Source organism: Nuphar pumila, chromosome 6 (assembly GCF_984573655.1).
Source record: "Nuphar pumila chromosome 6, dmNupPumi1.hap1.1, whole genome shotgun sequence".
In the NCBI taxonomy this organism is placed as follows: domain Eukaryota; kingdom Viridiplantae; phylum Streptophyta; class Magnoliopsida; order Nymphaeales; family Nymphaeaceae; genus Nuphar; species Nuphar pumila.
Genome location: NC_143254.1, coordinates 4038062 through 4182240, shown reverse-complemented (window position 1 = coordinate 4182240; position 144179 = coordinate 4038062). Strand labels below are relative to the sequence as shown.

The 144179-nt window shown below is 37.3% G+C and overlaps 3 protein-coding genes and 1 pseudogene across 7 annotated transcripts; all 4 read right to left on the bottom strand.

Annotated features, from left to right (window-relative positions):
* Positions 1–45803: 45803 nt before the first annotated feature.
* Positions 45804–51198, bottom strand: LOC149833698 (iron-sulfur assembly protein IscA, chloroplastic-like). Of its 2 annotated transcripts, none has more exons than XM_090009819.1 (3): positions 50836–51198; positions 48386–48520; positions 45804–46012 (listed from the first exon to the last, which is right to left on the bottom strand). In XM_090009819.1, the coding sequence occupies exons 1-3, from the start codon at positions 50987–50989 to the stop codon at positions 45876–45878; spliced, it is 426 nt and encodes a 141-aa protein (XP_089865945.1). In that variant the 5' UTR covers positions 50990–51198; the 3' UTR covers positions 45804–45875. The 2 variants fall into 2 exon arrangements, with proteins under 2 accessions (XP_089865945.1, XP_089865944.1); XM_090009818.1 differs by having other exon boundaries at positions 48302–48520; positions 50836–51120.
* A 2431-nt stretch (positions 51199–53629) lies between these two features.
* LOC149833697 (uncharacterized) lies at positions 53630–72643 on the bottom strand. Of its 3 annotated transcripts, none has more exons than XM_090009815.1 (5): positions 72367–72643; positions 71323–71374; positions 55661–55734; positions 54754–54843; positions 53630–54071 (listed from the first exon to the last, which is right to left on the bottom strand). In XM_090009815.1, exons 1-5 carry the CDS (start codon positions 72489–72491, stop codon positions 54032–54034), a joined length of 381 nt encoding a protein of 126 aa, XP_089865941.1. In that variant the 5' UTR covers positions 72492–72643; the 3' UTR covers positions 53630–54031. The 3 variants fall into 3 exon arrangements, with proteins under 3 accessions (XP_089865941.1, XP_089865942.1, XP_089865943.1); XM_090009816.1 differs by having other exon boundaries at positions 53630–54054; XM_090009817.1 differs by lacking the exon at positions 54754–54843.
* Positions 72644–76497: 3854 nt separating this feature from the next.
* Positions 76498–77726, bottom strand: LOC149833696 (pentatricopeptide repeat-containing protein At5g48910 pseudogene; annotated as a pseudogene).
* Positions 77727–79242: 1516 nt separating this feature from the next.
* LOC149833695 (uncharacterized) lies at positions 79243–116229 on the bottom strand. Of its 2 annotated transcripts, none has more exons than XM_090010958.1 (15): positions 116123–116229; positions 113259–113934; positions 112853–113165; positions 111272–111418; positions 110993–111081; positions 110757–110849; positions 93372–93498; positions 83971–84035; positions 83714–83888; positions 83292–83480; positions 83160–83207; positions 82562–82708; positions 82155–82237; positions 79674–79789; positions 79243–79571 (listed from the first exon to the last, which is right to left on the bottom strand). In XM_090010958.1, exons 2-15 carry the CDS (start codon positions 113846–113848, stop codon positions 79489–79491), a joined length of 2265 nt encoding a protein of 754 aa, XP_089867084.1. In that variant the 5' UTR covers positions 113849–113934; positions 116123–116229; the 3' UTR covers positions 79243–79488. The 2 variants fall into 2 exon arrangements, with proteins under 2 accessions (XP_089867084.1, XP_089867085.1); XM_090010959.1 differs by lacking the exon at positions 116123–116229 and adding an exon at positions 115878–115988.
* Positions 116230–144179: the final 27950 nt, after the last annotated feature.

Here is a 144179-nt window from a genome sequence, read left to right as displayed (position 1 = left end):
GATATACCTCAGATTTTGAGAGATTTTTAAGTCAGAACTTGAATTTTGTAGAAGGAAAGATTTTGATCAAAAGATTGAATGTAGAAAGTTATTGGTGCGAGGATCGGATCCTCCAAATGAGCTCAATATATGATTAAAGATTTTGGGAAATACCCTAGTGCGAGGACTGGGTTGTAAAGATGAGCTAAACAAAGTGAATTTTTTAGAAAATAAAGATTCTTTGGTAAAAATTAATGAACCATCATAGTTTAATTGTATGTGGTCGACTTTCAGGATTTTGTCCCCTTGTCCTGAACGGGGGAAATAACAAAGAAAATACTTCATTGACAGGAGGCATCAGGTTTATCCCTTAACCTGAAAGAGTATTTTGAAAAAATTGTTAAGACTCGACAGAAATGAGTGATGACTTGAAGAAAATTTGATCAAACCAAAAGTGAATCAAATGAAAAGATCACAAGATCAATTGAGAATTTAATTAAATTTGAGGAAAAAAGCTTTCGTCTAATCCTGCCTGCATATGATGAAAGAAGATGATTATAGATTCAAAATAAAATGCCCTGGTATGATGGAGAAGAATGTAAGAATTGATAGAAAACCATTATTTTATTGAAACGGCTCTTTGAAGAGTACAAAGGTTCTAAAATGGACATTTTAGGTATAAAACTTCTTCAAATGCAGAGCATTGATGGGATTTGGCATTTCCATCCCATCTGCGTTGATTAGACAATACGAATTGCGAGGAAGTGCTTCCTTAACCACATAAAAGCCTTCCCAATTGGGTGACCACTTGTCCCATGGTCGGTGCTTGAGATGAGCTGTCGATCTGAGCACCAAATCGTTGACTTGAAATTTTCTCTCGATGACGAACTTGGCATAGTGTCGAGCTATCATCTGTCGATAAGCTTGAGCGTGCTCTGCTGCCTTGAGCCTTTTTTCATCCAGCAGATCCAGCTGCACCAATCTCTGCTGCTGATACTGATCGAGTGACAATTCTATGAAGGAAGCAAATTTGAGAGCGGGCTTTTGGACATGAAGAGGCAGTACTACTTTAGTCTCGTAAACAAGTTCCGAAGGAGTGGCATTAGTCAGAGTCCGAATGGTGGTCCGGTATGCCCAAAGTGCGTCATGAATCTTCTCATGCCAATCTTGACCTGTTTTCACAGTCCTTTCCAGAATATGAATCAAAATTTTATTGGTGGCCTCTGCTTGGCCGTTCCTGTAAACACCCCAAATTTTCACCCTTATCCAGTGCTTACATTTCATGTGTCATTTCATATCATTGCATGCATTCGGCATACCATTTCATTGCACAGCATAGCATTGCATGTCATTACATCTCATCTTCGAGATCCAACACTCCTGTTTTCAAAATATTCAATCCAGATTTGAGTTTTAAAACTTTTCTTTCAAAAATCAATTTTAAAACCTGGGTTTTTAATCAACATTGTGTCATTTGCCAACCCCCATGACCTTATATTTTGAAGTATTTTCTCAGAAAATAATCTGGATTCATTTCAAACTCAATTTCAATTGATTTCAATTCTCAGATGAGACCCATTTAGGTGGTGTCGCTTCTGGATTCCTTCATTTATCAAAAATCTAAAAAATTTTAGAGTCCTAATTGGATCAGGACTCTTTTTCCAGAGTCCTAGTCGGATCAAAACTCTACTTTTCACTACCTTTTTACCTGTTTTCGGAGAAAACCTTTCAAAATCTTCTGTTTTGGCCAAAATCTTAGAGTCCTAGTTGGATCAGGACTCTTCTTCAAGAGTCCAGTCGGATCAGGACTCTTCTTCAGAGCTCTAATTGGATTGAGACTCTAATCTTTTACAGCTATTTTATTCATTTTCAATCAAATCTTTTAAAATCTTTCAAAATGAGTCAGAAACTCAGAGTTTCAGTTAAAACAGGACTCTGTTCAAAGAGTCCTAGTTGGATCAGGACTCCGATCCTGATTTCAAATTTTGAAAGAATCTTTCAAAAATATTTTCATCTATCAAAACTGTTGCGCTTTTATCAAAGAATTTTAAAATTCTGAGGTTTTATCTCAGAGTCCTGATCAAATCAGAACTCTACCCAGAGTTCTGATCGAAGTAAGATTCTATCCAAAATTGATTTTCTCACTTCATTTTCACTGGTTTTCAAAAGCTTTGCTTAAATTCCATCACTTACTTATTAGAAAATCCAACAATATAAGAGTCCTAGTTCAATCAGGACTCTGTTCTCAAAGTCTCAGTTGAATCAGAACTCTGGTTTATTCCAATATTTGTTATTATTTTAACTATTTTCACAAGTTCTTTCAACTGTTTTTCAGAAAATACCAAAAAAAATCTAGAGTTTTAGTCCGATCAGGACTCTGTCCCAGAGTCCCAGTCCAGTCAGGAGTCTGTTTTGAAGTCTGTTTTTATTCTATTTTTTATTTGTTTCCATTCGTTTTCAAAAAAATTAGGTCATTTTGCAGAGTCCAGTTAGTTCAGGACTCTATGTCAGAGTTCTGATCGAGTTAGGAGTCTAACCCTGACTGTATTTTCTGACTTGTTTCACTATTTTCTGATAAAATCTTTCAAAAACCTTTCATTTGGATTTTTAAAATCTAAAATCTCAGAATCCTAAGAGTTCAAGACTCTAACCTGGAGTTCCAGTTCGCCTGAGACTCTATTTTCAAAAATCTTGAATTTAAATTATTAATTTTAACCTCTTTTCAAAGGTATTTTCAGTGTTTATTTCAAAATTTGCAAAAATCGATGTGGACCCACTCAGTTGGAACCATATCTAGAGGGGTTTTGACCCAGTTAGAACCCTATGTCATTTCAAAACTTTTAATTTCAAGCTTACTTTTGAAAATCTTTTGAAAACTTTCGCAATTTCAAGTTTTAAAATCAATTTTTTTTGAAAAACTCAAGTAGGGCCCACTTGGGGTGGCGCCATATTCGAGTAAGTCAGGGCTAGACTAGGGTTAGTCAGTGTCTTGGTTAGTGTCAGAAGTTTAGAAGAGTCAAAACCATTTTGAAAACTCATTTTGAAAATTAGTTTTTAAAACTAGTGTTTTTAAATGTTTTTAAAGGTGTTTTAAAAACCCAAATGTGAAAGATGCCAAGTGGCATCACATTTGTGGGTTTTCTAGGTTTAGTTAGGGGCTAATTAGGGATTAATTAGAGTCTCACCTAGGCTATAATTCTCCAAAAAATCGTTGCCCTTAGTGGATTTATTAGAAAGAGTCCTAAAAAAATGAAAAACCTCTTAATTAATCCTAATTAAGGAGGTTTTGAAAACCTATAAATAGGGGACTTCAAGAGGTCAAAAGAGGGCTCTTTTTCTCTCAAATTTTCGTGGCCTCTCTCTCCTCTCCAGAACCTCTACCTTCCTCCATTGCAGCTGCAGCCCCAAGGTGAGTTTATTTAATATTATTTTATTATTATTTTATTAGTTTTTATGATTTTTCAATAGATTTCACCATGGAAACTCTTGTGTTCATGGATTTAACCATGAATTTCATCCAAGAACCCCAAAATCGACCCAAGAAGATGATCTAACTCAGTTTGAGGGTGATTTCAAGGATTCTAGTCCATTAGAATCGATGAGAGGTACGTTTTTCATGTTCTTAACCGACGAAACATGAGATTTACCCGTTAAATGGGTTAAACCCATGATTTTAAAGGTGAAAGCAAATTTCAGCCATTGATTCCTGAGTTTTTATTTATTTATCTGTTTATTCATATTTATTTTACGTTTTCCAGCATAGAAATAATTTTTATTTACTGTTTTATAGTTTATTTTATTGTTTTTCATTAGTTAATGCATATTTTCTCAAGTTTCTTAGATTTCTGTGTGTTTTTAGTTTAGAACAGAAAAGAGCATGCTGTTTCGGATTGAAATATGTGTTGTTAATTTTTGATTTTTTTATATGTGATGAATGCATATGTGATTGAACTACTGTAAAAAAATCATAGATTTTGGACTTCGAGAACCCTGTCATAAAAATTAGACATCAAGTCGGGTTTTTAAATCTTTAAAATCGTTGTTAAAATCAAGAAGGTAACTTTCTGTGATGATATTTTTCTCATGCTATATCCGATTTTAGATCTGTAAAGTTCCATGGATTCACATTGATTAGATCTGTCTACTGTGAAATTTTCAGAATTTTTGACTACTGTTTAGTATTTTTCTTTTGTCGGAAACTCTAATTTTTAATTTAAAACTCGTTAGGGTTTACCAAAACCCTAATCAGACTTGTGTTGTTTATAAATCCCAAACTACAGATCCGATTCATGATCTATAAAAAGTGAGTATTGTTATTTTTCTGTCAACTATTCACTGTCAAAATATCAGATATTTTTAATGAGTACTGCTATTTATCCTGGAATTTTCAATTGAAAGTATCAGTCAGGACCAAAGTTAAAATCAATATATTCAAGTCCGGATTGTCGGATGGGTATCTCCCTGGTTTTAAAAGCTTTGTCAGATATGTAAAAAGGGAAAGTTCTGTTTTCTTGTCTATTTGTTCTGTGTAAAATTTCATAGATTTCCATGAAGGTTTGACCCCTGGTTCGGATCTTGGACTGAGACTGGTTGGTGAACTAGGTCAAAAATAGCATATTTTTAGGGTTTGATGCTATTTTCAGATTAATTTAATGCCAAAAAAATATTTTTATAATTATAATTTGATATTAGGGTTATCACAAGTGCAGGTACCAATTTTGAGGATTTTTAGAATCCGTTTGATGCTTGAATGACTTGAATTGCAAAACAAGGTACCCGAAGAATTCCAAAACACTGCAAAAATCACAAAATTTTGTGATATTCTTGGGTTTTCGTGTGTAAGCATATATTTTTAGGATTTAATCATATTCATAATCATATTACGATACTTTAGGTTAAATTTTATGTTCATTTGACTTCATTTAGTCCTTAAAACCCAAGTTTTTACCAAAACCTATTTCAGAAAACCCTGATTTCATGGCCATAGTCTTGTGATCGGGGGCAATTTGGTCATTTGACCTAAATTTCGAAATCCCTAACCCTAATTTTCATATTTTTAATCATGTCATAGCATATTTGGTTTGATTTATTTGCATTTGAATTTCAAAACTCTCATTTTACCAAATATCTTTCTGAAAACCCTAATTTCAAGGCCATAGTCTTGTTATTAGGGGTATTTTGGTCATTTTGACCCCAATTTCGAAATTTCATATCTTATCTTCCTTATTTATTCAATTTTATTTCATACTTTATCATTTTGATTTAAGGGAATCATGGCAAAAAGGCTTATATCTAGCAAAATCTAGCAATTTCTAGATATTACTGGATAAATCTAGAAAAGCCAACATATCATCACTAACAAAGTTTTCTAGTTTTGCAGGGATATTGAAGACTTTACTTTTATGTATTTAAATTTCAATAGTGATGTAAATTAAATTAACTTTGGAATAAGAATTTACATTTCCTGCATAGAATAGGATGCATTGCATATAGTTTAATTCTGCCAATATTAAATGCCTGATGAATGTATCATTCATGCACATTCTATAAATTCACTATGGTCTACACGAATGGCACATACACTAACTTTTATGAAGTTTATAAACTTGGTGGAATTCGTATTTGTGGCCATAGTCAGAATATGAATGATACCCAGATTTATGATCTTCACATTAGCCACATTCAGCCTACACTCTTAGGCTAGCTTCAAAATGCACTGCATTTCTCAAAAATATAAAAAGTATTTCTCAATTCCTCAAATCCATATTCATTCATTTCATGCATTTGCCAATTCCAATTCGAATCTCAATTCAAAGAAGTTCATTTTCTCAAAATTCTCTAAGTCTTATTCAAAAATCGATTTTCTCAAAATATTGATTTGCCAATGATATTTCAAGTATTTTCCAAGTTCCAAATTCGATTTTCTAAGTTATATTTTCAATTTTAAAGTTTGAATTCAAAGAAATCAAATTTTCCAAAGTTATTTCACATTTCTCAAAATCGATTTTCACAAAACATCTAGATTCTTCAGAAATCGATTTTTACTTTTCTCAGAAGTACATTTCAAATCCCAATTCACGATTTTCCATGTGATATCTATTCTAAGTGTTTCAGTTATTCAAAGCAAACATCATGTTTTCAAATATGCATTTTCAGAAAATTCATAGCACATGCCTGATTCTTTGTGCATTTAGAAATTAGAATATGATTTAGACAAGTTGAATAGAGCAGAGCAGTAGATTGATCCTTGGTTCGATTACCCCTGTTAAAGGTGGCAGGAACGGTCGAACCTCGTATCGACAGGCGAGTCCCATTCTACAGAATTTTCCCGCATTTTAAAACGGAGGCGAGTTATTTTCAAAAACTTTTTCAAAGGTCAGTTTGATTTGCGACCGTGATGGGACCTGTCTTCGCCTGATCAATCTAATGCTCTACTTAGTTCAAATTGTCAAAATCGATTTCCATGGAATGTCAGCTTTGCTTTATGATATCATGTGAACCGAGGAGCCTAGACTTGAACCCAGCTGACATGGACTGCATGTATACTAGGAATGGTTTGGTAGGACCATGTTGAGGAGGAAATTTTCATGCTCACATAGACTTAGGTCTAATACAACCCTCCTTAATCTAGGAATTGTATGAAAACAATGTTTGCTTCTTCAAATTTTTCAAAATCTCTATCTCTTTAGGTTTTAGAGCCTTCTGATTTGATTGCATGTGCTCATATTTTTCAAAAACCACCCCCACCTATATTGTCTCGGTCTTCACGTTGCTGGGCTCTTTTCCAGAACCATAGTTCGAGACAGAGCCTCACAATTGGGCCACTTATTTGGGTGAAAACCCCCTGCCACGTACCAAGGGCCATAGTCCAACGTATATAGGCAGGTGCTCAAGGATGTTGGAAAACTTAAACCTAGAACCGGAGAAATTGATTTTATGCCACGTACATCGAGCCTTGACTTGAGTATATAGGCATAACTGGATTGGATACAGTTGATCTGAACCTTAGAGTTAGGATGAAGGTCCTACAACTATTTCAAAATTTGTGCATCTAGAGTCAGCTTTTAGGGAATGCTGTATGTGCATACTTGTTTGTGCAGGATGTGATTAAAAGTGTTGTAGTCATGTCCTTTTTATTTTCCATATTTTCCCAATTTTCTAAAAAAATACTGGATGATTTTTCCAAAAATCCCCAATCCATGTCCATGTACTGTCCATGTTTTAAACCCTGGACGATTTTCAAAATACTTCATTTTATGAAGTACTTCCTTATATTTCATTAAACCCTGAACAATTTTCATAAAATTCCTCCATTTTCCTCAAAACTCCAGGTGATTTCCCATCTTTCCTGTCTTCTGGATCTCGAATTTTCTGCTTTATTTTTATCCTGCCTGTATTTTCCTCAAATTTCCTATATTTTCCCAAGTCTTATTCCGATTTTCCATGATTTCCAGTCCGATGACATCCAGTCAGCTTGATTCAGTCTTTCCTGAGGGTCACATCTCCTACGAGGTGCGACAAAGTCTTCCTGAACATCGAGTCCTCAGCACCGGATCCTTCTTTCCCCGGTGGTACTATTTATGGTTCAAGAATTTCTCTCGTATGTTTCCGGACCACTTGGACGATTGTGGGTTAGAACTGGCGTCCGCAATGGGAAAACAGTCAGTCAACGACAACTTGATCCATGCACTAGCAGAACGGTGGAATCCGAGCACTTCTACCTTCTGGTTCCCGTGGGGCGAGATGACAGTACTGATAGATGAATTTTCAGAGATTATGGGATTGCCCGAGCCAGCCGGTCAGCCTGGAGATCCATTGGAGAAACAATTTTTGATCAATGTCGAGGGTCTGGATCCCCGAGACGCTTTAGCTCGCATGACAGGACACAAGTCTTGGCCATTGATAGAGGAGGATGAAAACGAATATGTGGACCTGCTCGAAATCTACAGACAGTATGGGGCATTTGCAGAAGTCAGCTTGTTGTCCAGAACAGCTCGAGAGAGAATTCAACACGCGATGGTGCTGTGCACGGTGGGATTAGCCTTCTTTCCTGATGGGCAGAATTATATAGATATCAGAATAGTTCAGCTTCTAAGGAGATGGGGAAGTCGACAGACCAGCCACCTCTCCATAGCCATGGCTGCACTCGCTTTTCTATACCTAGGGTTGACCCGTTTCACACTCGGAGAATCAATTCTAGTCGAAGGGTGCACCTACGCATTACAATCTTGGTTTCTCCGGCATGTGCCCGCCCGAGCCAGTTCATTCAGATATAATGGTGAAAAGCTTCTTTCGGTTACTCGATACCGGTTCTTGATCGATAATCTTCAGGAGGAAGAGGTCGTATGGGACTACTTTGATAGTCAGGAATCACCTCCCAGATATACTTATGCATATGGCAAGCGATTCAGGCTACTTGGTCCATTCTTCTGCGCATACTACCATCCAGAGCGGTGTGTCAGGCAGTTCTCTCAGAGACAAAAACGTGTAGAGATTCGTCCACTATCAGGGGTCTTGCCAGAGTTCGATCTCACATCAGATCAGTGGTCTGGAGCATACCATTCTGCCAGACATGGTTGGGATTCCTTTATTACTCTTACTATTTTTCCTGGTCCTCGAGTGTCCTCTGATTATCCGGAGTGGTGGAAAATTGTCCGTCCCCCTCCCCTTTGTCGAGTCTATTATTAATAAAATCATGTCTTTTTTTTTCTTCAATAAAATTCCTTTAAATTTCATCCTATCTTGGTTTGACGACCTTGCCTAGGTAACAAGGCATATTTTTCAGTTGTTTATTTTTGCAAAGGAATAGCAGCGCAATTGTCGTAGTCCCAGCGATGACTCAATCCCTAATAATGGGATACTCTTTCAATTGTCTACCAAAATTCTCAATAAATATTTTCCTCCAAACCAAATTTTCTTCAAAAACCTAAATCAATCAAAAGTCAGTTGTCTTGTCACCTTCAGAGAACGTTCTTCGAACATTAATCATTTATCCTTTTGTTCAAAATCTTCTTCCCCCATTACACTGGGGCATTATTTTGAAAATTGGCTTCAAAACTCTCTGTATGCAGGCATGATCAAATAAATCTCTCATTTTGCATGCATGCGCATCCATTTACATCATTTTGCATTCATTTGCATTTGCATGCATTCATTTGCATTCATCTGCATTCGTCTGCATCAATTTGCATTGAACCACCCATTTAGGATAAGGGATAAATCCTGAGACCCTGGCAAGTCGTCCAAGTCATCGTCAATTGATGACCCTTCAAAACCCAGTGCTCGTACTGGTAATCTTTTAAAACCCAGTGCTCGTACTGGTAATCTTTTAAAACCCAGTGCTCGTACTGGTAACCTTTCAAAACCCAGTGCTCGTACTAGTAATCTTTTAAAATCTAGTGCTCGTACTCGTAACCTTTCAAAACCCAGTGCTCGTACTGGTAATCTTTTAAAACCCAGTGCTCGTACTGGTAATCTTTTAAAACCCAGTGCTCGTACTGGTAATCTTTTAAAACTCAGTGCTCGTATTGGTAATCTTTTAAAACCCAGTACTCGTACTGGTAATCTTTTAAAAACCTAGTGCTCGTACTGGTAACCTTTTAAAACCCAATGTTTGTACTGGTAATCTTCCAAAATCCAGTGCTCGTACTGGTACTCTTCCAAAATCTGATGCTCGTACTAGTTGAACTAGTCCCACATGTCATCTTTATACTTATCAACTTTTCTTTCCTTTAAATGTCTTGAATTGGTCTAGAAGATTCGAGTTCCGATTTGAATCTTCTTCCAAATCCAATTCAGAATTGGTCTAGAAAATCCAAGTCCCGACTTGAATTTTCTTACAAATCCAATTAGTATAATTTTCTTTTCTCTAGATTCTAGAATTAGTCTAGAAGAGTCGAGTTCCGATTCGAATCTTCTTCCAAATCCAATTCAGAATTGGTCTAGAAAAATCAAAGTTCCGACTTGAATTTTCTTACAAATCCAATTCGTATAATTTTCTTTCCTCCAGATTCTAGAATTGGTCTAGAAGAGTCGAGTTCCGATTCGAATCTTCTTCCAAATCCAATTCAGAATTGGTCTAGAAAATCAGAGTTCCGACTCGAATTTTCTTTCAAATCTAATTCGCTTGGCTTTCCTTTAAAAGTTCGAACTTCTACTCAAACTTTCCTGCAAATTTGGCAATTGGTCTAGAAGATCCGAGTTCCGACCCGAACCCTCTTTCAAAATCCAATTCATCTAGTTTTTCCTTAGAGACTTGAATTTCGATCTTCCCTCAAACCCAGTTTAGCACCTGGTCCATTCAAAGCTCACAAGTTGAATGATTCCTTCTTAAACTATGATCCTTAGGTTAAATCCCTAAGAAATTGATAGTTCGTAGGTCAAACCCCTGCAAAACCAATATGATTTGTAGGCTGAACGTCTGTCAAACCAATATGGCTCATAGGTTGAACCCCTTTGTGAACCAAAAGTTCTTCTCAACCCAGTGGTTCTTAGGTTGAACCCCTTTCGAACCAGTCTCATTCTCAAAAATTTGATTTGTAGGTTGAATTCCTATTGATCCCCAGTTCTTAGGTTGAACCCTTTGGAGCAAATCTCACTTTCAAAAATTTGATCTATAGATTGAAGTCCTCCTGATCCAATATTCTTTACAGTCCTTAGGTCGAACCCCTTTCGGATTGGTATTTTTCAGAAATGTGATTTGTAGGTTGAAGTCCCCCTGATCCGCGTTCTTAGGCTGAATCCCTATTGAACCCATGTCATTCCCAATGAACCAATGTCGTTCTCAATCGAACCAATGTCGTTCTTAGGCTGAATCCTTATTGAACCCATGTCGTTCCCAGTGAACCAATGTCGTTCTCAATTGAACCAATGTCGTTCTTAGGCTGAATCCCTATCGAACCCATGTCGTTCCGAGTGAACCAATGCCGTTCTCAATTGAACCAATGTCGTTCCTAGGCTGAATCCCTATCGAACCCATGTCGTTCCCAGTGAACCAATGTCATTCTCAATTGAACCAATGTCGTTCCTAGGCTGAATCCCTACTGAACCAATGTCGTTCCCAATGAACCAATGTCGTTCTCAATCGAACCAATGTCGTTCTTAGGCTGAATCCCTATTGAACCCATGTCGTTCCCAGTGAACCAATGTCGTTCTCAATCGAACCAATGTCGTTCTTAGGCTGAATCCCTATCGAACCCATGTCGTTCCCAGTGAACCAATGCCGTTCTCAATTGAACCAATGTCGTTCCTAGGCTGAATCCCTATCGAACCCATGTCGTTCCCAATGAACCAATGTCGTTCTCAATTGGACCAATGATCGTTCTTAGGATGAATCCCTATGGAACCAATGTCGTTCCCAATGAACCAATGTCGTTCTCAATCGAACCAATGTCGTTCTTAGGATGAATCCCTACAGAACCCATGTCGTTCCCAATGAACCAATGTCGTTCTCAATCGAACCAATGTCGTTCTTAGGCTGAATCCCTATTGAACCCATGTTGTTCCTAGTGAACCAATGTCGTTCTCAATTGAACCAATGTCTTTCTTAGGCTGAATCCCTATCGAACCCATGTCGTTCCCAGTGAACCAATGCTGTTCTCAATTGAACCAATGTCGTTCCTAGGCTGAATCCCTATCGAACCCATGTCGTTCCCAATGAACCAATGTCGTTCTCAATTGGACCAATGATCGTTCTTAGGATGAATCCCTATTGAACCAATGTCGTTCCCAATGAACCAATGTCGTTCTCAATCGAACCAATGTCGTTCTTAGGATGAATCCCTACAGAACCCATGTCGCTCCCAGTAAACCAATTCTCAATTTCAATATCCTATTTTCAATTTCTGAGTCTCTCCTTTGGGGAAAGGAGAGGAGAATCTAGCCACGAATGTGTCATTTAGATCTCAAGTGATTTCTTTCACCAAGGATTTCAGGAATATTTTGCTAATTTGTCATGAAAAATAGTTGTTGATCTCAAAATCTTTACCGCATAAAATTGTACCTCAGAATACCTTTAGTATTACTTCCGAAAGGACAATGCTTTTGTGAAAAAGGATTCAAAATTCAAAATCTTTCTATTGGCCAACCAAAAAGATGAAGAATAAATCCGCGATATGGCCAGCAAAGAAAATTCAATGTTGTTGCAAAGCCATGAGTGATTGATATTGATCGCAGTCAATGTCACACTTTTTAAGATCATTCTTGGAAAATAAAAGCAGTCGAAATATCCTGAGTGATACAAAAAAATCCACTCAATCTCCATGTCTCCTCAATCACCTAAGCTGCAATTAAATATCTGCAAAAGAAATCTCTCAACTGTCGTCAAGATGAAGGCGAATTAGACAAGTCGACCCCCAGGGCCAAAGAAGATTTGGATCATCTCCAAGATGGCGGAGTTTGTGACGGATCCTTCCAGGGAAAGTCCAGATCACCGTCGAGATGAAGGCGAGTGTGATGGACCTCCCGACAATCCCTAAAAGGTATTTAATTTCTGCTATCATCAAGAGAATCCTAACCAATGAGCCAATAACCGTCAATATAATCCCTGAGAGAAAAGAAGGATCAGAACATCTCTGAGATGAAGGAGTTTGTGACGTACCCTTCCAAAAAAATAAAGAGAAAAAAAGCTAGGACATCTCCAAAATGAAGGATGATGTAATTCCCGAAAAATCCAAGAGAGCTCCAATTCTGTTAAAAAGAGAGTGCAGAAAGATCATCATGAGAAAAGAATCCCAGGATATCAGACTGCCGAATCTATCAAGAATCTTCTTTAATTTTGTGAAATTCTTTTATCAATATCCTTTCACCAATAGCTCTCACAATATCAAGAATACATTGTTTTTCGTCCATATCAAGGAAATTGATAGCCTCCTTGAGATAAAGTCAAAGGCAATGATATTTGAATTCGAATCTTGATTCTACGGAGTTAAGCTCAGTCAGAGGTAATACTTCAGGTAGACAAGAGGGAATTTTTTTTTTTTTATATATATGCTTATCATTAACCACAATTTTTATCTTATTGGCAATCTTTTCAAGTTATCCCGACATGAAGTGAGAGCTTGATGTCTATTTTGATATATTCAGGCGTTGTTGTTATCCCTTTTAGGATCGGATGATGGGAGTTGTCCAAGATCCTTCCCTTCTTGTTTTAATCTGAGTGCCTGGGCTCTCAGATTCGCACACTTCCCTGTGCTCCCCACTGTCCCACCATAGACAGTTCCCGTTCAGGTTAAGGGTTAAACCTGAATTTTCTGCAAAAAGGTCATTTGTCTTAAAAGCCATTCAGTCTCAGCGATGAGATGCCCAAGATCAATCCCTTTTCAAGCTTTAGGGAACCCCCTTTCTTCCTTTTGCAAACCCCTCTCAGATTTATTGTGCAAAATTCGAAGGTCCCATCATGGTTTCTTTATTCGAGGACTCCGTATATTGTCTCATTTTAGGTTAAGGGTTAAGCCTGAGCCTCATTTTTCCATGAGGTATTGTCCCCTTTCAGGTTAAAGGTTAAGACTGAGCCTCATTTTTCCACGAGGTATCGTCCCCTTTCAGGTCAAGGGGTTAAACCTGAGCCTCATTCTGATGAGGTATTTCATTTGTCGTCCCATCCAGGTTAAGGGCTAAGCCTGAGCCTCATTTCGATGAGGTGAATCTTCTTCTTTGTTCTTTATGCTATATCTACCACCATCATTTGAACCAATTCTTTCATACCCAGTCAAATTCATCTAACTAGGGCATGTTTATAGTCTGAATTTGGTGTGTTTTTCTTTGCCACTAAGCTCGGCTTACAACCGGCTTAGTAGCAAAGAGGGGCATATTCAAAGGTTAGTTTGATTTGCAAAAGTAAAATTTTGCGATGATAACAGTTCCCTTGAGGATAATAGGGGGCTGAGAAATGATGGAAAATTCTGAATTTAGAACAGAAGGTTTTCATCCTCTCATTTTTAAAATGAGTTCCATTGTCTGAAACAATGTCATGTGGTATGCCGAAGCGGCAAAGAATATTCTTGTGAATGAAATAGACCACATGGCGGCCTTCTACGGTGCGTAGAGTAACAACTTCAACCCATTTTGTGAAATACTCTGTTGCAGCCAGAAAGTACTTGTGGCCATTGGAAGCAGAAGGGGTAATCGGGCCGACGACGTCGAATGCCCACAAAGAAAATGGCCAAGGAGAAACAACTAATTGCAGATATGTGGCCGGAGCATGAATGGAAGGTGCGTGCATTTGGCACTTGACACACTTTCTCACAAATCGATGACAGTCTTGCTGCATGGTATTCCAGTAGTACCCTGCTTGGACGATCTGCTTGACGAGAGTTTGATAGCCGACGTGGCCACCACAAATCCCTTCATGTGCCTCTTGGATAATTTCCATAGCCTCTTCTTTGTCTAAGCATCTTGAATACTCAGCACTGAACCCACGACGGTAGAGGATATTGGCAAGAATGAAATATCGGGTAGACATATGCTGAATTACACGTTGCTCCCTTTTTGGCATTTCTGGTGGAAATTCACCTGTCTCAATGAAATTTTTGATATTTTGATACCAAGGCTTCTCCTTCTGATCGACCTGTTTACTTGCATAGTTGAAGCGAAAGCAAGCTGCTCAAGTCTGCCAACTTCGAAAGAACGACGGGATTCACTGCCCTTAAAGGATAAAATGAAGCCTAGACTGGCTAAACCATCAACTATTTGATTATGCTCTCTTCTGATATGACTAAGCTGAAATTCTTCGAAGCTGTCCACAAGAGTTAGGACGATCTTCTGATACGAAATCAATTTTGGATCTTTTACTTGCCATTCAGTGTTAATTTGACTGACAACAAGTAAAGAGTCGCCAAAGGCCTGCACTCTCTTGACATTGAAATTTTGCAGAATTTTGAGGCCTTGTATTAAAGCTTCATACTCGGCCATATTATGAGTACATTGAAAACCAAGCTTAAGAGAATAAGGGATCATTTCTTTTTCTGGAGTGATCAGCAAGACTCCGATCCCTATGCCAGACATGTTTTTAGAGCCGTCGAAGAACATATTCCAAACTGGGGGTTGTTGGATATTACAGATGTGCTCATTAGGAAAATCATCTTCTGCTTTAATTTCTTCTGTCAAAGAGAAATCTGCCAACTGATCTGCGATCGTTTGGCCTTTAATCGACTTTTGAGAGACATACTCTAAGTCATATTGCATTAAAAGGACTTGCCACTTCGCAATCCGTCCAGTGAGAAAGGGTTGTTCCAAAATGTATCTGAGAGGATTAAGCTTCGATAGGAATTTGATTTCAGAAGCCAACAAGTAATGTCTCAATTTCTGGCACATCCAAACCAAAGCTAGACAAGTTTTCTCTATCTGAGAATACTTCTTTTCATAATCAATGAATGTTTTGCTCACGTAGTAGATGACGTGCTCTATCAGGCTGCCCTCTTCATACTGCGCGAGGAATCCACCACAGGCATTCTGATTGACTGAAATATATAGTAAGAGAGGCTTTCCCAGCTTTGGCGGCTTCAAAACTGGTGGGTTAAGGAGATATTGTTTGATGCGCTCAAATAAGAGTTGACATTCTGGTCCCCATTGAAATTTAACTCCTTTTCTTAGCAGATGATTGAAGGACTCACATCTCATAGCCAAATTAGAGATGAATTTGCGAATAGACTGAATTCGCCCTTGAAGGCTCCGCAGTTCTTTGAGATTAGTTGGAGGCGGCATATCAATAATGGCTTTTGCCTTGGCCGGATCCACCTCGATTCCTTTTTTGCTGATAATGAAGCCGAGTAATTTGCCAGACTCAACTCCAAAAATACATTTTTGAGGGTTAAGTCTCAATTTATAAAGAATAAGTCTTTCAAAAACTTGACTAAGGGCATCAAGGTGATCCTCTTCTTCTTTAGACTTAACCAAAATGTCATCCACATATGCATCCATATTCTTGTGCATTTGATCATGAAAAATGACGGCCATTTCCCTTTGATAGGTTGCCCCGGCATTTTTGAGCCCGAATGGCATGACTGTATAGCAAAAGGTACCCCATGGTGTAATAAATGAAGTCTTCGACTGATCACGAACGACCAACTTGATTTGATTATAACCTGAATATCCGTCCATGAAAGAAAACATGGCATGACCTGCTGTTCTATCGATCAACAGATCAATATTGGGAAGCGGATAATCATCTTTCGGGGTAGCCTTATTGAGATCCCTGAAATCAATGCAGATCCGAACTTTCCCGTTCTTTTTAGGGACTGCAACGATATTTGCCAACCAATCTGGATAATCAATGGCCTAGATGAAGCCTGCTTTTAATAAATCTTCAAGTCCTTCCTTGACTTGCTGCTCAATTTGAGGGACTAACTTCCTCAATTTCTGCTTGATTGGTCTGGCTTCTGGTTTCAACTTGAGTCGATGCTCAACCAGCTTGATATCCAATCCTGGCTTTTTTTCGTAAGTCCAGGCAAATACTTCCTGATGCTTTTTGAGGAATTGAATGAGTCTAGCTTTTTCAATTTCGCTTAGACTCGACCCAATTTTGAGAATTTTCGGATCATCTTTCGACCCTATGTTGATATCCTCAGTTGGATCTTGAACCAAAGATGAGGGTTCATCCTACTTCTGAATGTGAGCAAATTCTGGCAAATCCTGAATGGTGGAATCAAACTCGGCTGACTCTTTGGTCTGCTCTGCTGCCTGACTGACCTCTGCTCTGTCTTTCATCTCAGAAAACCTTGCCAATTTTAGATACTTGGGATTGATAACGAATTCGTCATTGATTCAGGAGTTAATAGTCCTGAAAATGTAAGAAAGGTTTTATTTAAGAGAAAGTACGAGCCAAATCAAAATTTTGTATAAAGTAAAGAACATAGACAAAATATAAGAAGGAATGATAGATGCCCAAATATGAGGAAAAAGATTGATCTTTCATTGATTGAAGCAAAGTATTTACAAGATACTGACAAAAGATGGGTCTGTGTTGTCCCTACAAGATTTAAACAAAGAAATGAGAATAGAAAAGCAGAAAAAACTACGGCATCATCTCTTCATTGACTTCATTTGACAAAAACTGTCTTTTTGCTGGAATCCTGGCCGGTGAACCCCAACCCTGAGCTATCTGCATGCTGAACTGGAATGATGGGCTCTATCATGCCGTCCTCATTTTTCCCCATGCCTTGGAATGGTTGATATCCATGTTTTATCAGCATATCAAATCTCTTTCTTGCTTTGGAAAACTGAGGAAACAAGGGATGATCTTTGAGGGAGGCATAATTGATGCGTCCTCCTAGCTTGAAGAAACAAGGTCCTTGCCACTGGACCGTGGCTGCCACGTTCTCTTCTTCCATGACATCTTTTAATTTCAGCATCTCTAAGCTGTCGCTGAGATTGATTTCATCCGCTTCTCGGATGCTTGGAATATCAGCTGTGAATGTTGGACGAGGAATCATAGGTTGTGGCAGCCTTTCTTCATGGTCTTCGCCAAGAATGGTGGTAATCATTCCGCCCTTGGACCACTTGATGCACTGGTGGAGGGTTGATGGAACTGCGTTGGCATTGTGGATCCATGTTCGTCCCAACAACAGATTGTAGGTTGGCGGCACATTGACAACATGGAATAATACCGTGTGCACTGAGTAGTTAATGAAGATTTCTAGGAAGATCTTGCCCTTGGCAGTCTGCCAGTGATTGTCGAAGCCGTAGATGGTAATGAGATCAGACGCATATTCTTCTTCCTTCAATCCCAGGGCCTTTGCTGTCATTTCTGGGCAAATATTGAGACTGCTGCCTCCATCAACGAGCACATGCGGGACAGTCATGCCCCGGTTCCTTACCACAATGTATAATGCATTATTGTGGAATGAATGAGGCTTTGGCAGGTCCTCATCAGAGAAGGTAATAGGCGCGTTAGTCATCGCTTGGTTTACAATCTGTGCCAAATCTTCGGGCGTGGTGTTCGGCTTCACCTTGATCTTTCTTAATAGATCATCCAACTTTTCCTGATGTTTGGGAGAATCATGAGTTAATTCAAAAATGAAAATGTTGGAGAGTGCTGTAATTGGCTTCTGAAAATCATCGGTCCGCTCTTCTGTTGCTTTAGAGGTTTCTGCTTCCTATGCACAGGCTTCTTTTTTAAGGAATCTTCTTGGGAAAATTTGAGTTTTTTCATTCTCGGCTGGTACACTTACTTGGTCAAGAAGTGAGAAGATATCCATTTTCTGAGATAAAGGTTGATCCTGATATAGAACCATTACCTAATGCTGGAGTTTTAGCTCTTCACTAGAGCATGAATGTATATGACTTTGTGGAAGGAATGGATGTTCTGAGATGGTTGATGCTGAATGCTTTGGGAATGGAGCAGATAAAATTTCCATTTTGCCCTCTTCTTCATCTTCTACGAGGATGCTTTTGTCGATACAGTCCTGGACCAAATGCTTCAAGACGAAGCAGTGTTTTGTATCATGCCCCATGGCTCTATGGAATTTGCAATATTGCTCTCTGTACTTCCCCATGATTACTGGAGGGTCTGCAATTTTGGGCAATTTCACCATCCCGTGAGACAGCAGGTATTCCAACACTTTTTCCAGAGGCTGGTCTAAAGGAGTGAACTTCCTATCCCTGCTCCAATTGATGTGTTTAGGTTTTTCTTGAAAGTCCCCTTTTTGCTGAGGACCGGTTGGGAGAGACTTGTCATTGTTTTTGAAGAACTTCCCCTTTCTGCCTCTATTCTGTTCAGGCCTCATGCCACTGCCGATGTCATTTTTACTGCTACTGCCCTGATTGTCTTCGAGAATATCAGCTGAATAGGTAAAATGGGCTTTCTTCTTTGGGTCCAGAATGTTCTTGGCCAAAGCAACACCTTCATACATCCCATTCTCTACCCCCATTTTGAGCCATTTTGCTCGCTCTGTTAGTTCGATGAAGGATTTGGAGGGATATGGGAAAAGGAGACTTTTTAAAGGCTGACAAAAATTGTTTAGGATGACTTGAAGGGCATGCTCTTCAGAAATGGGATTCCTCATCTTATTGCAAATGCTCCTCCACTTATGGATGAAATCCCTGGCCTTCTCATTGGGCTCCTGTTTGAGGTTGCACAAGTGGTTTAGGGTAGGTAGGGCTTCCGTGTTGAACATGAAGCGTTCAACAAACATATTAACAACTTTGTCAAAATCCCTCAATTCGATGGGATTGACATGTTCAGCGTACCACTTGACCGCTATCCTGTCCAGGTTGCGGGGAAAACAGAGAAAAAAGGCGCGGTTATCTTCACTGAACCGGGCACATTCTGCGAAGAACATTGCCAAATGAGCTTTTGGATCGTCGGTTCCATCAAACTTAATGAATTTTCGGGGGAGGTTCTCTAGATCCTTGTCCCCTTCTAAGCCGAGATAGAAGTCCTACCTGGTGTATGACCTCTTTCCTTTGTCACAGATTTGCAGGTCTTTGACTATCTTTGTCAAAGCTTGTATCAAATCTTCTGCGGGGGCCCCATATTTGGGCTTGTTTACTGACACTAGCTCTTCTACCAGCCTCTTGGATTGCCGCAGATGCTTCAGGATGTAGATCAACTGCTCTTCTTTTTCGGAGACTTCTTCTGCTGACCCGGAATTCTTGAAGGTGCTGTCACACTGTACTTTCTGCTTGCTGATCTTGACCGGCTTCTTTATGGGCTTCTTCTTAGCTTTGCTCTTAGAAGCTACCTTCTTGGGACCAGCTTTAGCCTGCTCGGCCATCATCTTGGTCATCATCTTTTGGAAAACCCGGTACATGGTCGGATCAACATCGCTCTCATCCCCAAAGTCATGTTTATTGGATACTCTAGGAGAATTCATCTCCTCTGGCTCGCTGTCACCGTGTCGTTGAGCAGCTTGCTTACCAGCTCTTGTCTGAACCATTTTCAGATGCCAAAGTTTTCCTGTAGAAATATGGGAATGGTTAGAGTATGAAGAAACTGTTTTTAAAAATTATAATTTTTTGAGGAAAAAGGATGAAGGATTTCGGTAGACAATTTCAAGAGATTATCCCATTACCCGGGATTGGGTCATCACACGATTTGTAATAATTGTGTTACCATTTGATGATAACAGAGAAATGTGCCTTGTTACCTAGGCGAGGTCGTCAACCATGAGAAAATATATTGAAGAAAATGCGGGAGGAATGTCCCATTTACCTGGGACGAGGTCGTCACCAAAAATTATGACTATTTTGTGATATATAAACAAAATACAAGAAACAAAATTTTGGCAAAAAAATATTTTTTATTGATATTTTTAACATTCAAAGACAAAGAGAGGGTGGGCAGACAGTTTTCCACTACTCTCGATATTCAGATGATACATTTGGCTCAGAAAAAATAGACAGAGAAATAAAGGAGTCCCAAGTATATTTGGTGACATGGTATGCCCTAGACCACTGATCCGACTGCAGGTTGAATTCTGGCATGTTGCCTGTCGAGAAACAGGTGTTTGCATGAATCTGCCGCTGCGAAAACTGCCTGAGACATCATTCTGGCTGATAATCAACACAAAAGAAAGGGCCCAGCAACCTGTAGCGCTTGTCGCGAGCGTAGGTGTATTGAAGAACGGTCTCTCTTCTGTCGAAAAAGTCCCAAGTAATCTCCTCCTGATGCAGTTTCTCGATCAGAACTCGGCACTGAATGACTGACTTCGGCTGCTTACTGTTGAATCTGAAAGAACTGGCCTTTGAGGGAATGTGTCGCAGGAACCACGACTGCAAAGCATAAGTGCATCCTTCTACTAGAATGGTCTCCCCAAGAGCAAATCGCGCCAAGCCCTTGTAAAGAAAAGCCAAGGCTGCCATAGAAACTGAAAGCTGACGGGTCTGCTTGCTTCCCCATCTTCGAAAGAGCTGGGCGACTCTGATATCTATGAAATTCTGACCATCTTGGAAGAAAGCTAATCCTACTGTGCATAGGATCATGGCATGCTGAATTCTGTCTTTTGCTGCTCGAGACAAAGTGTCCACTTCCTCGTAGGTCCCATACTTGTGATAGAGTCCGAACATGTCAATGAACTGATTCCCACCAATCTCAGTAAGAGGCCAGGATTTGCTTCCTGTTGCTCTGGCCAAGGCTTCTCGAACATCCACCCCTTTGATGTTGATCAAAAATTGCTGCTCGACAGAATCATCTGGCTGGCCAGCTGGTTCGGGCAATCCCATAATATCATTGAACTCATCCATCAGTAGAGTCATCTCTCCCCAAGGAAACCAGAATGTGCAGGTACGTGGATTCCACCGTTCTGCCATGGCCTGAATTAAAGCTCCATTGATGGTTCGCTTGCCTGCCGCCGATGCCATCTCCAACCCACAGTCATCTAAGTGGTCTGGGAACATACGTGAGAAAGTGGCGAACCAAGAATAATACCACTGAGGGAAGAAATGATGAGACTGGATGACCCGTTGATCCGGGGATCCATCCTGAATCTGATAGAAGACATGATCTCGGGGAAAGACAACATCGAGAGAATCAGACGCTATCGAAATGATACTGGGGTAAAGAAAATAAGGAGAATTAGATAGAATGCAGGACTTACGGATATTCTCTTTTAAAGAATCAAACTTGGAAATTTTGAATAGGTTGATGAAATTTTAAAGGAATTTTCCAGGGTTTTTTGAAGAAGATTTGATCTCTAGAAGAAGAAAAGAATTGTAGGTAGAGAGAAATATACACCTGAGGTTTTTTGAAAATAAGGGTAAGTTTTGAATAATACACCTAGGGTTTTTGAAAAGGGTTTGATACATATATATGAAAGAATAAGAGAATTATCATACAATAAAAAGTTGCACAAACAAGGATGCGCACACAACACTCCCTAAAGGCTGACTGTAAATGCAAATAGTTGAAATGGCTTGTAGGACCTTAATCCTAACTCTAGGGTTCAGATCATCTAATTCCAATCAAGATATGCTTATATACTCAAGCCGAGGCTCGAAGTACGTGGCATAGAAATATTTCTCCGGTTCTAAGGTAATGGCTTCCCAACATCCTTGAGCACCTACTGATATACCTCGGACTATGGCCCTTAGGTACATGGTAGGGGGGCGCGAACCCAAATAAGTGGTCCAGTTGTGAGGCTCTCTCCCGAACTATGGTTCAGTGAGACAGCCCAGCAACGTGAAGACCGGGACAATATAGGTAAGGAGGTTTTCAAAATATGCTCAACATACAAGAAGTCAGATGGCTCTAATGCAAGTCCTAAAGAGATAGATTAAAATGAAGAGAAGCATACACTTGCATATATTGTTTTGCATTCAATCCCTAAAATTGAGGAGAGTTGTATTTCAGACCTAAGTCTAATGTGAACATGGAATAATCTCCTCAATATGGTCCTACCAAACCATACTTAAATCCTATATGCACTGATGTCAGCTTAGGATAAAATCTAGGCCCCTAAGGTTTGCATAGAAATGAAGCTGACATCTGAAGAACAAAGACTTAGATAATATCAAAGCAAAGAAGAAAAGACATTAAATTCGACCGGACGAAGACGGGTCCCATCACGGTCGCCAAAACTGTGATCATCGCAAAATTTTTCCTCTCTTGTGGTTTCTTTCTCTTCCTTCTCTTTTCCTTTCCAACCTTTATTTCCTCCTTTTTGAAGGGAGAAAGTAAAAGGGCAGAAAGAAAGAGAGAAGAGAAAAGAAGAAGATGAATTCTAATGCGGGGTCCACTTGACCTTAATTTTGAAAATATTTAGAAAATAACTCACCTCCATTTTTGAAATATTTGCGGGAAAACTGGGAGACGGGATCCGCTCGTCGGTACGAGGTTCGACCGTTCTTGGCGCCTTTACCAGGGGTAATCGAACCAAGGGTCGAATTTATGCCTTTTTCTTTGCCTCAATATTATCTAAGAATTTATCCTAAGTCTAAATGCACAAAGAATCATGCTTGTGCAAATGCAAAGATGTATGCTCTTTTGAAAATGATTTTGAAATTTCCCCAAGTATTTCTGAGATGAATCTGATAAAGTGAAGAAATGGTTTCTAACTTAGAACACAAGATTTTAAAGTTCTAAGTTTCTGGAATAATCAGAGTTTGGGAAAATAAATCAGGATTTGGAAAGAGATGATTTTGAAGTTTGAGATAAGAGAAGAAGAAAGGAATTTTCAAAGTCATAAATGGTCTTTGAATTTAGAATTTTGGATGAATATTTGAAATTTGAATTGAATTCTAGCTTTTGAAGCTTTGAAATAAAAAAAAACGTGAGAAACCAAAGTAGAATTGAGAAGTAAGATTGATTTGAAAGTTGGGAATTCGAGATAGAATTTGAATCCAAAGCCTGGATTTTAAATCGAGATCAAAAATTTGGATTCTGGATTTAGAGTTTGAAAATGGGAATTGGATTTAAGAATTGGAGATCTGAGATGGAATTAGATACTGAAGCCTAGAAATGGATTTTAGATCTGAAATCTAGAATTGGGAATGGAATTGGTTTTAAGAATTGGAGTCAAGATGGAATTTGGATCTGAAATTTTGAATGGAATTAGATTTAAGATTTGGAATCCAAGATGAGATTGAGATCTGAAGTCTGAGATCCAAAGTAAAGTTGGATTTTGGATCCTAAATGGAATTCGGATCTACAATTTGAGATCCAAGACGAAGTTGGATTCTGGATCTTAAGATGGATTTGGATCTGAAGTCTGAGATCCAAAAAGTGGAGATTGAAATCTGGATTCTAGAATGGATTTTGGATCTGAAATCTGAGGTCCGAAGTAGAATTGGGTCCTGGATCCTAGAATGGATTTTGGATCTGAAGTTTGAGATCCAAAGTAGTATTGGAATCTGGATCGTAGAATGGATTTCGGATCTGAATCTGAGATCCAAAGTAGAATTGGGTTCTGGATCCTAAGATGGATTTGGATTTGAAGTCTGAGATCCAAAGTAGTATTGGAATCTGGATCCAAGTTGAGATTTAACTTTGGATTTGGGCTTTGAAAGTCCAAATGAGACTTTTGAATTATGGATCTGGGTTTTGAAAACCCAGATTGAAAAGGTCAAGCTTTTGAGATTCAGAATCAATCTCAAACTGTGGTTTTTGAATTTTGAAGATAAGAAGATGAACTTGATTTTGAGAATGAATCAAGAATTTCAAAGTTTTAAATGGAACTTTGAAATTGAATTTTTGAATTGAATTGGAATTTTGGAGTTTGAATGAAATGGTTTTGAAATTCCAAAGTCAAATTGGACTTTGAATTTGAGATAGAATTGGAATAGGAAAGATGCTCAAAAATCACTTGGGTTTTTTTGAACAGAATTTTTGAAAATATGATGTAATTCTATTCTAAATGATGAATGAATTTAAATAACTTTGAAATTGGATTTGAAAAGCTATTTCATTCCTCAGATGAATTAAAATAAGATTGAAGATATAATACATCCTTGACTATGATCATTGAATGTATTATATAATAATCTATATTTAAATTCGGGTGAAGAATGAAACACATTTTTGTGCTTTTATAGAGTTTAAAATGAAATTAACTCTCAATATACCTTGACTATGGCCATTGGTATATATTTTGAGCCAATTTTAAGTTAAACTCAAATAAAAGAAGGAAATATTTGAAAATATGATGATTTTTGAAGAGGATCCAGTGTGGATCCAATGTTATTTTATAAAAGATAAAAATCCTAAGTTTTGTTTACATCCCGACTATGGCCATTGATGTAAATCATCAACTTAGTATTAATTACCTTTTATGAAATGGTGCACGTGCCATTCATGTTTCACCATTGTTATGTTTTGAGAAATAAAGGCAAAAGCATGAAAATAAGCACTTTATGATATTTACAATGCTCATTCATTCTATCTAAAACAGGAAATGTAAGGAATTCTCATTATATCTAACTATTACAATGATTTAAAATTGAATTTACAACTCCAAATAATGACCTTTCTTCACATATTCCCCTGCAAAAATACTTGGTTAGTATGAAAAATGGAAGAGAATTACATATGTCAAAAAGATGCTAATGGCAAGAGAAATTGCTCATAGGTCAAGACCTTTATGATGGAAAGATAGGAAATGACGTATATACTTATATAGATACTTATATATATATGTATATACATACGTATATTCATATATGTATAAACATATATATATATATATATATATATATATATATATATATATATATATATATATATATATATATATATATATATAAGGTATATACAATAGCCTGTGAGATGGGATGATGTGGTGGAGGTCTGAAGCAAATGTGCTGAAATGTGGGTGGTTTGTGTTGGCATGGTGGTTGAGAGATTGTAGTGTTGATCTGCTACAGTGGGTGCAGCAAGATGTGGTTACGCAATAAGTAGCTGTTGCGTAATGGTGGGTAGCTGATGATGATGTCAATGGTAGTGCTGTGATGCTGGAATGGCTGTGAATGTGGTATAGCAGGGAGCACAGCGGTTGCAGCTGAGTGTTGCAACAATGAAAGCAGAAAGGTGGAAATGCAAGTGTTGTGAGCATAGGCTGTGAAGAGCTGTAGTTATGTACTTGGTGAAATGTAGATACTACAATAGATATAAACAGTGATATAGTGATCGACTGCAGAGGTGTCTTCTGTTGTATCTTAATAAAAAATGCAACTCTATCAAGGATATCAGATGGAGTATATCAACGTTGCAAACAGGGGCTTGAAGCACATGCTACAGTGGTGTTGTGTTGTAGCAGTGGTAAAGGTGACAAGTGCAGGAAGTTACAATAGCAGTGAGCCTTGTGTGCAAGGTATGTGCAGGGAGAATGCAATGCTACTATGAAGTTGTCACAGGAGTTTGTGATTGTGGGACTGGCAACCCAGTCCAAAAGTGGAGCTTGTGCAACGGTTGAAGCATATGCACAGGATATTGTGTAGATAACTAGATATTGGAACCTACAGGTAATGTGTAAGTGAGTGGGCTTATTGCTGCAGGTGCAGCGAGATGGTGAATGTATACTGTAAATGTGCTGATGCACTATGGTATCTTGCAGTAGGCAAAGGTGAACCAGAATTAACATTGAGAAGCTGGAACAGACAGTGCAACAGTGACAAGGCCTTTGGTAAGATGAGGAACAACATCTTATATTTCTTCTGGTTGAACCAAAGTCTTTGTTGATATTAGATCACAGGATCGTTTCATGTTGGATTTGGTTTCGCTCTGTGAAACATGTGGTGGATGTTTTTCAACCTTTCCCTCTGACGGTTGAACTGTTTTATCTTGATGCACATCAAGATTTGATTCCTGCATTGCCTCCTGAATATCGAAATTATTTTTTTAGCAATGTTCTTTTCCGATTTCTGTCGGAAAATATTAGATGTCATTTGCTCAAGTATATCAAGCTCAACATCCCCTTTTTCCTTCTAACCAATCCACTCTGTTGAAGATCTCTTGAGCTTCATCAAATGCTTCCATTGGGAGCCCTTCTTTCTCTTCCACCCCTGTAACATCAACAGTGCTTGGTGTTGAAGCACTATCGAGGTCAGATAGAAGAATCCCGGCTCCGAAGTCCTTCAGGAATCGATCCTTAGCATCCCACAAAATATCAATTTCATCATGGTTGAGAATCAAAATATTCGACCTGATGAAAGTTGTGTTGAACCTAACCCTGAACATCATCACTTCTCTTCTCTTTTTTTTTATCAAGAATAGAACAGAAAAAAAAGGCTCATACAGGAAATTGACATGTAAAATGAAATCTAAGTGAGAACATGTTCCTATATAAGATACATGAAGAATAATCTAACACTGCAATTCCTCCCTCAAGCTCGCATAGATACATGACAACATTGATTTAGGACAACATCAAGAAGTTACAGATATGAATCCATGTACAAAGATAAATTCTAAACTGTAGAAGAATAAATGATGGAATTATTGAAAGACCTCAGAACATGCTGGACATAGAGGGAAGCTAAAAAAATAGATCTGAACACTTACCGAGAACTTATTTCAAGTAATTATTAGGGTCTTATTTTAAAGATTGTGGAAATGAATACAAAACCATTTAGTTGCCAACACATACATATGAATATAACACAAAAGAAAGGAGAAAAGGGGTAATAATGCACTGAATCTAGATATCAATCCTGGTTAATAAAATGCCTTAGAAAATCTTAACCTCATTGTAGAAGGTGGAACGCATTAACACACATAACACAAGAAATTGGAATGAGATGTAGAAGATAGAAATTTTTTGAAAAGATCATCATCATTTGCCAAGCAGTGGAGTTTTTAGTTTTCTCACTGAAACAAATGAGATTGATGATAAGAACATTCATTGCCCCTGTCTTCTCGATCCCAACTTTCATTGAGGATTTATTGCAGATGGATCAATAAGATCCAATAGCAGTCATGCCTCAGAAATTGGGATACCTCCCTTTTAACGCAAGAGATGTTGAGAACCAGCAGTCACTGATTCATCAGTACATGCTTGACCACCTGTGATTGATTCAGCTTCATCCTTACATGCAGAATTTACCACCCTGTAAGGTCAAGATGGTAACGCCACAACCGGCCATCAATGATACAAATTCTGTATCGAGTTTGATTGACAGAACCATCATCTGGGAATGAGTTTAGAACAACTCTTGGGGGGGGGGGGGTTGTTGGTTGGTGAAGCCGAGAGGAGATTTACGGATGATATCACTTAATGGGCGAGGTGCATGACAAATGATGGTGAATGCCAATGAAAACACATGCAACATGGACGATGTAAACAACCTATACCCGAAATGGGACCATGCGATGCAAAATAAACAGATGCAAGAACAAAATGCATACATAGCAAGAGGGTGAACATGCAAATGGAGAGGAATAAGTGATGAAGGAAAACAAGAGATATAGTGCAGAGAATGTCAATGCTAAAATGATCTTAAACAAATTACAGGAAAGGAAAAATACCATGAACAAAAATAAACCGGAAGAAATTCAAATAAATAGACTACAGAAATAGAAGAACAAAATGTTGGAATACGGTGATTCCCTTGATGTTGCAGGTCTGTAAATCGATATTGCTATATGCAAATCGAGGTTACAGATAGTGCGTTCAATGGGGCCAAAACAGAAAAAGAAAAAGAAAAAAAAACAAAGGGGAAGAGGAGTACTTACTGTATCCTTACTGCAGAAAACTGGAAGGAAGGAATTCTTCAGTAGCCTGGAGGGGAGGCTTGTTGAGTGAAAAATGGATTGAAATCCTTTGTTCTCAGGGAAACCCGATGGATGCTGGAGGAGAGGTTGCTGCCTGAAGATGGATGCTAGTAAAAAAAAAAGATCGATCCCCTCCTGTTTCTGGCTGGCTCTCCTTTATAGGGGAAAGGAGAAGACTCGAGAAGACAGACTTCCGTTGCAGATCAATGGTGGGAGAGAGAGACCAGCGATTGGAGGTTGGAGGGCTCAATGGAGGTTTCCAGAATGGGGTTCGTTGAAGATTGAGGGCGGAGGGCGAAAATGGCTGTTTGAAGATGGACGATGGTGAGAGGCAGCGAGCCTGCAGCCGTTGCAAATCTTCTCTATTTCAAAAAGGAGGTCCCCTTTAAAAGAAAATTTTTGTAAAATAGTTCAAAATTGAGGTTTTCAGCAAGAAGCTTTTTAAAACCTTGCGAATCATTTGCTTTTCTTGTAGTTTTTCCGATTTTTTTGATTTTTTATGTTATTTTCCCATTTTTTGGTATTTTAGAATAAAATCCTAAAGTTTTTACGAGAAACTAAAGATAAATTTTTTTTTGGTGTTTTTGTAAAATATTTACAAAAGAAATTTTCTGAGGATTTAAAAGCTATTTTGAGAAAATTTCTTTAGAAATGGGTTTGGATCCGGATCTTGAGAAAATATGGATTTAAAGTCGTGAATTCGGATCCGAAATTAATTTTGAATATACCAATATGGGATTTAATTCAGAAAATCTGAAGAATGACTGAATTTTAGCCTCGGTTTTCTCAAAATGGGACCGGGGGCAAAAGGGTCATTTTTACAAAACTTTGAAAAATTTTGGGTGTTCACACGAGTCTACTCCTCAATTTGGATGTCCTTAAGAAGACCATCTAAAGTAATTTTCTTATTTTTATAGTTTAAGTGATTCGTATATTCTTTCCAAGAATGAGGTAGTTTCCTAATGGTGATTGCAACTTGAAAGTCATCATCAAGATATATACATTCTCCCTTGATCTTTTAAGCCAATATTTACATCTCATGAATTTGAGCAATTATAGACTTGTCATCTACAATAAAAAATTAACATATTGGTCTACGATAAACCTTTTATTTCCAGCGTCTTTTGCATTTTACTTGATCTCCAAAGCATTTTACATTTCTCTAGTCGACTCCAAAGGAGAATACAAGTCAACAAAATAATCAACTAAAGTGTGAAAGATATGCCATTTGCATCGGTAGTTGTCTATGTGCCACTTCTCTCGCACTTTCTTTTGTTCTTCGGTCTCAACTTCTCTAGAAGCAATAGTGAGACAAAACTTTTTGAGGACATAATCGATGTGCAACTCAAACAACAAAAAAAAGACCTTCGATTGCCACCGCTAGAAGTTTGACCCATCAAATCGATCAAGTTTCTCAAAGTCACGGCTCAACAGATTGATGAAGATGAATGTCGAACCAGAGGCCATAATGAATTTCTAAAATTGTTATAACAATTGGTGACTAGAAACATAAATTAGGAGAATCAAGATCCCAAGCCTAGAGGCACGTTCTTAAGATCACTATCTTTAGAACTTCAATCACCCTCTTCTCAATTTTTGAAGTTGCGAAAAGAGTTTGTTCTCAATTGAGTTCCCAAGATACAACTAGGCTTGAACATCAAGAGCGTCACTGCTTCGCAAGATCAGGTGACCTCTCCCACACTTGAACTTGGCAAGCCAAATGGAAAACAAAAGAATAACAAGAGAGAAAGCTTGAGAATGAGAAAATCTAATGAACCAAAAGACCAAAATGAAGAAATTTATAGACTTGAGGAAGGCCAAGATGTTTTTGTGATAAATGAAATTAAAGGCTATAAATCCCACGGTTTGAAAATTGGACTAAAATGACTCTCAATAGTCACTCACCTTTGGCTAATGATCAAGGACCTCCAAAACCGTCCAACAGTCACGATGCCCCATAACCGCTATATAAATACATTTTTAAAGTCTTTTAAATAGCCAAATCATTCAAGAAAATGGAAAGTCAAAGACAACTTGATCAAAGCAGACCTCAACATGTCACATGCGCTTCAAACGGTTTCTGTTTTGAGATATTCGATTGTTTATTTAAATAAGCTTAATCTTATTTCTAATCTTAAATAAAATCATATTTATGATTGTTGATTGTGATTACATATTTGTTTCTAATTGCAAGTGTTTATTATTTGAAATTTGATCTATCTAGATAAGCTTAGATATTTTAATTAATTTTTTATGATCATATATACTAATTTAGAACATTGATTTGGTCATGAAGGTTTCGTTTGAATATTTAAATTGTCATATCATATGGATCACATACAGAAGTGCATAGCTAATATCATTACTATGATTATTTCAATTAAAAAGATGTGATTGTTTTTTATAAAACAAAGTAATAAAATTCTATCCATGTGGATACTCGATTGATAATATTCCTTATAGTATTTGAATTTTATAAAGTTTATAGGCCATTTTTTTTTAGATCCTGACCTAACACTTTTTTCAACAATTTTACATGAAAAATAAGCAGTGGAGTCCATGTTTTTTCACCCGATACTCGTGTAAAACTGGATTGCATCACCTCCTCCCCACATGGGCAGCACTTTCTCATAGTAAAGTGCATTTTTTCGCATGAAATGCACTTCCTGCAGGCCCCTGTAATAAACACACACTTAGATAATGTTGATTTCTTTCCAAAAGTTTTTTTAGATTAGGATTTCTTTCCAATTGTCAAATTAACGCGAGATGACAAGTAAATTCTTCACCAAACTGACACAGTGGAGAGAGAGAGAGAGAGAGAGAGAGAGAGAGAGAGAGAGAGAGAGAGAGAGAGAGAATCACAATTTTTTATTTTTCAATGATACATTGGCTTTTAAAAATACCAGATGATATTTTTTAAATACAGTTGCTATTTGTTAGGTGGTTGTTTCCAAGTTCGAACATCACGTAATATATTCAAACCCATATTCAACTGTACTCATTGGATCACCGATATCCAGATCTACATTGCGACCGCATGCTTAAAACATGGTCACAAATGAATATATCGGCAACTTATCGATTGCCATTCATATTGCATATAGGCTATATATATAGTTAATTTATTGGCAATCAAGTTTCGATCAAACATATAAAGAAGAAATCAAACTCAAGCACTAATCGATGCATTAGCTATAATTTTCAATTGTTATTGAAAATAAATATACATATGGGACAAAATTCAACGCAAAATTGTGCTAACACAATGTAGTTTGGATTATTCAAACATATAAGGTACGTAGAGGATCAACCATGTGGATTGGGGAATCATACTTGCTTATATTTTTACGTTGAATCCCCCAAAAAATCTCTAGTTTTGCTTATCTACATCATTTCCAATACAGGTAAAAAACTTGTTTTTTTTTATTACCTCAGGCACAAAGTCCTAGCAGAGCGGGCTCAGCCTGCCTTAAACTCCGAGGGCTTACCCCTCAACCCCAGGGAGTCGCCAAGCTTCGGCTTCTGCAAGAGGTGACGCCCATGGGATTTGAACCTAGACTGCCCGTCAAACGGTCTAGGCCCCATCCCACTACGCCAGGGTCTAAAAACAAAATTGCTTTTACTCAACACATATAATAATACATTGCGGTACCTATTTTTTGGCCTTTTTTTTTTTTTTATTTCTAGGATTTGGATTGAATGGTGATATATTGGTTATATATATGCGAGATATTGTGACAATGGCTTAAAATTCAGATTCGGATAATCTATATCTGTTACGTACCCGATCCATGCTACCATCCTCACATAAATAACCAGAGGAGAGTAGGTTTCCTTTCCTTCTTTGCATGCCTTTCATCACGTCGCCTACTACATTCGTGTTCAACCTCCACGAGGGAATTTCGCCTCCTCTTCCCTCTCATTCTTATTCTTGCATTTGTTTTCACACATAATAAGAAGATTTGTCTTTTTTTGGTCCCTTATTTTTTTCCTTATTGTTGTTTTTGTCGGTGTTGGTTGGATCTGTTCTGTATTGATTTCTTTCTTTTTTTATGGTTTTTGGGTTTGGAAATTAATTTGCTTTTTGTTACTGTTTTTTCTTTTTTGTGATCTTGGACGTTGGAAGGCGGTTTGTTTCGGGAAGATCGTTTAGTTCAAAAAGAGAATTTAGAAATTAGTAGCTCCTACAAAATTTGATCTCCTAAACATTCTAAACGCTTCCAGAAAACACAGTTATAGGTATTTTTGTTTAATCTGAACCCGTAAATATGTTCTACATCGTTTATTTACTAAAAATCGTGTTTGGATCGAATCAATTTAATCAGAATTTTTCATTTTTTTAATCATCAAGATGTAATGTTATATGACCCATTGAATTTTTATCACTGTAAACCCACATCTAAACATGGAATTCACTTGATCTATTACATGTTTCTGCCAAGTAAATTATATGCAATACACTTGTAATTTCAGGTCAAACAAACAGCTTGAGATTTTCTTTTTTAATGTTTCTTGCCATGTTTGCTTTTTGCAAAATTTCCAATACTGATTATTAATAAAATTAACTAGATTTATTTGTTACTTGTGGCAATTCTGTATTTACAAAGGCAGATTCCATGAACTTAAAACTGGAGGAAACGTTTGTAGTGCATGTGGGAATTGCACACACACTGTGGGCAACACATGGAACACCATCCTCAAGAAACAGGCACCCACAATCATCAGGAGAAGGGCATGAGTTATTAGTTGTTCACAATGGGCTGATTACTAATTACATGGTATGTAAGTATTAGCTATGTTCCTATTATTCCTTGCCCTGCATTTGTGTTTCTGGTGGTTCCTTAGATTACTAATTACATGGTATGTAAGTAATCTAAAGATAAAAGATTACTGAACTTACATTGTTTCTCTTTTGGTGAACTGTCACCAATGAAAGTTTGCCTCCATCTAAAACATGTTTCTTCTTTGTTGCTAACAATCTTTTGTCTGATTTTCAATTCTTGCACCAGGATCTAGAAGCATTCATGAGAGCGAGCCTACAAACGCGAAGTGATCCTGCACTAAACATTATTTTTAAAGGGGTTAGGCCCACCCCTACCAGTTATACAATGATACCATTAGGATTCGAAACTTGCAACGTCCCAAGACAAGGTGACGTGCACTAGCAGCTCCTACCAGACAAGTAGAGCCCCCATTGGTGGGCCTACACTAAACATGTTATGAGTGTCTGATACGGCTGTTGGATAGCCTTATTAAGGTAAATGGTAAATCATTAGATTTACCATATCACCATCAGATAGACAATGACTGCATTTTCGAATTTACTCCATCTGAATTTATTGTTAAGGATAGACAGATATGCAAGATTCGTCTCCAGGATCCGAAAACCATCACAGGCCTCTACCCAATTAAAGCAAGTCCTTCACAGATAATGGCAGCCTATGCGGGAAGACAAGCAACTTTTGATTTATGGCATCAATGGCTCGGACATGCCAACAAAAAAACAGTCTCCTTTTTTAATTCCAATAAAGCTTTTTCTATTAGTAGAATTAAACAATTAGAGTTTTGTCAACATTGTTTAATTGGGAAGGCTCATAAACTCCCATTTGGGCAATCACAGTCAAGTACTTCTCATCCTCTTGAACTTTATCATGCATATGTCTGGGGCCAGCCCCTGTGCCCTCTCGAGAGGTTTTCAGATTCTATTTACTAATAAGAGATGACTTTTCTCGCTTTGCTTGGCTGATTCTCATGTAGACCAAAGCTCAAGTGTTTGATTGTTTCAAGAATTTCAAGCCTGTGGTGGAACAACAATTTGGTTTTGATGTCAAAATCTTTTAGTCTCACAATGGTGGAGAATTTATAAGCTTTTTCGTGCCCACACACCCCCAAAAAAAATGGGTTAGTTGAGCATAAACACAGACATGTCGTAGAAACCGATCTTAGTATGCTCAGCGGTGCCTCCATGCCTCATGAGTTTTGGGTGGATGTGTTTCGAACTGCCATATATGTCATCAACCGACAGTCGACCTTAGTTCTACACCGAAAAACCCCATATAAACTCATTTTTAAGCATTTGCCTACCTACTAGCACCTACATGTGTTTGGTGCACCATGTTATCCATGCTTAAACCATACAATTCCTCCAAGTTTCAACACAAGACCTTGGCCCACGTCTTTTTTGGATACGCTTCACGACACAAAGGGTACATCTGCCTCCACCGACCCACTGCCCACACCTACATCTCTCATCATGTCTATTTTGAAGAGTCATTTTCATCCCAACTAAGCAACTTATCTCAGCCCTTCCAGTCTCTCCCTGTCTGATCTTGAACTACAGGTGGGCGTCACCTCCACCTGTAGTTCTTGAACCCATGCTCGACCCACCTTTTACCAAGGGTTTTGTTGATCCTGCTAACACTTCATCTATACCTCCTGGTAACCTGACGTCAACCCTCTCTCCACCAAGTATCATACCCAGCTTGTGCTTCCAAATCTCTACACCCAGCTTAACCTCCCACTTTGGTCTCAAAGCTTAACTCTTCCACACCATCATCATCACCTCTTGCACTGTTGAATTTTAGTGACCTCTTCCCGTCCTTGGAACTCCCACCTATTGAGGCATATGAACCATTGCCTGCCACCCATACCCATCATATGATAACACGGTCAATGAGCAGGTTCCTCTGTAATGCCCCAAAATTTTTAACTTAGAAAATATAGAATTTGAACCAATTTTTTTTTGTTTAAATAGCATAGTGGATATAATTGGGTTTTAAAAAGTCGGACAATCCTGGTGGGTTACAAAAATGAAATAATTGATTAAGACTGGACTTGATTCCTTTTAGAATTACATCCATCCTTAACTCACAAATTGAAAGAAATGATTTTCATTCCATCTTTCTCACATAATTTGGAATATTAAAATTACAAGTTTCTAAATAACATCAAAACATCTCATTTAAAATGAGACACCCAAAGTTTGTCCAAAGATCACCAAGAGTGTTAGAAAAGGATGGTTCATGGCTTCGCCGCATATCGCACTTTAGCACTGTATCATCATTCATCACCTGCGCCCCATGAAACAGGGTCAAAACTCTTGCAAGCCGGTAAGCAAATCCACATAATGTGCATCATGATAATGAATCAAACATCTATCAAGGATATTATAGCATGCTTTATGACAGTCATATAATTACAAATAATTCATCATGTAAATCCAAACATCATAGCACGAAATCTCAAGTAAATAAACAATATGGATAACATGAAGATACAATAATTATGTTAGTCAGTTAGCAGTGTTAGTAACTTTAGTTTTGATAGGCTTGTACCTTCGGGTACGTAGAGGTAATTGTCATCATGTCAGCTAAAGTATTCTATGGTGTTCATTATGTAAATTATATATTTGTCGTAGTACCTATTGACCAGATAAATAAACCCAAGTGCGCGGTCCATAACTGAGAGATTTTTGGCACAAGGGTAAACTGGATTGCAATCCCCTACTACTGCAGTAGCTAGGGTATACCACTTTTGGGCAACCTCGACCTCCCCAACTCTAAGTGACTAGAGGTCTAGTGATGCCTTTGCTCCTTAATTCAAGACAATATGACATGTAACTCAAACCTATGTAAAACATCGTCACTTAGAGCTGTACCATTCCACCCTTTCTAAGATGGACCATGGTGTTAATGGGTTACATGAGCAGTTTTATCTTTATTAGGATAGTTAGTATTCCATACCCTTGCTTCATGAGGCAAATAGGGTCAATAGCCTTCATACTCCCCTCAGGGTAATATACATGTCATGCATGGTCTGCCCAACCCAATTCACGTGCTCGGACACCTTTAGCCCATATGAGCACCTCACTGGTGAAGGCGACAACAAGGATCTTTAATGTGTGGATGTTTGCATGAGAAGTGAGTCTTCCTCTCACAATGTGGGGTCATAACCCACCCAAGCTCACTTGAGAGCATTACCCAACAATGCATTTCAACAGTTAGTTCATTTTTCAAACAATATCCACACACAAGTCCAATGATGTTCATACATTTCTCAATGTGTCATGTCATAGCATAATAAAGAATAACATTCAAATGCAAATAGATATATCTCTACAACATGCTATGTACATCATTTATGTGTAGGCTTTATAACTAATTCATGAGGCAACAATTTATGTCAGAAACAAGAACATCATTATCACATGTTTCTATGCATCATATGCTACTTATGTGAGCTTATGCAAATTCTTTGAATCAAGTATGCCTTCATGTCATGTGCATCTTTCACTTCTTGTATTTTTCACATAGCCTTAGAATTTCATAAGCAATTTGCATTTAGCATAAACATGAACAATTATTGTCATATGGCACTCAACACTAGCATAGACATTCCCTTATGCATGTATGACATATTGCAATTGTGTCAAGCATAAGCATAAGTTAAGCATAATTATTTCATGTATGATGTCAAACTGCATTTATCACAAGCATAAGCTTAGGTAAACATGATTTTCCATGTGCAATGTCATATTGCAATTATCACAAGCACGAGTATAGACAATTATGATTATTTTATGTGCAATGTCATATTGCAATTATCACAAGCACGAGTATAGACAATTATGATTATTTTATGTGCAATGTCATATTGCTTTTATCACAAACATATGCATAAACATGTTAATTCCATGTGCAATGTCATATTGCATTGATCATAAATATTATTTATAGGCAAAACAAGTTGATTCCATGTGAATGTCATATTGCATTGATCATAAGCATATGCAAAAATATAGTAATTGTCATCAGATATTCGAATTATCATTTTTGAACATTCATCTACATGAGCATTCAGTAGTCTAGCTCACTATGCACTCAACATGATGATATTTCAACATTTCACGTGTGAAAATTTAAACCTACGCATAATTTTCTCAAATAAGCGCATAAGAGCATTTTCGCTAAGTCATTTGCTTAGGCTAGCATATTTAATACTTAGACAAATGGGCAGGTATTTGCAGCTATAGGATTTCATCCTATTTGTTGTAATAAAACATATTTGGAAATAATTTGAATCTTCTTCTTCTTCCTATTTTTTTTTCTGTTTTCTTTTTTCTTCTTTCTTTTTGTTTTCTCTAATTTTTTTGCTGCCAGTGTGACTGATGGCTGGTCTTCCCAACCAGCTTGGACTGGGTCTGGGTCAGACTAGTCAGTCAGGCCTGGGTTCAGACCCTGGCGGGACCGAACCATTCGGACTGAACCGGCCTGGTGCAGACCGCCCGAACCGAATCCGCTTAGTTCAGGGTTGGTCTAGGCTGACCCACCTGAATCAAGTCTGAGGCATGGTCCTGACCTGGTCTAGATCGTGATTGGGTCTGTCCAGCCGATCAAAACATTTTTTTTTTGTTTTTCTTTTCAATAAAGCGTGTATAGTTGTGGTATTTGAAACTTGAGAATAAATCGTTGTTTCAAGTTTTCAAAATACTTAAGTCTCAAGAATTAAGAAGAATTGAAAGACTATACAAAGTATATATATATATATATATATATATATATATATATATATATATATATATATATAATATTTCCTTTTGGAATAAAATCTTTTTTCTACCACTACTATGTGGGACCAATTCTTTATTTTTTTTGCATACTTTTTCATTTCAAAATTCAAATATTTTGTATGAACTACCTTAGGACCATGGCTGGGTTTGCAAAATAGCTAACATTTGAGGTGTTTTGTGTTTTCTATCTATAAGTCATTTCAAATTATATGATCTAACCATAAAGATCAATTCTTTTGTGAAATACATATCTTGAATGTGAACTTTATCATGTTCAAACAAGTTTTTCTAAGATACTACATACGTAGAAAAATTGCATATTTACTTTGTAAAAATTTCATCAAGAATGAGAATCTCATTTTCAAGCATGAATGCGTTAGAGCAAGAAAATATAATTCATGAGATACACATTTATTACTTTAAGAATGATAAATACTCAATCATGAAAATGCAAATCACTTATCTTGATTGAAGCATGGTTTGAAGTGATGAAACACCATTAGAGTTGGTGAACAACCTTTTTGACCATGGTTTTTTGTCAAAATCGTGTGTGAGTCAAGAGAGTGTACACATAAGTGCAAGATCATGGTTCAACCATAAGAATTCCTTATTCATACCCACATGCATTATAAAATGCATGTTTGTATGGTTTTGGAGAGAGAGAGAGAGAGAGAGAGAGAGAGAGAGAGAGAGAGATGAATCTGAACAAAAATCAAAATAGACAAAATAAAGATCAAGTTATTTCTTTTGTTTTCACAAAGAAGCTTGAACCGATTCACACCTTGTTCTTCAACCAAAAAGTAGTGCAGAATATAGTTTCTCAAGGGCACCCTACACTACACTCAAGTGGAAGAAGAGAGAGAAACACCAAAATCATGAGAGAGAGAGAGAGAGAAAAAAAAAACTCTTGACTGTTTCTCATCTTCTTTTCGAGGGGTATTTATAGGAAAAAATTCATGATTAGATGAGATGTGTGGTTTAGATTACATATAAGAAGATGGAGGGTTGAGATTGGTCTAACCCTCTTCTCAAAAAAAATTCTCAAACATGACCCTTAACTTCCATAATCTTGTGAATACTTTCACCAATTTCGTAATCTACAAGAATGCTATGGTTTCTAGCAATTTTCATTTTTGTTTTTTCTAGCATTTATAGAGACTCCACCTTGGGATCCATGTGGAATCCTATTGGCTACAAGTACCAAGGTAGTAAATAGGCCAAAATCACCCCCCCTGGTTAGCCTCTAATTGGTTTCATTCTAACTAGTTTTAACTACTTAGTTACCTTTTTTATATATTTTATTATTTGTTAGTTTCAATATTTTTTATATTACTTTTAAGAACCTCAATTTATTAAATTTCCATATTGATCCTTATTTTATTTTTAGAAATTTTAAATCATAAAAAATCTACTTTGGATGTTTTAGTTGGATCCGATCCAATTAGATCTAGTCCAAATCCAAATTTGATCCAAACTCTACAATAACACTATAATAAATTTTTCTTTAATTTAAATTCATAGTTTAGAAAATAATTCAAATGTAATTATTCAATTAAGGTTAATTAGACAGTTTTTATTTCATTAATTCATTGTGATTAATTAACAATTAAACACTAGTTTAATTATTCTATCTAATTAATACTTTAATTTCTAGTTCTAAAAATATGAATAATCTTAATTAGTTAAGATAAAAACTAAATCAATATTTTCACAACTTAAATTTTTTACATTAAAATCCCTCTTTAATTTGATTAAGATCTCAGAAATTTTATGGGTCTTATATCCTCAAACCTAAGTCTTTTAAAGCAACCTTATATCCCATCTCTCTCATCGGCTTCCAGACATCCATCCTGGAACCCGAACCTACTACCTTCAAGCAGGCAACCCAACTATCCCATTGGAGTATAATGCAGTCATACAGAACCACACCTAACATTTAGTTCCACCACAACCTCACCTCAATGTGGTCGGTTGCAAGTGGGTCTATCTCATAAAATGTTACTCCGATGGATCGATCGCTCAACATAAGGTTAGATTAGTGGCCAAAGGATTTCACCAGAATGAAGGCGTTAATTGTTTTGAGACATACAACCTTGTTATTGAGCCTAGTACTATTCAGGTTATTATCACCCTTGCAGTCTCTCTCAAGTGGCCCATGCATCAACTTGACTTCAATAATGCCTTCCTCAATGAGATTCTTAAAGAAGAGGTTTATATGAGTCAACCTTAGGGGTTTAAGGATTCGTGGTTTCCCAATCATGTTTATCGACTCGATCACGCCATCTATGTTATCAAACCAGCTCCACAAGCTTAGTACCAACGTTTGAGCAATTATCTTATTTCTCATGGCTTTGCCATCTCTGAGTCAGATGCTTCACTCTTTGTTTATCATAACTATGGGATCACAAATTTTTTATTGGTATATGTGGATGATATCATCATTATAGGTAGCTCTCCAGTGGCCATCAAGCGCCTTATAACTCATCTTAGCATCACATTCTCCATCAAGGATCTCAGGCGTCTTAGCTACTTCCTTGGATTATTTTGACATTGGCATCCATATGTCTCAATGCCTATACACCATCAATCTCCTAAAAAAGGCTTTCATGGTTGATGCTAAACCAGTCTCTACTCTCATGAGTTCCTCCTTTGAGCTTAGCAAAGATGGCGCCCGCCCATTTACTAGTAGTGCCTCAGATTTTCAAAACAACACTTGTCCAAATTTCATGGATTTTTTTTCCTTATAATAGAATTTAGAAAAGACTTTAGCAGCAAAAATAAATGGTAGTTAGTCATCGATTTTAGAAGATGTCGGACAAATCACATGTATATGGCCAATCACTCATTGTCTACCAAAATATTTCATTTAAGTAAACCAAAATAAGTTATTTATTACAAACAGTAGTAAAGCAGTACTAGATAAACTGAGTTTGTAAACAAAATGTCTAACAAAGTCTAGAGAAACCCTGGATCTTGATACCGCCCTGCTCCGCATCACACACCGCATGTTCAATACCTATATCCCCCCATAAGACAAGGTCAGAACCATTCCTATTTTGGTAGAAAAGTATTCCAATTCTAACAAGTATAATATGTTGAATACATAAAAGGCCACTCTAGGGCCACAATTGAAAACGTCGTAGCTCAAGTCTCTACGACTTAGCAAATAAGTATCTCATGGATTGGAGCTTAGCCATACGGATATAACTTGGGTCCTTTACCTAATTGGTCCAATAGTGTACCGAGGTCAATAACTTACATAAGGTGATACATAAGTAGTACTAATGTACATTTATTCATTCGTTAGTGTACTTATAACTAATGCATTATTTTGATAATTACAAGTTCACCTCCTAGTATACGGAAGAATCTAACTTTGGCATCAAACAAAGACATTTGAGTGTTTCTTATGCTATGTATTTTTGTGCCTAGACGCCTGAGTGACTCTATTCATAGCGGAACAATAATTTTTTATCGAGAGACCCCCATTAGGCCAATTTAGATGCATCCTACTACTGCAATAGCAGGGTCAACCCCTAGATTTTAGGGATAACCCGACCTCCTAACCTCCTAGTGACTGGTAGACTGCTTAAACTTTTTGGTTCATAAGATAAAGTATGTCACTCAAGGTGGTACCATTATCGTCTGCCTCGATAGGCGTAAGTTCTCAAGGGGATTGACGACATAATCTTTATCATTAGAATGTTGAGTACCACATAGTCAACCAGTGCATTATGCAAAAAGGAAAATATGAACCCAACCCCAATCGGTTTTTCGAAGCATATGCTAGTTTTTGTGGGGACATAGACTATCGTTATGCTTGTTTATATGCATGTAGACATCGCTCTTGGCGTTTACGACCTTCACGACCGCTTCATCTATTGCAGATGGATAACCAACTTTGACACAACGACGCTTACGAGTATTATTCTTATGACAGTAGTTTACAAAGACATGCATAATCAAGAACCACTTTTGATCGATTGCTTGGGCATATTTAGCTACAACGAGCATCGACCTAACAAGGTGCAATAGCTACTTTGGAGCAGCGGTCCTTGCGAGTACAATGCCCTTTAAGGCGGGAATGGAAAGAGCCATCCTAGTAGGGGTTCAACAACGAGGGCATCATAGTGTCATCCATACTAGTTTAGGTGAGTTTTGCCAAAAAATTTGGCAGCATCACTCCTGTTTAACGGAAAAAATGTTACGTTCCTTTTTAGCTCAAAGAATATCTTATAAAAAATTTTGATAGCATCTCTTCTGTTTAATGGAAAAAATGCTACTTTCATTTTTGGATAGATGTGTGTCGTTGTGTGTATATTGCATCTTCCATGGTTTATCAAAAACCCAGGCCTTACGCTGATGACTTAGAAGTTTACATAAATATGATTTAGCGCAAATCTAAAACCTTTTAAATAGAAATTTCTTCGCTAAATAATGTTTTGAATGCATCAAGGCTTTTGAATCACTTTGAGCGATAAGAATCAATCACCATTTGTACAGTTATTACATCGTAATTATATTTAACAAAATAAATAGCGTAAAGCAAGAGCTTGTGCACATAATAGTGTGATGACAAAGTAAAGTTGTAAAGCAAGGCTTGGTGACTGAAACCACACACCGGGCTAAGTAACTTGTGTAAAAGAATATATATATATATATATATATATATATATATATATATATATATATATAGTAAATAGAAAAGTAGTTGCAAGAATACATGCGTGAACACCGAAGCAAGTTTGCGGTGGCCTAGAGGGCATAAATCAAGACTAAGACCCTATGACACGTAATTCACTATAAATATTGAGAAGTAGATGCAAGGATACATGCATGAACACTGAAGAAAGGTTGCAATAGCCTAGAGGGCGTGAACCAATAACTAGGACCCGATATCATTTTAGAAAGGTATACGGTAAGAAAAATCCCACCATACACGACAGTTATTTCAACAAATATAACTTGAAATAAAGAACAACATGCAAACTTACCAAAAATTTGATAAAGGTGGCTTACCTCAAACGTAAAGGTGCTCTTAGGTCATGGTCGGCACGTCCTTATGTCTGGTATGGTCACAACCAAGAGTGTTTCATGTAAAACTTGTCAGAACGAAGTAACACGAAAAAATCTAAAGAGAAAGCTCTTTTCTAGAGAGAGTAAAAATCTAGAAAGATGACTCTTTTCTAGAGAGATCGAAACTAGAAAGATGAGAGAGGAGTGACATGAGAGGAGAGAGGGGGGGAGGGAGTCGTATTTATAGAGGTTGGGTATAGACCCACCCAAGGGATGAGTATGCCCTTCTTCCTGATTCCTCCCTACTATTTTCAGATAAGGACAAATATGTTTTCTGTGGATCCCACTTAAATATTTTTATTAGATATTTATGTGGGCCCCACATATTTTCAAGGTTTTGCAATATTTTTTACGAAAAAGTGAGTGTGTCATTCTCTTTGTCTCTTTACAGAATTCTCTTATTTTGCTAAATGAGTGTATATCCCCGAGGATATATGTATCATAAGTATAATTGGCTTTGCAAAATTCCTTTATTTTGCATTGTAGGTCAATACAATGAAATTACATAAAAACATCTCATATTTTTATTTAGAAGTTTACTGAAAAGTTGTGGATCTTAAATTACCGATCCCACGCTATATCAGAGCATTGTCGGCGGCCTGCAGTATCTTTTACTTACTCGTCTAGACCAGAAATTTCCTATTAACAAAGTCTGCCAGTTTATGCATTAGCCAAGTGAAGCTCATTGGTCAGCAGTCAAACGAATTCTGAGATATCTCAGAGATACACTGCATTATGGTCTCCTACTATAACCATCAAATTCTCTTTGGCTCAACATGTTCTTAGACGCTGACTGGGCGACAGGCTGTCCCGTAAGTCTAATGGCAATTTCATCTTTTTTAGAAGCAAATGCTATCTCCCGGTCTTCCCACAAACAACGAACTCTAGCATGATCCAATACCAAAGACGAATACAAAGCTCTCGCCTGTGTTGCTTCTGATTTGCTATGGCTACAAACTCTTCTGGAAGAGATCGACTGTCTATCCCGTGAACCACCAGTTATCTGGTGTGACAATATAGGAGCACTATACTTGGCAGCCAACCCGGTGTATAATGCTCAAACCAAGGATGTTGAGATTGACTTTCATTTCGTTTGTGACCATGTGCGCAAAGGACATCTTCAAATTGAGTTCATTTAATCTAATGATCAACTGGCTAATGAACTTACCAAACCCCTTCCATATGCCAAATTTTTAACTATTTGAGACAAGCTCAACGTGCTTCCCCCCACGCTTAAGGGGCATGTTAGGGTAAATGGTAAATCATCAGATTTACCATATCACCATCAGATAGAGCCCAACGGTTTGGATTGGGATCTATCTCCACATGTGATAAAGATCATCGAGCATCAAGAAAAGGCAAATGAAGTCCTTCAAATATGAGTCGGTTGCAACAGTCGTATGCAACCGCAATCTAATGTTATCCTCGTGCGCTATAACATTTGCGATAAGTATCACACGGTTACTACCTGTAACAAAATGTATATTATCGATATTTATTAAAAGACCCTCGCACTCACGGTGGACAAGTCGGAACAATTCATCTCCGTGCAGTTGTCTTTACAAGCCTAACCGATTAACTTAAGAAGAATTTCCGTCTGTGGCCCGCCTTGAAGGAATTGCCTAGTACAAGCCTCCAAGTGACCTACTGGCATGTATGATCTTCTATTTTTTTTTTTTGTTTTTTCATCTAGGCTTCCTACTCAAATTGATTAATGCTCTCTCTCTCTCTGGATTATTGCAGACTTCTATCACAAAAGTTTTGAGGATGCCACAGTTTATACAATACATCATCAACATCCTGAAAATAAAATGGGTAACAATTTCAACCTATTCTTTTTCCATGTTCTATTCTTGTGAAAATGAGAGTACTTTTATAAATAGTGTTTTGTTCATTTTAATATATTAAATCTCATCCATTTCATTTGAAGAGTGATTGGTAGCTGCTCACACGTTAGGTGTGAAATAACCGTGCTAAATGAGTTTTTTAGCCTTTTTCATTTCTATTTTTAAATTTTGACTGTACAAATGTGATCTATGTACTTGATTTTATAGGGATCAGCTCTTGAAGTGTTCGATTCGGACACATGGGTAGGTTTTTATAAGGTTAAAAAAATCAACGATCCGAAATATTTGTAAATTTTTGAGGCTCCAAATATCATTTTTTTCATTGAAAACACATGATGCATGTGTGAATTCCTCTTAAATGGGCCCTGCCTGACACATTTATGGGTCAAAACTGAAAAAAAAAAATACTGAAAGAACAGAAAAACCCAATTAGCACGTACCTACCGTGTGAGCAGCTACCAATTTCTCTTCATTTGAGAATAGGCTGCTGATGTCCGACGAATGTTGGGTTTGGGCGGCAGTCCACACATTGGAGCATTTATACCAGACTTGATGGTCCTAGTTTAGGCAGGTTCAGAAATGAACTAGATCTACAAATGAACAATAAAAGAACTGGGATAGATCAATAAAACCCTTATGTATTGGAAAAAGACACCCATCAGGAATATACTCTTAATACAATCTCTATTTGTGTCTGAATCTGTTTTACGGACCTAAATCGATTCTAGATCAGTAAAATCCGTTTAAAACCACAAAGAGACAAGAACATGCATCAACTCTGGTGGGTGCAGTCCCAAGTGATTTGGGGGCAGTGGGGCTTGGCCACTAGGCAGGTGGTTAGGGTTCTATTCCCATGAGCATCAGCCCCTTGCATTAGTAAGAGACAGGGATAAACCCTTGCTCAACAGAACCTCGGTGACTCCCTGTGGGCAAGGGGTGTGCCACTGGTTTATACCGTCAGAACAGTGACTTTAATTACGGTGCGACTAGGTCTCTGAACCTGAGGGTGGTTTCCCTCGTCCTTCATAAAAAAAACTCTGGCGGGTGCCATTTTGTAAATACAAATGAAATCTCACTCCTCTATATGAATCTATTCAATACATGTATTTTAATAAGAAATGGCTGAAAGTTCAAACCCAAAAAATAAGAGCAAATGAGTGTAAAAGAAAGAATAAAGACGGAGTGGAAGATTGATAAATCTAGTATTTCCTATTTTATTATGCAGTGAAACAAGGTATATCAATGTTTTTTTGATGTGTTACAACACTTAAGCGGCGAAAGATTTTCCGCACCCACAGGTTTGAGTAGCGTTTGGGTTCTTGAAGGAAAAGCCACCACCAATGAGTGCATCGCTGAAATCCAATTGCATCCCATAAATGAACAGCAGACTCTTGGGGTCACACGCTGCAAACAAACATTAGAAATAATGCCTTATTAGTTCATGTCCACACACACACACACATGCACATGAACATGGAAAACAAGAAAAGGCAAGAACAAAAGATCGGGCAAACAGCTAACAGGTCATGAAATGATTGCCAAGACACATCACAATGCAATTAAAGAAGCACAGAGGCAGTCACGCAGGATTGGCTTTAAAACTCAAAATGCAGAACCAAAAAAATTAATCAATTATGTGCTTGTGCATGTTGTGCGTGTGCAAGTGTGTGCGAGCTCACACACCTAACATTAATGTAAAGCTATATGCTTCCACTTATGAGGGAGAGTCAGCAACTGCACGATTGATGCAACTCATCCACATTCAGTGCATAATTGCCCCTAACAGGGGACCGAATGGCTAGTAATTTCATAGCCCCGTGATCTGATGCCATCTCATTTTCAAGATATTTGGTCTGAATGAGCAATTCATGTAGATCAACTGATAATCACTGAATTGGAAAAAGGATTAAATCTGCCTGACCAAACTGTTTCAAGTTAAAACAAGGCCTCCCATTTGTGGTTTCACTGATTCACAAATATATATTTGAAAGGAGAAATCGCAAAAAGGAAATCATATTAGGCTGCACATCAATTGAATTTTTACTTTGACATCAACCTCACATCCAGATTCAAATATGTACGACATTATCTAGAAATAATTGTTTTCCTTGATAAGGACCATTCAAGCCAAAAGATTTTTGTTCATTTTATGCACCTTAGCCAGCTTCTGAAAAGTAACTGTACAAGACATGAAGTTTAATTCAATCCTCATTGACAAATTGCAATACAAAAACATGCAAAACCATGCCAACTTCTGATGATCTCAAAAGGATGTAAGTTAAGTCAGTTTCGTTAAAAAAAAAGCTACAGAAGAGACCGAAATTATGTTTACTTTTCTTTTTCAGAATACTGATTACTAAGATAGATGCCTTTTCATCCTTAAATTGACATTTTTTTTATCAAAACTGGTAAATAGTAGTACTAGTGATGCTTAAGGCGATTCAAAAGGTTAGGACTTAGGACACACCTCCAAGGGTTTCTTTCCTTTCCTTTTCTTTATTCGGCAAGTGCAACTCCAAGATTGTTGTTCATTAGTTGGTGTCTTTAGAATTACAAAAAAAAAGATAAACTTGAACTTTGTCATGCAAAGTTATGTTTTTTATGATGACAAAGCTCAGAAAAGCTAGAAATAGTACAAGTGTGATCTAGGTGTCACCTAACACCACCTGTAGAATTGAACAATCACAAACAAATTTCTGAGCAAGCTGTCAAGATTTTTCATGCAGCTATCCTGCTCCCATATGTGATGGTATCCAATAAGGTCTGCTCATTGTCAAGTTTATGACACATTCTGAACCGTACTGACAAATTGAAGGCTAGATACATGTCATGAAGGCATCGACTCTAAGGAATGCTAGAGGAAACTTACAGAGAATCTGCACTTTTGATGCTTTCTTAGAACAAGATATTGAGAATTGAGTGGTTTTAAATAAGATTCACTAGTAAACAAAACTTTGCATTTTGCCCTTGTTATTTTAATCTCTATAGGGAATCATGGGGTTTCAAAGGTGATCCTTTGGTTAAAAGGGGCAATACAAACCCATCTGAGCATCACTTTCAACCCCCAGATTTGAACGGTCACCTAACCTTTGGTCATCACTTTTTCAAGAGCATAGGTTAAGGACAAACCACAAACCAATGCAGTGGGCCAATCTGGTCCGGCTTTAAAATTGCCAAGCAACCAACATGGCAGCTGGTAATTTTAGCTAGTCCATTCAGTCTGAATGTCTTGATCATTTTAAAAACTCAAAATTGATAACAAAAATGTAAACTGCTAAAATTTTGAGAAAAAAGAAAACAATTTAAAAGTATTTAAGAAAGAAATGGCCGACAATTTTTTTAGCTTGAAGTTTCCATGTAAACTAGTTCCTAAAGCATCTAATTTGCCTGGACAAGAGCATCCAGGTTCTAGAAGGATAAACCTCTTAGCTGACATAGACATATAATCACATTCTTCATCAGTAACATTTGTTCTTTTGATTAGTGCCCCAGCAGAGACCTTACTTAGTAATTGGACAACAAAAGATTTATGATAATAATTTGAAAGTTGTAACCCCCAAAAGATGAGGGAGAGCTGATCATTGAACTAATAGAGAAAAACACTATCGAAAAAAAAACATTGTATGTGTGCACACACAAAAGGAGATGATGATTCTCTTCAAATAAAAACAAGGATAAAAATAAAAAATATACCAATCACAAAACCATTATATTCAATGAGTGAATCATCTGGCCTCGTATTGGCTTTGTCCTCAAACTCCATCATGTAAGACATACCAGAGCAGCCACCTTGTTTAACGCCAATTCTCAGACATAAATCTTCATTTCGCTCAGATCTCATCTTATTCAAACGATTTAGAGCACTATCAGTCAAGGAGATGGCTAGCTTAATGCTCTCAGAAGTAGCTGCAGCTGCAATGTTTGACAAAAAGGAGCAATGGAAACAAGAATGCGACACTCCCAATAAATGAAATCTTCTGTGAATAACATTTACTATGGCTGATGAAAACTCACAAAAGCAAGGGCTATACATTCTGCATTAGGGAAAAACCCAAGATTATTAAATTGTGGATATGCAAATCAATTACTTAACAAAGGGCAACAAATAGTGGGGTATTTTCTATGAAACATGTGCAACATTAGTCAGAGAAAGGCATGGAATGCAGTCAATGACACTGACAGCACCCGGTGTAGCTGCCCAGATAACAACCAAAGTGAGTGTTGATCAAGCTCCTAAGAGAACTATGTTACAGGCTCAGAATTAGTTAATGAATCAGACAACTATGACCAAATAAAATTATACCAAACCTAAGTTTCTAGGTAGCTTTAAGGTGTATACATATCACTTGTCCAGTTGAAGCAAAAGCTGGAGAAGGACTTGTTTGTATTGTACTTTCCTGGACAAGAACATGCCTGTGCTGGATCAACAGTGTTCTCATTGTCCAGCTTGGACAAGCAATCAAACACACCCTTAGCTTTCCCCCTAATGAGCTAAAAACCCCTCATTTCAACTAGAACAGTTGATCATTCACGCAGAAGGGCTCCGCTCATCTGGTAGGGGCAACTCATGAACATCACCAAGTTGATAGGACATCATCGTCATCATGAGTTCAAAGACTATTGGTCCATGTCCCTTGCTGCAAGGCTGAAGTTGGGTGTACTCCCCGGTGGGCAAGGGGTGCTGGGGTTTTACTCCAATGAATTCGGTGAGGGAGGCAGTTTTTCCCAGTTATGAAAAAAAAAATCATGTTCCATGCTAGAACAACTTAGAATGTGGAAAAAGAAGACAAGAAAAGACCAAAGGAGTGACCTTGTTATCAAGAAAAAAACAGAAAGCAAGAATAAGGCAAACTCAAGATATTTTAGAAACTAAAATAAGCCTCTTTTTTTCTATCCCTGGAGGTGTTTTACCTAGCTAGGAGGCGGGCCCATTAAGTGACCCGGTTCTCGGTGAGGGTTTTCCTTCATTATTAAAAAAAAAACATAATCATGACATTTGTCCATAACTACCTTGGTTCCTAAAGGAGGTGCTGTAACCAGAATTAATCCCGATAGAGTTAATGGTCATGGTCGTTTGCTTCATTAACTAGTCACGCACCTGACCTTCGTTTGTGTTCAGCCATCTCTGACACTCTATTGGATGAAAACTTCTGAACGGAACCAAGAAACCCAACAACCACCTGCCTGAGAGGTCAAGGTAAACACTCACGCAAGACAGAGAATTAGCAACTTGGCTAAAGTAGATTATTGTTATCTGCTTCAAAGGACCAACTCAATGTCGCTGCAGGTTTCACACAAATTTTGCTCTAAAGAATACATATTCCTCCTATTTTATCTATATACTGAATACATATGATTTAAGACGTGCAGAACGTGACACTTCAAGATTAAGTCCAGAGGAGTGATGGACCTTCCCTACATAAAAAATGTCGGAAATGCCACAATGATTCAGTAACAAACTTCTTTTGGATGGCAATTAATACGTCTACCATAACAACCAACAAATATGAATCCTTAATCCAATAAATCAAAAAAGAAATTTTAGATGAAACAAGCAACACTATGATGCCAGGGAAAAAAAATGGCAATAACTTCCAACAACCGGAAGGACTACAGCCAATAAGCCCAACTTCAAAAAATTCACAGCCACAAGATGGAATCACATCATCTGAACAATATCTTCCAATTAAAGAAGCTAGAATTGGAGCACTTATAGCCGAATTGCTGATAAAGAAACCCATCTCCCATTTTCTCTGATATTGAAGACCAAAAAATTTAAGAAGAAATGATATCTGTCACCAAGCACCAAGAAATCCTAAAAGACTGCTCGTAAACCAAAGTTCAGATATCACAACTACAACGCGGTGCTCTGTCATCAATCGACTAAAGATTCATCGGAGAGAGAAATACTTTTTATAACGAGAGAGAGAGAGAGAGAGAGAGAGAGAGAGAGAGAGAGAGAGAGAGAGAGAGAGAGAGAGAGAGAGAGAGAGAGAGAGAGAGGGCTGCCACCAAATCATCATTAAAAAAAAGAAAAGAAAAATCCAGCTCTTATATTTCTCCTATAATGAAACTGAACAAAAGAAGGAAGAAATACAGAACTTAGCATCCCAAGAATCACACATTAGTGCAGCAGAGCGCATCTAAAAGATGGAAACGAACACCAAAAGCCAAAACAAAAAAAAGTTCCCTGTAACTGATCCAAACAAAAACCCAAGAATTCTTACATGGAGCAGAGCTCGACCGAATGGAAATGGGTCTCCGCCGACTGCAAAAATCCGATGACGGCAAGGAAACAGAAGATGGTTTATTGGCAAAAGGGGTAGATTTCTTGAGAGGAAGGAAGAGAGAAGGGGATGAAGGAATTGAAGAGAAAGCCATGGCTATATGGGGTCACCCCAAACTTCAAAAAGCGATGCAAATCATAACAGGAGAGGAATATAATGGATTTTGGAACACCCAATTTTCTGTGGGTGATTATTGGCTCGTGTCAATCACCAAGAATTCCAGGCTTTGGTCAAATCATCGAACCAAGCTTTTTGCACTCAGTGCGGACCAGCGCAAGAATTTACCAAACCACCCTCTGGATCATGCATGGCCAATGATTAAAGGAGCTCCAACAATCTGACAGAACCTAAAGGGGGTGAAATGGGGAATATTAAATAATGTGGTCAGGAGGACTCTGGTAGGTGGGTCCAATTTTGATATTTTTGTTGTTATGCAAAGAACAAGTGAGTGGCGCCTCATGCATCTCCATTTGCTTTGGAAGCAAAGAATATGATATTATTTACAGAATATTGACATTGAACTGCAAGAAAGCCAAGTTGCATTCTCTCCTCTAGTCCTCTTATCGTGCAAGCTACAAAGTTGACACTTTGACAGAGGCAGCTTGGCTTCATTCTTCTTTCGTTTAATGGTGATTTATACAAGTAATTGGTGTTATAGATTGGAGGTACTCAATCGCGATTCGCACCAACAATCTAGACCATAGTTATCAAGATGCAAAATGGATACGAGAAGCAATGAGTGAAGTGAGAGCAATACAGGAAGCAGGACTTGTTTTGGGAAGTGATTGTGAAAGTGTGAAAAGCTAAAAAGAAAACGAGGGAGAAACGACTGGCAAGCGAGTGGAAAGTAAAACAAAATAATAATAACATAAAAAACACAAAAAATGAGAAAGCAAGAGAAAATTGAGTAACGATAGAGATGCGAGATGCGAGAAGAAAGTGATTTGAGAATAGGAAGCCCCTATGCTTTGCGCTTGCTTCACCTCTTAGGAAGGTGCTTCCAGTACTAGACCTTTGCATCAACAACAAAACTAAGTAGGCCACCAATCGGGGCCCAGCGTGGTTCTTACGAGCTGTCAGTGCATGCCTCTTTGTAATGGGATGTTGCAGGTTCAAACCCCAGTGGTACGTTGAATAGTAACTGGTGGGGTCGGACGAACCCCAGCTTGCCTTTTAAAAAAAAAACTAGGTAGGCTAGAACAGAACGGTACAGATTTACATTTTTTTAAAGAAACCCAGTTTTATAATATTTTGCACTCAAACTAATGAATTGACCAAGTCACAATGCTTAGCTCTACATGGCTCAATAGTGTGTGTGTGGGCGGGCAGGTATGAATTGAACTTATTTTTTGTCAAAGTTTGTCTTGCTGATTATCCTTAAAGAGTTTTAGGACATGTTTGCTTGACCCCAGATAAAAATCTCTCCCTCACGGCTGTGGGAGAATGATTCTCATTTGTTTCATTTCTCACGTGCAAGCAAACATGAGAACGATATTTGAAATCAATTTGGTCATTTTACTCACTTTTCATGAATCACATGATTTCACATCACGTGATTTTGAATCATATGAGATGCAAACGAACGTATTCTAGTCTCTAAGAATGTGCGTGGATATCTCAAGTGAATTTTTTAGTATCAAGAATTTTCATGGACCCACATTTCGCTTGTTTGGGTGAAACATAAACAATGTAAAAGGGCATAGTAGTTCCAGTATTTTCTCGGGAGCTGAGCAATTTTTGCTTTTCTAATTGGCATCTATAGTTTTCACCTGTAGAGTATAGAGGTGGTAATACAACATCGCGGGGGGTTGCCCGCGTAGTCAGCAGGGTGGTTGTGAGGGTGCTAAGATGAAGGCACCAGATCAAACCCTGTTAGCGCACAGTTGTATCTGTAGCTTTCAGAGGTGGGACACGTAAGACACTATAGCCGTGAGGCCCCACCCGGGGTTTTCCTCTCTTTGGCGAGATTCCTCATCATAAAAAAAGAGGAGAAAATAATGGTCCCACAATGCCTTATAGAGTTACAGTTCTTATGTCCCAGATTTCTAGAAACCTTCATTAATGAGGGCCATTTTTCACCACCATTTTCCCTCTTAATCAAATGCACCCCAGTTGAATCAAGTGTACATTTTCGATAGTATTGGCTAAAAAGACACAATAATATCATTCAAGACTTGCTCTTAATGATTGCAAATACCGAAGTATTTGAGCTAGAAAATAATCTCAAGCTCCACATAAAGCTTGATGAAAAACCAAACCAAGATCAAACTTAATAGGCCAGGCTTAAATAAAAATCAAGTTTGATATTAAACTAAAATATTTTTATGTTACAGCAAGTTTAAACAGAAGAGAATAGACTTTCAGCTTCAGTCATGAATGAGACACACACACAACCCAACTGGCCTCATTTTATATTATTGGTTTAAATGATTGAAACCGGCTGAATACCGCACCGTCTTAGCGGCATGAATAGGATACAGACCAACCACCAAACATCACCATTCAGAAGCTTGCTTCATACATGATTGAAGCATGAAGCTCGTTACCCAAAATTAGCACTTAAACCATCACTTTTGCAACTGATGCATCAATGAGAATTGTCACAACATGCATATGCTGGTGACATACAAGGTTCAGTTTACTGAGCTGTCAATGTGAGGCATCAACAAACAACGGAACCGTCACAGATACATGTTTGAAACTTTGAATCATTGCCCAAGAGGACATACCTTAGTGACAAATATTTCCATCAATTTCATTTAAAATTAAATGAGATTTTCAAACAATATTACAAGACCCATAAACAAAGTAGAATAAAAGAGCCAACTTGATACCAATACAATTTAGCAGCAGCTGAAAGGAAGGATGGGAAAACAAAAAAATAGAGCAATCATGCAAGTAGGAAGTACTGCATGTTTTTCTTGCACATTGTACATTTCATGGATGCCCAGTCTAAGAACATAGAAATGGAAGTGGTAATGAAGAAAAGAAAGTCAAAGAAAGAAAATGGCACATTTATGATACTAAATCTGGAGATTCTGTGGTCCATATCTGCGACATATTTTATTTAGATTACTTGGGGCTACAAGCAAAAAATATATATACACTTTTGTGATGGCACCACGGTTAACTGCTGCTAGCATGATTCACATTCCTTTCCTGGCACAGAAGAAAATCTGCTATAGGTTCAGAAATTAAAATTTTGAATTAGTAAAAAAACAAAAACAAAATTAAGAGACAACATTGGCCTGAGATCGAAGTTAAAGGCAACTGTCACCAGAATAAATTTCATGAAATAAATGAATATTTCTGGTTTTTAGTATCACTAATGCTTTCCATCCAGTATCCAGTATTATAAGAAAAAAAAACTTTCTATCTAGATAAAATAATTATTTCTGATTGCCAATCATTGAGCAAGCTACCTTGTGCATCTCTATGATATGTAGGGGTGAATATGTAAGGTTAATTAGGTGATTATATGTAATGTCTGAATGGTAGCAGGGCATCTTACTGAGTCTGTTGGGTATGAATACCCACCAGGGAATTATTACCACATCAACATAGAAAGAAACTAAAAGAAAAGAAAAGAGGAAGAAAGAGAAAAGTAACTTCAGTCAAGAGAGAGTGTGATGCCTATGAAAGCTGATCTTCAGTCAAGTTCTTGAAATGATATAAGATATGCCATAGTATAATTTCATGCATGAATTCAGAATGTCAAAACATATACTGTTGACTTTCTTTGTCTTTCACTTCTTGCATATTCTTATAGCTAATGAAGGGGATTCTGCTCTTACTCCACAAAAATTTGGTAGAAAATACGAAATAAAGCTTCACTATGCTGAAACAGTTGGTTCTTGCCTGCGCCGTGAGTTTAAAAGGACAAGATAGAGTGGATCTTGAGGTGAGAGCTTGAAAAGCTGGATGACAACGTAAGCACATGTGGAGATGCTGCAACTCAAGATGTAAAAAGAATTCAGTATGATAATTTCATTCAATCACACACACGTAGACATGCATGCACACACAAAGGTCGAACACAAGCTGAATGAATGATTCACCTACTTGATAGTTACAACTCCTAATCAAACATTAAAAATTTCACTGGGAAAGAGCAGAGACTACTAAATGTAGAAACATATTATTACCATAATATGTAAATTCATAAACGATGTGGTTAATTAGAATGGATGGGAAGTCATGACTGAAACAACCTAGGATATCTCAAATTGCAGGAAACCACAGGCAATGGATGAACCTGATTTTTGGGCTTAAGGAACACCTATGACTGCAAAAGTGAGGGAACTCAGACAGACAAAGAAGCACTGAGTTGCATGGCTGGCAAAGCAGGCAAACATGGATCCACCAGAGCCCATAAAAGGTCACAGATTTCACATACAAACAAACACAACAAAGAGAGTAGCCTGGCAGTACAGACATGCAAGTGATTTATAAATGAACCTACACTCCCAATAACTATTTAGAAAACAAAACCACATTGATAAAGAAGAAATAGACAACAATCTATATCAGTAACATACCAAGAGCACAAGTAATGTTTCTATACATCAATGTCAAAATCCATTTATCATCTTCAAATTTTCAATACAACCTTGGAAAACTGTTAGAAAAGGAGCTATTTAATATTTAAAAACCAATAGTTGAAAACCTATGAAGTGAAGAGCTTCCCAGTGATCACCAAATTTTTTCCATTTTTCATAAGATTTTCCATGCATGGATATAAAATCAAGCTATGGAGGTGACATACCTGCCAAAACATATCAACAAAATTACCCAAAGAAGAGCACTGATGCAATTGGATTCCTTGTAGATGACCCAGATCTACAACAAAAAGCACATATATGATAAATTTGTGAACTCCTTTTACCATAACAAAATCAGCAGTCAAAATCAATTTTTGAGGAAGATGGTAAAGAAAGATAAAGTATATGCGCACATACACTATTCCTTGTCAGAAAGGAAGTTAAATTCACCTAACTCAAGAAGATCGCCAGCTAAAAAGCAAACAGGGCGCATATGGCACATCTCAGGGGTAAAAAGAAGCTTAAAACAATGAAACTTGGATGCTGAAAACCAACCACATGTGTGTGTGTGGATGCTCAAAATTGAAATGACTCGCATGGCTGATCAATTTGATGGTGATAAAAGTCAATTTAGGAATTGCTGAAGTAATAATAATAATAACAACAATAATAATAATAATAATAACAACAACAACAACAGCAGCAGCACCCATAGTGGTAGTAATAGTAGAAGCGGTAATGAAAGTAGTAGAAACAATTGATTTAATGGTGAAAAGGGATGACAATATTCAGTCCAACCTAAATAACGCTAAAAGATTCAATGGAACTAACAAGCGGCAAAAAATATTAGTTATCTTGATTTTTAACCAGTTTTTGTAAGCCAGGCCAAGTTGACAGCAAGTCGGGAACCAGACACTTGAAAGTAGATGAATTCAAGCAAACTCCCAATCTCTCATCAAAGTTTAGTCATTGCTTAAGTAATAGTGGCAGTACCAACAACAGCATTTTGTAATGAAATAAGCGAAAATAAACACAATGTCCTATAATGGACATTCACAAGCAAAATGCAAAGAACAAGTCCACAATGGACAAACACAAAGCCAACAATGGCTTGCTAAAAGGAAAAAATCTTATAAAGCATGGAATGGGCTTGCAAAAGCCTTACATTACAAAGGGGTTTACCCCTCTATTTATAAGCAAAGAGAGAGAGAGAGAGAGAGTGGGAAAAAGGTAAGAGAGAGAGGGCATTGGGAGGCCCAACAAGGAGTCGTTGGGCCCCCAACGGTCACATTTGTGACCGTTGGGGGTCCAAAGACTCTTAGTTGGGATCTCTAGTGTATTATGCATTTAATGCATATACAAAAGAAAAAAAAGAGAAAAAATAAAAAATAAGAAAAAAAGAAGAAAATAAAATAAAAGAAAAAGACTAAAATGCCTCTATTGGGCAGAATTACACAAATACCCTTTATCGGGTATGATGGGGCATCATCAATTAGTATATATATATATATACATATATATATATATATATATATAACACCCTCCCTCAAGCTTTACGGGGACATGACCGAAAGCTTGTTAAGAAGAAACATAAAACGAGGAGCAGCAAGAGCTTTGGTGAAGAAATCCACCAACTGGTACTCGGATGTAACGTACGGCAATGCTATGGTCCCTCTTAGATATTCATCACGAACATAGTGACAGTCCATCTCAATGTGTTTAGTACGCTCATGGAAGGTGTGGTTGCTTGCGATATAAATTATGCTTTTATTGTCACAACACATCTTCGAAGGTGTAGAGATGATTATGCCTATATCACTGAGGAGACTTCTAAGCCACACAAGCTCCATGGTTGTAGTGGTCATTGCACGATATTCAGCTTCCGTTGAGGACAATGATATTTTGTACTGCTTCTTGCATCTCAAGGAAATCATAGTCACCTAAGAATACACAAAAACCAGTAGTTGAAACTCTATCATTGGGATTTCCTCCCCAATCAGCATCAGTATAAGCAATTAAGTCAAGTGCTGAAGAAGAGGAAAGAAAAACTCCCTTAGTTATAGTATTTTTAATGTATTCGATGATTCTTAAGACTGCACTCATATGTACTGTTGTAGGTGCATGTTGAAACTGACTGACTGAGTGAACTGCATGAGCTATGTCTGACTGAGTGATGGATAAGTATGTTAGAGACCCAACAAGTTGGCGGTAGGGAGTGGGATCTTCAAGAAGAGTTCCATTTTCCAACCTCAACTTTGCATTGATAACTTCAGAAGTTTTCGTCTTCTTGTCATCTGTGATGCCAGACTTTAAACAAAAGTCAGTTGCAAGTTTCATCTGAGAGAGAATGTACCCTTGTGGAGAGTACGCTACTTCAATACCTAAAAAATATCTTAAGAAACCAAGATCAGACCTGACAAAATTCTCTTTCAGAACTTTCTTAATATCATTAATTACTTGCTCATCACTTCCAGTGATGATCATATCATCAACATAAAGCAAGAGAATAACTATCGAAGACCCTGCACTTTTCACAAACAAAGCAGTGTCAGTATAGCAAGAGCGAAAATTTGAACTTGTCATTACGTTACTAAATTTATCATGCCAAGCCTTTGGAGCTTGTTTTAATCCATACAATGCTTTGTTAAGTTTAAGAATTTTATCATTACCAATACACACTCCTGGGTCCATGTAAACTTCATCATTTAGTTCTCCATTCAAGAATGCATTCTTAACATCTAATTGATAGATATGCCATTTTTTAACAGAAGCAACAACAATAAGAATCCTAACACTTGTCATCCTAGCTACGAGAGCAAAAGTTTTCTCATAGTCAATACCGTATTCTTGAGCGTATCCTTTTGCTACTAGTCGAGCTTTGTAGTGTTCTAATGACCCGTCGCTCTTAGTTTTGAATTTATAGACTCATCTACAACCAATCGACTTCTTTCCAGTGGGCAAAGAGGTTGTTTCCCAAGTTTTTGCCTTTTCAAGAGCACTAAGTTCCAAGTTCATGGCTTCGACCCACTGGGGAATATTTTTGGCTTCATTATAATGAGATGGTTCATGGAATGAGTGTAACGCAATTAGGCATGACCTATATTTTGGTGTTAGAGACTCATAGGAGACAAACCTGTTAGGAGAATTGGAGACTCGACCGGATCTTCTCAAAGAGGTTTCTTCTATGTTGGACCCTTGGGAGTATTTTTCTAAAGTGTTTATGGGAACTTGTTGACCACGCCGAACATAGGTTTGAATTGGTCTACTATCAATGACATCATTTTCGTTTTCATTTTCAATATTATTGAGAGGAATGTCCTCTTGGTTATTCAACAAATTATCATTAGAAATCACCTCTTCTTGAACAGTCACTTCTTGAGGAAGAAGATCAAACAAGAAAGCATATTCGCTTTCATCAATATCTTTAGTTTTCTCAAATCCATTTTCATTTTCTAAAAATGTTACATCTTTATAAACATATAATTTGTTGCTTTTGGGGTCGAAGCATTTAAATCCTTTTTTATTTTCTCCATATCCTAAGAATACGCACCCAATAGCTTTTGGAGATAATTTATCTCTTTTATGTGAAAGAACAAAACATTTGCACCAAAAAATTCTTAATCTATTAAAATCGGGAGTTCTTTCAAATAGTTTTTTCATATGGAGATGTATTTTCTAAGGATGAAGATATCATTCTATTTATCAAGTAGGTTGATGTTAAAGCGGCTTCGGCCCAATAGCTTTTTGAAATTTCTTTAGCAATAAGAAGTGTCCTAGTGGTTTCCATAATGTGTCTATGTTTTCTTTCGGCTAAACCATTTTGTTGAGGAGTTCTAGGACAAGATTTTTGATGGCAAATTCCAAAGGTTTCTAAATAATTTTGAAATTCATTTGATAGGTACTCTCCACCCGAATCGGATCTAAGAATAGAGATATTACTTAAAAATTGATTTTTGACCATCATATGAAATTTCTTAAAAAAGGCGAAAACATCGGATTTTAAGTTAAGAAAATAAATCCAGACATATCTAATAAAGTCATCAATAAAGGTAACATAATAGGAGTATCCACCTGTAATAACCGAAAAATTTGAGTGGTTTTATACATTTTGGGCCTAGGATCCGTTACCCGGATCCAAAAGAAATATAAATATGGGTATTAAAAATATATATGTAATAACAATATTTAATAAATGAATAAATAAAATTATTTTTAAGAGACTAATATTAGTATAAAAATTAATTATTTGGGGTTGGATCCGTAGTTGGACCCAAATGGATCCAACTTGTAGATCCAGAATCCGTTACGGATCCACGTTCATTGTGGATCTAGCACTAAAGGGCCAACCCAAATCCACGCTAAAGGTGGATCCAGTGTCACGGGTCGCGTTTAGGACCCGGACCCAGACCCGGTTGCGATACATTAAAAACAAAATTCAAGAATCGTGCCTAGGGCACGATTCTTGCAAATCAAGATTTGTGCAGAGGGGAGCGTAACCGTCGGGGGTCGCCTCTCGATAAAAGGGGGGAAGCGGGTTTCACCCTCTCATCTCTCGTCGCCATCCCACAGTTCAATCTTTCTTGTTGTCGAGCCGCCTCCATCATCGTCGTTCCAAGTTCCATTGTCGAGATCAGCCACCTTCACCGGAGCCGGCGACCCTCCACCCGTGACAACAATCTCCTTCTCTCGACGGACAAAGTAGGATCCTGTATTTTGGCTTTCGGGTTATTGAGTGTGTTAGTGTGTGTGTGTGGGAGTCCAAGAACCCCAAATCGTTCGATTTGGGGATCTTGATTGTTAAGAATGGGAGATCTTGACATTCAAGAATGGGGGTTTTGATTTACGCTAAGGGGGTTTCTATCAACCCTAATTCGAAAACCCCAAATCCATGATTTGGGGGTTTCGGATTTCCTTTGTGAAGGGGGTGTTGAGTTCGATTTCTGTTACCGCTAAGAGGAATGCTTGATTGAATGTTCGATCTATAATGCTAAAGGGGAGTGTCTGATTGAATATTTGTTCTCTATTACTGCTAGGAGAATGTCTGATTTAATGTTCGATTTATATTACTACTAAAGGGGAATGCCTAATTGAAATGTCCGATTTCTAGTATTGCTAAACCAGTAAACAAAGGGGTTTTAGTAGTCTGCATGGGTGTGGATGTGGTCCCACTAAAATTTTCAAGTTTACGAACTCACTGTGTTAATTGTATATGTATAACCGAGTTGCACCTTATAGGGGTTAAGGTGGTTTAGTGATGCTTACGTATTCCAAGTTCTGTTTATTTGAAATTTTGCTTTTCTTTTTTGGATATTACCACACTCAGGGTACGTGCTCAGTCAGCTTTGTTGCATTGTAGATGTATAAACACAGCCATGCTCTGCATTATCTGCTATGCCATGATTTTATTCACGATATGTCTGCCTATTTTCTATGGATATTCATCTGATTAACTGAACTCCAAGCATGATCAAAGATCTGTTAATCCATTTGTTTTCCACATGCAAATGCACATGAACTGAATGAGCGTAAAATATTGTAAAAGAGAAGTGGCCTCAACGAGTTGAATTGTTGTAAAATCAAGTGTCATTATGAATTAATTTTTGGGAGGTTTAATGCATGCTCACTAACCCATTCAAAATGTATAAACCAATTGCTCCATTATGATGATAAACATGTATATCTGAAGGCGGCATGAAATGGAGCGTCACAATGAAGTGCAATGTTTTGTTGTCCTAACAGGATATGAAACCATACATACTACACATTGAAGATGTTCAAAATTTGTAAGTATTTGGGGTTGGCTGAATATAAAGCTTTATTGTTCAACTGTAACCTGTTTCAGCTGCAACCGTTTCCTTTTAATATCTCTAAACATATGTTACATAACTTGTATTTCCAATGCAAAGTCCATCTATGGTAGCTTGTACTGTGTTTTTCAATTCCTATACTTGGTTGTTGAACATGTGAAGACTTATCTTACGCACGTGTTGGGCTTGAGATTAACATGCTCTAGTAGGACTGTACCATTCATTTTCTATAAGACTCCACTGACTGTTTGTGTGGATATGTCCAATGCTCAATTATGTTAACTAGAACCTGCATATTATAATGAGATCGAACCAAGAATGAATTGAATGAACTACAAATAGTGTTGTTTGGGAAAAACCCTGCCTAATGGGCAAGAGGTTGAATACCTGATGCAGGTACTTGGGTTGTTAACTTGTGTGCTATGACGATAACACTGACGAAAACGTAATTTTTAAATGTTGTGTGCCCGACTGGTTTAAAGGTATCAGGGCGTCAGTGCTTGACTAGTTTAAAGGTACTGAAGCATTCTGGACAATAATCATAACACTGATGAAAAACTTAAATTTAATTTCTGTGGCCTGATTGGTTTAAAGGTATCGAGGCATGTGTGCTCGACTAGTTTAAAGGCACCATCGCATTTTCAGTGGGTTTATGCAATCAATACGACAAAGGATTGAGATTGTTTTATGCACCTTGGTAAAATGACTAAGGTTGAGAATTCTACTGCTATGGTGGTAGAATGAAGTTGGGGAAATGCCCCTGTACTTCGGGGAATTAATTAAATGAAAAGATTAACCCACTCAGTTTTCGGGTTTACCTTGAAGAGGATAGGTGGTACAAAACTCCGGGAACATGTGTTTAGCTGTTTCGAGCTAAAGTGACTCGTTGGTCCCCAGTCCTCAGAGTTGAGGGGGGGGGGGGACCTGTACTACCAATATGTCCTAGGTGGTAGCTCTTTGTTCTTCTCCAGAAGTTAGAAATGCATCCTATTTTGGTTTTAGCCTTTAGGAGGTTCTCTCGGTCACTGGCCGCTCCCTTAGGATTTTCAGTCTCAGTTAGAATGTTCGGGTTAATAAAACACCCTTGAATAATATACCTCCGAACGTTCTCTCCTGTGATGGTTGCCTTGGCCCGTGTGTACCCACGGGATAAGATAAAATAATCACTATTTAGAACAATTAGGTATTACAGTGAGTGGAGTTACTAGAGAGACATTTTCATATTTTTTCAACATGCTTTATATTCTCGGCTTGTGATGAAATACAATCCTGAAATGTGTAGATATGAGATAATTGAATTCATATTTTGACTGTTACATGAAAGTTATGCATGTTACTATTATTGTTGTTGTATAATATGCTTTACTTGCTTAATTATAGCTGATGCATAATCTGCTTACTTGCTTAGATATATGTCTGTTATTTGCCCACATCACATACTTGACACATGATATACCTTTAAGAAAATCTACAATGATTCCTACTTAGACATTTGTAGTCTAATTCCTATAAATGTATTGTTTTCAGGTGAACAATCGAAATTACGACCGATTACAGGATGAGGCAACAGATCGAGATTTTGGATTTACTGTTCCAGGGATCGCTTGGGTTTATTATAATTTAATTGCTGATATCATTTAAAACTCTGATGTTCATTTTCTTCGATATTGAAATAAAATAAATGATTTGGTTTGCTCTTCACTGTAATATTCCAGAATGCTTAACCTCATAGTATTACTTGTTTCCGTTGTTATGAAAAAAAAAATATATTTCCTCAAAACTTGGGTTAAGATTTCGGGGCGTTACACCACCTTTCGATATGACCGGAGAAGGGCCCCAAACATCTGAATGAACTAACTCAAATGGTCTTTTAGTAAAAAAATGTTCTATTTGGAAAATGAATATATTTCATCTTTCCAAAAATACAATTCTTGTAAACAAAATATTTATCATTACAAAATTTCTTTCCAAAAGAAAAAGAATACATTTTTGAGAAGCTTGGATGTCCAAGTCTTTGATGCCAAGTTTCACTATTTTTATCTTGAACATAGCTACAAAAAGAGTTAGTAGGAAGTTTCAAGTTGCTCATGTAATAAAGATCTCCCCTCCTATGACCTTGCCCAATCTGCTTCCGAGACCGAAGATTCTATATAGAGCAACCCTTAGTTGAGAAGGAGATTTCACATCTATGATCACATATTTGAGAAACGAAAAGAAAGTTTAAATTTAGTTGAGGTACCACCCTCACATTTGGCGCAAGAATTTTTTTGAAAAAACTTAAAGTTCCAAAACTTTTGATTTGTAAAGGCGTGCCATCGACGTTTGAAACATAATAGGTTTTTGAATTTGGACATAAGTCGAATAACCCATTCTCATGAGGTGTCATATGAAAGAATGCTCCGGAGTCAAGGATCCAAGAGGACATACCTGAAGGAGAGGAGGAGGCAATGGCGGCACCCGATGTAGATGGAGATGAAGATTTGAGTAGCAATTGGAGTGCTTCTGATAGTTGAGCAAGAGAAAAGGAATCACTTCCTTTTGTTGAATCTTCCTTCCTTGGTGTGCTTTTTTCAATGGAAGCAACTCTTGGCTTCAGAGCTTTATTTATCTTTGGACAATTTGGCCTTATGTGCCCCGGTTCTTGACAGTGATGACATATGGCTTTCTTATAGTTGCTATTATAGTTATTTTGTCTTCCAAAATGAGGAGGCTTAAAGTCCTAACATGATTTTCGGGTTTTGAAACGGCTAAGACTTCATCTCCCCCCTTTACCATGCCAAGACGGGTTTCTTCTTGGCATATTTCGGCAATGGCATCTTCTAGGGGAAGAGGCTTAGATTTATGGAGGAGAGAAGATCTAACTGTAAAAGTATCTTTAACAAGATACTAAGATCAAGACCTTAATATTCTTGATAACAAACTCGGCACATATGCACTATAAGAACACTTTAGAACACTTGTACACAAAAGCACAACTCACAAAATCTCGCAAATGCACAACGGCATAAAAAATATTGGAATCACTTTATTGAGCACTTGGGCTTTGACTCAAAGCCATGAAAAATACAAAGGGGTGAAACCCCTATTTATAATCACAGAAAGGAGCCACAAAAAGGGGGCTCCCAAGAGAGTCGTTGGGAGCCCCCAACGGTCACATATGTGACCGTTGGAGGCTCCCCAACGACTCTTTGGGGAGCCTCCCTATGTGGCACAAAAACCAAAGATGAAAAAGAAAAAAGAAAAGAAAGAGAGAAAAGAAAAAGTAAAAAAGAATTACAATCATATTCCAAGGGGAATATGCGTAAAATAAGAATTTACAGAAATACCCTTTTCGGGTAAAAAGAAACAAAAAAGGAAATAAGTAAATATATTTATATATATATATATATATTGAGATACATATACATATATACATAGTACATATGTATATGTATTTCAATATATATATATATGAATATATATACGAGATTATAATTGATACATAATTTAATACCCCCCCCAAACTTAGGGCATGATGACCGAAAGTTTGCCAAGGAGAAAGTTGAATCGTGGTGCATATAAAGCTTTGGTGAAGAAATCTGCCAACTAATATTCTGAAGTAACATAAGGTAGATCAATGATTCCTTTTAGATAGGCTTCACGAACATAATGGCAGTTCATTTCAATGTGCTTAGTCCGCTCGTGGAAAGTATGATTTTTGGCAATGTAAATTGCACTCTTGTTATCACAACACAACTTAGTAGGCTCTTCAATAGTGATTCCCATGTCTTTAACCAGCTGATGAATCCATATAATTTTCATGGTAGTAGTTGTCATGGCACGATATTCAGCTTCAGTCGAAGATAGAAAAACTTTTGTTGCTTCTTACATCTCCACGAGATCAGTGAATCACCTAAGAACACACAAAAACCAGTGGTGGAGTGACGGTTATTTGGGTCACCTCCCCAATCAGAGTCGGTATAAGCAATTAATTTTAACTCAGAAGAGGATGACAGAAAAACTCCCTTATTTAGAGTACCCTTTAGGTATCTTACGACTCGTAAGACGGCACTCATGTGAACAAAAGTAGGTGCATGTTGAAACTGACTTGTCGTATGAACTGCATGTGAGATATCTGGTCTGGTAATACTCAGGTACATCAATGATCCTACAAGCTGTCTGTAGGGGGTAGGATCAGAGAGAGGAACACCATCATCAATTTTCGTTTTAGGTCCTACTATAGCAGAAGTTTCACAAACCTTATCATCAGTAATACCTGACCTGTCAATAATCTTAGATGCAAGCTTAGTTTGAGACAAAAAATACCCTCTATGAGAGTATGCTAGTTGAATACCCAAAAAATAAGTTAGAAATCTCAAGTTAGACATTTCAAACCTATCACTTAAAATTGATTTTATGCTTTTAACCCCTTTAGAATCGCTTCCGATTATAAGCATGTCATCCACATATACAAGTAAAATAACAATCCTTGCATTGGATTTTCTAACAAACAAAGTAGTATCAGTAAAACAGGATGAAAAACCATTTTCTATCATTACAGAATTAAACCTATCATACCAAGCCTTGGGGGCTTGTTTTAGACTATAAAGTGCTTTACGAAGGCGAAGCACATTTCCTTTAGCAGACTCCATTCCAGGAGGAGCATCCATATACACTTCTTCATTTAGATCTCCGTTTAGAAATGCATTCTTAACATCCATTTAATAGATATTTCATTTGTTGATTGAGGCAACAGTTATAAGACATCGGACAGTGACCATTCGAGCTACCAGGGCAAAGGTCTCTTCATAATCAATCCCATATTCTTGACTATATCCTTTTGCCACCAAACGGGCCTTGTATCTCTCGAGGGTCCCATCACTCTTAGTCTTAACCTTAAATACCCATCTACACCCTATTGTTTTCTTACCTTTAGAAAGGTCTTGAAATACCCATGTCTTGGCTCTTCTCAGAGCTTCGAGTTCATTATCCATTGTGGCTACCCATTCAGGACATTTTCGTGCTTCCTCGAAGTTTCTTGGTTCTATGTAAAAATGAATGACACTTAAACAGGCTCTATGTTTAGGTGAAAAAGACTCATATGAGATGAACCTAGAAGGGTTTTTTCTGTCTTTCGGTCCTACGAAGGTTTTCCTCACTTTGAGGAGCAGTCCTATCATCATATCTTTCAAGGGCACTTCTGAAAGTATTTCTATCTCTATGAGTATAGGTTATGGGATCTCTATGCGGTTCCTCATTGACATGTTGATGAAATGAAGATGACACAGGACTGGTTTCATTATCACTTGAGTCATTCTGATTTGACTCATCATCACTAGTTTCATCACCTTTAGTTAAAAGATCAAATAAAAAAGAATAGTCTATATTCTCGTCATTAGGTTCAAGTTTTTCGAAACCACTGAGGTTTTCCAAAACACTTACATTTCTAGAAACATATAGTTTATCACTTTTAATATCATAACACCGAAAACCCTTTTAAGTTTCGAAATAACCAAGAAAGGCACAATGAATGGCCTTGGGGGAGAGTTTATCATTTTTATCAGTAAGGACAAAACATTTACATCCAAAAACCCTTAACCTACTATAAGCAGGTTTTTTTTCATACAATCATTCAAATGGAGAAACTTTGTTCAAATTTTTTGATGGGAGTCTATTTATGAGATAGACAGATGTAAGGGCTACCTCAGCCCAGAGTCTTTTCAGAATATTCTGTGAAATGAGCAAGGTTTTAGTTGTTTCAATGATATGCCTATGTTTTCGTTCAGCCAACCCATTTTGTTGTGGGGTTTTTGGACAAGATTTTTGATGAAGAATACTATGACTTTCAACATAACTTTTGAATTCATTTGAAAGATATTCACCACCGAAGTCAGTTCTAAGTGTTTTTAAACTTCTATTGAATTGATTTAAAATCATCATATAAAATGTTTTAAAAATTGAAAAAACTTCATGTTTATGTTTAAGAAAATATATCCAACAAAATCTAGTGTAATCGTCCACAAAAATAATATAGTATGAGAAACATTTTTTAGATATCACAGGAGCCGAACCCCATACATCAGAGTGAACAATTTCAAAAGATTATGTTGTAAACATGGATCTTTGAGTAAACGGTAGACTTTTCATTTTTCCAAGAATACATTCATTACATACAAAATTCTCATTACAAAGATGCTTAATAAAAGGCAAATAAGAGATTTTAACAATGTTGGGAAGCCCCAATCTCTTATGCCATACATGAATATCTTTGTTTTGAGCAACATTACAAAACTGGCTTTTGGGAATTTGGAGAAAATCAACATAGTTGAGGTCTCCTCTCCTAGAGCCTTCCCCAATCAACTTCCCGAACTGGCGTTCCTGTATCCAACATTTATTAGAAGAAAAATTTATATCGCAACCATAGTCTGAGAGTTGAGAGACCGAAAGTAAATTTAAGTTTAGTTTTGGTATAAGACGAATTTTTGGAATAAAGAAGTCTTGTTTTTCAAAATTGCCTATTCCTTTAATTTCAAGAGGTGTTCCATCTGCCGTTGAAACAAAAGATGGAAGAGAATTTTTAGAAAAATCGGAAAGAGAACAAGCACTTGGAGTCATGTGAAAAGATGCACCGGAATCTAGGAGCCAAGATGTCTTACCGGGAGGCGAGGAAGATGACATAGCGGCTCCAGAAATGCCTCCCTTGAGAAGAGGTTGTAGAGCATCCACAATTTGTTGAAGGGAAAGAGGCCCATTTGATGAAGATGGTCGTTCCTCTGGTTGGGATGCCATAGCCGCAACAAGTATTTTCTTCCATTTGGGGCAAATGGGTATGATATGCCTGGGTTCTTTACAAAAATGGCAAGTTAATTTGCTATAGTCTCTTTTGCCATATCGATCATTTCCTCCTTGAGCTTGATTTTTGAAATGAGGAGGTTTGTAAGCCTTCATATTATTCCCGGGTCTTGACATGGCATTAACCCCTTCACAATCATCTTGAGAAGAAGGTGTAGCAAGGATGCTAGGATTAATTTTACTAATCCCCATACGAGTTTCTTCACCACCTAGCTTAGTGATTACATCTTCAATAGAGAGAGATGTGAAGGCGGATAGAAGAGAGGACCAAATTTGTTCAAATTCGGGTCTAAGTCCATTTAGAAAATTGAAGAATCGATCTTCCTCTAGTTGTTTGTGTCTTAACTCCATTGCTTCTCCGCTCCATTTTGGTTCGAGCATAGCTACCTCATCCCAAATAGACGATAGTTCAGCAAAATATTCCCAAATAGACAAATCGTTTTGTTGAAGAGTCAATGCCTTCTTTTGGAGGTAATACTTGTGTGATAAATCCCTTGAAGTATACATCTTTTCAAGGTACAACCAAGCTTCGGAGGCCTTTTTGAACTTAATGATGTTGGCATTGATCTTGGTTTCTACGGATGAAAAAATCCAAGACAAGATCTTGAAGTTCTTCATCTCCCACTCATCATGCTTTTTTGATTAATCTTCTAGGGCTTTTTGTCTATCTTCCCCTTCAAGAATCTTAATATCTCCTTTTTCAATGATGGTAAGTTTGAGTTCGGGTTCCGGTATTGAACCTTGAACATACTCCCAAAGGCCTTTTCCTTTGATATGGGCTTCCATATTGCCGGCCCAAACATAATATTTCGAACCACTAAGTTTAAAAACAAGGGAGAAGTGAGAGTCTTTTTCACCCATTAGAGAGGGTAGAAGATAAAAAATAACACATACCTCAAAAGATTTTCAAGTCTTTTTTGACAAAAGAGGCTTCTAAAATATTACCCGAAGAAGATGATCCACTTCAAACTCCAATAGTTTGAAGATGAAGAGATGCACGATTCTCCTTCTTCAACCTTGCTCTGATACCATGTAAAAGTATCTCTAACAAGATACTAAGATCAAGACCTTAATATTCTTGATAACAAACTCGGCACATATGCACGATAAGAACACTTTAGAACACTTGTACACAAAAGCACAACTCACAAAATCTCGCAAATGCACAACGACATAAAAAATATTGGAATCACTTTATTGAGCACTTGGGCTTTGACTCAAAGCCATGAAAAATACAAAGGGGTGAAACCCCTATTTATAATCACACAAAGGAGCTACAAAAAGGGGGCTCCCAAGAGAGTCGTTGGGAGCCCCCAACGGTCACATATGTGACCGTTGGAGGCTCCCAAACGACTCTTTGGGGAGCCTCCCTATGTGGCACAAAAACCAAAGATGAAAAAAAAAGAAAAAAGAAAAGAAAGAGAGAAAAGAAAAAGTAAAAAAGAATTACAATCATATTCCAAGGGGAATATGCGTAAAATAGGAATTTATAGAAATACCCTTTTCATGTAAAAAGAAACAAAAAAGGAAATAAGTAAATATATTCATATATATATATATATATATGAATATATATACGAGATTACAATTGATAAATAATTTAACACTAACTTGCTCATACTCCGGTCTAAGCCCATGCAAAATTTGAAAAAAGTATTCTTTTTCTAATTGTTGCCTTCTAAGTTAAACATCCTCACTATCTACCCATTTGGGTTCTAGGAGGGATAGCTCATCCCATAAAGGACTAAGAGAGCTAAAGTAATCTCGGACACTCATGTCCCCTTGTTTAATGGTACAAAATTTTTCTTGAAGGAAAAATTGCCTAACGAGGTCTTTTTGAGTGTACATACTTTTCATGAAGAACCATGCCTCGTTAGCTTTGAAAAATTTGGCAATGTTTGCACAAATTTTTAGCTCCACGTTATTAATAAACCATGCAAGTATTTTTGCATGCTTACTTTCCCAATCTTCAATCAACAATTGGTGTTCTTCAATGACTTTAATTCGTGCTCCTCCTTCTAAAGCTTTCGCTTGTCCTCCTTCCATTTTGATGAGTTTAAGTTGAGGTTCTAGAATGGTTCCCATCGCATAACCCCAAAGCTTTTTGCCCTTGAGGTTGTTCTCCATCGCAGACGCTCATACCAAGTACTTGGTACCATTTAGCTTGAAGGTGAGGTCAATCTTATGTTCACCTTCCATGGTGAAAAGGAGATGAGAGAAGCAAGAAAGGATACGCTAATCTTTCAAGGAAACACAAGTGAAAAAGGGACTAGACAACAAGAGCACAACCTTGCTCTGATACTATGTAATGAAATAAGCGGGGAAATAAACACAATGTCCTATAATGGACATTCACAAGCAAAATGCAAAGAACAAGTCCACAATGGACAAACACAAAGCCAACAATGGCTTGCTAAAAGGAAAAAATCTTATAAAGCAAGGAATGGGCTTGCAAAAGCCTTACATTACAAAGGGGTTTACCCCTCTATTTATAAGCAAAAAGAGTGAGAGAGAGAGAGTGGGAAAAAGGTAAGAGAGAGAGAGGGCATTGGGAGGCCCAACAAGGAGTCGTTGGGACCTCCAATGCATTATGCATTTAATGCATATACAAAAGAAAAAAAAGCGGAAAAAGAAAAAATAAGAAAAAGAAAACGAAGAAAATAAAATAAAAGAAAAAGACTAAAATGCCCTATTGGGCAGAATTACATAAATACCCTTTATCGGGTATGATGGGGTATCATCAATTAGTATATATACATGAATACATATATTTTAACACATTTCAATCAAACGACAACAAGAACAACAATATCACCACATTTTCTACTAGTAGTAGTAGTATGGTAGTAGAGCTGCTGGCTGTCTACTGATGTTCTCACTTGGCAACCACATGATTCATATGACTTCAAAGTCAACAGAAACCAAAATCAGATGAGGAATAAAGACATGACAATGTATATATTGCAACTAAATTTATCGGGCATAACTATAGATGTATGTCTAATCCAAGATCAACTCACTTATAAGTTCAACCTCTTGATGGCAAAGTAGAACCTATGCCACAAAGATACACCATTTTTATTCCTGCATCCACTTATATACTTGTCCATCAAATTCATAAAAATGGCCATACCTATGAATCTACAAACACATCCATGTGACAGAGTAGAACTTGCAGCCTAGTGTATAATTTGTTCAAAGTTGTGTCAATATTCCTTTTCTTTTAAGAAGATAAGTTAATGTCATACCGAAATAACTGCGACATTAATATAGAAATCAACCAAAGTTGCTGCCATCCACCTGCAAGTTTTCACCAGTTCAGTGAGTATAAATATCTTCGGATGATAATTCTTAAAGCTGCACAGTCAGTCCTTTCAGGTGGATGCATGATGCCAGTGCATGCGGTAATACAAATTTCTTTTCTTAAGATATGAATTCTTAAAAAATGAATATGTATTTCCATTTCTCCGAGTATGTGGTTGAGTACAAAAGCAACCACAGACGAGGTTAGATACAAGCATGATTACCCAAACTTTCTTAGTTAGAGCATAATCCGTCCATTCTTCGATCAAGCAAACATAAAATAAAAAATAAAACTTAATACACCAAGCTTCTTCATTTCGTTTGGATCTCTATTCTACAACAATCACGAAGTGCAACTTGACATTAGAACAATTTTCCCACACCAACATGATATTGAAATAAGTCAAATATAATACAAATAAGCTACAGCCTACACGGTACAGAACCAGGAAAACAGGTACAAGGTCAAATCTTAGTAACATACAACCAATTGCAAAAACTACTACAACAGTGAGCTAAAAATGCAACAAACAACATGAAAAAAAAAAACAATTTCAACATCATGGTGTTGCATAATTCAAAGCAAAATTCACCATTTTGCAGACAAAAAAGAAAAAAAGCCAGAGACTGATGAACACAAGACATCAATGCAACTATAGAACCAAAGAAATTCAATAGAAATATCCAAAGGATAAACAAATAAGTACTAGATTTTAAAAAATGGTTTCTCTCAAACAAAGAAATCCGATTCCCAACAACATTCGGTATAAAATAGGCATCCAATTCCATAAATTCAAATTCTTTTCTGAAACATCTTTGCCATGATTTTTGTAAAATACTTTGTTGGTGTCTCTTATTTTCCACTTGTCCCCACAAAATACATTTTTTTCGATACTTATGCACTGCCCTTCAATAACAGCCAATATATGAAAGCTGAAAAACATTAGCAAGGAGAAGAAGAAGAGAGGAAGAAGGGAACGAGAAGTTACGGAGTGAGGAGCTCCAGACGAAAGGGAGAGCCATCAGTGAAGAGAGTGTAGAGGAGAGTCACCAACATGAACAAACCCAGCACGCTGAACACAACCCTTGCTGCAATGACAGAGGAGACCACCATCTCGTCAGCTTCTTCTTCCTCTTCTTCTTCTTCTTCTCTTCCCTTTTCTCGTTTGGACTAATCAAATTAGAGACACCAACAAAGATTCTTCAAATCTTCGAGTGAGATTACTTGCAGAAGAAGAAGAGAGTAGAAACAGAGGAGTTTGGACACAATTGGCGCAGACGTAAGACGGGGAAATGGTCGGCTGGAAATAAATTAAAGGGAAAAGAAATAGTTGCCTAAATTCATGGTTATGTTTTAAACAAGACGCTTCTATAGTATGCTGCCACGTTCATGTATATTATTCCAAAATAATGTTCGTTGGTCCTCCAATCCCTTATCTTGGATGGGTTTGAAGGTGACGTTTCATCATTTCATGTTGTCTTGGTTCTCAAACTCACTTTTGGACCAAAATGAGCTACCGTATGAGAAGAGCAAGACCAACCCACTTTCATAAGAGACTGAGCCCATAACCTATAACCTTTAAACATGCTCTTCTTTTTCTCCCACTGAATAAATTCCTACCTACCCCGAAACGTAGTTAGCAATACTTAAAACGGCAAAAATTCACTTGAATACTGAATACCCTATTTGAAATGTCTTACATTAAAAAAGATGGCTCAAAAAATGGCTTAGAAAAATGAATTTCAGAAAAAAGATAAATTGTACTGGCTTAATTTGGTTTTCATTTTGTAGATAAACATATATATATATATATATATATATATATATATATATATATATATATATATATATATATATATATATATATATAGAGAGAGAGAGAGAGAGAGAGAGAGAGAGAGATGAAAGTAATTCAACATTACCACTCATGAAGATCAATGCACTTAACAAGAGCAAAAGCCAAAACAAATAAAGAAAGCACAAGAGAAAAGAACATATAAAATGGGCTCACGCCGGAGCCGCTTGCCCAGATTGCGACAAAGGATAGGTAGCATCAGCAGGAGGGAGTGGAAGATCACTAAGATGCATACGCAAGATCGCATAAACATCTACCAAGATTTTATGCACCAGGTTTTGAATGTTAACTGGAATATGACGAAAATGAGCATCGTTTCGCGCCATCCAAACAAACCACCAAGAAGTAAACAACCACGTCCGCCAGATGAACCTCCACCTCTTGCTGCACCTAATACAAACCGGCCCCAAGATCAGATCTAGCGCAACGGACTTCTCCTTAACAAATACTTCTGGATGCCTCCAAGTCCTGCTAAAGATTTCCACAAATATTGGGCAAGACCAAAACAAGTGAAACATAGATTCTTCTGCAGCTTGACAAAGCATGCACCAACTCGGGAGTTGAATACCCACTTCTTTAAATTAATGTGGGTCTGGATCCTATCGTGCAAAATTAGCCAAGCCAGGACACGAGAACGGGGGGAAGGACCCTTCGCCCAAAGCACATCTTCGGGCAACCAATCAGCCCCTGGCGGGAGCAACGATCTATAGACTTTTTTGGTGAGAAACTCTCCACTTGGTGCCAACGCCCACTGCAACCACTGACCAAAATTTCCGGAGACCTCAAAATGGTCTCTAAAGCAAGCTAAAGCCCTCAACCACGATTTACGCAAGTGCGAGAGCGCCAAACCTCGGGTTCCCAGACAAACCGGGATAAGAGCTGGATCCCCATATTTAGCAATAAGCAAACTAGCACAAAGGTTATCCGGTTGGTGGGCCAACCAACATTGCTTGGCGACAAGGACAATGCTTTGCAGAGAGAGAGAGAGAGAGAGAGAGAGAGAGAGAGAGAGAGATTTCCTTAAGAATCAAGTTAAGGTATAGAAACCATGACATTCAGATTCATGGATCATTGTTATCCGAACCAAGATTATATCCAATTGGACCCATAATTGAGTTCTTTTGAGAAGTATTCTTTGAACTATAAAATTTCGTGTTCTAAACTTTTCTCCCAAACTAACAAATTTTTTTTTTGCCAATTTTTTGAAAAAGACAGTTTTTCATTTGTTTTCTACATGTTCGAAGTTTTATTGAAAAAACATGTGTTTTAAATGGAGTTTTGCTAACTATGTCCCTAAAAATCATGGCTCGAGTCACAATTATATGTCTTGGCTTTTGGATGTCCAAGATCTGGTTCAAGCTATGAATATCAGTTGGCTAAGCTAAGAGTCCCCTATTGTGTGTAATTTGAATGTGATCTTGTTGGTAGAAATGGTGACCAAAACAAGATTTTAAAGAATCGAGATCTCAAGCTTAGAGGCACATTCTTAAGATCGCTATCTTTAAAACTTCAATCGCCCAGCTTCAAAATTTTCAAAGATGTGAAAAGGGTTTATTCAGGATTGAGTTCTCAAAATACAACTAAGCTTGGACCTCAAGAGCGTCACTGCTTCCCAAGATCAAGTAACCTCTCCCACATTTGAACTTGGCAAGCCAAATTGATAATAAAAGAATAGAATGAAAGAAAGCGTGAGAATCAAAAAATTTGATGCACCAAAAAGCGAAAATAAAAAAATTTATAGACTTTAGCAAGGCCAAACGTTTTTGTGATAAAATGAAATTAAAGGCCATAAATCTAACGGTTTGAAAATTGAACAAAAATGACCATGAACGGTCACTCACCTTTGACTAACGATCAAGGACCTTCAAAATCGTCCAACAGTCACAAAGCCCCCATAAATGTTATATAAATGCATTTTTAAAGTCTTGCAAATGGCTAAACCATTAAAAAAATAAAACTCAAAGACGGCTTGGTTAAAGCGGACATCAGCACCTTACACGCGCCTCACGCCGCTGTGAGCGTGTATACCATCAAAACGCCAAATTGCACACCAAGTGTCCTTGCGCAGACATGCGCGTATGTGCGAACAACGCATCCGTTCTTGAGTAAAGCGCAGTAACGTTTACTCACCCTAACACACCAGGTTTACCAAAATAAAGAACAAACACTCTATTTAAACCACCTGGAAATTTTCTCCCCAACAGATCTTACAAAATCCAATGCATGGTCCAAAGACAACGAATTTCTGCTGCTATACTATAGGGGTCACCTGCCTGGTAAGCGAGGTGGTTGTGAAGGCGCTAAGATGAAAGCACCGGATCAAACCTTACTGGCACACAGTTGTCTGTAGCTTTCAGATGTGGGACACATAAGGCAAGGTGATCATGGGGCCCCACTCGGGGTTTTCCTTGCTTCCATGAGGGTTCGTTCCTTGTTATTAATAAATAATCAAATCTCTGTGAGCTTATCCTGCACCTTTGCTCAGTTCCTTTGAGAATCAGTTTGTAGTTTTGGAAAGAACGATTCTCAGAAGAAACCAAAATCTCCCATGATTCCAAATGTGAACGAAAAGGCTGAGGGACCTCTCTCGTCTATACAAGTTGAGAGGGGGAGAGTTTTTCTTATGATGGGCTCATGTCGTACCAAGTTTTTATTTTATTTTTCATTTTTATCATACTATTTTTTAATTGATAAAAATGCGCAAACCAATGTTATTAGAATCGGCATTCTAAAAGGGTCGATTCAGTTTGGTTTTTTAATATTCTTTTTTAAGGTGTTAAAATTTTTTATTTTTTATTTTTAACTTTTTGGGTGTGATTTGAACTTGTAAATATGCTTATCATTGCTTGTTTGCTATAAGATGCTTTAGAATCAAACTACTTCAATAAAAATCCTGAATTTTCTTCTAATAAAGTTTTGGTGCAATATGAACCGTTCATTTTGATTTTTAAATCTCTTTCATAACCTATCTAAACAAAAAAAAATGCTCCTAACATAATGTGTTGTATATAAGAGGCATGTTAGGTACCAAATGAAGCATATTTCATTTCCTTTGTTTTGTTTCTTTTTCATGTTTGTGTGTGAAGCAGAAACCTAAATCATCACTGGAATGCTGAACCACAACCTCACCAATAGTCACTGCATGAACAAACACCACCTTGAAAATGGTGAAACCGTTTGCGATCTCTGATAATTAGCCTCCTGTAATAAATTTTGGAAATAAGTTAAATCGATGAGTGACAATCACAACATATACGAAGGTTCTTAACTATCCTCAAGGTTGTTGTACTGATTAAGTCCAAAATTAACTGCTATCTTCTCACTATGTTGGTAGATAACAGATTGCTTCTCCTCCTCATCAATGTTCTCCAACACCTCACTAGTATCTGGCTCATACCGTGCTGCACTTAACTTACAAGCCATTTCTTCCAGCATAACTTGTATCTCCTTGCTTTGTGGGTGTAATTCATCTTGAACTGAAAACTCATGAACCACACAATCCAATTCAATCCAACTACAGCCAGGGTCTTTTCTTATATCCATCTCCATCTTCAATCTCACATCAGCGACCTTATCCCATTGGCCAAGAGAAGCACACATGTTAGAAAGAAGAACATAGCATCCACTATCATCTGGAGCCATCTCCAGCAATCTGTCCGCTGCTCTCTGGGCAACCTCAATATTGCCATGAACCTGGCAAGAAGCAAGCAAGGCCTTCCATATTGCAACATCAGGCTTGATGGGTATCTTCAGTATAAGCTCTTCAGTCTCTTCTAGGTTCCCTGCCCGGCCAAGTAGATCGACCATGCATCCATAATGTTCTACTCCTGGTGTTAGCTTAAATCTTTCAACCATGAGCTCAAAGAACATTCTACCATACACTACTAATCCTGTATGGCTGTAAGCACTCAACAAAGCAATGAAAACAGTGGCTCTTGGAGTCACTCCCAACGTTAGCATTTGTGAGAAAAGATCCATAGCGGCCTTGCACTGACCATGCATGGCAAGGCCTGAAATCGTAGAGCTCCAAGTTACTACATTCCTCTCAGACAATTCTTCAAAGACTTGAATTGCCTTCTCTACAGACCACATTTTGAGTACATGTCAATCAAAGCAGAACCTTAAACAGCATCTACCTTGATTTTGTTATTTTCAGCATACGCATGAATCCATTTCCCCTGTTCAAGCGCACCAAGTCATGAAATGGCGGGAAGAACACTAACCAAAGTCACATAATTTGGCCTCAAACCTGACACCTGTATTGCACAGAAAACATCCAAAGCCTCCTTGAAGAACCCAGTATGTGCATATCCAGCAATCATGTTGTTCCATGATACCACACTTCTCCTAGGGATTCTATCAAACAGCTGACGGGCGGTTCCAACCTCCCCACGCTTGACATACCAATCTATCAAAACATTCCAGAGGACAGCATTTATTTCCAATGCATCTCGCTCCGAGCTCTTCTCAAACAGTTGGTGTGCATCTGCCATACTACTACAGACACAATACAGCCTAACAAGATTACTACAAACAAAGGCATCGAAACCGAATTCACGCTTCACAATCTGGCCATGAACCTGCTGGCATTCTTCGAATCCCTGAAACCTCACACGCCTTCAACAATGGCACAAAAGTGTACTGGTTTGGCGTTACAAGCCCTTGACAAGCATGAGATGGAAAAGAAGGAAGGCTTCCACAGGGTCATGACTTTCAGAGAAGGCCCTGATGATGGTGTTCCAAGCAAAGCAATTGCGTTCGGCAATTTAGTCTAAAAAATCACGGGCATAACCTAGATCGGAAGGGTCGTCAAAGGCCAAGAATTGGAGGATTTGGCGTCGTGGATGCGGCCCGTCTTGATCATTCTGGCGTGGATCTGATGAAGGTCTTTCATGGATTTACAGTCCTCAATTTGGGGGAGGTTTGGGTGCCCCGAGGGCAAGCATCCTTGGAGAGCTATTATGAGGCTGGTGACGGTGGAAAATTAAAAGAATTTCAAATCTCTACGGCTAGTCGGTCCATAGTAGGCCTCATGGGTTTACGGCCATCTTTTTCAAAATATCGTCATCTTCGTAGACGGACGAATTCTCCAAAAGACAAGTTGAAAATATCGTCATTTTATCCTTATATTGACAAGAAAAAAACGTTTTTCATCACTTACACGTCTCAAGTTTGAATTGTACATGGTTACGCTTGCAAGTTGCAACTATGCTTTCGGGAACCAGTTAGATTTGGATGTTCTAACCGCAAAGATGGAATTACCATGGTTCATTTTACTTAACATGCTTCAAATCAATAAATTTAAATATCAGAATATATTATAAAGAAGGACAAAGAGAACGATTCAGATAGCAAAAAACATTATTACAAGGAAAACACTTTCTAACATACAAAGTGTTGAATGGAAAACATGATTTGTAATAAATGGACCAAGCAAAACCTATCTGTATGGTCAATCTATTTGGATATGCACGAGTAAGGATTCTGTTCATTAGTATATATACACACTTTTGAAATACCCTTTCAATTAGGAGAAAAAAGTTCATGGATAATCATCAGCCTTGTTTTGTTCATTTATTACACACAAAAACCACATCAGGAATTGAAGACCTGATTGCACTGGTCTTAGTGTATTATACCAATGGTCGCCGTCTCGCTGACATAAAACTCTGTGGGCACCCCCTCCCCCCCCCCCCCCCCCCTCAACCCCCAGATAGCCTCCTGCTTCGCCTTGCAGAAGGAAACACCCACGTGGAAACTCAAACTCGGGGTAAGAGAGCATTCCTATCCACACCCATGAAACCACGCAGCTTGTAGCCCCAACCAAGTAAATCAGTTACAGTTCCACTTGGATTCCACAAACCATAGTAAGGTCGTCTACATATGTGAGAGGTGCAGATGCAAAGCATGCATGTGGGCATACAAACACATACGGGACACGCATACAAACATACTGTGTATATACAAGCAGTGATGCATTCACAAAGCAATAGAAATAAGAGGAATTACTGGGCAGGAACTTTTTTGCCTTTATATTGCAACAAGCACACCATCTATGAATACAAAACTTGATTTCTACAAAAATTACAGCAGCATGGATAGTTGCCTTTATCTTCTCTTTCAAAAAATCAGAAGACTGGACAGTGGTGTACTCTAGTATCAATTTATAACAGCAACAGTGGGCCAGACGAAAAATACTGGCCCACCCAATATAAATGCCTCTAAGACCCCAAAAAAGTTAACAGGGGAGGAAAACTATTTCTTTTCTGATTCAGTTGTATTGACATCATCTGTTTGTGTGCCAAGCCTAACAATATCTTCCACGAGGATTTTCCCTTCTGTTAATTCAAAATAGTTGATAAGTTTAAAATCATATTCTCTCAATATAATCAAAGAAAAGGAGACAGTGATAGTAAGATGAAAGGGAAAAAAGGGAAGACCTCTATCTTTGGCAAGATTGCTGATGAGTTCTTGGACACCTTCTTGGCCTATAGTGTCTTTGAGGTACATGACTGCAGCCGCCACTTCCTCTGGAGTAACTTTACCATCGTAATCTCTACAAATATAGGACCTCACAGATTTAGAACAAAACGTTTAGTGAGAAAAGTTTATTACGGTCATTTTAGGAAAAGAGCAACAAGGGCAATATCCCAGGTACCACATGCCTTTATTAAATTTCAATATTGCATGATGTCAATGTGGACACTGATAAAGTATAATTCACATAGTTTAATATTAGAAACAAAAAGTGCTTGCTTGAAATCCCTTTCTAAGGATTCTTGGTGTTCCAAAGTACCCAACTATAGAAGCAGCAGGAATGGGAGCTCTTTCCTTTTTACAGCTTGACTCTTTGGTTTTGTTTCAACAATGATAATTTTAAGAATGAGTTATTGTCCTCCGACCTTAATTACCCAACCAGAGAGTTGGGAGCTAATGTGTTCCTCTTGTTGAACAGAGTATGTGGTCGATCCATGACCCAGGATGCTGAAGGCGTCCATGGGGTGATCATGTAGTTCCTACAAGGTGGAGACTATGGGGTTGATCACATTTCGCTAAGGGTCAAAGGGGATGACTCAATGCAGCCCTTAAGAAGCATGACACTAGACAATTCCTAGGAACACTAGAAAGTAGAAACCTAAAAATGAATGGTGCAGAGCAGGAGCCACTTGACTATGGATTTAATATTTCTTGGCTAAAGTTGAACTAGTTCAAACATATGGGAGACCAATAACATTTTTAATGTCAGTTGTATCCAATGGGCATGAGTTGACTTGCAGATGCTAGTCTTTCAGAATCTCAAGTTCAAAACATCGAGGAGTAGGTGACCCAGGATAGAAGCGTCCTGTTGCCGCTCTATTGAGAAAAGAAACAGAACAGAACGTGGAATAGGTATTGTTATGTGGTTTTACTAGAACACTGTTGAATTTTTTTGGTTATTCGGAAGTGTTAAAACTTGAAAGATATCAAAACTGCTTGTAGGTGACTTGTACACTATTAAATTGGTTTTCAACTTTTCAGGCAATTTCAGAAAACCTAAAGATAGCAAAAATATATGTTTCACAGCACAAAGAACTAAGAGAAAAGTGCTAGTTCCCTTTGCTTACCCACCGAACACCTCTTCACAGTTCAACACAACACCTCAAAAAGTGAAAATCCGTTGAGATAAAAAAAAATTCAAGAACTCTATGCAATCCTTCAAATACAAATGGATGTCAAGTTTTTGATAGAAAAATACCTATCAAACAGTCTCCAACAATCACCTATTACGGCATCCACATCATCAATTTCCTTTTCTTCCTTTTGTCACATTTCGCTAAGGGTCAAAGGGGATGACTCAATGCAGCCCATAAGAAGCATGACACTAGACAATTCCTAGGAACACTAGAAAGTAGAAACCTAAAAATGAATGGTGCAGAGCAGGGAGCCACTTGACTATGGATTTAATATTTCTTGGCTAAAGTTGAACTAGTTGAAACATATGGGAGACCAATAACATTTTTAATTTCAGTTGCATCCAATGGGCATGGGTTGACTTGAAGAGGCTAGTCTTTCAGAATCTCAAGCTCAAAACATCGAGGAGTAGGTGACCCAGGAGAGTGTAAGAAGATGAGTCCTTGTATCACCATCAATCGAAACTTCAAATAGCTCTAACCAAAGATCACTCACAAGAAAGTTCATACAAAATACCCAAAAAAGGGTATGCAACAACAACAGAAAAAAAAAAATTATTGAATGGGAATCACCCTCAAGAAATACATTATTTTGTAAGGGGGCAAAGCCCCATATTTATACACATAGTAAGAGGCTAGAGGAGGAAGTCGTTGGGCTCCCAACAGCTCTAAATAGAGCCGTTGAGAGTCCAACGACTCTTTGCTTTTTGACTTAAGTAAAAAAGTTGACTAGTCAAAAAGCAAAAAAATGTAAAGAATAAAAAAGTAAAAGTCCTATTCTAACTAAACTATTCTAACTAAAATAAAGAAAAGGATAATTCCTAGTTAGCCTAGGTTATTACATATTATTTAACAGAGAGAAGCATCCTGTTGCCTAAGAAACAGAACAGAACGTGGAATAAGTATTGTTATGTCGTTTTACTAGAACACTGTTGAATTTTTTTGGTTATTCGGAAGAAGTGTTAAAACTTGAAAGATATCAAAACTGCTTGTAGGTGACTTGTACACAATATTAAATTGGTTTTCAACTTTTCAGGCAATTTCAGAAAACCTAAAGATAGCAAAAATATATGTTTCACAGCACAAAGAACTAAGAGAAAAGTGCTAGTTCCCTTTGCTTACCCACCGAACACCTCTTCGTGTTCAACCCAACACCTCAAAAAGTAAAAATCTGTTGAGTTAAAAAAAAGTTCAAGAACTCTATGCAATCCTTTAAATACAAATGGATGTCAAGTTTTTTATAGAAAATACCTATCAAGCAGTCTCCAACGATCACCTATTTTGGCATCCACATCATCAATTTCCTTTTCGAGCTTTTGAAGCATGGCATCAACCTGAAGCACAATTTGAAGAATATCATATTGGAAGCAACCCACTGATAATACAGAAGCATCTCCATCTATGAACTAGGATCCACAACAATTGGATTCAACTAAATGTAAATACAACCACAAATGTTATAATTGCAAAATGAATAAAAGCCAACAGTTGGAGAAAGGAAACTCTTTCCCATGCCAGGCTTAAAACAAGGAAACATGTAATTTGGATTAAGAACAAAAAAACAGGCCTTCATTACTCTTTCTATGTAAAAAGATGAAACAAAAAGCACAGGATATGTAGAGAAAGGATGCACCGGGTGTCGGTTAACAAATGGTTACCTTATTAATAAGTGCTGATGAGACCTTGCTTTCCATAGCCATTTCAGCTGCATGGTCACTTTCTTCTCTGGCAGCTCGATATGCCATTTTAGCTTCTTCCTCACCTTCTTCACCTTCTTTTTGCACCATGCTATTATACAATCCTATCTGTGAATGGCCATTACCAGAACAATCATATTACCACAAGACGGAATGGAGTCAGAGAGGGGAACTAGTAAAACCTGAAACTTACACAAACTTTAGCCAAAAAAATAAAGATGCATAAGTTTGAAGTGTCAAAGAAAAATGTATCATTATATGAATTAATTCAAAAAAAAATTTGCAAGTCTGAAACTGCATAGTAGGAGCAAGGTGATTTAAAGGACTGTAATTTCCACAAACTTTGTAAAATCAAAATAATATATAACTTTGAATGTTGGATAAATCACATCATTACATAAATATCTTATCCAAAAAGATGGCTCCAGTACGAAATTGAACAAAAGCAGCAATTACTCCTGAATCCCCAAATAACAAATCCTTTGCATAGACTCAACATAGTTGTGAAAAGGAAACCAGAACAACACCTAGGTATCTATTCAAGTTTTTAAGGGAATACCTCTTTATTGACAAGGCTTAAAAACTCCTCACGCTCACGACTGACTGACTGTGAAGGTAAACATTGAAGTGAGCTCCAGGTGCATTACAATATAACTAAAGCAAGAAACAGTTAGCAAGAAATCATCAATACTGATGCTGATGCTAGGACAGCCAGAGCACGGCTGAGCTTGCAGAGCTGCTCCTGTTTCTCCAACGCTTTGGCTTTTGCTAGCTCATGTGCTTCCCTTGCTGTGGGAGTTACCATCTCTTTCAAAGCAATGTCTTCCTGATCAATTGTAGATTCTTTTTTCCGTGCCTGCTCCTCCTCTTCTGCCTCCTCCTATAAATGGACATTGAATATGCATGTTAGGCAATAAGTGCACAATCCAACAAAAGCAAATGCAATAGTCTTTAAATGTTAAACTTAGAATAAGCAAGTCATTGTCAGGACTCAGGACACATTCCATGAATGCACAATCCAAAAAAAAGTAAATGCAATAGTCTATAAATGTTAAAATTAGAATTAGCAAGCCATCTTGCATGAAATAATGATAGGAAAGAAATGGTTTGCACCTTGATGAGTTCTTCTTGCATTTCAAGGAACTCCAGTTTTCTCCTGCGCTCTGCAAGTGAATCTTCACTCGGCAATGCAGTGACACCAACTGTATCAACAACCTCATCTGGAAGCGAGGACAATGTGGCTTGAACAGCCTCCTCAGGTCTGACCTTTCCAGATACGGTGAAGGCCCTGAAAGATTACACCAAATCAGCATGGATATAGATCGACAATTTATCTGTGTATCATAAATGTCCCAATAGAAATTTCCTACCTGGACAGAATAAGGAGAGAAGATGGCACAGAATGGTTGAGAGACAAGTCCAGCCAATCACGAAGCTGCAAAGAAATGATATAATTTGCTAAGAAGAATAAATTTAATGAAAAACTAGAAGATCCACAACCATATGAACAACCAGTTGTTAATATTTAATTGAAAGGGAAGTTCTCATCTCCTTTCTCTCCTCCCCACACCCTTTTTTTTCTTGGTAGCCAAACTGGGGTGATGGTTGGATTTTATCCGAACTCAAGCAGCCACAGAAATTTGAGAGAAGCAAAAAGAGAGGGAAGAACTACAAACTTCATTAGCTTGGAAAAGAAGAAAGACAAACGGTTCACTAACATAATATTACATAGACAAAAATACCCCTAATAAGAATGTAATATACAAATAAATACACAAAGCAAAGGGGTAGCACCTATGTCACATGGGTGCGGGTGCGGGGGTGCGGCACTTTCAAAAAACTTGGGTGCGGGGGTGCAGCAAAAATATAAAAAATTATATATATATATATATATATATATATATATATATAGTCCAAAAGTTGGACAAAAATGACCCTGTGTGCGTTGATTGCACCCAGGGTCAGGTTGACCGCATCGGGTGCGGGTGCGACGCGGGTGCGGCACCTAGTTGAAGAGTCCCTGTGACATAGGGTAGCACACAACTAGTAATGCAGTATTGTACATAACTCTCAAGAGTCCCCCTCAAACCTAGGGTGATGTATTGGAATCATCCCAAGTTTGCAAAGGAAAGTGTTAAAATGAGATGGAGCAAGACTCCTTGTGAACACATTTGCAATCTGATCCTTTGAGCTCACATGCTCTAAAGCAACAACTCCATAGTGACGATCTATCTCAATGTGCTTGATTCTCTTGTAAAACTCTGGATTTCATGTTATATGAATAGCACTCGTATTGTTACATTACAAAGAAGTCCCGAGTCCTGACAACAATAGGAACACCCAACTCGCCCAATAGCCACCTCATCTAGACAATCTCAATTGTAACTTGAGTTAGCTCTATATTCTACCTCTGTTGTAGATAAGGCAACACTTTGTTGGTTCCTGCTCTTCCATAAGATTAGAGAGAATCTAATTAAAGATTCAGGCCCCTTCCGGGCTCATGGATACACGATTTCAAATGCCAATCAACAGTCATGCACCATTGCACATTTTTGCATTTTGATCTTAACATTCATTCATTTTATAGGCATTGGTCATACACAATTAGATGAATCCTTATACATTCTCATTCAATGCGTATTTCATTCAATTCGATAACAATTTGCAATAAATGCCAACTTGTGCAACGAGTACCTTATTCAATTTGTGCCCCTATTTGGGGGCTCAACACCTGCATAGCTGGAATTATATTTACAACATCATTCATTTCAGAACGAACCAAATTTGAATGTCGATAAGGTATCGCATTCACTGTTATCCCAGTCCTTAGCCGGTTTGGGACCCGCTGGACCCCCAAACTGATATGTTGTTACGGCTGTCACAATACTGTGTCTAGTCTTTAGACATAACTCAATTTCTGACAAAATGTAGAAAATTTCGTCAGCTTTTCGATGTCACAAACCATTCGTAAAAATCCTTCTGAATGAGGGAGATACGACTGGTTTAGTGTTTGCTTGTACTTTTCTCTTTCAAAGATATAAAATCCAGTGATAAATAAGCGATCCTGAATAAAGTTTTCACCTTTTGCATCACAATAGGCTCTAACACTGTATCAAATGATGATGAGAAAAACATGTCATAGTGTATAGTATCCTTCACATATCTAATAATCTTGAGCACTGCAGTCAGATGAACTGTCTTATGAGCGTTCACAAATTGACTAACTACATGAACTGCATAGGCAATATCTGATCAGAATATAGTCAAGTATACGAGGCTTCCAACTAACTGTCTATACACTACATGGTCTTCTAGTTCTACACCATCTGATGCTCTCATCTTTAGATTTGCTTCCATAGGTGAACTAACATTCTTCGAGTCATCTGCTAGCCTTGCCTTTACCACCAAATTTGTTGAATACTCGTGTTGGAACAAGTACAGTCCCCTTCGTGAGTATGCTATCTTCAAACCATGAAAACATTTCAAATGTCCTAAGTCTTTCATCTCAAACATGTCGGCTAACTTTTTCTTGGTATCTTTCGTTATTTTCAAGTCGTCTCTTGTGATAATCATATCGTCAACATAAAGGAGTAATATACATTTCTCACACATAAAGGAAGACACAAACAAGGCATGGTCATGATACCTCTCTTCAAAACCGAGAGATTTCATGACCAAACTAAACTTCTCAAACTAGGCTCATGGTGCACGTTTGAATCCATATAGTGTGATTTATAATTTGTAGACTTTGTTCTCTAGATCCAAGTATTCTTGTGACAATTCCATATAAACCTCCTCCTTCATATCTCCATTAAAAAAGGCATTCTTGACATCTAGCTGCTACATATTCCATTATCGCACTACAACTACGACAAGTAGAGTTTGTATAGTAGTCATATGAGCTACTCGAGCAAATGTCTCAACGAAGTCAATTTCAAATTTCCAGCTATAGCTTTTCACTACTAACCTTGTTTTGTACCTTTCGATTGACCCATTTGTCTTGGTTTTATCTTATAAACCTGCTTGCTTCCAACAACATTCTTCCCTGATGGAGGTTTTACTAATTCCCATGCATGCATCCTCTCAAGTGCATAGTTCTTTGTCACTCCTCTTTTCTCGTTGCCTCTACATAAGTCTCAGGCTCAACATGGGAATGAATAAATGCCAAAAATGCACGACGTTTAGAAGTGAAATACTCATATGATACAAAACAAGGAGGAATTGAATTTTTAGTACTTCTACGTATATGAGGCTAAGGAGCATAAGACAAAGGGGAAGACAACTTAGATGGAGACTTTAAATTTGAATGGTCGAATTCAGTTAACAATGGAATGGGATCAGGATTAGCTTCTTCACCTCTTACTTGCTCTACTTCCACTTGTTCCAACAAAGGAATATCAATAACATTTTCCTATCTTCTCGAATTGCTTTGTTCAAATCTACCATCTCTTAATTGAACATGCTCCCCCGAACCTCTTCTTTTTCACTAACCTCTCTTTCACCAAAAGGAACCAAGAAAGACAAATCAGACTCATTTATTATAGTTTTTGACTGAAATAAGGCACATCCTCATGAAAGACAACATTCAAGATACCCAAACTCTTTGACCAATAGGATCATAACATTTGTAACCCTTTTTATCATTAGCAAAGTCAATAAAGCAACACTTGACAGTTCGAAGAGACAATTTATCTCTATATCTATCAGGTAAGAGTACAAACATATACACCCAAATACTTTCAGCATATCATAATTTGAAATTCTTTCATCTAATTTTTGAAATTGGGATATACCTTTAAGAACATTTGATGGCATACGATTTATCTGATAGATAGCCAATTGAACAACATCTGTCCAATATGCCTTGGGTACACCACCTCCAAAGAGAAGAGCTCGTATTGTCTCCAAAAGATATCTATTTTTCTTTTCAGACACTCCATTTTGCTCAAGAGTATAAGAACATGATTTTTGATGCGATTTATTTCTCTTTCCTACAAGAACTTCTCAAATACAAAACTGACATATTCACCACTAGAGTCAGTTCGAAGTTTCTTAATCTTAGTTGCAAATTGATTTTCAATCATAACACAAAATTTCTTAAAGATCTCAAAAAGTTCACTTCTATTTTTCATAAAATATAACCAGGCGAACCTTGTACAATCATCTATGAAAGTAACAAAATATGATGATCTCCCTTTGACAAGACAAGTGAAAACCCCATAAATCAGAGTGAACAAGATAAAAAGACTCCCAAACACCTTATCACTAGAACCAAATAGCAAGGCATGACCCTTTGCCAACCTATATCTCTCACAATCTCAGACATGACTAGATGCTACTAACTGAGACCTTGTGTCACAAAACAGACTCATCTATGACTGAAGCTCCCAATCTGATCTCAGATCTCTTCTGCTTTCCCATATCAAGTCAATCAAGATAATATAAGTCTCATCTCCTATGGCCAATCCCAACCTTCTACCCAGACAACTGATCCTACACCACACAAATAAAGGGAGAGAAGATAAATTTACAATGTTTGATATTCTAACCAAGGTTGCCAGATTAGGAAGCGGAAGCGGGAAACAATACGGGAAGCAGAAGCGAGAAGCGATGCATTTTAAAATATATAGGAATCGGGGAGCGAGGAATAAAAAAAAGAAATATAAGAATTGAATGAGAATCAAAATAAAACACAAATAAAAATTAAAATAAAAGTGACTAATATTAAATTTCATGATTTTTTAGTGTAAGAATTAAATTTTTAACAAAATCTAAAAATGATGACTGCCAATTTAGCGAAAGCACATGGAAGTGAGTGAGAAGAGTCAGAGAAAACACATAAAAAGCATGAAAAGTTGAGTAAGAGAACATATAATAAGAATAAACGAAGCGTGTGAAAAGCATAGGAGAAGCGTGGGAGAATCGATGTTCTCATCAAGTTTTGGAAGCGAGTATCGCACTTCCGAAGCGAGTTTTCGGGAAGCGAGTTTCCCACCTATCTAAGAAGCTTTCGATAACTCTGATTCTAACCAACAGGGATAAGATTCATAGCAACAAATGAAACATGATAAACTTAAGGGATATTGGTTTTTCTACCAGAATAAGAGCCAAAAGTAATGGAACTGACTTTTGAAATAGAGAGATGAACCATGACAATTGGTTAAGATAGGCTCGTGTGTTGTCATGTAACAAGAAGCTCCTAGGCTATTACCCAACCAAAGGAGTAGCCTGAGATACCTGCAAGGGTAGTACCAAAAGAGGCAGGACAGAGTTACCGGAAGCTTCTTAGATGGGAAACTCGCTTCAGAAGCGCGATACTCCTCGCTTCCGAAACTTGATGGGAATCACGATTCTCAAACACTTCTCCTATGCTTTCTACACATTTTATCTATTCTTCTTATATGTTTTCTCACTGTACTTTTCATGTTTTTTTGTGTTTTCTCCCATGCTTCTCACTTACTTTCATGTACTTTCTCTAAATTGGTAGTCATCATTTTTGGATTTTGTTAAAAATTTAATTTTAACACCAAAAAATCATGAAATTTAAGAAGTCACTTTTATTTTAGTTTTTATTTGTGTTCTATTTCTACTCCCATTCAATTCTTATATTGCTTTTTTTATTCATCGCTTCCCACTTCCTATATATTTTAAAATGCATCGCTTTTCACTTCTGCTTCCCGTATCGTATCCTGCTTTCGCTTCATGGTCTGGCAACCTTGAGCAGGAGTAGCAGAAGAAAGAGGCTACGATTGATTAAGCAAAAAGCTGTAATTGTTGAATCAGTTGTTGCATATGCTCCAACAACTGAATTTGACTACCACTGGAGTGGTCGACAGACCTCTCTAAAAATGAGATAACACCTTGAGTACTATTGTCAATAAGACCATCATTGGGCTTAGCACCCTCTCCATTTGATGCAACTATAAGGGTTCCACCTCTTTTCTTCCTCACTAACAGGCATGAATTCTTCATGCGACCATATCCCTTACAATAGTGACATTGAACAAAATTCATGTCACTTCTACCACCAGTCCTGCCACCTCCTCTGCCACCAAATTGCCAAGGAGCAGCCACAACATTGTTGCTGGATGAAGAGGTACCAAGAGACTTTAATTTGGTCTCTTCTGCAATCAACTCAGCTAAAGCATGAGTAACCGAGGGCAATAGGGGACGATGTAATATGGTACTCCTCACACCAACAAACTTAGGTTTAAGTGCCATAAGAAGCTTAATAAGTCTGGTTGTATCCTTATGTTGATCAAATCAAGGTTGTAAGTATCATATCATTACCCGTATCGGTCGTGTCCAAAATAAGATACGTATAGTAAGAAATCGTAAATTTTTAATAAAAAAAAAATAATTTCCAAAAAGAACATGAAAAACAGAAAAAAATAGCAAAAAACCTAAAAAATTATCACATAAAATAATGATGAATTGCACAAAATACAACTATACAATCATATATGAAGCATTTATGTATCTATGAGCTACATAAGACATCATAACCAAGTTTTTTAAAAATAACACATAAAACAATAACCAAAATTTTTAAAAATATACCATCAATCATCATCATTATTATCTTCTTCTCCTCTTTTGACATTCACATCATCTCCAATGTACGTGGTTCTTCATCATCTATGTCTTCAGCTCCTTCCACGTTACTTGAACAATCCGCAAAAGCCCTCTTGCGCATGGATCGGCCTCCAAATCGCTCTCACGAGTCCTAGGGTGCGTGGATACATCTCTAATGGCTTCTACACAAATGAGGGAGTCGGCCCTCAAGAGATCTTTAAAATTCAAAAAGGCAAAAAAATGATTTGACCCTTTTTAAGTGTGTTGATATTATCTAGTATGATACACCCCGTATCTTATGATATGGTATGACATGGGCATGTATTGTACGATACATACGATACGCACTCATTTTGTGATACAAGTGTGTATAGTATCGATATTCCTCATAGTAACGATATGTATTGTATTGTATCGTATGATACATACAACATTTGATCAAATAGCCCCATACAAGTCTGGCATGTAGTACACTTCCCATCAGCTAAACTCATATCTTTCACGTCAAATTTAAATGAAAAAAAGCTTTTGGTATTATTTATGCATTCAATATTATTACTTATGATTAACATATCATCCACACAGAGATAAATAAATTATAATATGACTATTTTCTACTTTGCTATATATGCATTTATCAGAGTCATGAATTCTAAAACTATATTAAATTATTACTTCATCAAATTTTTTATGCTATTGTGATTGTTTCAAACCATACAGTGACCTTGAAGTTTGCAAACTTTCTTTTCTTGATTTTTCACATTTGATCTAGCCTTCCATGAATGCAAGTGCATCCCAAACTCTTTGCATGTCAAAGTAAAACTCCTAAATCGACTTGTTTCCTTGACACATAACCCTTAATTCTTGCACGTGTTGGTATTGCCTAACCCGTTTTTCTTGCTTATAGACTTGTTTGAGATACACCCACACTTCTTTAGCCTCCTGAAATTTTGAGAGGTTGACAACTATCGTCGTTAGTGTACTTTGCTTTGGCTTTAGTCCAATTCAAATAACCACCAAATTCCTTTCCAACAATTACAACTGTCATGAAATTAGCCCGATATGCATAATTTGTCCCATCCAACTTCACTAGGATAATCTGAATTCATTCTCCTTTCTTCATACCTCACACAACCCTCAAACTACAATATAGGCAGCACACAAAACATTAATACAGCAAAACACCACCAAATATGCTGAATAAAAACAACTATACAGCCCAAAAGATCAAGCCAATATGAACCAACAAGTTCAGTATAAACTGTCCACACACAGAAGAGACTACAATGTGAAAAGGATGCGATCTCACAAACTGAAACAGAGTCAAGACCCTTAATCAGAATACCAAAACTAGCAGCCAAGAGTAATCTCCTAACAAGATTCACTAAACAAGCGATCAACAAGGCCAAACACGTGCCAAACACGTCACATAGACACACTCAAAACCAGTTCCGAATATCAAACTTTAGAAACATCATGATCCAATATCAATGCTGACTTTAAAACCACAAGCAACTCACTATCTCATGCAATTCATACTCGCAAGAATCGATATGGCCACCAAAAAAATATCCAACTTGCCAAAAGATTAATATCCACAACCTTCTGACATCAAAATGATACCAAGGCAATCAATCGACACCTCAAACTACCATCAATCTGATCAAATTTTCAGGATTTCTGAAATCTGGTCAGATTCCTTCTCTCGACAGTAAATACATAGAAAAATCCATATAAAATCCAGAACTGCATCAGATTGACTAGGGTTTGATTCCAAAGACTTCTAAAATCAAACCCTAGTAAACCCCCAAATCAGATAGAAGAACAGATCACCTGACCATATGGTCATTCTTCCTCTGATGACGTTAGCACAGGTGAGAATCCCGTGACCAGAATGAAGCAGCAGTCCCTCTGAGATGACCAGATGACACTTTTCTTCTTCAGCTATGGTCCTGATACCATGTCCGAACTTGAGCAGCCATAGAAATTAGAGAGAAGCACCAAGAGAGGGAAGAACTAGAAACTTCATTAGCTTGGAAAAGGAGAAAGATACAACCATATAGAGGGCCGTCCCCTCATCCTACACTACAAGACAAAAACTCTTGATTTTACATGAACAAAAATACCCCTAATAAGAATGTAATATACAAGTAAATACACAAAGAAAAGGGGCAGCGCACAGTTAGTAATACAACATTGTACATAACTCTCAACAGATTACAAATATCCTTAGACCCCCCTATACTAACTAACTGTGTCAAAGAAAAATTTCCATGCCAGCAGACAACAAACAAAGCATGGCAAGACTAAGACACACCAATCATGCAACATTACATACAACATACACACAGACACACATGAATTCATAGATCCTAACCACCCTAACCACTTTAAAAAATTATAGTTGCAAGTGTCGTTTGTTTATTCTGAACTTGTAGATGGTTTATCAATGCATATTTACTAAAGACATTATTTGGACCGATTTACTGAAAATAGAATTTTTTTTATCACGATAGTGTAATATGAACCATTTACTTTTCTTGATTTTTGATCTATCTTAAAAAATGTCTAAACATGAAAAATATTAAATCTAATCCATTTTCCACTACCTATCTGGATGCTCAAATTAAGCAAGTACCTTCAACTAATAATCAGTTAGGATGGTTAGGAGATCAAACTGGTAAGGATATCACACACACACACACATATTTCAGGTAGCAACTTCCTGAATGGAAGCTTTCTCTAATGTTCTTAATAAATGTAACAACTTATTGAATGTTCTTTTAACCAGTAGATGTTTTAATAAATAATCCCATTAAGCTTCATAGAAGACATCCTGGATTAGCTTGACCTGTACTTGCTGTAATTCCAACAGCAAACAATTTAATCCTTTTTTATCCAGAATCGTTAATGTCAGTATCTATTTCTTCGACATCCTTGCTCCTATCATGTTTGCTTTTTCAATTGCACCCAGTTTCACTGTTACTTCAACTCCCAAGTCCCAAGATGGCCAAAAACAAAAAAACGGTTCACCAAACTACTAACTTCACAAACATAGTCTGAAAGTATTTGAGTAGGCAAAACCATGCATGCATAAGTCCAGATTCTTAACAAGAGTTTTTATAATGAAAAAGGAAATTTAATCTTCAAACACCACAAAAGACGAGTTAATATTAGCACAAAGGCTCCACAAAACCTGTTGGCACATCTCCTCAACTGAGAGCAGTCCCAGTTGGCCTCGATCTCTACAAGCTTGTCGAAGTTCGGCTTCTGATAGAGACTCAACACCCTCAGCTTGGATCATCTTATCATCATTCTTTATCCTACACAAAACAAATCATAATTGATTAAGAAAGTAGTCACTGAAAAACGAAACTTCCATTAAGGCAATAAAGAAATTTTACTAAAGACAGGCAAAAGGAACATAGGTCATCTTTATAGCATTATCGGACCTCGTACAGTCACATTTATTAGCAAATTAAAATGATCCATGACATCATTGTCAGGATTGTGGGTCACTATGTTAAAAATAAAATTGTATTCAAATACCCGATAAGGGTATTTCTGTCTTTTATCATATAGTACATTCCACTATGGACTGAAATGTAATTTAGCATTGTAATAAATAACCTGCCCAACAGCCATATTATGATTGTTAGGCACAACCGTCATAATATGATTGTTGGACACATTTGACTGTTGGGCACAACCGTCAAAATATGACTGACGTTGGACTGCATCCCAACAATCATAATAATGACTGTTGGAAGACAGTTCAAAGAGCTGGACTGCCTCCCATGTGCCAGAGTGAGGCAAATTCCTTGTTATTCCTCAATGCTCTTAGAAGCATTTGAGGGTTTTCTCTAGAGTTTTTTCCCATCTTATAGGCTTGTATGCCTCGTGTTGTTTGATATTTTTATCTCTTTTGAGATTGTATTTGGTCCATTAGTGACCAACCTTAAGTGAGTTTATTAAAGCCCTTTGTTGGCATTGTGTTTGTTTCACTATTGTTTCATTGTACCTTGTTTCATTACATGATATCAAAGCCAGGTTCTTGAAAGAAGGAGAATCTCGTGAAGGAAGTGTTCTTCGATCATTGATCATTCCCTATCTCCTCTATTCTAAATTCAAGTATTCATTATGAGAGAAAGAGAGTCTGCCACAGTCATCGCCTACAAACTCAATGAAAACAACTACTTGATGTGGAAGATGGCTATGGAGAATCATATCAAAGGAAAAAAATTGTGGGGTTTTGTTAGTGGTTCTACTAGTGAACCACAACTCAAATTGACTAGAAGAGAAGGAGATCAAGTCAAAGCCTTTCCGAAGAAGAAAAAGCCTTGAAAGAATACCAAAATAAATTTGAAGATTGGAAGGCAAGCAATGCACAAATACTCTCATGGTTTATGCATACCATGGAGTTCAAGATCGACATCAATATCATCAAATTCAAGAAGGCATGTGACGCATGGAGCTTTTTAAGAAGTACCTTTATCCAAAAGGATATACAACAACAACAACTACGCCTTCATCCCAAAACAATTGGGGTCGGCGATATGAACCAAAAAAGAAAATCATTCTGGGTCTTCCACATGAATCCTTCTCCTCCAATCATTTTTATCCAAAAGGATATGACTAGACTTTATTATTTCCAAGACAAAGCCCGTAATTCAAAACAAGGAGATAATAAAAGTGTAAGAGATTTTTACAGTATTTTATCTCCTATTTAGGATGAATTAGCCATGTTGGAACCAAAATAGGAAGGTTCGGCTATTGATATGAGAAGGACCCAAATCGAAAGAGAATCTTTTCTCCTTTCTTTATGACCTTCGATCGGAATTTGAGCAAGTAAGATCTTCCTTACTTCATAAGACCACTTCTTCTATAAGTGAGGCCCTTGCTCAAATTTGTCAAGAAGAGACAAGACTTGGAATGCACAAGTCTAATGATGAGGTCCGTGCCATGGCAAGACCCGAAAATTTTGTGAAAACATATAAACCACCTCACTTTGAGAAGTTCAATGGGAAAGGACACAATGGAAGAGGATACAAAGGTAAAATTATTTGTCATCAAGGAACCCGAACATATAAAACCGGAATGTCCCAAATTTAAAAAGGTGGCCGCCTTAAGTGAAGAACCTCAAGAATCAAGAAAAGGGGACTGTAAAGAAGCGGCTTTGAATATATTGGGTTCAATAATGAACCAATACACATGCACATGAAGTGCGAATATACCCACTAAAGGGAAAACACAAGCACATAATGTGCTAACACATAAACCCACAAAAGGGCAAAAATGCCTATAAGGCAAAAGTTAATATCATTGAAGAAAATAAGGGTGTAACACCCATTACATGGAGCAAAAGCTCCTTATTGGAGTGAAGAATACAAAGGGAAAAGCACCTATTTATAAGCACAAAAAGGGACCACCTTGGGGGCTCCCAAAGGAGACATTGGAGAGCCCCCAACGGTCACATTTGTGACCGTTGGGGGCTCCCAACGTCTCTATTGGGAGGCCTCCAATATGGTACGAATACGAAAAACAAAAATAAAAAAAATATTACAATGCATATTCCAATTGGAATATGCGTAAAATGACAAATTACAAGAATACCTTTGAGGGTATTTTAGGAAGAGAAAATATATATATTTATATATATATATATATATATAAAGATACGTATACATATATATGTATACGTATCTTTATATATATATATATATATAAATATATATATGTACATTTAAGGATTATATTTCAACATACATATATGTGTACGAGTACACATATTTTAACACACCCCCCCCCTCAATCTTTGCGGAGAAACAAAAAGATTGAAAAAAGGGCAAGACTCCAAGAGGCTTTGGTAAGGATGTTATTGAAACTTGAAAATGTCTTCCTCCAATTGCCTTCTAATGGTGAACATATTTTCCGATCCATCCAGGGTACTTCTTTTTATCTTATCTCCAAGATCCTGTGGAATAACAACAAAGAACAAGTAAAAAATATCTTTGCACTTTAATCAAATGGAACATTCCTAACAAGGTGCAAAATGATAACTTATGCATAGAAATTTGAAGCACAGGATGGGATAACTACTTTAGCATGAAAAGAAAATTTAGAAAACCAAGGTTTCAAAATCATATATCATGTTAAATAGTGGGCGAAAACAAATTGCAAAAATGCATAACGCATTCATAAGGTCCAACATTGGACAAACACAACCCCATAATGAAGAATAACACAATGATCCACTAAGGGACACCACAAGAAGCCTACGAAGAGGCATAAGTTATATAAACTTTATTGAATGAGGGCCTAAAAGGCCAAAATGAGCATATGCATATACTATCATGAAATGAATCAACACTTAAAAGAAACATTAATGAACATGCTCCAAACATATAGAAAGACAAGGGTTGTTGATTTTAGCAATTCCTTTGAAAGCAATTTCAAGAGGGAAATGCTTCAAGAGCATAAAAAGAGTGTATGAAGCACAAGATTTCAAAAAGATTTTAAATCCATTTAAGAGGCAAAATAATGAGTGTTATTTGAGTAGAGAACCTCACACTTTTAGGAAAATCTCACTCAAATGACAAAAAAACTCATTTTGCATATCAAAAAGTGGCCAAAAAACCATAAACATTTAATATATAGATTAAATGCCAAAATATTGATTTGATTTTAAAATATGCATATCAAAGATATGATTCACTTGTAAAAAGAAAGCAAAAAATGAATGTAATTTCATAACTTTCAACAATAGTTCATCCACTATAAGCAACTTCCTCATTAGTCCTCCAAACCCCATAAATCAAGTGTATAAGCTACTAGATCAAGAATATAAATATAATGCCCTTAAAGGCCAAATGACACACACAAAGGTGTGCAAAAGAACCTCTTGTCTACATGTAATAATACTTGAAATGAGTGCATCAACGATAAGAACAAGAGAATACACGCCAACATGGACCAAAAGCATCTCTTGTCTACGTAAAAATACACTCAAGACCAAGTATATTCAACTACTAGAACAAGAGTATCAAGTCAACCATGGGCTAAAAACACAATACATCTCTTGTCTACATAAAATGACACTTGAATTGAGTGAAAGAAATCAACCATGGGCATACATCTCAGCGACTAGAACAAGGACACAAATGCCAACATGGACTAAAATCACACACCATGGTGTGAATCAACGTGCCTTGTCTACATATAATAACACTCAAGACAAGTGTGTTCAGCTACTAGACCAAGAGAACAAAAGCCAACAAAAGGCTACCAACACACAAAGGTGTAATAAAATTCTTGTCTACATATGATGACACTTAGATATGAGTTATAAAAGGAGAAGACTTTTGAGGCAATAAAACTTGTAATGACAAACATATAAATAAAACCTTGAATCAATAGAACAATATTTTTCAAAAAAAGAATACCCATATTTTGGAATAAACTATGTAAAAGTATCTTCAACAAGATACTACAACCGATAAAACAATATTCTTGAGAATAAATGTGTGAACATACGCACACCAAGAACACTTGTGCACAAAAGCACGAAATCATAAATGTGCAAATGCACTCATAAGTTTCATAAACAATAAAAGGTTGGGCAATAATCCCTAAAACCTTGATTTTAATATACCTTAAAACATTTAAGGTTTCAAAACACCATATTTCCATCACATATATAAATAAGAGCATCCATAAGATCAATGGTCAAAATCAAACGAGTGACACACTCATAATTAGAGATCATATACCAAATCATTCTAGAGTCCCAAGGTGCCCATAACTCACCTCAACCACCATCTATAATATGGCAAGTGGACAATCTAAAATGACATAACACAAGGTGCCCATAACTCACATTAACAATTATCTCTAATATAACAATAGGGCCATAAAAAAGGATTGATGCATCATGTACCTTGTGATGGATAGAAGATAAATGCCATAAAAGGGCAATAAACTCTTAGGGAAAACATTTTCCAAATATGTGATTTTACAAAGAGGGTCGACTCAAAGGTCCAACATAATTAATCACAACAATATGCCATATAACAATAATGTTGCATATATACGAAATTATGTTCAATCATGATCATTATAAAAAGACTTAATAAACACAACATGAAATATTTAAGCTATGTCATGTGTGAGAAAGGAATTAGAATAATCCAAGAAACAAATCAAGCCTTTATAATTTGCAATTATATGTATAGCAAGATGTAAAATGGCAATAATCTTAAATGTGCAAATTTAGGACATGTACCAAGATATTGCGGAAGCATTTATAATGATAGAAGAAACAATCTTACAAGTCCATTAAGGGATAAAAACAAACACAAGCCCTAAAGAAGACAATAAAAACATCACTTTATTGAAAAGAGAGTACCATGTGAAAATGTCTATGAATAGACAATACGCATATAAGCATAAATATTTTATAAAAGAAGTGTACGAAGACACTCTCACAATCACTTGAACAAAATACGCAAAAAGCGTAATAAAGGCAAACATGCAATAATGCATGTATTTCATAAAAAGGAACAAATGCTTGAGTCTCTCAAGCTTTAATTATGCAATTATATGCTTGATAAATGCAATTTAAGACAAAGAATACCATATTATGGCCAATGTAGGCATCCTTAGAGATACAATCAAGAGGTTTTGAAACCTTATGTGAAAAATACAAACAAACATGTTTATAAAGTTCCATCATTAGAAGAAAAATAAAAATTTAATGAAATCTTTTATACCAAAGGATGCAATAGATACACTATGCATTCTACATAGTGTGAGAAGATTTTTAAAAGATCTTTCCTAATGAACACAATGGTTCATACAACATATTTATCACAAATAATTTTTCAAAATTCTTTAAATAAACCAAAACCATTGAGAGACTTTTAGGAGTTCATAAATATTTATCATTAACAAGAACTACTTAGGGTTCATAAAAAAGTAAACTACAAAGATTTAGATGTGAGAAATTCTCATACAAGAATTATATCAAAAATTTAGCAAAGATCATTAACTTATACAAGAATTATATAAGTTATCACAAAAAAATGCACTAAAAACCATACACAAGAGTTTTTAAGCAAAGATCATTAATTTAGCAAGAAATTATATAAAAAGTTAACTTATAGGTTAATCACGAAATTCTTATGAAAAAATCATAAATCTCACATAATTGAAAAACAATTTTGCAAAACATAAATTACTATTATATGTGATGAGGAATCGATAAATATATAACCAAGAATTATAATAAACAAATTTACCAAATTTAAAAGGAGATATTTTAAAATATACGAACACGCGAAATGTGAAAGAAAATGATTCAACTATCAAAAACACTAAATGTGCAAGAAAAATAGTTTCATAATGCATAATATGTTAAGAAAAGAGATACATACCGAAAACTTCTAAAAAGGAGAGGAACAATGAATACTTCACCATTTCTTGAGCACCACGCTTTCCGTTGCACCAAGAGACAACCCCATCGTAACCTTGCTCTGATACCATGTAAAGAAGCGGCTTTGAATATATCGAGTTCAATAATGAACCAATACACATGCACATGAAGTGCGAATATACCCACTAAAGGGAAAACACAAGCACATAATATGCTAACACATAAACCCACAAAGGGGCAAAAATGCCTATAAGGCATAAGTTAATATCATTGAAGAAAATAAGGGTGTAACACCCATTACATGGAGCAAAAGCTCCTTATTGGAGTGAAGAATACAAAGGGAAAAGCCCCTATTTATAAGCACAAAAAGGGACCACCTTGGGGGCTCCCAAAGGAGACATTGGAGAGCCCCCAACGGTCACATTTGTGACCGTTGGGGGCTCCCAACGTCTCTATTGGGAGGCCCCCAATATGGTACGAATACAAAAAACAAAAATAAAAAAACAAAAAATAAAAGAAATATTACAATGCATATTCCAACTGGAATATGCGTAAAATGACAAATTACAAGAATACCCTTGAGGGTATTTTAGGAAGAGAAAATATATATATTTATATATATATATATAAATAGAGATACGTATACATATATATGTATACGTATCTTTATAAATATATATATGTACATTTAAGGATTATATTTCAACATACATATATGTGTACGAGTACACATATTTTAACAGGGGCAACTTCAATGAATTAAATCTTGCTCAAATAGCAGAAGCCATCTCACAACTTCTCAAGGCTACACCTTCTACATCCGAGGCTGCCATCTCTTCCTCGTCAACTCCGGGTAAGACCTCTTGGATTCTAGACTCGGGTACTTCTTTCCACATGACTCAAAATGAGTCTCTATTATCCGATTGCACTAAATCATATTTCTCATGTGTGTCAATAGTCGATGGTACCTCTTTAAAAGTCAAAAGCTTAGGAAACCTTGATGATATTTCAAATAAAAAAACTTTGTTCCAAAAGTGAGAGTCATTCCCAAAGTGGATTTAAATCTTTTTTCGGTCTCTCAAATTGCTGACTATGGTTGTAAAGTATTCTTCTCATCTAAGGCGTGTTGGGTGCAGGATCTCCAGTCAGAGAAGCTGATTGGGCAAGGCCATAGACGAGGAGACCCTACATGGATTTCCTGTGTTTACCAAAATACTCGTTTTGTAATCATGTCAGAGACATTAATATAGATCTTTGGCATAAAAGATTAGGACACCAAGTATATCCAAATTATCTCTTTTTCCATTTTTGGAAACATTTTGTAAAGATAAAAATTTTGTATGTGAAGATTGTATACTTGGAAAAATGCAAATGATACCTTTTGGGTCTAGAACCTCTCTGACACATAAAATTTTTGAATTAGTGCATTCGGATGTGTGGGGTCCCGCTCCTGTTATGTCAAAAGGTGGTTATCCGTACTATGTTACATTTATAGATGATTTTAGTAGACATACTTATTTACTTTCTAAAACTCAAATCCGAAGTTTTTTCATGTTTTAAAAACTTTCATAATCTAGTTAAAAATCAATTTAAAACAAACATTAAAGTCTTCCGCTCCGACTCTGGGGGAGAGTTTCTTTCAAATGAATTTCAATTATATCTAAAAAATCATGAAATTGTGCATCAAAAATCATGCCTTAGGACACCTCAACAAAATGGGATTTCTAAAAGAAAACATAGAACCCTACTTATTTCAAAAGAAATTCCAAAGCAATTTTGGGCAGAAACTGCCCTAACCGCAGTCTATCTAATAAATAAAATGCCTTCTCAAACTTTGGAAAACAAGTCTCCTATTAAAAAACTCTTTAAAATTTCTCTTGATTTAAAAAGGCTAAGGGTATTTGGTTGTAAATGCTTCGTGCATCTTGAAAAATATAGCAAACTCTCTCCTAAAACCATAAAATGTGTCTTTCTTGGTTATGCTGATAATAAAAAAAATATATCGATGTTATGATAAAACAAATGATAAACTCTATGTTTCTAGAAATGTCACTTTTCTAGAAAATGACAATGGATTTGATTTTGAAGTTCCTAAGGAAGAATCCGAGTATGTTTTCTTATTTGATTTGTTAGATTTGTTACCCAATAAAGGTATTAGTAATGATATTGAAACCTTCGAGTCTATTAATGACTCAAGTAGCGAACCATCTCAAGATCTTCAATACTCTAGACGAAATACTGAAGAGCATCCATGTGCCCTTGACGGATATAATCAACTAACAAATACTGAAGAAACTAGTGTTAGAAGGTCAGAACGAACACATAGGCCTCCAAGTAGGTTTGTCTCATACGAATCCTTCTTACCAAACTACAGGGCATGTCTTCTAGCCATTCATTCCTATCATTAGGGGTGACAATCGTGTCGGGTTGGCTGATCAGCATACCTCAACACGAACCCGACCCGTTTATTAAACGGGTCGGCTGTGGCAAACACGAACCCGACCCATTTATTAAACGGGTAAGCCAACACGACACGGTTAACCCGTTTAATAAACGGGTCGGGTCGGGTAAACGGGTTGGCGGGTTAGTGGGTGGGTTGGCAGGTCGGGTTCGGGTAAACGGCTTGGCGGGTCGGGTTCGAGTAAACAGGTTGGCGGGCGGGTCGAGTAAACGGGTTGGCAGGTCGGGGTCGGGTAAACGGGTTGACCCGCCCGCCTAACCCGTTTATTAAATAGGTCAGCCGGATTGGCGGGTTGGCATAGCCCTAACACGAACCCGACAGCGGGTCATCCCGTTTACAACACGAACCCGTTTAAGCCAAACCCGAACCCGACTAAAAAGCGGGTTGGCGGGTCGTGTCAGATTTTGCCACCCCTACCTATCATGAACCTGTTAGAGAACGATTAGAGAGGAGAGAGAGGCTCTGATGGCTGCAGAAGAATCCCTAATCAGGGTATGTGGTTTTGCATCTCATTAAGTATATACAGATACAATGATTAGGGTACGAAAATACCCATTACATGATATGTTAAAATTACAACATGCCATTAATAAGCATATGTTAAAATAAAACGAATTGGGTATGGATCCCGACCCAATCATGAATGACAACGTCTTTTCACCCTCCCTCAAGTTGTACATGGTTTTGAACCATGAACAACTTGCCTTTTAACATTCAAAATTGGTCCATGATAAGTCCTTTTGTAAACAAGTCAGCAACTTGATCTGCAGTTCGTACGTATTCTGGTTCAATTTCCTTCTCTTTGACCTTTTGTCTTACAAAATGTTGATCAATTTCAATATGCTTGGCACGACTGTGGTAGATAGGATTGAATGACATATTAATAACACTTTGATTGTCACACAAGAGAACGCTTTTAGAAATCGATTCTCCTACTTATGTCAATAGGTGTCTGATCCATGTTACTTTGACTGTAGCAGTTGCCATTGATCTATATTCAGCTTCTGTGCTCGACCTAGCTATGGCCTTTTGTTTCTTACTGCTCCAGAAGACAAGATTTAGGCTAATGAAAACACAGTATCCTGAGACTGACCTACGCTCATCTGGATCTCCTGCCCAATCTGCATCTGTGTAAGTAAGAAGTTCATGCATGTGATGGCCATGCATACTCTTTCTATACAGAAGACAATCTCCAATAGTTCCCTTCAAATATCGAAGAATGCGTTTAGCAGCTTCCATGTGCCCAATATGTGGCTCATGCATGAACTGAGATACCTGATTGACAGCATAGACAATGTCAAGCCGAGTGAAGGTAAGATACTGAAGCATTCCTACTATCCTGCGATATCCTGTAGGATCCACATACAAATCTCCATCTTGAGAACTGAGTTTCTGATGAAGTACATTGGGTCTGCTTAGAGGCCTGCAATCTGTCATACTTGCCTTGCTAAGAACATCAATGGTATACTTATGTTGAGTGTCATGCCTTCAGGAGTCCTGTCAACTTCTACTCCAAGAAAGTATCTCAGTTTACTAAGATACTTCATCTTGAATCTATGGTTCAAAAGTTCTTTAACCTTTTTAATATGTTTATTAGAGTTACCTGTAATGCTAATGTCATCAACATATATCAATAACAGGATAACTATATCTTTACATTTGAATATGAAAAGAGAATGGTCAAGAAGAGACCGACTAAAGCCATATTTTTCTACTTCAAGAGAGAAACTATCAAACCAAGATCGAGATGCCTGCTTCAGACCATATATAGCTCTCTTTAACCTACACACGTATTCTTTAGAGTTCCCTTTTGCATACCCAGTGGGTTGCTCCATGTATACTTCCTCCTTCAGAGTTTCATGTAGAAACGTATTTTTCACATCCAGTTGGCTAAGAGTCCACTGGTGCTCAACAACCAATGATAGTATGATGTGGATAGTGCCCATTTTCACGATCGAACTGAAGGTCTCATCATAGTCTTGTCCTTGCTCCTGTGTGAAGCCTTTGGCAACCAGCCTAGCCTTGTATCGCTCGATAGTACCCTCTGGCTTATATTTTATCTTATACACCCACTTTGACCCAACCACATTTCGATTGTGTGGTCTGGGAACAATATCCCAAGTGCCACATTCATGAAGAGCCTCCATTTCTTCGTTCATAGCTTCAATCCATCTTTTAGAATTTATTGCTTGATAAAATGTTGTGGGTTGATCTTCCTTGCCCAAAGAGGCTAAGAAGAGTTGAAAATTCATCGTGAAGTTCTCGTAACTAACCCACCTATCAATTGGATGTCGAGATCGGGTAGACCTTCTGTGAACAGGTGATTGAATGAAAACAAAAGGAGAATTTTGCTCCTGGTTAGAGTTGAGAGGTATCTCCTTCTCACGTCGAGAGTAAACAATGCCTTTATACCCTTCAGGGGCCAATAGTGGTTCAGAAATTACACTTTCCTGAGTCCTTTGCGTAGCAATATATGTGTTTCCCTCATCTCTTTGATTACATTCAGAAGAACAAACATCATCAATACTAGAAAAGAGATCTTAGTTCAACCAAGGATGATAAACTTCAATTTCAGGAGAAGTGTTAGCATTATGACCAAAATTTGATTCGTCAAACACAACATTTCTGGATATTTTGATGTGCTTGTTCACGGGATCATAACATCTGTAGCCTTTGTAATCATCAGCGTACCCCACAAATCTGTACTTTAAAGGCTTATCCTGAAACTTTTGCCTCATTGAACTGTCAACATGAACATAGCATGCACACCCGAATACACGCAAATCATGATAATTTGGATGCACACCATGCAAAGAGAAATATGGTGATTTGTTTTCCAAGATGTTCATGGGCAATCGATTTATGACATAGACTGTTGTATGAAAAACCTCTGTCCAGAAGGTAACTAGAAGATTACTATCATGCTCATTGCACTCTCGACAATATGGCGATGCTTCCGTTCAGCAATCCCATTCTGTTGAGGTGTATGAGGGCAAGACACCTGCCTACTTATCCCATTTGTCTGGAGGAAACTAATAAAGTCATTTGAAGAGAATTCACCCCCTCCATCACATTGGAAACAAATAATATTCTTAGAGAATTGATTTTGAACAAAGGAATGAAAGTTCCAAAATAACTTGAAGGTTTCATATTTACTTTTCATAAAGAAGATCCATGTATATCGAGAATAGCTATCAACAAAGATGAGATAATATATAGTGCCAGACATGAAAGAAACTAGAGCCGAACCCCAAACATCAGAACATATAATCTCAAATGGTCTTGAAGAAAGGAAGAACAAGACTCTTACACTGAAGACAACTAGAACATTTTTTATTATCGACACTTAAATTTAGACTTGACTTGGGAATAAGACTACTTGAAACAAGCTTATCAATAAAGCGACCACTACAATGACCTAGACGACCATGCCAAAGATTCGGCTCAATACATTCAGAAAGATTAAAAACACTCTCAGGAGGAACTAAAGATGATGATATGAGCTTCAAGATGGAATCAATAGGCTGAACACGAGAGGAAGGATTCTCTTGGAACACATACATATTCTCTTGACATTTTCGTTCAGCGAACGTTTCCCTAGTGTAAAGGTCCTTAATACAAACAGAAAAAAGGAGTAAACTCAACCGAAGCATTAATGTCATCTACAAGCTTAGAAACAGAAACAATATTTTTCTTGATATTAGGAGCATATTTGAAAGGGCAAGAGAAGAGTTGGACATAAGAATTACAGAATTTCCAATGTGCAAAATATGGTGGTAAGACCCATCTCCAGTGACTATACTATTTCTACAAACATAAGGAACAAGATTTAAGAGCTTACCAGCATCACCAGTGACATGAGTGGTTGCACCATAATCAACATACCAAGTGTCTTGATCATTCTGTTTGATATTCAATTCAGCCAAGGCAGATAATAACAATTCTTTAACTTTTCTACTATTCTTCAATGTATATGTTCCCTTTCTTGTCTCCAATTGCTTTCCTCTATTTTGCGGGTTAAACCAGCAATCTGCCTTTATGTGCCCCCTTTTGTTGCAGAGAAAGCAGGTAGGTATTGTCCTTTGCCTTTGCAGATTAGGAGGTATACTGGGAGTAGGTAATATTCCATGAGCTCCTTGTCCATTCCTCTCTTGACCTCCTCTTTCTCGAGATTCATGCATGCCACGTCCTCGACCATAGGTAACTCATGTGGCAAGAACGTCGTATGCTCCAATGGGGTTGTGATTACCTTCAGAGAATCCTTTCAAAGTCATCTCATCCTGTAAGAGCTTATCACGAAGATCTTCAAATGTAGGTAAGTCTGGCAAACACAGCAAGGAAGTAACCATCATATGATAATCGGGTCCCAGCCCGCTCAAAGTTTGTTGCACCATATCTTTGTCACTGACCGCGCAACCCACGATGGCCAACTGATCTGTGATAGTTTTCATTTTATTTAAGTACTCCATGACAGTCATGGAGTTCTTTCTCAGCATTTGAAACTCTTTCTTTAAAAATAAAACTCTAGCCTGAGAAACTTGAGAGTACGTCTAAACAAGACGATGTCATAACGGCATAGCTGTGTAGTCATCTGGGATTGCCACAAGCACCTCTTGTGACAGGGTGGAAGTGATGTAGGCAATCAAAGCCTAATCTCGCTTCATCCAAGATATATATTCTGGATTTCTGACAAAAGCAATGAAAGTGTCACCCTCCCCAGTCTTGCCATCTTGTGATATGAACTATAGAGGAACAAAAATAGAGTCATCTAGATGTCCAGAAAGATCCTGACTTCTTATGAATGAGATAATTTGTCTTTTCTAGGTGAGAAAATTGGAATTGTTCAGTTTTTCAGATACAAGTTGGCTAAGAAAGTTGCAAGAAAGGCCAGATTGAGAAAGAAAAGAATCCATAGGCGATTGAAGGCAAAAACAAGATAGAATTAGAAACAAGACTAGAGTAGAACAAAAGAAGTAAAAGACCAACAAACAAAATTCAGAAATAAAAGTCAGAACCAATACGTAATTTCAAATAACTCGGTTGCCCCTTCTTTTTTTTTATAGCAGACCCGAGACAGAAACCGAGGTTATGCAGTAAACTGGTCTAAATAAAGATCAGTCAATGAAATGCAAAACAAAAACACGTTATTTGAATGTAACGTGTTTTTCTTTTCGAAAAATGCAGAGAGGAATAAAAGAAAGGAAATTCGAAAAGAAAAGGGATATGATATTTTACTCAGATCTGAATTTGGCCTTACTTTTCTGAAGAAAATGAGGAACAATATGGACGTGATATCAACTTTTGAAATCACACAAAAGATCAAGATTTGCTCTTGCGTGATTATAAGAGATGTTAAGTGAGATGATCATGTCAAACTGTGTGAGAAAAATAGAAGAATAAGGAGGATAAAGAGAGAAATAAAGATGCAGATTTTAGAAATAGGAAAAATATGTTGAAGGGAAAAAGAATACATTGGTTGGACAGAGATCTGAAGAATATGTTGGCTTAGAGATTCAAGAGATTCAGAAAGAATAAGAAAAAGAAGAATAGGTGAGATCAAAAATACCTTGGAAGAAGACGTTGGAGAGGATCAATGCTATGATACCATGTTAGAGAACGATTAGAGAGGAGAGAGAGGCTCCGATGGTTGTAGAACTATGTCACACGGACTCGGCTCCAAGCTCGACGCACCCGCGTCGACACGGGTGCGGCTCAGACTCGGTCAACCTGACCCTGGGTGCGGTCAACGCATGCAGGGTCATTTTGGTCCATTTTTTGGATTTTTTTTTTAAAATCTGGGCTACAGAATAAAAAAAAAATCTGGGGGGGGGGGGGGGGGGCGCTACATAGTGGACTATGTTGTGCACAGTCACAGACTGTGCCTGTGTCTTTGCACTTTTTTTTGTTGTATATATATATATATATATAGCCGAGTCCCCGTTTCCAAAAAATTTAAAATCGTGTCGCACCAGTGTCGCACCCGCACCCATGTGACATAGCTGTAGAAGAATCCCTAATCAGGGTTTGCGTTTTTTAATCTCATTAAGTATATACAGATACAATAATTAGGGTACAAAAATACTCATTACATGATATGTTAAAATTATAGCATGTCATTAATGAGCATGCGTTAAAATAAAACGAATTGGGTCTCAATCCCGAGATCCAAACCTAGTTGTGAATGACAATGTCTTTTCATAACCATCCAACTATAACGAGGCCAAAAATATAAACGAATGGGTTGAAGCCATGAAAATTGAATTAGATGCTCACACTTGGGCAATTCAACATCTTCCTATCGGAAAGAAGACAATAGGGTGTAGATGGGTGTTTAAATTAAAACAAAAAGTGACGGGTCTCTTGAGAGATATAAAGCAAGACTTGTTGAAAAAGGATATTATCAAGAATATGGTATAGATTATGAAGAGACCTTTGCCCCAATAGCTCGCATGACTACAGTTAGAACTCTAGTAGATATAGCATCCATTCGAAAATGACCGATATATCAGTTAGATGTTAAAAATGCATTCTTGAATGAAAACTTAAATAAAAGAGTATACGTGGATCCTCCCCATGGCCTGTCTATTGAAGAAAGCATAGTCCTTCGTCTTCAAAAGGCCCTATAGGGGCTTAAACAAGCCCCTAAAGCATGGTATGATCGGTTCAGTGGTACAATATTAAAACTTGGATTTAAATCTTGTTACACTGACACTGCTCTTTTTGTGAGATCTACAGGTACCTCATTGATCATTCTTCTTTTGTATGACTGATGATATGATCATCACAGGGAATGATCAAAAGGAAATCGAAGATATTAAAATTTTGCTTAAAAAATCCTTTGATATGACTGATCTTGGTTTTTGAGATACTTTTTAGGAATTGAAGTAGCCTACTCACCAAGAGGATACATTTTATCTCAAATCAAGTTTGCAGCTGATATTGTTGAGCCTTCAGAAATCACTGACACAAAATATGCTGATACTCCTGAAGTAATAAATGTGAAAATGTGAGCTAAAGATGGAGTATTATTAGATGATCCAACCCCTTATCGACAACTTATTGGATCGTTGATGTACCTGTCCATTACAAGGCTAGATATTGCGCATGTCGTACATTCTCCAAGTCAATTTCAACGTGCGCCCACAACCATCCACATGAGTGCAGTATTAAGAATAGTCTGATACATCAAGAAAACTATATCTAAAGGACTATTCTTATCATCTTCCTCATCCTTAAGTCTTATTTCTTACATTGATTTTGACTGGGGAGGAGATCCCAATAATCGTCACTCAACAACTAGCTTTTGTGTGTTTTTAGGTGATTCTCTCATTTCTTGGCGATGCAAAAAGCAACAGAAAGTGTTTTTATCCTCTACGGAAGCTGAGTACAGGACAATGGCTACCACAATTACTGAAGTTGTGTGGATGAGAGCACTACTTTCCGATATGGGTGTTGATGTCTCAGAACTTTCAAAGCTATGCTGTGATAATAAAAGTGTCATCTATATAGCCAACAATCACACATTTCATGAGCAAACAAAACACATTGAGATGGATTGTCACTATGTTCGCGAAGAATATTTGAAGGGGACTATTACATTGCCATATGTCCAGTCCGAATTTCAGATTGCAGACTTCTTCACCAAAGCTCTTCCACTGCCTCAATTTTTGTATCTTCTTAGCAAACTTTCAGTGATTTTCCCATAAGTTTGAGGAGTGTTAAAAATAAAATTGTATTCAAATACCTGATCAGGGTATTTCTGTCTTTTATCATATAGTATAGTCCACTAGGGACTGAAATATAATTTAGCATTGTAATAAATAACCTGCCCAACAGCCATATTATGAATGTGAGGCACAACAATCAAAATATGACTGTTGGGTGGCAGTACAACTATAGTCATGATAATGATTGTTGGAAGGCAGTCCAAAGAGCTGGACTGCCTCCCATGTGCTGGAGTGAGGCTCTATAAAGCATTGTAATAAATAGAGCCTCACTCCCTTGTTATTCCTCAATGCTCTTAGAAGCATTTGAGGGTTTTCTCTAGAGCTTTTTCCCATCTTATAGGCTTGTATACCTCTTGTGTTTGATATTTTTATCTCTTTTGAGATTGTATTTGGTCCATTAGTGACCAACCTTAAGGGAGTTTATTAAAGCCCTTTGTTGGCATTGTGTTTGTTTCACTATTGTTTCATTGTACCTTGTTTCATTACACACTAGTCAAGGTTCCACACTCTGTGCATGCCAGGTCAGACCATTGCCCATCCTGCTCACAGCCATCTCTTTATGATGCAAATATCAGATATCACCAACTCTTGGCTGAGCAGTTATTGTGATATTGGGAAAGCAAATCATTAGTGTCTCCATGTTAAATGGTACTGTAGTTCTTATATCAGCCACATTAGCTCTCAGCTCTGCTAGCATGGTAGAGTTAATGCCTTGACTCAAAATCCTAGTAAAGTTCTACTTTTACATGAACATCAAATGAGAAGATGAATCAAGAATCACAAGAGGTGAAACTTTCCCAGGCTAGTCACGAATCACCACATTAAAAGGAGAAAAAAGGCATAATTCATTCATTATTGACTATTGACAAAGCAATGAGATTTACATATCTTTCCACCATTTTAAGAAATAAGATCATTTCCAGGTACATTTGTCTATTCAAGTAATATAAAAACAAAACTTACCAGGCGAGCCTTTTCCGAAGCATGTAACGCAGATAAGCATCTGTTCCATATGGGCTGATCCCCATGTATTTGCACATATTTACTAACCTTGGTCTGTCACAGAAATGTAACAAGAGTAAAATACAGTTGCATAATGGTAAAAGTAATATCCAAAGTGGCTTTTAGCTATAGATAATGAGAACAGAATAAAGTATTAGATACAAATGATTGCTCAGAATGATAGAAATGATAACAACCTGCTGATGTTGTCCAAAGTCAACTCATCATTGAACAGTTTTGCAAATCCCAAGATTTCCTCATTGGAAACACGACTGCCAGTCCTAACCTAATCAAGATTCAAGCATGCAAATTTTGCAGGCCATAATATGTAATTAAACAACTGAATTCTATGAGATAGAATAACACGGTAACACCAAATACAGAGAAACTTGAGCCCTGGTTTGGAAAAGGGATCATCATATCAAGGACAACACAAAATAGTTATAGTAACTATATCATACAGTTTTAACATTCACCTTGTTTAGAAATTCATCAAGGTCCTCTGCTGTCTTTTTTATTTCTCCACTCCGGGATATCTGAACTTCCTTCGCCATTTCTTTAACTGTATCCTGTAAGAACTTTGCATACTCGATCCTTGCATTCAAACGTCTTTTGAGTATCTCCTGTAAAGAGCATGTGATTAGCATATGACCTCAGCTCAGGGTACCTCATATAGCAAGAAAACACAAGAGGAGATAGATTGGCATGTAGACTCTGGTTACTGCAACTCTTATACAAATGCATGCACATACAAATGACTGCGGAGACACGAGACAGACAGAGAGAGAGAGAGAGAGGAATGATGACATCAGAACAATGCAATGAAGTCATCACTTGTTCAAGATTCAACTTTTAAACTCTTGTTTAAGATATTCAGGAGGGCCCAACAAAAACAAAATGAGGACTTATGATGTTTGACCAAGGTTGCCAAACTAGGAAGTGGAAACGAGAAACGATACAAGAAGCGAAAGCGAGAAGCGAGGCATTTTAAAATTTATAGGAAGAGAGAAGTGAGAAATCAATTTGAAAGCAAAACAAGAATAAAAAATGAAGCAAAACAAGAATAAATAATGAAGCAAAACAGAAACTGAATAGGAATCAAACAGGAAACAAATAAAAACTAAAATAAAACTGACTATTGTTATATTTTATATTTTTTAGTGTAAGGATTAAATTTTTGTCAAATCTAACAATGATGGTTACCAATTTGGAGAAAGCACATGGGGGAGTGAGTGGAAGCATAAGAGGAAGCACACGAAAAAACATGAAAAGAAATGTGAGAGAAACATATAAGAATCATGTAGGGAAGCATGGAAGAAGCGTGTGGGAAGCATTGGAGAAGTGTGGGAGAAGCGAGATTCCCATGAAGTTTCGAAAGGGAGGAGTATCGCGCTTCCAAAGCGACTTTCTGGGAAGTGTGCTTCCTACTTACCTAAGAAGCTTCCGGTAACTCTGTGTTTAACCATGTTCAAGTAAAACATAAATGGCTGCCAAGAAGGACAACACTATTGAAAGATATAGATGGAATAGATATCATTTTCCACAGTGTGACACAAAAAGATCATTGTCTTTGAGTTTTTCAGAAATTTTCAAGACACCAAATTTCCAGTAAGAATCCAAAGAGATCAACCACTATTTGGAGAATGCCAGCATCAAGAATTCCTTGATCATTTAGAAGAATACATTAGGAAAAAAAAAACTCCATCCATGGACATAAGAATCTGACAAGAAATTAAGGAAAAAAAAAAACACCTCAACTTAATAGCTAGATATCTTAGTAGTCAGGTCTTATTCAGTTCTAATATCCATTTCGCTGACGAGTTCATGTAGCTGAGATTTGTTTAAATAAACCTATCAAAACAGAGCAACTCAATATTTGGGATTTGTTTCCAAATGAGAGCTGAGATGCTAACACACACAATGTAAAAAGACTCCATCTAAATAATTAAATAAATTCCTATCAACAGTTTGCACCCTCCTATTCTCTAAGGACATGCCTGTACTTATATTTGGTCCAGATGGTATTTGAATTTTCAAGAAGATCCTTCAATCAGTACCTGTTCTTTCATTTTGTCCTGGAATGTAGATGGTAACATGTTTGGAAATACTTTCAGAAACACCGGCAGCAAGAACTCCATGAATGGAACTATAATAAAGACTGCAAATGGAACTAGCCTGAAAATGTCAGCTGTAGTGCGAGTAAGCTGTTGGCGCTCCCTCCTTGAAAGGTTTCTTCCACTGGCAAGCTTCAACAGAAGCCTTGAACTAATCCTTACATCAGCCCAAAGTAGCTTTGTTCCAAGCCAATAATGTTGGAGAGTTTCCCAAAATTCATTCTTCCAATGAACCAACTTCTTGGCCCAGTCTTCCCTGGAACAAATAATAAAATGATCAAGGTCATTTAAGCTTCAGCTGAATCTTGAAAAAGGATAATGATAGCAACCAATCACATATGGTAATGACCTGCTCATAGAGGCAACAGCTCGTACTGCAGGTCCAATTCCCAGAAGGACAGCCCACACCCTCTCTATAAGAGATTTAGCTTTCTTCTGTGACTCTTGGAACTGTTTGGCTTTCGCTTTCACAGAACTCAGACCCTCAACTGCCTGATCACATTCCTCAGGTGATGCCTCCTTTATTTGCTTCTTACTCTGCTCTTCACTAGGCTCATCCCTAGATCCAATGTTAGGTTCATTAGCCGTGGCTGTTGAAGCAGTCCGTAAAGATTGTGACATCCACCTGATTCCCAAGGGAAGCATGAAGTCTGCCCTTCCGTAACCATGACCAATTTTTGAAAAACAATAATGTTCAGAATTCAATAATTGTTTTTTGGATGGATTCAACAGCCTCCCAGCAGTGCCCAATTCTACAACCTTCACCCTTTCATTATTTTCCTCTCCAGAGGACAGGTCAGAAGCACATTCAGAAGCTCTTGAGAACAAAGAGATAGGTGGCCGGCAACCTAAACTTGAGTAACCATAAACTGAAATAGAAGGCAAATTCAGATGCTCTAGGAGGTACTTCCTGCTTCTGACTGTTGCAATTGAAGCCATTGTCAATTCCCTTCACCTTGGCACAGAGAAGAATTATGGACATATCTCTCTGATTCTGATCAGATATCTGTTATATGCATAACAGCCTGTGACCATACAGTATAAGCCACCATAAGAAAATTAAGAAGCTCCCTTAGCAAATAAAAAGGAAAAAATCACAACAAAGAAAGGAAAAAAAGGCTTAGTAACAACAGATTGGAGCCCCTTCCATCAAAAAGAGAAAAAATACCAAATAGAGGTCATTATTACATGAGATAAAAATTAGCAAAGAAAAGTCATAGTAACGCCAAAAGAACTAGTTAACAGTAGGGTTTCCATCAGCAATAAAATATAAACAGAGAATACAAGAGAAATTCAATTAAATGAATATGAACCAAAACCTAAGAAACAGAACAAAAACCCAACGTTTCCACCACCAAAAGCAATTTTAACAAATAGTTCTCTTAAATAACAAAACAAAATAAAAAAAACCCACAGAAAATTGACCAATACAAATAAATCAGAATGTATATAGCGGATTTTTCAAATGATTATTCAAACAAAAAAATCCTAGCAAAATATATTTTTCTCAGAAAAGTTAAAAGAACAAAGAAAACTCAACAAAATGAATACAAAAGGATAAATCACAAACAATAGAATCATATCAAACAGTGTTGTATTCCAAAAAGACAAGATTTTTGGCAGTGCACATATAGACAAAATCCAACTGATTGCATAAGCATAGATATGCTTTCAATATCAAGTAAATGTACCCATAAAACTTTACAAAATTGAGGGTTCTGAATATGCTTCTCTTTTCCTGAATGGCCAAAAAGAGAAAACTTATTAAAAGAAGAGTGATACATCACAAAATAAAAAAAGGCATATTAAGTACACTCAGTTGGTAGAGAAGATAATGATGTTGGGGTCAAAAGAGAACTTGTGTGAAATTCTAGTGTTGGTTCAATTCAAGTACCCTCAATGTGAGAAAATCTGTAAAATGGGATCGAATTACCACATAATTTATGGAGTACCAAAATAACCTAAAGGACAAAAAACATGCCTTAACACAGAAGAACTAAAGGCATGGGTGGCTGGTTTTTTTTATGCTTCCAAGACTGTAGGGGTGGTACGAGAGCTGAGATCCCCTTTTCTTTTTTTATAGACTTGCTTATCTTGATGCCGGATTGTAGTGGTCTTCGGCTCAAGTTTGTCTTTAGGTTAAGCTCATTGTTTTCAGACTTGCATTTATAGACTATATACTATTTATCTATTTGTTTGTAACTCATTTTTATGCCGTTTTTCTGTTTGCCTTTTGAATGCAAAACCTTTTTAATAATGCATTCAGCATTTAACATTTTTTTGTGTTTTACATATTGCTAACTATTGAACTTACGATGAACTCAAGCTTAAGCCAAGCCTGGCTTATTTTCTAAATATACACCACCTTTTTAGTCTATAAACATTGTATAGGATACACATAAAGGAAGGAGTTAACCCTCCTCCTTTTTAATAGCTACACAACGCAACCAACTGCACTAACATTGATACAAAAGTTATGAAATCATACACTAACACTTGTTTTTCGAATGAAGTATAAACAACTTGAGCAATTGTTTTATAGTAGTAAATAATGCATTTGCATATTTTATGAAAAAAAAAATAATGTATTAATTCTTACTAGTTACCATGATGCTGGCAATTTGTATAGATTTATAATATTCTTCATTTATATTACCATATCTCTACTTTTATTATACATAGTAGATAAACACATACATAAACATATATACGCGTTGCCCATTTCACATAAGCCTAAAAAATCTCGTCCACTTCCGTTTCCCTTCCTGGCAACCTTGATCAACAGAGTACTCATTTCAACTAAAAAAAGAGAAAAAGAATCCAGCAAAGAAACGGGGAAAAGTGAATGTAAATCAATTCCCCGCATGCCCATATTCATCCAATAAATCTCTTGATCAGTAAAAACTCATCAATCCAAAAAAAAAAAACAGGAAAAAACACAAATCGGGAGAAGTACGTTGACTCTCACCGATCAAAACGCAGCAACAAGCTTGGAGAACGACAACATGGTAGAACAAAGTAATCGAGAAACGGCCATCTTACGATCAATCGAGCCATACACGGCTCACGGAAAGAAACAAATGGATAGAAGAAACCCCAAAAACACCATTCACCAAAAAATTCCTTCGCACCCCCAAAAACCCTCGTCTCGGCTGGTTCTCGAACAAAGAGAAGACGCATAAAATGGCCTAAAGATGAAGACCGAAGCATTACCTTGCCGTAGAACAATTGCTCGGCCGCCTCATAGTTCTCTCTCTCTCTGGAATCTCCCAAGCATATGCGTTCACGTGAATGGTTTGTACTTTCTCAGGATCAGGATCGGACTTTAAAGTGTTGGCACCAGGACTGTATAGTAAGATCCAGACCAGGTAAACCACCATGTTTTTAATCGGAAACGAATTCGCTACCCCTCGTGGTCGTGGGTGTGGAACGCTCAACTCATGTACTGGGGACCTGGGGTGTCAATGGGTCGGATTTGGTTCGGACCTAGGTCGAATCAGACTTGGATCAGATTTTTGGATATGTATCGGGTCCAGTACCGAGTCTAATCGAATCTACTATAAGATAAACCATACTGGGATCCTATAAGAACTACATGAACCACACTCAGTCCATATTCGGTAAAATAATATTTTTTATCATTTTTACATTGAAAAATTGCATGTCTTAATCGAAACTAAGGTCGGGTCTAGGTCTGCTATAAAATTTCATAAACTATACCCAGGTTCATGTATTAATGGGACCTTTGGGTCTGAACTGGGGTCTTCTTATTTGTCACTATACCCAAAAACTATAGGGTTTGGTTTGGGTCAGGTCAGACCCGTTGACACCCCTACTCACAGACCAAATTTGACCCATGGACATCGTAAGACCCAACTCTTAGATTATATTTTTGACATAAAAATACAATGATTGGATGATTGGAAAATCCCCCATACAAGCGAGAAAAACATGATCCAAAGGCTAGTTTACACGCAAAAAATATAAATAATAAATAATAAGTTACGATTTCTCATAAAGAAGTTCGTTACAAAGGAGGGTAGCAAACATGAGCCCTTTTTAGTATTTTGCATGTAAACTGATGTCAATCGGAGGTCATGCCACAATTGGGTTTGGTTTATAAACTTCTAAACTGGACCTGGATCCATTTATTAAGGTTTAGGGGCCCATCTTTTTTAACGTGTTTTCCAAGAAAAAAACTCTATTTTTCAATTAACAATACCTTTTATTAAGGGTGTAACCGGGTTGGGTCTCATCAGATCCAATTCTGAATTGGGTCTAAAAGTAAGACCAAAACCGACCCAATCTCATTCAGGCTTGGCTTTGGGTTCGGGTTTGGGATCGGGTTCGAGTTCAGGTACACCTAGAAACTTGAACCCATATGGGTTAAGGGGTTCAGGTATGCATCAGGTCGGGTATAATAGGTTTGTGTCCTTAATAGACCCATTTTTTTATTTGGATTGGGATCATGTCTAGGTATGGCTGAAAAAAGTAGACTCGTATGAGTTAACAGGTTCATGCACATATTTGGATTTCAGTTGAGGTCTTGATATAATTGGTATTTTAGACCTAATTATTGACCAATAAAAAATATAAATTAATGAAATCAACTATTTAGTAAAACTATATGCTGACAACTCAAAAGCTTATTAACTATTCTCAATTTTTTGTTTCTCCTGAAAAAATGTTAAATCGGAATATAAAAAAAATGTTTTCATGCTAACCAATCATTTTAAGTTGAAACAAAGAAAAAACTATGATATATCATATTCAAAATGTATCAAATTCAATGAGTTCTCGAGTATTATTCTAAATTCACTTCGATTCCACAATTTTCATGAGAGGACAATGTGAAATATTTATGAAAAATGAATAAAAGTATTGATTACTAAAATAAAATACATATTAATTCTAAGTTTATCACCATCTTTAAATGTTTAATTGAATATATAACATAATATTTACCCATTATTCTAGTTATTTCCTTGTACTCCTCCTTTATAGTCCGTTCATGTGTATAGTCGAGTCAGGTATAAGATAGCTTGGGATTCAACACAAATTGGGTTCGACTATATAATTGGGTTGTGTTCAGTTTTAAAATACGAAAAATGACGGTACTGTATGGCAAAAATGATGAGTTTTTCAAAATACCTCATAATTTATCAAATTCATCAAATGAACAATATCACAGTTCCCAATTTTTTTGGATACTTTTACCTCAAGCAAATGCAAATTTTCAATTTTTGCACGTCATGATGGTAAAATAATACACCCATGGAACTTGACAACAAAATTGCATAAAGGTTACAATATTTCAAAAAAAAAGTGAAACTCGTAACGAGTTTATGCGATAACTTGTGAAAATCATAAAATTTGCAAAAGTCCTATAATTATGAAATTGAGAACCAGTATAGCAAAGCACATTGCAAAAATACATTTAAGTGTTGGAGAAATTCGTACCTTACAAAATTAATTATGATCACATAAAGTATTGCAAAATTCTTAAATATCTATGAAAGTCTGATATTGCGAAATTGCGATGAATATCGCATATCATATTGCAAAAATACCTTTAAGTGTTGCAGAAGTTTGTAATTTGCGAAATTTTGAGAGTATCGCACGACGCATTGCGAAATTGCAAAAAAATTGTAAAAGTATGATATTGTGAAATTTCTTATTCTCATCACACCAGTCTTGTGAAATTCTTTTTTCTTGAAAAATTTTGTCCGATATAAAGGTGAAGTGAACAACTTTCACAAAAATCATTAGAAGTGTTAAGGTTCTAGAAAGAATCATTATTAATTGCAGAGGAGAAGATGACAAATGGGAGACGGGAATTGTCGTTCTCAAGACTCCCAACATGTGTGTGTGAGAGAGAGAGAACATTTATCATTCAACATTACCAAAATACATCCAACCGAATATTGGATGAGAGAGGAACATAAGAGTAAGACAGACACCATATAGATGGTGACTGTGCACAGTTCAGAGTACAAGTAGATCCAAACCCCCGTCTCTACTATGTAATTTAAGAGTCAGATACACATCAAACATAACCCGCTGATGTAGCCTTCCAAAATTGAATTTGATGCCCCTGAAAAAGATATTGTTTCTTTCAGTCCATATCACCCACCATGCTGAAAACAACCATACCCGCCACAATAATCTCCCTTTTTTGTTTCGTAAACTCATGGGACCAAATAAGAGGTCCCGAATAATAGAACTCGAATGCGTTTGAACCGGCGGTGCACCCCAAATTTGAAAGAATAGGTCTAAAACTACCGGGAAAAACCAAAATAGGTGAGTTGTGTCCTCTACCGCCTTCTCGCAAAGAACACACATGCTTGGAAACTGAAGCCCCCATTTCCTGACATTAATCTGGGTTTGAACACAATCCAGAGCCACTAACCACGTCAACGCCTTTGCCCTTGGAGTGGGCCCCTACCCCATATACAATCAATGGAAAACCAATCCATACCGGATGGCAACAAGGAATAGTAAACTTGCTTAATGGAGAACCTATCTCCGTTCGCCATGGCCCAGTGAAGCCACGGGCGACCATGGCCAGGCCTAAGATCCCTGTCACTGAAGGAGCGAAGTGTTTTCCGTTACTCTAACCAGAGGGACGAATGACACACTGAACTGGGCGTCGAAAGAAGGGAGTCAGGTAAACTACCATATTTTTCCCTAACAAACGTAGCCCAAGAAGATGGAGATGTGGAAGCGACCCAAGCCCACTTCAAGACTAAAACGATGCTCCTCTTTCTCAGAGCCGGAATCTCCAAGCCGCCTCGCTGCTTTGGGAGAACAATCTGCTGCCAAGAAACAAGCGGGTACTTTTTGTGAGACGCATTCCCAGACCAAAGAAAGTGCGAAAGCAAACGGTTAATTGTTCGTTCTACTGTCGTCGATATAATGGACATGCTCATACAAAAATCTGGTAATCTGGACAAAACATGGCGAATGAGCATCAATCGTCCCGCAAAAGATAAATATCGGGCCTTCCAAGACTGCAATCTCCCTTGCACCCGCTCTATAGTAGACGTCCAAGACGAAGTTCTCGACGGCTGCAGTGAGTGCAATGATAGACCCAAGAAATTAACAGGAAGGTCGGATATCGGGCAGTTGAAGATCCTTGCAGCAGCCGATTGGAGGAGAGGGTCAGCATTGAGTAAGACCAGAGCGCACTTACTCTCGTTCAGGTGAAGGCCAGACATTGCAGCGAATATTTTAATAATGAAGCACAACCTAGACATTTGATTAACATTCGCATGACCAAATATTAAAGTATCATCTGCATATTGAATTGTGTGACCAGCAAAACCAAGAATGCCTAACGAATTCAAGAAGCCTGTTTGTTCTGCCCTTTTCATGAGAATAGGTAAACCCTCTGCCGCGATATTAAAGAGGATGGGGGCTAGGGGACAACCCTGTCGCACGCCTCTAGCCAACTTGAATTTTTCCCCTCTCATTCCGTTGATGCACACCGACGACACTGATTTCGTGACCAGCTCCTTAACCCATGTAATAAACCGGTTGCCGAACCCCATATTTGTTAGAGATTCAAACAAAAAATCCCATGCCAGACTATCATAAGCCTTGTGAAAATCCAATTTTAACAAGAAGTACGATGCTCCAATCGACTGTAAAGAGTGAAGAAGCTCAGTTGCACAAATAAATGACCCTTGCACACTTGGACCTAGAATAAAAGCCCCCTGATTCGGAGAGACAAGTTGATCAATGATAGCGCGCAACCGGTTAGCCAACACCTTAGATATAATGTGATACAGAGCGCCCATCACTAAAATCGGCCTGAAGTTGGATATGTCTGACACCCCTTGCCTTTTAGGAATCAAAGAAATGACTGCCACATGGTATGGTTTAGGCAGCCTAGCATTACGATAAAATTCATCGAACAACTGGAGCAGGTCAGCTTTAACAATTGGCCAAAAAGCTTTGAAGAAGTCTACATGAAAACCATCAAGACCTGGGGCCTTCCATCCTGAGAGGCTGCTAATAGCATATGAAATCTCAGCTTCGGTGAATCTAGCCTGCAGAAGAACAACTTGGTTTGCCGCCAACCGCTTATAACCCATATCGTCGATGACCCCCCCAACGCCTACGTCAGTCGAATACAGCCTGGAAAAATAAGAAGTAATAGCTGGCAGACAATTATGCTGATCAAACTGGCATCCATCGATCTCGATCGAGAAGAACCGATTCTTTCTGTACTTATTTGATGCGTTCATATAAAAAAATCGTGTATTATCATCGCCATTTGCCAACCATGTAACTCTGGCCCTCAATTTCTATCTAAGCTCATCGCGCGCTCTCCATTCTGTAACAAGGGCAGAGAGGGCAACGATACACTCCTGCAATTGAAGCACTTGACCTTCCGGCACACCAACAAGATCGACCTGACGTTGGGCCAAGGAGGAGAGCTTAGCTTCCCACTGACCGATGAACCTAAACTTGTTCAGGTTGTTAACGCTGAGCCATTCCTTAATACGATGCCGAAGACGAAGAAGCTTTGCATGGATGCGGATGGCCACCCAAGATCCTGAAACCGGTTGAGCCCACGATTGACCAACCAGCTGCTGAAAGTCTGGCACACGAACCCACCATTCCTCAAAGGAGAACCTGCGACACGCTTTAAAGCCTGCGCCCCAAGAAACAATTAGTTGTCCATGATCGGACATGGTCCGCGGCATCAGGCAAGCAGTGACATCCGGGACTGCGTGAAATAGATCTGGCGAGAGAAATACACGATCTAGTATCCGTAAGCAAGGGCGAGACCTCATATTTGACCACGAGAATTGCTCCCCCACATTAGGTACCGAGTACAGCTGGTTCCGCTGAACAAACTCCTGAAACCCCCTAATAGAGGAGTTGAGAAGAACCGGTAGACTAGAGTCCTGCGTAGACAATAGGCAATTGAAATCTTCTCCCAAGCACTGAAGAGCTCCAAAGGTAACCAAAACTCAGTCCACGTCAGCCCAAAAAGTTGGTCGCGAGGACGACACAACAGGACCATACACAAAGGTGAAGACGACATCTTGTAGCGACGACAACAAGTTTGCACAAAGAGAGATGGAATAGAGACCAATATCCACTATTGTCGCCTTAAGAGAAGCTTTCCAAAGAACCAAGATGCCTCCAGCAAACCCAACGACCGGTTTAAAAGCATATGTTGCACCTCTCCATAAGTAAGACGCCACTGATAACAAAATATCTTCCATTTTGGTTTTACAAATTGCAACGATGTCCGGACTTTCATATCTAATCCAGTTAGCTAAAAACAATCGCTTACGAGAGCAATTCATGCCCCTAATATTCCAAATACATATCTTCATGATAAGAAATCAGGGAGCACTCTAGTGCGCCTTTGCTTAACTGAGCGTCACACTGAGCTTGATCCATCTTCTTGAAACTGGGCTGGCGAACAGGCCAATGATTTCGCTCTACGAAGGCTATTTGCAACCCTGTTAGGGAGGTGGCAATTTACTGATTTCTTTACAAACCACGAGATTGCAATCAATGTGTCAGTTTTCCGGCATAGTTGGAGAGAGGGAGAGAGAGAGAGTTCTTGAAAGTGGCATGCAGTTGGAGAACCCGTTCAAGATCCGATCCCATGGGCTTTGGTTATGGATCAGGTGGCCACTGGGTTAGAACAAGAAATAATTCAAATGGTTTGGGGCAATGTCAGAAAGTCTCCCTACGAGCAAAGGCGTAGCTAGGGGGGGGGGGGGCAGGACTGGGTTGTAGCCCAGTCCTGCCTCCTGAAACAGTTAAAAATTTTTATTTTATTTTTTAAAAGCCCAGTCCTAGCCCAACCCTGATTCCATATGAAATAGATTTTTATCCATTTTTTTAGCCCAGCCCAGTCCTAGCCTAGCCCTGACTGCAGCAAATAGTTTGATTCGTCCATATGAAATAGATTTTTATTAATAATTATAGCTATTTTTTATTTTATCTCAAAAAAAAAAATCGGGGGCGCTGCCCCAAACCCCCACCACGACTATCACACAAAGTTTTTTTTTTTTGCTACACCCCTGTTTGCCCCCCCCCCCCCCCCTCACATGAATCCTAGCTACGCCACTGCATACGAGAATTTTGTGGTTATGAAAAATCTCGCAATCAATGAAATTTTTAGTTTTATTGGGAATGTCTCCAGAGGATATCAATAATGCATGTATCCGAACTGAACCCATGTTTACATCCCCTAAATATGATCAATCTGGTTCTGCTTAAGTTAGCCAAGAAACAAATGCAAATGGATTGGACCAATGTTGGAAAGTTTTGGTAAATGGATTTTCTTAGGTAGGAATAATTTTGCAACCATTTTAAACCTTCTGTTTTATTAGGACTATCTCTAAAGGATATCAATAGTGCCTAGATTCGAACCGAATCCAACTTGTTTACATTCCTAAGCATGATCAAGTCATATCCCAACTGTTCTCATCATGCTTTCTAGATGTTGGTTGTTTTTAAATCAAATGTCAATGGCTCATGAAAAATTCTAAATTTTTAGTTTTTTGAATTTTCATTAGTATATGTCAAGTACAAAAAAACTAAAATGATAAAATATTTAAAATGTACAAAAATCATTTGCCCCTTTAAATTTTGCCTACAAAACCATAATTTTTTTCAAAAACAAAAACAAAATTTGATACATTCAAAATGGTGACAAATTACTATAATACATTGGCAACATTTTTGAAATTATCATGATACTTGTCACTACTGTGGCATATAGTGCAATAAAAATTTGGACTTCAATTAAGAAATTTAAAAAATCTAAAAAATTGGAGTAGGAGACTTTTTTTTTATAGTTAGGTAAACCCCATCAGATATACAACCATACCATTGGGATTTGAACTTGCAATATCCCAATAAAAGGTGACGTACACTCACTGCTCCTACCATACAAGGGGAGCCCCTACTGGTTCTCAAGCAAATCCTGTATGATTCTCAATCATAGTTAGCAAGAAGCAAAATAGATATGGGAATCAATAAGTGAAGCAGAAATAGGGAAGTGAGTGTTAAAAAGCAGTATGAAGTATGAAGCGAGATTCATTTTGGAAGTGATCACGAAAGCATCGGAAAATCGAGAAAGGAAACATACGGGAAGACAAGTTTAAAAGCGAAAAAAATAAACAATAACATAAAAAATACAAAAAAACAAGAGGAAAATAAGAAGAAAACCAGGAAGAAGCTAATGGGATGCGAAAGGGAAGTAATTTGAGAAGCAAGCAATGTTTCTCACTTCAAAAGCATGCATTCCCTCTTAGGGAGGTGCTTCCGATAACTATGCTCTTGACCTTTATTGCGCATAATTTTAGAGATAATGATATCTCACCTATCAAAATTAGACAACTCCATTTTTTTTAATGTGGAAAATCTGCCTATTTTTTGGGTGATGAGAGGTGCGCCATTGATTGGACCCTATTCCTTCGGTGTAAAACTCTGAGAAATACAAAAGAAAGTCTTGTCCTTTGATATGATCAATGTTGATTTGAATTGATGCCTCTGGATTAGTTTGCATCTAGGTGAGAATATAGATTTATCCCACTAATTGGATGGATGGCTAGGATTAATTGCAGGATAGATGTTAACATACATTAGATGATGGGATCCTGTTGGCTACTACCTCCTATTGTTATTTGATCTTGAATCAGAAAGTCACATATAGGGTAAATATTGGCTACTAATGAAGGTACAAAACTAATGAGATATAAATCATAGGTGCAAGTTGTATTGACTCAATCTAGCTAAGTAGATGTGTTCAAAATGGTTTGTTTGCTAAGGATCAAGCCTTGGATTGTGTTTATAGGATATAAAAATGTAATTGTTTGAATTATGATTTTTTGGCACATTGTGAGCCATTGATTTTTGAACCCCTTTAAAACCCTAATTACTTGTCATAATCACATGATTCAAAGCAGGGCGCAGATCGGGTCATGCTGAACATGAGCAATTTTTCTCATGCGGACATCGTGGTCGTCTCTTTGCATTTTGGATGAATGCCATGTGGTTATGTTGACTTTTGAGCTTTTTAAAATGCAAATGGGACGGCCATGATGTCAGAATGAGCAAAAACGCTCATGTTCAGCATGACCTGATCCGCTTCCTTCAAAGAAAGTTTCTTACTAAACAAACCATGTAGATCACATCTGAAACATTTGATCTACTAAAAAAATGGGAATTTTAAAAGAAAAAAGTGATTTCTACTCATTAGTTTTGTACCTTCATTAGTAGCCAATATTTACCCACATATAAGCTAAATCTTTAACCCCAATAATTCCATGTTGGGCTCATTAACTAAAAATTGGGGCTCAGCGTGGTTGGTAGGAGCTGTTAGTGCAGGTCTCCGTGTGGTGGGAAGTTGCTGGTTCAAAACCCAGTGCTACCTTGAATAATAACTGGTGGGGGGCTGCCTAACCCCAGCTAGTCTTTCACAAAAAAAAGTACCAATGGGGCTCTGCGTGGTTGGTAGGAGCTGTGAGTGCACCCCCCCCCACAGAGAGAGAGAGAGAGAGAGAGAGAGAGTGGAATTACTCAGGATCATCATTTAATTAATCTCTCATAAAAACATGTTTCCTCGTGAAGGTTTGACATGGATAGGTCTTTATTAAGAAAACAGGACATTCATTACCAAAATCATAATGTAGTGCAATCCATATGTTATTGACTAAGCGAAGGAAAAAGTATGGTTGTTTTTTTAAGTCCTTTTCTAGGAAATTGATTAATATCCTAAGGCTTTAGACCACTAAAGATGGGTTAGAAATCACCTTATTGTTTGTAGAACGGACCACTAAATATGAAAAATTAGGTGCTAATGAAGGTATGAAACAAATGAGTAGAAATCACCTTATTTTCTTTCTTTTTTTGTAGTTTGAACCTATGGATGTGTTCTACAAGTTTGTTTAATAGAAAATGAGTTTTGTATCATGTAATTGTCCTTTAGGTTTCTAAAGGGCTTCAAAATCAATGACCTACAATGTATCAAAAGTTCACAATTAAAGTAATCATATTTTTATAACAACGAAAAGACATGATCCAATATTTGATCCTTAGCTAACAAACCATACTGTTATGTGGTCAGATTGAGTCCATACAACCCACTAAAGATTGACAAATTCAAGCACTATAATTATAATAAGACAGAATATTCCAACATCTTGACACTTTTGACATTGATACATTCTCAATTAATCTCATACACCGGGTAAAGATGAGAGAGAGACAAAGCTCTTATGCTTAACTATTGTTGTTGTCACGGGCCTATTTCCTTTAATACGCCAGTGAAATGCGATGATCCTTCCTTACTGCTGCAAACCTACTTGTCAGCTCGTTTTTCAGTCGTGGAAGCTTGTAATCAGAGTGCAAGAGAGCAAGAGAGAATAGAGGAAGAAGAATTGCAATCACAAGAAGTAATCACAATGAGGGTGAACAAAAGAAAGCTCAACGCATTTGATTCATTCATAATTTTGCTTGCATGCTATTACAGTTCAAGTATACGGGTTGCCCCTTCGGGGTATTGATTCACCTAAACTGGGTCGCCTACATCAGACTCAGCAAAAACAAAACAGACTCTAGACGCAACTTTACAATGTAAGTCACAAGAGAACATGCTCCCCCCTTCAAATCATGCGCTGTCTTTGGCGCCATCTGTTTCATGGTAAGCCCTGACTTCAGCCAAATAGCGGCTGTTCATCTGGAAAGTCGACTCCCACGTAGGTTTTGACGTTTTCTCCCACTGCACTAAGTATTTTTTTGCATCGCCCAAGTAGTTGACCTTGTGGCATCAGAACAGAAAGATTTACGGAGACCTTGTTCTTCATTGTGTGTGACACTGAAGAGGACAACGATGGTTTATCTTGGTTACGTAATTTTGTGCAGTTGAAGTGTGGTTGGCCGAACACAGAAGCAGGATGTTAGCAGGATGGTATGAAATATTTTTTCAATAATAAGTAGATGTGTAAGGTTGTTGTTCAGTTGGCTAAGGGAACATAAATAAGCCAAAGATTTCTACCAGTTGTGTGTTAGGCTCACAGATGAAGCGTGATGTTTGCCTTGTGCATACAGAAAATACACGTTGGATTCGGTTGGATGGATTTTCACCTTTGGGTATAGGAGACTCAATTAAACTTCTAGATACTCTCTCAAGATTGTGGGTTAGTAGAGTGCCCACGTTAAGCAAAAAGCTCATTGTTTTGGTCTCTTGAGCTGACAGACCTTCAATGGATTGTGTGTGTAGAAAAAAGTTATTGTTTGTGTCTCGTTGGTTTCTGCAGAAACATTTTGCTTACTCTGAGAGAGAGTACAACGTGCTGACTTCGAGAGTGGAGTGCAACATTGAGGCAAAGTGCCCTTGTGAGGATGAGTGCCAAGGAAGACACTTTGAAGGACCACATTGAGGCAGACATCTCCCACTTGAAGACTAGTTTGGACCATTGAAAAACCACAAGTTGGTGCTTAAGGGAGTTGATATCCCTACGACATGCATTGGTGGTCGTCTTTCTTTGTGAGGATCACAAAGGGCTTGGACTTGCCTTTGTTGGGGTTGAAAAGCACCCCAGCCATGAGTATCAAGATGACAAGTTTGTCGTGCGGACGAGGATGACCCGCTTGTGTTTGAGACTGCATTGGGGTCTCACGAGCAGAGAATGCTCAATGTTGATAGAGCAGAAGACTGTTGTTTAAGTAATCGGTGATGCGTTAAAGGTATGAGACTTGGCATGTTAAAGGTTGTGACAACAATGGATGTAATCTAGAATAAGTTGAGTAGGCTGAAGAAAAAGAGTAAACCAAAGATAAGTACAAAGGAAAACTGACATATTAGTGAAGACTGTGTTCTTACCTGCACCAACATTGTCGAGGACAACAATGATTTTGGGTGGGGGAGAATGTCCTGGTCGATCTTTCAGAATGGGGCATGTGCAATGCGGAGCTCTACTGAGTGAAAGATGCATCGAGTGTAGGAACATGTGGTATGTGTTCGCTTGATCGGTGACGTGCGGTGGTAGCATGACATGCGATAGGCATCAGTATCATCGTTAGTGCATCGCTGTGTAGCAGCACATACATGGAGCGTTATTTGGCTAAGCAGTGCCAGCGGATCTGAGGATGTTGCCTTTGGAGATTTGGTTAAGGACCTCTCGGCTTACAAGATGTTTCCCACGCGTAGCGGTTGGTCGTACAGGGGTACATGTGGGTTAGGGCTAATTCCCCCAGGAATCACCTTAGGTGGTTCCAACCGAGTATGGCGACTCGGGGCTAGGCGAGTGAATGTCTAGGCGTCGACGAATGAGTCTAGGTGGTGCTCTTCGCCATGATGTTGAATCATCAACTGGTCTTCGGACTAGGGGCTGCAAGGACTTGTTCTTTTAGTGGTGAGGTTTTGCTATGTTGTATGCATGGAGCCGCAATACACTCCATGACACACAAGGCTAAGGCAAAGTTTGTGCCTCTTTCAGAAGTGATAGCTGGTATGAGATAGCTATACACCAAGCGACATTGACTATATGGAATGCGTATTTGGAAATGTGCTTGATCAGCTTTCGCTAGGCAGCTGTGCACAGGGTGGTGTGTAGGGCTAATGAAAATGATTCAACACATGAAAACATGTTGGTACGCGACCTTTGGCCGTTAGGCTAGCCAGTTTGAGCAGCTTGGCACGTCACGGGTTTGCGAAGCATTCTGTGACCATGGCAAAGCGATAAGTAGGCTTGCGGTAGTAAGGAAGGACCGTCGCGCCACATTGGCTTATTGAAAAAAGTAAGCCCATGATAGTTGTGTTTTGATGTATAAACTTATAGATTTCCATACTGCATGTCTGAATGATCAAATCCAAGAGTTTTATTCTTATTTTCTAGAAACTTACAATGCTTACTTTACTGGAATAATTATTATTTTTTATTGTTGAATGGCGTTGGTGATTTCTTTATGATTGCTTTTGGTTTGATTTTGTTCACAAGATGAAATTTGATGTGGGTTGAGTGTTTGATTAGTATGTATGTAGGATGGACATTAACTACAAGAAATTACTTTTTTAACGCCTTCAATGCAACACCAACAATGAATCAAGTCCATAGCGGTATACTGCATCATACATTGCATTAATATGACATTTTTATTGGTGCAAAAAAAATCAAGGAAATAAATATCTTTAATGGTGCAGAAAAATCATGCCAAGTAACAGTGGTGAAAGAAATACCTTTACTGTCATAAAAAAATGACACCAGTAAAAGTTTTTTTTTTTTTAAGAAGGCTCGAGAGTCTTCATTCTCGTGTCTATCAAACCCTCTCTTCTCTCTCTGTCGTTCTCTCGCTCTCGTCCCCTCTCTGACGCCAGTGAAAATGTGGGGATGATCTGAGGCCTTCGATCGGTTCTCAGAGGGATGGAGTCATGTTTCTCTTTCTTTTTTGGTTTCTCGTCCTCCATTTCTGTTGAGGGTTGTGGTTAAAAGAGGAGAAAAAAGGAAAAATGAAGGATGTCAATTGTAAGACTCACAAAATTTCAGGTATTATTATTATTTTTCTTCAATTATAATTCAGGTTTCTAAGATATAGAATAAAAAAACTAATAGAAATAATTAAACATAGAATGATTAGTCAAAAAAAGATTTTTAGGAAAATATAGCCTTATATTTGAATTTAGGAAAAATATAACCTTGTATTTAAATTCTGGGAAAATATAGCCTTTTATGGGAATTTTGGAAAAAATATAACCTTTTGTATGAGTTTTGGAAAAATATAACCTTGTATTTGAATTTTTAAAAAGTATGACTTTGTAAATGATTTTTCGAAAGTATAGTATTATAATTGAATTTTAGAAAAATATGAGATTCAATATGGGGTTTTCATAAAGTAAGTAAGAATATTCTAAGGAATAAAAAGTACATAGTTAGAGTAAATGGAAATGGCAACTAAATTGTTAGAATCTAACTACAAGAAATAATATAAAAATTAAAGTAACTAAGAAGTACACATTAGATAGAAACTACCAATTGAATTCAAACTAAGCAAGTACACTAATGATTAGATTAATTTTCTAAAAATCAATAAAATATCTACTAAATCTAAAAATATCTCCATCAAAGCTAGAAAGGCTAGCTTAATAGCTCTTCCTACTAGGGTCAAGGGTTATGCTTGGGAGAAAAATGTTGGAAAAGTAAGATGAGTTAATCTCCACCATTGATTCTTTGAAATTCATCTCAACCCTCCATTTCAAAAGTAATCATGACTCTCTCCCTATAAATACCCCCTCAAATGGAGAGTTTCAAGCATCCAAGAGCTCCTCTCTTCATTTTCTCTTGTTTTCTTCACTCCTTTCAGTTTTAGTTTTTAGTTTTTTCAGTTCTCTTCTTTCTTCACTTAAGAATAGTGAAAGGGGGGCTCTCTAGGAACTCTTCCCTATTCTCATAGTGCTTTGAAAGAGTCTAAGCAATAGGAGGTCCAAGCCTAGGTCCCAAGTCAAGGTAAATGAAATTATCCCTTATGCATCTTGATATTATTCAATTTCTATTCTCTTCCCTAATTCCTATTCTCACCCATATAGGCAAATGTTTCCATAACACATGTAGGGTTATGAAATGAGTTGTTATTATGCTTTTGATTTTGTCTTTGTTATTATCCCTATTTAAAATACATGACTTTCGTTATAATGCTTATATGAAAAGAGGAATGAATTACATGTCTTAATGATAGTCTTTCACCATGAAGATCTTTAATTAGTATTATGATGCAATTTCTTGATATATGCATACATGCATTTTAGAATTATATAAGTGATGTTTGATTCTAAGTTTTAAAAGATTTTTGAAAATCCATGGGCTAATGACAAGAGGAAAATTATACTCTTGGAAATTCGTATGAAAAGATATGTCTAAATCTTAATTCAATTTTTAAATTTGATTCATGTAGATATGGGAGAATGAATGCTCAAAATATGTGTGATATGAAAATTTGATTTTTTGAGAAATCCATACAACCATGATGGTTGTGGTTCATTCTAATTAAAAATAAGATTCTTGATACCATCCAATAAAAATCAGATTTCTTTTGAAATGACTATTGGTTTTTGAATAGATTTATGGATTTCAAATTGGATTCTTGGATCCAATTCAAATGGATTCGAATTTTTAAATTCGATCTTTGATCCTTCTCAAATGGATTTGGATTTCTAAATTTGGATCATGGATCCTTCTTAAATGGATTTGAATTTTCTTAATTGGATCTTTCTCAAATGGATTTGGTGTTGGATCTTCCTAATGGGATCTTGGATCCATCTCAAATGGATTTGGATTTCTAAATTTGGATCATGGATCTTTCTTAAATGGGTTTGGATTTAGATATTCTTAATTGGATCTTGGATCTTTCTCAAACGAATTTGGTTTTGGATCTTCTTAATTAGATTTGGATATTCTTAATTGGATCTTGGATCCACCTCAAATGGATTTGGGTTTGGATTTTTAAACTTGGATCATGGATCATTCTTAAATGGATTTGGATTTTCTTAGTTGGATCTTTCTCAAATGGATTTGGTTTTGGATCTTCTTAATTGGTTTTGGATATTCTTAATTGGATCTTGGATCCATTTCAACTGGATTTGAATTTGGATCATGGATCCTTCTTAAATAGATTTGGATTTTCTTATTTGGATCACGGATCTTTCTTAAACGGGTTTGGTTTTGGATCTTTTTAATTGGATTTGGATCTTCATAATTGGATCTTGGATTCATCTCAAATGGATTTGGATTTCTAAATTTGGATCTTAGATTAATCTCAAATGGATTTGGATTTCTAAAATCGAATATTGGATCCATCTTAAATGGATTTCGATTTCAAATTTTGGATCTTGGATCCATCTTAAATGGATTTGGATTTTTCTTAATTAGATCTTGGTTCTTTCTCAAATGGATTTGAATTCAGATTTTCTAACTAAAGATCTTGGATCCTTCTCAACTGAATCTAGAATTTGAATCAACTCAGATGAAGTTGGATTTATCCAAGAAAAGCTTTGTAAATTGACATTTACTTAATGAATTTCAAAGAGTTTGTATTCACCCAACCACACCTTGGGAAAATGTCAAAAATATTCTACCAAAGAAATCTTGAGATAATATGAGTCTTGTGCAAATCCTTAGAAAGGATTCAATGCAATACCACGCACCTTGAGGGTGCAATACTCAAAGAATTGAGGCTACCAAGAAGCCTACATGGAGGTTATTACGATTTCAATCACCATACGACTCACGAATATCATTGCCTTGAGAAGGCTAAGGCTTGTCTATACTTAGACTATAGATAAATGTTGAAAGGAGTTTACGTATGCAAAGATACGCTATGAACTCAAGCCTAAGGTCCAATACAGTAAGGTTGCATGTAAAACATACATACGTGTGCTTATAAATGTGACGAATGTGCATTTGCTTAGACATACAACTTATACTTGAATTGCATGCTTGCATATACATTGAAGCCAAATATCATGTGATAATGTATGATGCCTACAAACATAAAAGAGTTAGGCAAGCAAAGGTGCACATGACACATGAAATGCACAAGTAGCACATGTTGTATATAGGCCAGTGATATTGATATTCATACTCTCATACATGATGCCTTTGTAAGAAGAAATATTGTTGCACTTAACATAGCATGCTAATTATTGTTGCATTGAGGCATGATGAACATCTCATATGTGTGTAGAATGAATTAAATTGCAAATGACAATAGTGCTCTATTGAGAGCTGGGTGACTGCTCCCCGTGAGATGAAGTCTCACTACTTGTACTAACTCTCACACATGAAATCTAATATTATCGTCGTCACTGGCAAGATGCCTTTTCCAAGGGAGCACGTGATTTGGGCTGGGCATAGAGCTTGTCATGACATACTACCCTGCGGAGAGTATGGGGCTGTTGTGCCTTTAAACCTCGTATGATACGAGAGCATGACTACTAACACCTATAATGAAGATTGAGCCACCCAAGTCACCCATTCACAAACAGGTTCACGAAGAGAGGGTGGATGATATACCTCGAGTGACAAATGTCGCATGTAGAGTTTTATAACTACATGTCATACCTACTTGAAAAATGAGGAGCAAAGCATTCTCAGACCTCTGTCACTCGAGGCGTGGAGGTCCGGTCACCTGAGGGTGTACCTTAGATGCTGCAGCAGTAGGGATTGCAATCCAATTTGCACATGAACCGATTATCTCTCTCGGTCCTAGGAGGCCGTGGCATGGGATCAGGGATCCGGGCAGCAGAAGCTATTGCAAAATTCACCCCTTACATAATAAACACCGTAGTAACTCTTGATGTTGCGATGACCACCTCTACGTACCCGAAAGAGTAAAACTATCAAAACTTAATACTAACATTGCTCACATACTAACATAGCTAGCTGTAATTTATTTAATTATAATACTGAAATCATGATGTTCTTATTACTGTCTTATTATTATCTTGCTACTGTTGTCAATTCATGATCATTACATATGACTCTTGCATGTTACATACTACATAATGGATATTGATGCCTTATCATAATGCATGATGTTTAATTTTACTTACCTGCTCGCAAGAGTTTGACCCCGTTTGTTATGGGGCGCAGGTAATGAAGAATGAGGCAGTGCAAGAGCTGGATGCGCCTCAGGACCCTGAACCAAACCTCTCTAACTAAGTTTCGATCTTGGAACCAACTTTTGTTTATCTCATTCTTATGAGATATTTTTAAACCTTCATGATGTATAAGCTTTAATAACTTGTTTTATTTACAATGCATAGAATGGATTTCATGATTATGCAACTCTATTTCAAACATCTTTCTTATCTCTGTAATACTGTCGGAATTGTCCGACTCTTTCAAAACCCAAACTATTTTTGCTATGCTATTTAAAAAAAAAAATTTGGGGTTAAACTTCTCAGTTTTTAAATTGGAAATTTCGGGGTGTTACATCAACTCAAGCAAGGAAGAGGCTAATGAGGGATTTCAAGCAGTTGTAGCAAGATCCCCCTGATAGAATCAGCCCCCCCCCCAGACAACAACAACATGCTGTGAAACGCTATGAATTTCGAGTAAAATTTCTGGTTCTTTGAAGTTTTTTGTTGATTCTGGAGCTTTTGGTTGATTTATGGTGTTTATTTTAGTTTTTATGCCCGATGTTTTTGGTTGCAGCCCTGATGATACTCCCTGAGATGGAGGTGATTTTTCTTCCTTGTGGCTTCTGTTATTATTGTTATTTTCATTTTTTTTGTTAGTCTGCCAATATGATTGGGGTTTTGCTTTTTCTTGCATTCTATTTGGCATTTGGTACCTCCTGAAAGTTGTGATTTTCTACGGCTCTGGTTGTGGTTGATGTGGATTTTTTATGATGTTTTTTGTTTGGATTGTTTGATGCTTCTTCGAGGGGTACCAGTTTGGGGTTTCAGAAACTGTAGCAAGATCACATCTTGGTAGGGCTATATCACTCTTTTCTCGCCTGCTTGATTGTTGTATAGAGAGATTGGGTTGTCCATTTTTGGGAGTTCAGTATCTGGGCCTCGTTTCTTAGGAGGAAGACAGTTACTCAACCATCTCCCTCTATTAACATGAAAAAAGAGGGAAGGATAAACCTCACCTCCCATGAACGAACATGCGGGGGTGAGGGTTATCCTCACACTCTCATGGTGCGCGTCCTGCCGCACTCAATACACAAAGAGCGAGAGAGTGTGAGAAGAAAAAAAAATGAGAGAGAGGGAGAGAGAGTTACAGGAGCTCATCGTCGGTGACCACCATAGGTATGCATCCTCTTCTTTTTCTTTTTTGTTTGGTTAGAAGGCCGACAACCATGGCTGCCAGCAAGCTGCAGCAAAAAAAAACTCAGACAACAAAGCCGGCAGCCATGGCTATCAACCTTGTTGCCAAGAGAGAGAGAGAGAGACGACCAACTCTGGTCGCTAGCCCCTATGCAATAAAGAGGGGAAGGTCAACCTCTTTCACCTTATACCTAGCTACCGATCAGGGTCGGTCTGGGTGCCAGGCGGTTTGAGTTACACCCAGATCGAACCAAGAAAAAAAAATCAACCATATCAGCTCAGACTGAACTGATCCAACTCGGTCGTATTGAATCAGATCGACTCAGTCTAACTGAACCAGTTTGGGTGTGAACCAAGATCGATTCGGGTCTGACCAAGACCAACTCGGTCCAGTTTAGTCCAGACCAAGTCACGTCAACTATTTTAGACTCGACTCGATTGACTGAACCGATTCTAATTGAATCAGACCGAGTCGGGTCTTATAGAGTCTCAGTTCTCTGCTTGCATCTGGTCTGATCTGGATCAGACCAGATATGAGTCTAGTTCAATCCAATTGGTCTGGATCGATCGAAGTTAAACTAGATCCAGACCCAATTTTGGGTCTGGATCTTGTCTGATAAATCTAGATTCAAATTATAAAAACAGGATCTGGTTCAGATCAGTGCTGAATCTAGATCATAGCTAGATCTGGATCTGACTGGATGGATCGGTTCTGAATTCAAATCAGAACTGAATTTAGATCCATATCAAAAGTGAGTCTAGATCTAGTCTAATAGTTTTGGATCTAGATCAGAACTGAATATGGATCTAGTTTGTGATTAATTATGAATTTTAAGAATCCAATTGAGTTTTTAAACCAAACCCAGATGGGTCAAGACTAGGTTAAGTAAACCTAGTATTCTAAACTTAGACCAAACCTGTTTTGACCTAAGATGAGTCAAGTCAAATCATAAGAGTTGAAATAACCAAATTACCCTTGTGTGTACCCAATATCTGATTAAGTAAAATGAACATAACTTTGCAATTCAAACTCAGAATTGAGTGAGGTTTGGTGCGTTAGACTCGTATCGTAGAAAAAAAAGATTTATCCTCTGGTTCTGGTCAAATTAAGGGCACACAAATCGAGATTTGATGAGTCAACTTGAGCGAGGTATTTTGATAATTTATCAAAATATAAAAAGGTTATGTGTATTAGTACGAAAATGCTTGTGTGATGATCAAATCCTATTGTTAAAGCCACTTAAGACTCGATTGTGACCAATGTACAACATTCATATTCAATGTAAGGGATATTATAATTAATCTTAGTTGTAAATAAACCATATTGCATTGCACACACACACACACACACACACACACACATATATATATATATATATATATATATATATATATATATATATATATATATATATATATATATATATATATATGCAAATTTATTCTTTTATAAAGGACGATTTTCATTATGCATCAAAAATTTGAAAAATATACAAGTTGATTTCTAGGTTCATGCATTTAAACATGTATATGCTTATTCATGTTCAGATTTGATGAATTTACATCCAAGAATAGGCACATCGATTTTTTGTTTTATTTCATATGCAAATAAAAAAAAACAAGTATAGATGTATATAATCAGATTTAATAATTTTTATTGTTCATGCCATTGAATATATTTATGAATATGTACCTATTCAGATTTCTGGTTATGCAAGGTGGCACATGTATTTTGGTGTATTGATTTTATTAGATTTGCAACTAAAGGCATGCATTAGGTTTTGGATTTGACGAGTTTGATATTTATATATCTAATTATACATGTTATTGATTTTCTTGTAAATGGCCATATATATATATATAGTGGATCGTTGCTGTCTTCCATATTCAGATTTAATGGTGGATCCATGTCGTGAAGTTACCATTAGTAGCATCAACTCCGGTGCACCACCTTTGTGACTAGATCTTTGGAGAGTTCGACGAGGACGTCTGAGATGTCTGCTTCATGAAAACTGTGAAGATTGCAGTGTTGCAACTTTTCAAACTTTGGCGAGGCTATCGCGATTGGGCGCAGGTCACTAGAGAAGTTGTCGCGGATTGTGAATATGTATGTGGCCCCCTTAGAGGTCCTGCCAAATCTAGGGGCTCTATTATCTGGCGATGCTAGGGAGCCCTTGGTCAAGGAGGTAAGGAGCTTGCTGGTGAGCCTAGGGAAAGTGAAGAAAGGGACACTTGTGGGGTTCGAGACGCAATCCAAAGGAAGAAATCGAGGACACCGATGTAGGGAGTGTCGATCCACCCACTGGTCCGATATGTGATGAATATCTATGTCAATTACAATGATACTCTGAAGTTGATGGTTGGTTACAGTGAAATTCTGAACTTGTTGATGGAGGGCGAGAGCATCGACAAAGAAGGACGATGAGATCAAGTATTTGGGGGCAATTCACCGATGGCGAGGAGGCTGTTCTCATCAACATCTTTGCTCGAGGCCAATGCTATCGAAAAATGGAAGCTTTACAAGGAGAAGGCTAAGCAGTACATCTTCTTGATGAACAAGTTACTTTATATTGTTCAGAGATCGTGGAGAAGCTCCACCACCACTCCCTCCTACTCTCTCATTTTTCTAAGATTTTTTTTTTAATTTTTCTCATGCTACACAAACAAGTGAAAAAATTTCATTTAAAAAATTTGTCATATCAAAATTTCTTATAGGCAAAATTTTATTTTGGAGATTTTTTTTTTTGCTTCCAAACGTGTGCCCATAGTTTTTTATTTATTTATTTATTCTGTTTCCTTGTTAAAGCTGACTTTTTTTCTTTTGGTGCTTAGTCCTCTAACTTTGGCTTCTGTTCTATTTGTTATTTTGTGATGACCGATTGATCCTTTCTAATGAATAATTGTATGATGGTATGTAGGTATTGACCCTTTTTAATGAATGGTTATGCGTTTCTCGAAAATATGCTGGATTGTCTCATTAGATTATCAACTCTTATTTTTGTGCAGCTACGATGACTTTCGCAAGTGATAACTCCTTTGAGTTATCACTAATGGTGTAATTTAAAAACTTTTACTTCACTTGAAAATGAGATTGAATGTGGCTAATATCATATCTGATTAGTTGGATGTTGGTCAACGGATTCATATTTGGATTCAAGTTGGGTTGATGAAAAGCTAATATCATATCAGATGGATATCCATGAAATCCACATGATTTCATATGGGTCGGATTTGGTAACAAAATATCAAAAGCATATCTGCATCCGATGTGGTTTTGCTTACCAAATCCTATTAAATGGAGTCGGTTTTGATCAGATATCATACAAATTCTCATGGCTGCCAAAGCCCAACCAGACTCTTGTAGGATTCGAGATAGGTCTGGGTCGCATCGGGCAGAGGCCTAGCTGAGCCAGGTGCTTTCCTTTAAGCTTGATTAGTAAATTGGCCAGGCCCGATTAAGATCATATTTTGGTCCTACCTAAGCCCGGTCACTTTTACTAATCGCGCTGGCCTGAGCCCAGCTCTTATTAGGCTTGGGCTGTAGAAGGTGGCCCAAACTCGGCCCACCTCAGGTACCCATCTACGGAACTTTACATTAAGATAAATGAAGAGTATCATAAACTTTTCAGTTCTTCTCAGCTCTGTAACAAATATTACAGTATTTTATAAAAATATTGCCGATATATTGCAAGAAATTGCCTGATAGTTTAAAACGGTAATTTCTTGCGAGATTTTCAAACCGTGATAAATATTGCGATATTTATATTTTTAAAAGATATTTATCGTGAAAACTCCCGAGACTTTTTATTTTTAAATGTGTTTTATTTATATTTTCTTATAAAAAATAACTTTTATATTCTTTAATTTATTTTTTATTCCCGAGATTTTGCCGAAAAAAATGCAAGATTTATGGAAAATTTCAAAAATCTCCCAAATTTTTTGCCTGCCGAGATTTTGCAGTTTTTAACTTTTGTCACTATGCTTCTCAGAAAATGATTCCTCGACCAGCTGCAAGTTTTTTTTTTCCAAAATCTCCATAGCCTTTCTCCTAACTGACATAAAAGAAAGGCTGTCATCATCAAATTAAACCTTTACTGGACATGGGTCCAACTTTGAGGTTTATGATTAACAACAACATTCCACTAACTAGGGTGAAAAAAGCAAATAAGGAAAATGGTAACCTAATAGCTAGGTGCAAGCCTGCAATGATTAGGTGCAATGTGATTGCACACTAAAAAAAAAATCAGGTGCAGCAGCAGCACACTAAAAATGTCTAAAAATGTGCAATTACATTGCACCTGATCCTTCCTCCCCTAATAGTTGTCACATTTCATGTCAAGTGGACTTAAGTTGGCAAAGCATGAAATTTCTTAGCATTTCAGCCTTATATAACTAAAGAAATCAATTAAAAATAACAATACAAAAAATCATGCATTGTTTTATATAAAAAATGCCAGTGAGTGTTGCGATGTTGTTTTCATACGAGATGCATTCTCATATGATAAGTGGACAGTGATCTTCATGGACGCCCTATGATAGATGAAAATTTGCTTTAAATTATCATCAGATCTTTGTTCTTAAGTTTTGTTAATGATGTTAGGGCCGCCGGCATTCTATCACAGATGTGCAGATTTTACCGTCGTCGATCCCGTTAAGCCATAAAATTAAGTATACACTTAAAATAAGATGCTTATTTAAAAAAATGCATACGAAAAAATAACTATCTAAACCAAATTCAATGGCCCAAAGAAAATGTATGCTTACTGTCTTAATGGTTTTCTTAAGAGAGCTTACTAGAAAAAAGAATTGATATTTATTTTTTTAATATTTTTAATTTATTAAGTACTAAAATTTGGTGAAAGAGTGTGTGACGAGCATGTTATGTCGGCGAATGTGCTGGCATGCATATGGTGGGGTTGGATTTGGTTTGAATATCCATATGCCCGGGATCTAGATAAATGCGGTTTAAAGTAAACTTTGGATTATGATAAAAAATAAAAACCAGTTAAGACATAAAATTAAGTATACATTCAATGGCCGAAAGAAAATGACATCTGGTCCCATGAGATTTGCTTTTAAAATATACTAAAGATGTATAACATGCTCCATCTTTGTTTTTATTTTCCATGAAGGTCAGAGAAATCAACCTCTGAGTAAGAGACCAAGAGCAGGTTGTATGTTCCCCCCGGAACACGGAGTGCGTGTTCGGGGGGTCCGAACACCATGTTGGCGCTCTTTCGGCTGTTCGGGTGTGTGGAGGAATATCATGGGTCCCAAGATATTCCTCCGTACATGAAAGCCGAATGTGCACCAACGTGGCACTCATTCGGACCCTGAACATGCGGGTCGCATGTTGGTGTGTGTGTGTGTGTGTGGGGGGGGGGGGGGGGGGCATACAACCTGCCCCCCCTAAGAGACCTGGTCGTGCTGGACTTATCCAAACCTATGATCGCTTCTCTGACAGCTCTCCCAATGGAGTCACCTTGCGTTGGCTTAATGTGCAAGGGGTTGACGCCCATAGGATTTGAACCCATACCACCTATCTTGCTTCGATGGATTCAGAAAAAAGCCCTGCAAGAAAGACTAATTTTGTTGCAAAATAAATCAAGCTTTGTTATTGCTTAGATGCTATGGAGCTACACCAGACATTAGTAGTGAAGTTTCCTTTCTAATTGAGCCTGTACAATATTCACCAACAAAGGGTATTCTCAGCTTCGAGAGATTTTTATTTTCCATAAATAGCACTAAATATAGTGACCATCTTAGGTGGATTAATATATTTTTTGTCCCTTTAATTGGAGTCACATTTTCTTTTTAATGGAAACTCCTATAATTGTAATACTTATCAAATTAAAGTATTACCTAATGCTTACATGCAATTGTTTGTACAAAAAAATGTACAAAAAATGTCTTATTTTTTTATACATATCAAATTAAAGTATTACCTAATGCTTACATACAATATACATTTGGTGTTAGATCAACAAGATCGAATTTGCTGTCATTGAAGCATTCACAACCAAGAACCACCAAGGAGCTCTGCTCAACTATAACTCAATCGGTTGAAGGAATTGAAGAAGATTTACATCAAAGAAACCAAGAACCTATTGCAGATCATAATTCATATGAAAAGCATCTTCAAAAGGACTGAAATAGGTGAGTTAAGCATCAAACACATCTTTGATGGTGAATTTGAAAGAGTTACATTGATTCTTGTTGAGTTCTACTGTAAATTCTTACACACTATTGAGCTCAAGACTTGGATCCCTTGGACAATTTTTGTGAAATATCTTTGGTTATGTCCTCCATTTCAATTTGGGTCTAAGTTTCTCAGAATAGGATTAGAAGTATCTTACTAGTGTGTTGATATCATATTTGCATAATTGTTGAGTGAGTTTCTTGATTTGAAGCAAGTCCTGCATGTCCCACCTTCTAATTGTCTTTCTTGGAGGGTGATTTTTCTCAAGAATTCACGAGCTCTTGTTTGAACATAAGTTTGGGTTTGATATATGTTAAAGTATTGCAGTTAATGATTTGATTGGTGATAATCTTGCTAGAGTTTGTGCTTTCTTGAGAAATTGGGTGCCAAATTGGTCGAATTCATGTGAGCATGCACGCACCACAAGTTGGAGTTCCTAACTAGCCGCTAATTTTTGGAACCTACTTCAGATATGGTTGGAATTCATCGTTGGGTCTGACATATACAAAAATTCAGTAGTTGGAGAGTAGATTGATATTGGATTTCAAGTCTTGGGTTATCTCAATCAATTGTAGTTATTGAACTCACATAGGAATCACAACCCCATGTTGGAAGTTCTCATGATCTTGATGTTTATCACTTGAGAATTGTATTGAAGTTCCTGTTATTGTTCTTACTATATTTTCTATTGTTGTTGTGATTTGGTATGAGAAAAAGTATTGGAGGTTGTGTTTGGGGTGTCCAGATTGGAGGTTGTGTTTGGGGTGTCCAGATTGGAGGTTGAGTGACTAAGTTTTCTTTTTTTAAATCTTAGAAAAGGTGCCAATTCAGTTCATGCCAGCCAGTCCAATCCCAGAAAATTGGTCCTGTTAAAAAAATCACAACTCTCAAAACCTTTTGGCACCAAACCTTAAAATGTTTACTGCAGTTCCATCCACATGTTAATTAAATGTTGTCCAATTTTAAAAAATTCTAGACACCTGTGCTCTCAATTAAAAATTCTGCACTGAACCCTGTTTTTTACCCAACTGTTACAAACTGAACCTGACCTACTTTCAACAATTTCACTTGTTCTCTACCAAAACCTGACTTTGACCTCACCATTTGATCTCAAAATTTGTCTGAAGTCCAATAATACACCCTACTTCAAGACCACACCTAGACTTGACTCAGACCTAGCAAAAATTGATCCAATTCCAACTCACAAAAACCAGACTAGAACCTAAGACTGAACCTACACCTTGACGACTAGAGCACAATACCTAGTGGATGGTTTGATGGTTGAGCATGGATGGAGACTTGAGAACTTGACTACTAGGGTTGATGGAGTCAATCAAAGGTTGAGAATGCAAAATGATGTGCATGGCATCAAGAAGATTATAACATCGAACAATGGCCATGGCAAGAGTGTAGACCAATCTCCACCTTCAAGGGACCAAATAGTTTTTCGGCACCAAGAATAGGGGTTTCCATATCAAAAAGCCCCACATGGACTTCCCAAAATTTGGTAAACATAACTCATATAGCTGAGTATTTAAGGTTAAACAATACTTTAAGCTCATCCTAACCGATGAACAATAAAAAGTGCACCTAGCCACCTTGCACTTGGAAGATGTCATACGATAGTATCAATGGTATGAGAGTTTGGCACACTCAGCTAGACATCCCTCTCACAAGCCATCCAAAAGAGGTTTGAAACATCTGTATTTGATAATCACAACGCAAATCCATCAAGAATCAAGCAAACCAAAAGTGTTCAATAATACCAAACAGAGTTTGAATGCCTTGACAACTTAGTAAGGGTATGGAGTGAAGACTCACTAATTGGGACCTTCATTGCTGGTCTCAAAAGAATATTATGATTGAGGTACATGCAGCTAGACTCACTAGTCTAGTCCAATGCTATGCATTAGCAAGGTTGACCAAGGCGAAACAAGTCTACATAAGGAACAAGTAGACCCTGACAATCAGTTCAAGCAAATATGGGCAAGTGACAAGTAAAAGCAAAAGTGTGATCAAGTCTAAACCAAAATAAACTTATGGACCCAAGGATCAACCTAAGGACAACCTACTCATCAATTTCAGAGATGCAAGTCAAGAGGGTGACCAAAGAGAAGATGATTAAGCACCAAAAGCTAGGATTATGTTATCATTGTGACGAAAAGTGGCAACCCAACCACAAATATAGAACTCTAAACATGTACCTAGTGGAAAGTGATATTGAAGAGGAGGAAGAAAAAGAAAAAGAAGAGGAATAAGAAGCGAGAGGGAAAAAATGAAGAAGAGGATAGGAGACCCCAACATATCCTTGCATGCATTTTTTGGTGTGGTGATACCCCAACGTATGTATGCGATTAGAAAGCTAAAAAGCTACTTTCATCTCCATTCTCATTGATACCGGGTCCACACAATTTTTTATCAGCCCACATAGCCTAGAGAGTGAGTTGTGAGATTCTACCCCTGCACCAATTTGAGGTTGTTGTAGAGAATGGATCCATGCTCAGGTGTTTGGGATAATGCTCGAACATAAAGCTCACTATCTAAAGCCATGTGTTCAAGGTTGACATGTACGTGCTCTCTCTCTCTCTCTCTCTCAAGAGGGTTGATGCTGTTTTGGGCATGTAAGTGTTACAAATATTAAAAAGTGTGATGTGAGATTTTAAAAACCTCAAAATGATTTTTGAACATAAAGATAAGAGGGTTAAGATCTAAGCTCTTAATGGAACTCTCTTACAAGAGATTGAGTCAAAGAAAATTGTGAAAGAGGCTAAGGCAAGCCCTTGAATCTTTGTAATGAAGGCCCTTGAGGATGCAAATTTAGCTCAACAAGACATAACACTTGAGATTTAATACCTTCTTGAGGAGTTTACAGAGGTCTTTTAAGAACTTAAGGGGCTCGGACCCAAGAAAAACCATGACCATCAAAATTTGATATTTTTTCTTGAACGTAAGGAAAAAACCTTTCGATATCTCTTTCTTTGAAAATATGTAGGAGCCATTTGGCATCTACCTTGTAGGAGAGCCTTTCGATATCTTATTTTTTGATGAAAGAGAGAAGTCTTTTGACATCCTTTCCGTAGAAGAGTCTTTCAACATCTCATTTTATGATGAAAGAGAGAAGCCTTTCGGCATCTCATTTTTTGGTGAAGGAGAGGAGCCTTTCGGCATCCTTTACATATGAGAGCCATTCAACATCTCATTTTTTGGTGAAAGAGAAGAGCCTTTCGACATCCTTTGCGTAGGAGAGCCTTTCAATATCATAA

What these genes read in the sequence shown, in the direction of transcription:
- LOC149833698 (XM_090009818.1), bottom strand. Translation starts at nt 50,989, where the DNA reads ATGGCTTTCTCTTCAATTCCTTCATCCCCTTCTCTCTTCCTTCCTCTC. An exon ending in TCGGTCGAGCTCTGCTCCAT is followed by an intron (nt 48,521 to 50,835) that starts GTAAGAATTCTT and finishes CAAACATTGCAG; the next exon opens with CTGCAGCTACTTCTGAGAGC. An exon ending in ATATAATGGTTTTGTGATTG is followed by an intron (nt 46,013 to 48,301) that starts GTATATTTTTTA and finishes GTTTGTTTGCAG; the next exon opens with CGTGTGACCCCAAGAGTCTG.
- LOC149833697 (XM_090009815.1), bottom strand. Translation starts at nt 72,491, where the DNA reads ATGGTGGTCTCCTCTGTCATTGCAGCAAGGGTTGTGTTCAGCGTGCTG. An exon ending in CGTCTGGAGCTCCTCACTCC is followed by an intron (nt 71,375 to 72,366) that starts GTAACTTCTCGT and finishes GAAAACTTGCAG; the next exon opens with GTGGATGGCAGCAACTTTGG. An exon ending in TTAATGTCGCAGTTATTTCG is followed by an intron (nt 55,735 to 71,322) that starts GTATGACATTAA and finishes TTTTTGTTGTAG; the next exon opens with ATCTGGGTCATCTACAAGGA.
- LOC149833695 (XM_090010958.1), bottom strand. Translation starts at nt 113,848, where the DNA reads ATGGCTTCAATTGCAACAGTCAGAAGCAGGAAGTACCTCCTAGAGCAT. An exon ending in TTGATGAATTTCTAAACAAG is followed by an intron (nt 111,082 to 111,271) that starts GTGAATGTTAAA and finishes AATCTTGATTAG; the next exon opens with GTTAGGACTGGCAGTCGTGT. An exon ending in TCTCTCCTTATTCTGTCCAG is followed by an intron (nt 83,889 to 83,970) that starts GTAGGAAATTTC and finishes GTAATCTTTCAG; the next exon opens with GGCCTTCACCGTATCTGGAA.